Source organism: Scardinius erythrophthalmus, assembly GCF_964197995.2.
Source record: "Scardinius erythrophthalmus genome assembly, chromosome: 8".
Taxonomy (NCBI): domain Eukaryota; kingdom Metazoa; phylum Chordata; class Actinopteri; order Cypriniformes; family Leuciscidae; genus Scardinius; species Scardinius erythrophthalmus.
Window position 1 is genome coordinate 42,525,661 of NC_138228.1, and position 134,198 is coordinate 42,659,858.

General features: G+C 38.5%; 4 protein-coding genes across 15 annotated transcripts; 1 reads left to right on the forward strand and 3 right to left on the reverse strand.

Annotated features, from left to right (window-relative positions):
• Positions 1-15,398: 15,398 nt before the first annotated feature.
• On the reverse strand, positions 15,399-30,096 carry treh (trehalase (brush-border membrane glycoprotein)). The gene is made up of 14 exons (XM_081372233.1): positions 29,854-30,096; positions 29,612-29,759; positions 29,255-29,342; positions 28,883-28,983; positions 28,686-28,778; positions 28,251-28,367; positions 28,008-28,130; positions 25,529-25,578; positions 24,151-24,351; positions 22,511-22,728; positions 21,939-22,050; positions 19,332-19,444; positions 16,471-16,524; positions 15,399-16,050 (listed from the first exon to the last, which is right to left on the reverse strand). The coding sequence occupies exons 1-14, from the start codon at positions 29,978-29,980 to the stop codon at positions 15,913-15,915; spliced, it is 1,683 nt and encodes a 560-aa protein (XP_081228359.1). The 5' UTR covers positions 29,981-30,096; the 3' UTR covers positions 15,399-15,912.
• A 2,013-nt stretch (positions 30,097-32,109) lies between these two features.
• Positions 32,110-46,732, reverse strand: ddx6 (DEAD (Asp-Glu-Ala-Asp) box helicase 6). 2 transcript variants are annotated; one of them, XR_014030626.1, is made up of 15 exons: positions 46,614-46,732; positions 43,299-43,900; positions 43,150-43,213; positions 40,315-40,419; positions 38,549-38,678; positions 38,278-38,424; positions 38,076-38,170; positions 37,851-37,973; positions 35,649-35,777; positions 35,413-35,529; positions 35,171-35,234; positions 34,992-35,093; positions 34,687-34,871; positions 34,185-34,600; positions 32,110-34,039 (listed from the first exon to the last, which is right to left on the reverse strand). XR_014030626.1 is itself a non-coding variant. In XM_081372234.1 (14 exons), exons 2-13 carry the CDS (start codon positions 43,499-43,501, stop codon positions 34,696-34,698), a joined length of 1,455 nt encoding a protein of 484 aa, XP_081228360.1. In that variant the 5' UTR covers positions 43,502-43,900; positions 46,614-46,729; the 3' UTR covers positions 32,110-34,600; positions 34,687-34,695. The 2 variants fall into 2 exon arrangements, 1 of the variants encoding a protein (XP_081228360.1); XM_081372234.1 differs by having other exon boundaries at positions 32,110-34,600; positions 46,614-46,729.
• Positions 46,733-50,028: 3,296 nt separating this feature from the next.
• On the forward strand, positions 50,029-52,865 carry cxcr5 (chemokine (C-X-C motif) receptor 5). Of its 2 annotated transcripts, none has more exons than XM_081372235.1 (2): positions 50,029-50,162; positions 50,854-52,865. In XM_081372235.1, exons 1-2 carry the CDS (start codon positions 50,130-50,132, stop codon positions 51,928-51,930), a joined length of 1,110 nt encoding a protein of 369 aa, XP_081228361.1. In that variant the 5' UTR covers positions 50,029-50,129; the 3' UTR covers positions 51,931-52,865. The 2 variants fall into 2 exon arrangements, with proteins under 2 accessions (XP_081228361.1, XP_081228362.1); XM_081372236.1 differs by having other exon boundaries at positions 50,035-50,150; positions 50,854-52,859.
• Positions 52,866-53,083: 218 nt separating this feature from the next.
• bcl9l (bcl9 like) lies at positions 53,084-104,827 on the reverse strand. 10 transcript variants are annotated; one of them, XM_081372239.1, is made up of 11 exons: positions 104,503-104,803; positions 84,186-84,251; positions 69,853-69,917; positions 68,089-68,481; positions 63,324-63,449; positions 62,283-62,321; positions 58,825-58,999; positions 58,439-58,523; positions 55,621-58,039; positions 54,844-55,101; positions 53,085-54,671 (listed from the first exon to the last, which is right to left on the reverse strand). In XM_081372239.1, exons 4-11 carry the CDS (start codon positions 68,402-68,404, stop codon positions 53,446-53,448), a joined length of 4,644 nt encoding a protein of 1,547 aa, XP_081228365.1. In that variant the 5' UTR covers positions 68,405-68,481; positions 69,853-69,917; positions 84,186-84,251; positions 104,503-104,803; the 3' UTR covers positions 53,085-53,445. The 10 variants fall into 10 exon arrangements, with proteins under 10 accessions (XP_081228369.1, XP_081228370.1, XP_081228364.1 ...); XM_081372243.1 differs by lacking the exon at positions 84,186-84,251 and having other exon boundaries at positions 53,084-54,668; positions 104,503-104,827; XM_081372244.1 differs by lacking the exon at positions 84,186-84,251 and having other exon boundaries at positions 53,084-54,671; positions 63,324-63,446.
• Positions 104,828-134,198: the final 29,371 nt, after the last annotated feature.

The following is a 134,198-nucleotide window of genomic DNA, read 5'->3' on the forward strand; positions in this document are numbered from 1 at the left end:
TCACTGTTGTTGAATCAACTCTGAAATTAACAAAAACAATCAACGATAATATTGAATCAACGTTACACGATATTGAATCTACATCACTGCTGTTGAATCAACTCTAAAATTACCAAAAATAATCTTTGGTAATATGGTTTGATCCATGTTACAATGTGATGTTGATTCTAAACACGTTTTGTTGAAACACTGAAAAGGAATGTCAAACAATGTTGCCATCTGATGCACCAAGTTAATATTGAAACAACATTCATATTTCAACTACTCTTCAATGGTTCGTCAATAAATTCCTTACCATTTCAAAATTTGGTGAAAATCTTTTAAAACATAAATGACACTGTAGGATTTGAGGGCGAACCAAACACAAATGAATCATCCTGGTGATTTGTTCAGATATAACTCCACACAGAACTCAACATTCCAGACCCCAAATCACCAATCCAGAGCCATAAAGGTTCCAGCCAGTCTACTACGCTAAGAACTTTTTGGGCAACTAAAGGAAGAACGTTGTCAATGTAAGATGGTTTTGAAAAGACTGATTGGTTCAGAGATGGCACCGTTTAGAGCTTGTTCAAGATAACAGCAGAAGTTGCTCGAGCCCACGACAGATACACAAAACAGACGTCCATCTCCTTAAGGACCTCTGAATGACCCAGAGTTACAATCTCTTCAAACCACAGAGAAGGGAGACTTTACCTACAAAATTACATAAAATCATCTCAAAACAATTCATGATGGACTTATAATCAAACATCATTCAACTACATAATTCTATATTGTGTCTACCACCTCTATGTGTGTCTAATAATTGTGTCTACCACCTCTATGTGTGTCTAATAAGCTTAGACCCCATATAAGTCATGTAATGGCTATAACCGTTAGATGTTTGAATGAAAGTGTGTCGTGTTTCCTAACAGTATGATTGTATGTTCTTGATCCAAAAGATGGCTTGATTGAAATCTGTGTAAAATGTTTCATATTCTTATAATACTAATGATGTCTAAACTGTGGCCTCTGTTCTTTCTGCTAGAGCTTGGAGAGTAATGAGACCACAGATAAGCATGATTTACGATAAGAAGTGAAGAGAACGCCACCTCCTAAATAAAGCAAGTGTCTAATTGGTTAGATCTCTTCCAGGAGGCTGGACAAACATTTGAGTTAGCACCCGAACAAAGCTTTGGTTAGGTAAAGCGCGCGAAGGGAGATGAAGAGATAAACCAGACAGACTAGCAACTGTAGACACGCAGAGGCGAAATAACCCAAATCAAGATCAGAAGAACGGGTTCAACAGCTTCATTCAAGCCATCTAACTACTCTCGTCTCAATTTTCTTTTCTTTTCCGTTGTGAGTCTCGGTTCTAAGTTAAGTTTTGCGGCAAAGTTTCGGTCCACGATTCGACTGCAAAGCCAGCTTCAAACAAAGACTTTCCATCCATCCGCCAGCACACCACGTGATTAGCCGCCCCAGACACCAGCCAAGGAACGAACTCGGGAAACCGATTTTACACTGACAAAGGGAATCCCCAAAAACTGGTGTTTTGATATAGATTTAATAACCAAAGAAACGATAGAAGGGTTAAATTGATGGTGCGTTCAGGTCATGTCTCATAAGTGCATAGAACAAAAGCATTTCAACCTCTAAAAATAAAATTGGCTTCAGAAGTCTGATGTCATAACTACAGGTTTTTAAAAATCTGTCTTACATCAGACTCCTGCCTATTTTCCTTTGGGTTCTCTAAAAAATGTAAAAAGAAAGCATGATGTTACTCAAGAACAAGTCAACTTGGTTGTCATACATACAGTCACATTCAAGAATGTTAATATAATAAACTCAATATGATTCACTTTAAAAAAAAGTTGCTGAACACAAAATATTCTAACTACGATTATAGTATCGTTAAATTCTGTATATTGGATTTATTTTTCTAAAATCTATAAATGCTTCAATATCAAAAGAAAGCACTAAGGCAGGGGTGTCCGATTTTATCTCCAGCCCTAATTAAACACACCTGAGGCAGGTAATCAAGCTAATCAAGGTCATTAGGATCAATGAAAACTTCCAGGCAGGTGTGTTGGAGCTAAACTCTTCAATAAGAGGAACAAACACCTCTGAGCTATAGCAATTAAATATATCTCAGTTCATTTTCTGTGAAACTACATAGCATTAAATTAACAAGTTTATCTTGAATAAAAGAACTTGTTTTTTTTTCAATGAAAAATTCTTTAACAGGATAGTTCAGCCTGAAATGAAAATTCTGTCATCATTTACTCACCCTCAGGTTGTTCCAAACCTTTATGAGTTTCTTTCTTCTGTTGAACACAAAATAAGATATTTTAAAGAATGTTGGTAACCAGAAAGCATTGATTTCCACAGTAGGAAATAAATACCATGGAAGTCAATGGCTTCCAGACAGTTTCTTCACTCTATCTTCTTTTGTGTGCAGCAGAAGAAAGAAATTCATACAGGTTTGGAACAACTTGAGGGTCAATAAACGATGACATAATTTTCATTTCAGGCTGAACTATCCCTTTGAAGCTGCAGATTCACCTTATGTTGACCTAAATCTCTTTAAATATCACAAAATAGCCATATCAGTCACTTTCTTAAGAAACACAAGATGTTTGTTGTGTTTCAGTGGAAACAAGCTAAACTGAATGGAAATCAGTTACATTTCTCAAATTTAATACAGATTCAGGAATATGAATGATTACCTGATTAAGCAGTGATAATGCACAGGATATAATCAAGTCCCAGGTCAGGTGATTATGCTGTTCGACAACAACTCAGTGTATAATCAATGTCAGCATTATCAGGAGGGTGGTTCTCTTTTTTTTTATTGTCCATCTTCTTCTGCCTTCACTCCTACTAAAGGAGCAATAAGCTCTGCATGCAAGCACTGACAGATGCAAGACATGGGCTATGTTTGCAGTGTAACATTCTTGCTCATGTTCATGTCTCCTGCACTTCAATAAATCTGTTAAATTACATTGGAACTATATTCAGGAAATTCTTAATAAACTTTACTAAAGAAAGGTGCATTTTTTAAGAATATAGAAATATAGATGCTTTATTCAAACACTTTAATAACTTTTTAATCTATCTAATTACAGTGAGTAACAAACCAAATCAAACGCAAATAAGCGCGCAAAACAAAGGAACAGAGAAATAAGGTGCACCTTTGTTCGAAACTGTGCTAGAGAAGTCATGTAAGTACGTCAGGTGCGTTTACACCTGAAACGGGCGTTTACCAATCAGTGGCCAATTTCATAAATAACGACATTATTCAACTATTAATTTTCTTCTGTGTGGGCTTCTAAGTGAGTTCACGTAGTGTAACAGCGCAGCGCTTCTGGGTTGTACATCAGAATGTAGGCTCACTATGGGCAAGCATCACACACATCACACACATGACCAGTGTCAGCCAATAGTGAGCCTACATCCTGACGTACAACCCAGAAGCGCTGCGCTTTTACACTACATCAACAGCTTAGGAGAATGACATGGAAGAGAAGAGATGGTTGAATAAAGTCGTTTTTGTTTGTTTTTGCGCACAAAAAGTATTCTCGTTGCTTGATAAACTTAAGGTTGAACCACTGTAGTCACTTGGACTATTTTAACAATGTCTTTACTAACTTTTCTGGGCTGGCAGATATCAATTACCTAGCAGCCTATGAAGGAGTGAGCCAGCGCTCAGATTTCATCAAAAATATCTTCATTTGTGTTCCGAAGATGAACAAAAGTCTTACGGGGTTGAAACAACATGAGGGTGAGTAATTGCTGACAGAATTCTCATTTTTGGGTGAACTAACCCTTTAAGGCAAAGCCAGTGATTAAATGAATGGTTGCGCACATGTGTGTTTACACAGGACTGTAGAAAGCTGGATCTGTATGGCAGCTCTTGTGTATTCATGCGTAAGAGAGAGCTATTGATCAGATTAGCCTGTGGAGGTACATAGCGATTGGTTTGTCCTGATAAGCTGTCTCTTTCTCATCTTCTCTCTCTTTTTATGGTCTGCTGAGAAATAGAGGTGGTAGGTGAGGGAGGATTACTTCCTGAATCAGAACCCTGAGCCACAGCTGTATGTGATAGGGTCCATGTGGATGCCTGGGAACAAAGATGAGATTATGAAAACAGACAGACGGTCAAAAGGAGACCTTCTCAATCAAGAACTGTGAAATGTTAAAACTCTAGACTCTGTTGCAGAGCGGCTCACACTCAGCATATACAGTAGGACCTCTAGGAAAATTGCCATCCTTTGGTTTATGAGCTCCCAATTTTACTGCCAGGTTAGTATAATTTTATTATTTTAACTAAAATATGAACATTAATAACCTAACCTAATTTTTAAGTGTTAAAGCAAATGCAGGTTCCAATATGTAGTGTACTCTGTAAACAACGAAATAATGCTTCACGAAAAATAAAGTGAAGATGACGAATGAGTATCAAGGAAGATCAAAAAATGGCCATCTAGAACACAAAAGTATGTACAAACAAGAGTTCACTGTTAGTCGCCAGCAGCACACCAGCTCCAGAAAAACAATGATACTCAAAACTGTCCTGTTACAAGAGCTAACATGATAACAAAAGCATAATTTGGTTATGTGATACATAGCAAAACCATTGTTACTCACGTATGGAGCAAAAACAATGCAACCTCAGGCTTTCCCATTTAGGTATCTCCTGCGCTGGAATGCTTTTCTAATCCTCAAACCACAGACACCTGCCAGTTGGCGAAATAATTAGGGGGATGAGAAGGGCAAGGTATTGCGTCACTCGCTGTCATCCAAAACCTCTTGTAACATCTTCTTTGAGGAAACTGCTCTTTTGCTGAGATTTTGGGCACCGCTGCCTGTGAGACCAGCAACGGAACAGAAATAAATCATTTTTGAAAAAAACAAAAGATTCTCCCTCCGGCCCTCCACCAGGGGAAGGAGTGGTGCGTTCACCGTCTCCCGAAGAGCAGCTCCCTCCATCTCTGGGTTGCCCATCTTAAGAAAGGATTGGAAGGTTAGGCGGGCGCAGAGACTGGCGGCATTACCTTTCTGTGGGGAGCTCGACGTTGCAGCTTAGTTAGTTGAAGGCTGCTGCTGTGGCCATGACGGAGCAGATGTGGAGGCTGCAGGGGGGCGCTCTCGGCAACAAGCAGGTTGGGGGGGGCAGACGGATCACGGATGGGTGATGGCAGCAGCATCCTGGGCTGGGCAAAGTTCTTAACAGTGTCGCAGAAGAGGCTGGTCTGGGAGATGGGGGAGTCGAGAAAGCAAACTTTGTTGACCTCCTTCATCTTGGCCAGGTTCAGCCATAGATGGCGTTTCTGGACCACTAGCATGGACATTGTCTGGCCCAGGAACCGCGCAGTGACTTTCGTCGCCCGGAGGGCAAGGTCCATCGCTGTACGCAGCTCCTGCATCAACCCAGGGTCAGAAATACCCTCGTGCATCACTTTTAGTGCCTTGGCCTGGTATACCTGCATGGCATGCAGGGCGGAGGTGGCCTGTCCAGCGGCGCTGTGAGTACAGCCGAGAACTTACAGGCCTTGGATGGGAGATGTGGACGACTCCGCCAGGTAGCAGTATTTATTGGAATGACACTGTTCAGCACACCTGCCCCGAGATACCAATCGTCCAACCGCGAAGGCTCCGGTTCAGACTCAAACAACACTACTCTCCCTGAAGGAGACAGTGCAGCCAAATCTTCATCCTCAGAGGATGCTAGCCCACCCTCTGATGCAGCAATCGACATCCAGTCCATCCGTGGGTGCCCTGAATGAGATGCTGGGAAGACCTCCATGGACCTCCATGAGAAGGCCCAGCAACCACAGCCAGAAGCTCCACAGCCTGCATAGGAAAAGAGGAGTGGGAGGACCATGGGGATTCACCCGGCAGAAGCGCTCCCACTGTAATCTTCAGATTTGTCACTCTGCTGTGCAGAAGAAGCATATTGGGGAAAATCAAGAGAGAGATTTCTTAGTCTTGATCTCAACATCGTAATGGCTATCTTCCAACAGTGGGTGCATGACACATCAACAAATTCCACCTCAACAAATTCCACCTCAACGTGCTTACGGCCCAGACACGTGAGGCAGAGATCGTGGCTGTAAGACGGGGCCAGGAAATGACCGCATCCAGAAACACACGGGTGGAATGGGATCTTTAAAAAGACAACATCGCACCCGTGTTTACTCTTTTAGGGAAAATTGCTCTTTTTATGTTGAAGCGCCCAGGGGAACAGCCGCTGCACTTAACCATGCACACACACAGCAACCATGACCTCCACTGGAACACGCCTTCACACCAACACATGAACAGCTTCCCTCTTGAGAGTGAAGACAAATGGCCACTAAGCAAAAGCTTAATGTGAGTATTTGCACGCTGCCTTATATACCTGGAAGCAGGGGAGCTGCTTGCAATGCAAATCTCACTCGCCATTGGCTTGTTCTGTTATCACTTAAAGGTGATTGGGCTCTCAGGCGAGATCCAAATTCGTCAGTTCAGTTCTGACGTGACTGACTGATAGGGAACAACTGTTATGTGTATCTTATGTTGTAACACATACTAGACATGGTGGAGGAATATTAGTCTAGTTTGGCCATTATGCATCTGTAATCCATCATTTTCTACACTGAACACCATAAAATATCTGACTTCAAGGGATTTAGAGTGTGAGGGTGTGAGAACAGCATGCAGCCATCTTTGATTGAAGGATCCATTTGGCAGTCAAATACACACAGATATGATCAGACATGGCTTGAACTCTCCACATTAAAGCGATATGGTGCCTCACAGGCAGATCTATTCTCATTCACCCCATGTATCAGGGATCGGTTACTCTAATGATGTTCCCACAAAGAAAAATTGCCCCCCTCCTCAGTTCCCTTTCCTCCCTCACAGACAGATCCACCTCCTCTCAGCACTCTGATTAGGATTTCCTTGTGCTGAAGATGCTCATAATGCGTGACTTATCAAAATGAGCTTGCTCTAAACACGAGCCACCACAGACAACTGGTGAATGGAAATATAACTCCGACTGTCAGGGTTCAAGACCCTCATTATAAATTATTTAATAACATGGATATGGATACACCATTATAATCTAAGACGGACCACTGCACTCCTTGGCCTTCTGACCTTTGCAACAACATAAAATTCATTTTCAAATGCTTAGTATTAGTATTAGGTGTGTAGTTAAAGCAAATATTTTCTGTGTCGATAGTGGTATCAAAAGGGATTGCGAATATAACAATGTGGCTATGTGTTTGCTAAGGTGTTCTGTGTGATTGTAGGTGTGTTGCTATGTGGTTGCTGTCTGGTCCAAATCAAAGGAGCCTTATAGTCTACAATGTAAGTCCATGGTTATTTTTTGCCCATTTAAAGCTGCAGTACGTAACTTTTGTAAAAATGTATTTTTTACATATTTGTTAAAACTGTCATTATGTCCTGACAGTGGAATATGAGACAGATAATCTGGGAAAAAATCAAGCTCCTCTGGCTCCTCCCAGTGGTCCTATTGCCATTTGCAGAAATACACCGCTCCCGGTCAGAAACAACCAATCAGAGCCAGGAGGAATGTCTTAGCAGTGTCAATCAAGCTCGTGTACGTGCTGATCACACCCCTCTCTTGCAGAGCGCGTACCGTCGTTCAAAATCAAGATTGCCGGTGTGCCGCAGCTGTGCTAGTGACGGACAAACAACCAAAACTGCCAGTTTCTCGAGTGGCACCCGCTCATACAACAAAGAAAGGTAAACGGAAAAGAAAGATGACGATAAACAAGCCCGTCGGAGCCCATTGACTCAGTGTCAAAACTCTAGCCGCATAACATACACTGTGCAAAGCAATAATTGAAACCTGCTAATTCACTGGCTTGTCATGTTGCTGAAATAATGGACTAGCAAACCTTGTTTAGCATTACATATCACTAGAATAATTACTTACATACTTTAACGTTAGTTACCGTTATATTATCTTACTAGCTATTTATAACTTATAGAAAGAGTGCAACGTTATAAAGTTACATTACATGTAACTTATTGCAAAATACGTAATGATTTGAGGACCAAGTTTGTAGTCAAAGTATGGGCAGGCCATAGTCAATGTAAAGCATATTGCTGATGTTTCGTCCCTACCAGTGAATGTGCCATAATTGTTTATCCGCCGTCATCGGTGGCCCTGCTTACTAGCCTGGGCGTTCACGGCAGGCTCTGTTGTGGGGGAGGAGCTGTGGAGGGAGGGCTGTAGCGCAGCAGAGAGCAAGGGGGAGTGACCTGTAAGTTGTGCTGGTTCAAATTTTCAGGCTAAGTCAATGTTTTCTAAAAACTCCCTACTGCAGCTTTAAGTGCCCTTTATGAGAAGTGTGTAAAGTTGTGGTCACAGTCACACACTGTAAAGTTTCACCTACAGTATTTCAACTTAAAAATGTAAGGCAGCAACTGAACTCAAGTTAAGTAGAATCAAATTGTCTGTACAAGTCATTTCAAAATATATTATATAAAAAATATTTTGAAGTTAAATTGATTTGACCTTATAAAAGAATGTTGAAATTGCAAAAAAAAAGTGATAAGCTAAAGTGACGTTAAAACATATGTTGCTGTGAATTGTTGATCATATTTTTTTAAAGCAGCATTTACCATTGTTCTTCAAATATTTACGGCAAAATCCAGTCATTTCTATACGAATCCATGCAATTTTGTGTGAGGACACAGATTTCTCTGCGTTGACCAACAGAAAGCAGCTTGGTTTGAAAGTGACTTGTGTGAGCTGTGCTTCATAAATTACTGCACTATTGACAGTAGTGATCACATCTTAAAGGGTTAGTTCACCCCAAAATGATAATTCTGTCATTAATTACTCACCCTCATATTATCCCAAACCTGTAAGACTTTCATTCGCAGAGTTGGGGAAGCTACTCTGAAACAGTAGCTTGACACGTAAGTTAAAGTAGCTAATATATAGGGGCCGTTTACACAAAACTGACTTTTTATGCGTGTTGGCTGTTCATTTACACAACAATGGCATTGCTGGCCTGAAAACGCAAGTTGAAGTTTTTGAAAACGACACCCTTATCTCCATGTAATCTACAAAAACGTGAATCTGTAAAAACAGTGACATCATGCATATTCGTATTCGTGTTTAGTAAATAGGCTTCTTTTTTTTTTTTCAAATGAAGGGGGGGGGGGCATATAGACATCATCACAAGTGCTTATAATTACACAAATCAACACAAGATATTTTGTCATCATGAAAAATTAAGGACATTTTTCACGATGGAAAGTTAAGGAAAAAAACCTTCTTAAAGGAAGTAAAAATGGGCTTTACATGAGAGGAGAATATTCTAAAATTGGGATTACAGTGAATGTTTCTGGTTTTGTGAAGATGAAATTTACCCAGAAGACAAATTAGGCCTATGTAATTTGTGTCTACATAGTCATATGCGTTGGGCTAGAGTGTGTTGTGGTAAAATAATGTGTATGTGCGCAAGCGCGTAGTCTTTCTTTACAAAGTGACATCACCAACTACTAGTCTAGCATGCATGCTACTTGCTGGAAAATAGTAGTTATAGATACTGGAAAAGCTACACTGTTTAAAAAGCAACTGTTCTACTGTCAAGCTACTGAAAAATGTAGTTGTTAAAGTTAGTAGCATCTCTACCTGTACTTAACTACTCCCCAACACTGTCCATTCATCTTTAGAACACGAAGATCTTTTCAATGAAATCTAGCTTTCTGTCCCTCCATTGACAGCCTTCGCAACTACCACTTTCCAGCCCAAGAAAGGTAGTAAAGACATCATTAGTGAACGCGCTGATCGGAGAAGTGGTGTATAGTGTGTATCCGTGCCAGATGGACAAGTTGGAGTCTTGTTAGGAACTTTAATTTGTTTAAAGGGACACTTCACCCATTTGCATTAAGCTTTGCATTGTTAGAAACCCAGTCATACTATTGAATGATCGTGCAACACTCTTTCATTTTCCCCTGATACGGGAGAAATCTGTTATTTACCTCTTACACTTCCTCCTACAATGACGCAAAAATCGTCATTTTGCGTCATTGTAGGAGGAAGTGTAAGAGGGGGGGATTTCTGGTAAGACTACAGACCAGTGGCGTAGCCACGAGGGGGCCTGGGTGGGCCTAGGCCCCCTCATTTATATGTCCGGCCCCCTCAGATTTCTGATGGCTTAAAATAAAATAATAAAAATAAGAAATTATTGATGTGTTAGTCTAACTGATAGATTGACCGGTCAAAATACTGCGCGGTAAAATGCGGCTGTTTTCAAACTTGATTTGACTTGTTGTGCATTACCTACGCTGTCATCTTCGCGTGAGAGTTCATGCGGTGAATGGCAGCGTTGTGCAAAGTACAATATTACGCACGGAAAGATGAGCGAGAAGGAGAAAAGCTATCTACATCTGAGTTTGCTTCAGCTTACTACAAGACGACAGCGAGTGAAGCAGCTAGGAGACAGAAACGTATATTTCATCACAGGATGCACAGGAATAGCGGTGAGACTTCGACTCAGATCGGCACAATGCGCAATGACTTGTTTGCAATTGATGAACCGCCTTCACAACCAGTGAATGACCACATTTCCTGTATAGCCTATATCTGTTGTATATGAAGAGTTTGGTTTCAAAACGCGATAAATTCATTATGATTAATTTTGAGTAATAATGTGTTTTCTTTACCAAGAGAGTGGAAAGATTAAAACCACTATTTTTTGTTTCAAACTTTCACATAGCATATTTAGGTTATAATAACATAACAATTTCAAATCCATATTTTGATTTTCAAATATTTATTATAAAAAAGGATTAGTTTCCCCCCAAAATGCAATAAATTCATGACACTTTTTCCCCAAAATGCAATTAATCCATTGAATCAATATAAAAGTTATTTTTCATATTTTAACTGTTGAAATACACAACAAAGTAAGTTGATCCACATATGACAGCCTCTGAACTTGGTCAATACTAATCTTATATAACTTACAGGCACTGGACTAAAAATAGCCGACATTAAAATCACCATCGCTAAGAAATACCTCCTGAACTTTTTTTTACGGCGATCAGCTGTAAAATGGCTTGGTCCTGCTCGGTTTTTGTTGACTTTGAGTAAAACAATTGAAAGTTTTTCAAAAGATCCCCTGGGGTTAAAGTGTCAGCGTGACATAAGTTTGATGCTGTCGTGTGAGAAAAAGCAACAGTCGAGATTTTTCCTCCTCCCTCAGTCATCTTCTTAATCTCCTCAAGTAGCCTAAATGATTAGATTTCAATGGCTTACGTTTCTTCCCCACCACAGGGTCACCAATGCCGTCAAAATGATTATTATTATTTATTTTTTATTTTTTTGTGGATCACAAAGTAGAAGGAAAACTGGGATGCCGGGTTTGTTCAAAGCGCCGCCGTTGCGGTTTAGAAAGCGTGGAATGGTGCGCTGACTGCGCGGATAGCATTTTATGTAAAATTAAAAATGGACATTTCAACACCGACCAGATAGCCTACAATACAGATTTTTGGGGGAACTAAAAAAAAATATATAGCCTACATATTTAACGTTTATCGCGTTTTGGAACCAAACTCTTATTTGCGGAGTAAGATGACATCATTGACACTTTTTATAATCGCCCTTGTAGGCCTACTTCATGTAAAAGATAATAATCGCCGAGCTATGTCGTAGGCTGCTATAGCCTAGGCTATATATAGGCTATACTGTATATATATACTGTATATTAGTTGCCCCCTCATTTTAAGTTGGGCCCCCCCCAAAAATAAAATTCTGGCTACGCCCCTGCTACAGACACTCGTTCCTCATCTTTCCCAGGGGGCGGGACCCGCTCACGCTACAGACCTATTACAGATCAGTGGGTGGGACTTTACTCTCTGAAACTGAAAGCAATATCCTCCATCTTGTTTGAAGCTAAGCTAACAGGCGCTGTGGAGACAGATGTAAAGTTATGACAATAGCGGAGGAGAGTGCTCAATATGATATAGAGGAAGAGGATTTCGGAAGTCTGATGCTTGAATCAGGTGTTTGTGGCTACCTTTACAAGCCGCATTATAGCGAAGAGCAGCCGAGGCAGAAGCCCTGCCTGCCGCGGATGAGGAGCCCGGACTGGCTCGAGTTAGGGCGGACTGGTGGCGCCGGTGATCTCACTATACAACTACGAACCACTACGAACACAGAGATAGAGTCCGTCTGCGGCAAAGAATTTCAACGATGACAATTTCTCCTGGATGAAATCTCTGAATCAGACGAGGACACGGACGTTTGTGTTGTGAACTAGTTTCCTAATTTCGCACCGCATATGTTCTGACTGAACATCCAGGTACCATGCAATAATTCACCTTTTCGAAAGAAATACAAACGAGGAGTAATGCACTAATGAGTTCGCCAACTAACTAGACATTTTGTGTGAATGTGAAATTAATTTCAAGCTCTGGTGGTAGCTAGCCTTGTAGACGGAAGAGTGATTTCTCTTATAGGCAGATATGCGCTTTCTGGATTAGTGGGAGTGGCTTGCGGAGCTGTGCAATGTGGTGCACTGTGGGAGTTGTTGTCTTTCATACAAATGCGTCCTGAAGTTATTTTTTGTCTTTTCTCGGTCACAAAGGCACCAAATTCAAAATTTCTTTTACATTTCGACTACATATATGACCCACTTTAAATAAAAAACAATGTTCAAATGGGTGAAATGCCCCTTTAACTACTCCCCTACACTGTCCATTCATCTTTAGAACACGAAGATCTTTTCAATGAAATCAAGCTTTCTGTCCCTCCTTTGACAGCCTTCGCAACTACCACTTTCCAGCCCCAGAAAGGTAGTAAAGACATCATTAGTGAACGCGCTGATCGGAGAAGTGGTGTATAGTGTGTATCCGTGCCAGATGGACAAGTTGGAGGCTTGTTAGGAACTTTAATTTGTTTAAGTTCGAGCTCCAGCCTTTTCAGACGGATTGCACGCTGTTTAAAGCTTGACTGTTTTTATGTGCATCAGCTTGTCTGCTCCGCTCCCTCACCCAGGCCATCCTTAAAAATATTCTTGTTTGCCGTAACCCGACCGACCCTGTCAATTTAGTACCGACCCAATTATTTATTTATTTTCCCTTTCAGTCCGACCGACTTGCCGGTTGTAAACTTGCGTTAAGACCGACCGATTTTTTTTAACTCTTCAAACAACTAATACAAATGCAATAAAATAATATTAGTTATTAAGTATTGTGAATATAAATTGCCTAGACCTACATACAAACATAAGCTACGTTCTTTCTTTTAAATAAAAACCCGTGGCGCGTCATCGATGATTATGTTTACACCATTGGTTAACCGTTAACGCATGTCACACTACTGCCTGCAAGCTAAGTTTGCTTCGTTTCATTCACTGTCAATGGTTCGCGCTTGGTAATGATGGCTGCGGCTTTACTCTAAAGATTATTTCATTTTTATATGTTGTTGAATATGGTTTATTAAAAAATAAACATGCGAGAGCGTGTTATAGGCTATATGTCATGTTTTAGTCAGATATGACGACGCTACTGCAACACGCATTGCCGCAGATGAGAAGCTGAGCATCAACGTGCAAACTATCGCAAATCAAAGTGAAAGTAAGTCGCTGACGCTTAACACACAATCATCATCATTAAATGTAAAGAAACGAAATGATCTTACCAGGGCTGTTTCCGCTTTCTCTTATTGCGGGCTTTGATTCAGAAATTTTAGCTGATCAATAAAATAATGTAGTCATAACTGTTGCTTTCGGTGACGTGCACTCCATTAAATCTACATATACTGTAGCAGTAATTGAAGATCGGATTTATATCCGCAAAAAAACAACACACATTTAGCCTATGTAACCAGGTGTAAATGGAATCGTTTTGATAAATCAGATTGCAATCCGATCTGAGAAAACCGAGAAAACGCATGAAGTGGCCTGGTGTAAACCATAGACTGTAAAAAATAGGTGTAAACAGCCCTTAGACATAGGTGAAAAATGTCATCCCCCCCCCCCCACCGACCCTGATTTTTTTTTTTTTAATGAAAAAATATATACTTTTTTATATTATTTTTTTTATATATAAAAAAATATAGACCGACCTACCGACCCTTTTTTCTTTTTTTTTGCTGTTACTGCAAACCAAAATATTTTTAAGGATGGCCCCACGGAACTGGGTTTTGGGTTTGCAGCACCTGCTAGCTCGCCCTCGTCTGGCAACATCCGATTTTCCATCATAAGTTTCACAACCACTTCCTTAATCTCCCTCTTTACTGCACTCACTCAATCTATCTATCTTTTTTATTCAGTACATTAAGACATATTGAGATTGTGGGATTGTCTTTTTAAATTGTGACTGGCATACAATCGCAGACCGCCAACCTAGCAGGCAGCTCTATTGAAAATGTTTCATAGCTTATCGAACTTTTTGTGCAATTTCAATTCAGCAAGAATAAATAGGTAATGAGATAAATGAAAACACTTCAGCCATCATTGTGTTCCCGCTGGTATGAAGATGAGCTATAGCTGCAGAATCACAATCACTTCATCTTAGCTCGCTCCTTCTGGGAAATGCGTTTCTTGATAAAAAAAAAGAATCGGCCATTCTTCAGATTTGTTCTGTGTGACCTTCACAAACTACTTAGAAGAAGGTGGTAACTATAAAGTTCAGAGAATAAAAGTGAAAGCAAATGTCAACACAAACACACACGTTGGTACACCTATCATTATTATGAGGACATTCCATGAGCGTAATGGTTTTTATACTGCGCTAATGATATTTTCTAGCCCTAACCCTACCTCTAAACTTACCCATCACAGTAAACTTGCTCTGCTTTTTTACATTCTTAATTTAAAAAATCGTTTAGCATGTTTATTTAGCGTTTCAAATTACAAGGACTTCCTCATAATGTAGGGGTACATGGCCTGAAACCTGAATACACACTACAATATAAGGAAGACTTTGTGTGCTCATAATGTAGATCAAACTAGTACACCCACCTTCAGACAGTAGCACTTTTAATGATCATATTACTCGTACACAGCATGTGCAAAGTTCCGCAATAAGCCTTTTAATTGGATTAGAGCAAATTACCATTTGTACTGTCAGCTTAGTTTTAGTCATGACGATAATCTTCTGATCCTGCCACTGCATAGACATTAATTACTGCCTAAGACAATGAACCTGAAATATAACATTGTATCTACTATTTTCCATTAGATTATCATCTGCATGTTCATATCAAACCCTTCCAGACTGGTTTATTACATTTACTTCAGGGTAAATCTCATGAAAACGTGAATTCTTCATGCGAGTGAACAATTAAAAACAAATTAGAAAACTGTTAGTAACACAACAGTAAGATCTCAGTTACCATTAACGCATTAACTAAAATTAACTAACAAAAATCAATTAATTTGATATAGAATTTATTAATTTTTGAAAATGTTAGTTAATAAAAATACAACTGGTCATTGTTAATGTCAGTTCAGGTCCATTGAATAATATTAACATACAACTTTTGCTTTTAATAATGTCAGTGAAAGTTAAAATGAACAATTCTAAAGCATTTATTAGTCTAATGTTAACAACTGGAACAGTATTATAAAATGTTACCATACTATTATTTTCTTTGTGAAAGAGAAAAATGACTCAGTGCACCTTTAAGTACAATATAACGCCTTATTTCGCTGAAAGAAAGAAATATGTGAGATTGACCCATGTAGTTTTCTCTTTCTAACAACAACAGGTACAGTATGATGAATTGATTCTGTAAATTAAAGACAAAAGACACAGCAGGAGCCCAAAAAAGCAAGCAAGTCATACAGAATGACATCGATTGAATCATTTCAGCTTCAACTGTTGAATAGAGATGTGGGATTTTCTCATGTTTCCTCTGCTTCAGCCTCCAGATATCATTGATCAGAATCAGAACAGAGATTTTAAGATGGGATAGATGAGTCCAATCAGAATGCTGGCATTCACGACACAGCCTCCAGAGCTCAGCCTATCACCATACTGGTCCAGCAGCTGCAGAGCAATCCCATTGGTCCATCCGAATCCCAACTACGTCAAAGGAACAAGAGTGAGAGTTTGAATTATCAGTCAAGTTTCTTTGCCCAAATCGTGTGGGACCAGAAATTCGTCAAATTTTAATAAGGTTAGGGTTTCAGCAATAGAAATACTGATATAAAGTCTGATATAAAGACTTTCCATGATACATCTTATGAAATGTATTCTATGAACTTGGAATTTGATGATCTGAGCTTCTATTAATTTGCCATTTCTTCTCTAGACACTCTATTGGTCCTCAGGGTCTTGAAAAAAAAAAATGAGATTCTACATTTCAAGAATGGTTCTGCTCGTCTGAAGAACTCTAATTTACCCCTAATTCCTCCAGAGATTAAAATGTCTCTGAAGCGCTGTGCCCAGCTCGGAAGCAGATTTATGAATTTGAATATGTAAATATGAACAGGCCATTAATACCTGAACTTCATACTCGCCACCTCCGCCGGGCTTTCCATCACCGTTGACATTGTACTGTAACAAGAACATGGGGTGAAGAGAATTGCAGAGAAAAAGAGAGAGAGTGAGAGCGAGGAAGTTAAGTGAACACCAAGTCGTAACGTATTAAGTTACAATCAACATTTAAGAAAGCAGCATTTCCATTAATATTTTACATTTTTAGATCCATTTAAAGATGCGTGTCATTTGTGTGCATCATTAGCAGGAAATAATGGCTGTTCAGAATGGAATTTTACATTGAGTGTCATGCTGATCAGCTGAATATTGCTCACTTTTTCCTTGTTATTCCACACTTTCACTTGTGAAATAAATGAAATGGCTGATGGTGAATAGCAAATTTTTATAATGGCATCGGCAACTGACAACTTTTGCGTGATCTTGCTGCATAACACATAACACACAAATAAGAGCAGCAAAGCTAAATGAAACCTTAAAACTGGAGTGACAAAGCAGTGTCAGACTCAAATATAGAATGAAAAAACAACAACAAAAAAATAGCAGTAGCAAAGCAGTATCAAGACTCAAATATAGAAAAAAAACAATATCAAACTCCATTAGAACCAACCAACCATTAGAAGAGATCAATATACAAAAGAAAACGGGTAGGTTTTTAACAGACTTGAAAACAGACAGAGTAGGGGCCGTTCTAATCTCAAGAGGCAGGGTGTTCCAGAGTCATGGCCCTGCCACCGCAAATGCACGCTCTCCTCTCCCAAGTCTAACGCGAGGGACTACTAGCAGAGCCTGGTCGTTGGATCTTAGGCTTCTGGAAGGAGTGTAGGGATGGAGAAGTTCAGAGATAGGCAGGAGCTAAGTTATGAAGAAATCTATTCTCTGTCGAACTGGCAGCCAGTGTAGAGATTTGAAAATCAGAGAGATGTGGTCATATTTGCGACACTTATTTAGAAGTCTGACCGCAGCATTTTGGATTAACTGAAGACGAGCATTTTGAAAACTTGATATACCGCAATAAGGAATTGCAGTAATCTAGCAGAGACGTTATAAATGCATGAACAGCCATTTCCAGAGTTTTCGGGGTGAGAAAGCCTTTGATTTTAGCCAACAGACGAAGTTGGTAGAAACTGGAACTGATAAAGGCCGAGAGCTTAACGGAAGTTCTACACCCCTGGGGATTTAAGAGCAGATAGACTCTCTAAACTCTGGACTTATACACAGTTTTCATTTGGGCTGAAAACAATGACCTCTTTGGCTAATGAAATTTTGGGTTAGCCATGCTTTAACCTCCTCTAAGAATCGCAGAAGAGAATTCCTCATTGTAGGGTTGTTGTTTCTCTTGATTGGAATATAAATTTGAGTGTCGTCTGTGTAAAAATGAAAGGGTACGCCATGACTCAAATAGCTTTAAAATAGCGTCCAGAGGTAGCATGTATAGAGAAAATAGAGAAGGAGCCAAAATAGAGCCCTGTGGAAGACCACAGGTCAGAGGTGCCATAGAGCTGGAGAAATTACCCATCTTTACTCTAAACTTTCTGTCAGACAAGGAATTTGAGAGACAGCAAACATGAATATTAAAGTTGCCCACCAGTAGGAAGCGATCATAGTTTGTGGCAATATTGACGATAAGCTCAGTAAATTGCTGTATAAAATCCTTAGTAGAATGTGGAGGGTGGTATTTCACCCCTAGACAGACAGGACCATTCCAGTCTAGGTAGAGAAGCTGAGCTTCAAAACTGGGGAAAACCGTTACAGGGACAAACCAGCAGCGTGAGGAGAGAGAGTTATTTAAAATTGTTATAATCTCACCCCCGTGTCCATTCGGACGAGGAGAGTTAAAAAACGTACAGTTCGCTGGAACCAGTTCTGAGAAGGGAGTTCAATCAACAACCTTTATCCAGGATTCTGTGATGAACATAAAATCCAAGTTATGTGAAGAGTAGAAGTCATTTAATAAAAAGGTCTTATTCACCACAGAGCGGGCGTTTATTAATGCCATCTTAGGTGGAGTAATAGTAACGTGAGATGAAGACGCTTTTCTCAATGAGCGCAGATTTCCATGATTAACTCCTTGCCGCCGGGAGCAGAGGCCAACACTGTGAAGTCAGCCCGAGCGACAGGACTTATGGTGTAGGGGGAAAAACAGGACGGAGCCAACGGTAAAGCACATCCAGTGGGCGCCAGGCAGCAGAGCTGCACCGAAACTAAATGCCAGCTCGTAAATTAGCCTTGAGTTCCGCGATGTATCCTCCACGGGTTCCTCGTTTCCTCCTTCGCTTTCTTTGTGAGGTGTTGAGCGGCCACCGGCGGATATCATACAAGATGACCGTTAGGAGTGGCTTGTGTGATTCGTGAATGATCCACAACAGAGGAGCGGATGTCTAGGAGAGCTTGATGGGCATAGACTAGATGCGTACAACAGCAAACAAGCAGAGAAACCACGAGAGCAACAGACGGCAAGCCAAACACACAGGCGCCATCTTGAAAAAGATCATGTGAAATTGGCACCTATTCCAAAAAATTTCATTTCACTATTACCTACATTACTCCACTAATATGGTCCACTGAATGAGTGAATGAAAATTAAGCGAATTTGGACACTGTATGCCCTGCGGACTGCATTTTCTGGTGAGATGCAGGAATTAACTAAATTCATCGGTGCATATGTATTCTCTAGGAGCTAGCAGTTGAGCATTCATCAGATGGACAATCATTACTGTGGTGCATTCTGGGATTGAATGAATGCTCTCGATAGATGGTTTCAAAGCCCACTACAAATGGTTGTTCGTTCCCTCAAATACTGCACTATATAAGAGTATAGGGGGTGATTTTGGAGACAGCCCAGAGTGAATTTTAGTGGACTTAACCTTCTCAAACATGGCCTCATATTTGATGTACGCCCGCCAGTTGGTCTGGATCCACCGTTGGGCCAAACTGAAGGCGAGCTCTTTAGCGTGGGCTGAATCGAGCCCAGAGAGACCTGCAAAGACATGATGGATGGGGTGAGAAGTGGGTGGGTCATTTAAATGGCAAATTCACCAACTACTGAGAATCATTAATCACATCTTAATAGTCACTTCCAAAACTCACAGACAAGATATGACAGCAGGCAAATTGAATTTTGAAGGGAAAAATGTGATTTAGTTCACACATTGAACAGACTGAAGATTCTTCAAACACACTGCTTCAAGTTATAGCTGAAGTGGCTGATGTGCAAAATGTGTGTTTGATGCTGATGCATCACAGCCTGTGCCGTGCCTTTGGATAAACAGTACACTGCTGTCAGGAGTTGGAAGAGAACCAAACTGTTATTGTCAACAGGATCACACTTTTTTTCAAGGATGTTCTCTCCCAACCATTTGATTCCCAGGATTTTCAGTGAGAAAAATGCAGATCTTCATCTGCCACTTGATAGAAGCATGCCAAATTCGGTAGATGCCAACAAATTTGCATTACATGGTGTCTTCCTCAAAAACTATGAACAAACTACATAAAAACTGTAAAAACTGTTCTGGTGCCCAATCCTGTTCATGGCAATAACTTCCTTATTGTGTCTTTATCCATGTCGCGTTGATCAATACACCCTTTCATATTGCATTTTTATTGGCTGATCAGTAGACGTAGGTCGTAGCAGTAATCACACTGTGAGATGATCATGCTAAATTTCTGACACTTTCAGAAAATGATTGCAGGCTATCTATGGTCCCAAGACCATGACAATGGCCGTCTTTGAACCTCTCACTGTACGACGTAGGACCACAGTTTAGGAGCCACAACCACAGAAATCGCCACAATTGGTCATCTTTCAATCTAGGACAGCCCAAAATCATACAATGTGTCCCGGGCATAAAGTGGACCCCCCCAAAAAAACTTTTTAAAAAAACATAAAAATAAAAATAAGGAGGAAACTGCAATTGTAATGGTATACTGTGTTGAATTACCACTTTATGTCCAAAGTAAAATGTAATAAACAATGGCATATAGAAGTATTGGCTACCGGTCAACATTAACCAATATCCTGCACGTTCTTAGAAGGGTGACCAGAAAATCATGCGTTCATACAATTAGCCTGGATGTTGCAAAATGTTTGGCCCAACAGATGTAGCTCTGTATTTAATACTTTGTTCTATTAATAGGTCAAACAACAACCCAGCCCACACACACTCATTATATAAGGCTAAACATCACTCTGCTGTTGGGTTTGCATGAGAGAACAAGTGTGAATCACAGGGCCAGTTAGCAACCAGACTAAAGAAGTCTGATTATAAATGGCTTCCTGATGGAGACAGAGTTAGAAACATGGCTTCTGAAATAGTGCTCTGATCACATAAGGCCTAGTTAATGTCAGTTTGAACAAAAAGTTCAAATACAGACAAATATACTGATGAATCATGTGCAATAAAACCAGGAACATGTATTTAGAAAGTAAATAGGGTCCATTTAAGTTACATACAGTGCCAAATAGTATAAATTGCTTTATGTAAGTGTCCATAGTCTAAAATAAAGTGCAACCATATTTGTAATAGTTTTAGTAAACAATAATAACCCTATAAGTACTGGGTAATATAAGGTGGGTTAAGGTTAGGATTAGGGGAAGGTTCAGGGTTAGTGCCTGGTTATTACCCAGTTATTGTAATAACTATAAAAAGAACATATACATGGGGAACAGGGCTGTACAATAAAGTGCTACCAAAAACATTTGTTCATTGAAATAAAGCTGAAATCAAATAAATATATTTTGAAAAACTTACACTGAATGAAAATGTTGCCTTGGCAATAAACTGAAACAAGTTTAAGTTGAAGCACTAACTTTTTGTCGTCAAAATGTAACCATTATATCGCCGAGCTCTTTATGTAAACTGTATACGCATTCATAGAGTATACTTGTTTAGGGAGATATTTTCTATACATTATATATTAACCTCTTGATTGCTTTAATTGTTTCAAAATGTAAACTATATTATCACCCAGTTTTAACATGTGACTGTAGATATATATACATTTACATTGTGATTTTCTGTAAAGCTGCTCTGAAACAATGTGTATTAAGAAAAACACTATTCAAATACATGTATATGACTTGACTGACTTTGATTTCATGTTGACTTTAAAAAGTCACAAAAAACAAGATTAAGCGACCATAGACCGTATGTAGCCCCGCCCCTTTTCAGCGCTGCGCTCGTTGTCTTTTGACTTCCGGTCTGTATTTTCACAGCGATCTTGCTTATTTATGAACGAACGGCTCGTTTTAAATCTTCCCGGTCTACTGACATTTGTTAAGACATCTGCTTTAAACATTACAATCCTCATGATAACTTTCGTAAACTTTACATTAAGTAAATCCACTTTAAAAGCAAATTACTCCTGGACAGCAATGCCATAGAAATATACAGAGCGACCGCAAAAACGGAAGTTCAAAGACAATATTCTAAAGATGGCTGCGCCCTTGTTTCTCTGGCGCATAAGGTCTATACCTTCTATAATCATGTGTTGAAGCGGAGGCCAGGCGTTGGGCATGTCCCACTGCTGCCCACTATCACTAAGAGAGGCGGGAACCCCGTTAGGATAGTCCAGTCCTCCACTAGCCTAAACAAAGAAAGAGAAAAAGAGAGAGAACGGTTTAAGAGAAGGTTTGTGAAATATTGTGCAAAGAGTGCCATCTGCTGTTGAGCATGGAGTTTGCTTCAGTATCAAGATGGGAATTGCAACCTCACTGTTTGAGGTCTCACTTCTTCCTGTGAAATTTAAAAATACCTTTTTCTTATTTGAGATATTTTATAAATCAATAGGGAACAAACTGGGAAGCGAACAGTGGTGTTTCTCAAGAGGGAATATATAATATATAAAGACAATACAGTTTTAAGTGACTGTGTGAGTTTGCATGGAAGGTGCTAATGAAAGCAGCATTAGGTCAGACAGTGAGAAATCTGGAGCTTGTCTGCAGGAAGGAAACATTGCATATGTTGTATACAGTCTGTGTGTCTATGTTTTACCCACTCTGAAGGGTCAATAACTGACAGAAAGGTTTGTAATGTGATAGGCTCACTCTCAGATACTGCACGGCCTGTTCGGCCATCTCCGGCTTCGAGTAACATTGTGCCCAGAGAGGTGCCAGGTTGGATGGGTAGAAGGACAGGTGCCGGGTCTCGTTCAGCAGGCTGAAATCAAACCAGGCTCCTCTCTCTGCATCCCACAGTAGACTTTCAACCGCTTTAATTCTAGTAGAAAATGCCTTCTCATATTCCGCTGCCTTCTCTTCATTGCCTGCAGGAAACAAGACGTCAGAAAAAAATCCCAGAGGGCTTTTAATAAAACACACAAAGCACAGTGTTCATACACTGCTGCCTTACTGGGTTACCTACACTAAACAATTTTATAAAATATACACTACACTACAAAGTCTTTGCATTGTTACAAAATATTTCCATTTCAAATAAATTTAGCTCTTTTGAAATTTCAATGTCAAAGGTTTCCAGAAATATATGCTTGCAGCACAACTGTTTCATTATCAATAATAAAAAAAAAAAATCTTGCAGTAAATTAGCATACCAGAATAATTTCTGAAGGATCATGTGACCCTGAAGACTGGAGTAATAATGCTGAAAATTCAGCTTTGTATTTGAATATATTATAATTGAAAACGGTTATAGTAAATTGTAATATTTCTAAATATTACTGTTTTCACTTTATTTGATCAAATAAGATCAGGGCATGAAAAACTTATTTTAAAAACATTAAACAATCTTAACCTGAAACTTTTGAACAGTAGTTTTACCACACCTGTTAACACTAATGCATATATACATTGTTATTTGCATATACAGTGGACCTCATTTATACACTTAATGTGTGAGCTCTTTAATGTACATAAATATATCTATGCATTATTAAATAAATACATCTCTAATTTCAGTGCTCAGAGAAGACCATCGTCCATCCTTAAAGCAGTTGCCCTATGAAGTTACTAAATTAAATTACATGAATTTATTAGATGGATTCGGTAACTACAGGTGATAAATGAATATTTGAACCATCAATCAAAGTATAATTTCCTCCGTGTTCTGATTTAATAATGTGACCTTATAAAAAAGATAAAACGCTTGCCATTTAAGTTGTTAAAAATTATTAATTACAATGATAAATTATTCATTACCATTCTATGAATTTGTGTTATTACTAATTATAATTGATTTATTAAAAATGTAATAAATTAAAATAAAAATACCAAGAGGACAATTTGCAGGAATAAAAGGAAGATGTAATAAGAAGAGTTCATTATGGAGTTTAAAAGAGTGCATGCTTCAGGTAATTAAATTGTTTATTCAAAATAATCAAGGACTGACAGAGCTTCATAAAGAGGAAAAAAGGAGTCATTTTGGATATGATTTTCTGACAAAGATTAAAGAATTTCATCTTCAAATTTTGGAAATTTATTATTATATTCATTTGTTATTTATGATACAGTAAAGATAGGTCATTAAATGATAGTGAGAAGAAATGAAATAAGGAAATTAGTTTCATACAACTAGCATTATCCATTTGAAAACCATAGAGAATGTGTGCTAATTTTTAGGCCACTGGTTCGGCTGGACCCTTACATTTTACTAAAGAATATTTATGAATATGTATATTTATTAAAATCAAGAGCAAGTATACATAGAAATAAGTGTGTTTTTACTCTCTTACCCAGAATCCTGTGGAAGGAGGCCAGCAGACGCTCATTGCGGCACATAATGGCGTTGAGGTCAGCAGGAAGGATTGAGCTGGTCTGTGTGTTGCTCAGGGTGCCATTGTTTCTGCCTGTGCTGTCTATATACCAGCGAGAGGAGAAATCCCAGCCTGACTCTGCCCCAGATGTCAATTCCATCCAAAGTCTCTTCTGAGCCTCTGTAATACACAAGCATATTCATATTCATGCACATAAACACACACAAGAAGGGAGATCCCTTTTAAAGTGCCCCATTATGCTATTTTAAAGGTTCCTTTCATTTTCTCATAATATACATGGCAGAATCACACAGATTCTGAAATGGTTCGATCAAGGATTCGGTCTCTCTAAACCCCTCCTTTCTGTGAGCCTACTCTGCTCTGATTGGTCAGGTGGGCCAGTGTGTTGTGATTGGACTGCCAAAATATTTAAATGAGAAGAGCTTTATTGTATATTCAGCAATATTATATTAAATTACAGTATGTGAGCATGGATTAGGAGAGAAAACAGATGCCGACAACAGGAGCATGACGTCATTTAGTGACATTTATCAACTTTTTGAGCAGGCATTAGCTATTTTCCATTGAAAATAGTTGGCAACAGTGCTGACGACGTTTCAGGCAATTATTCTAAATTGAATTTTTTTTCTTTTGCGAGACAACTCCATTCATCAAGCACTTTGAAACTTTGCAGACATTTATATTCACAAACAGGTATATTACATGAAAAATAATATCTGAAAAAAGCATAATAGGGGCCCTTTGAATGGATAGTACACAAAAAAAAAAACCCTTTAAATTCTGTCATCTACTCTCCCTCATTTTGTTTCAAATCTGTATGAGTCTCCGGTAACTATTTTAAGGTGACATAGTTACACGTTTCTACATTTTCCAACCAGTACTAACAGTAAATTATGCATATTATGAGTAAAGTAACTAATCCTAAACCAATCCCTAACTGCAACTTATTGTAAGTACATGTAGTTCACTAATATTACTGCGTACTTAAGTAATATTTATTTTAAGGTGACGTAGTTACAGTGTAACCAAGATTCTATCTTCTGTTGAACACAAAAGTAGATATTTTAAAGAATGTTGGTAACCAGACAGGTGATGGCAGCCATTGACTACTATACTTTTTTTCCTGCTATGGAAGTCAATGGCTACCATCAATTGCCATTCTTTAAAATATCTACTTTTGTGTTCAACAGAAGAAAAAAAACTCATGAGGACAACATGAGGATGAGTAAATGACATTTTCATTTACATTCCTTTAATATGAGCCCTTTGTGAAAATTGAATTAGGTGGAGAATGAACTTGAATGATGATTCCTGAATCAAACCCCTGGATTCCTACCTGTTGACAGACCCTCAGCCAGTTCAACATCATCACTGTAGGACTCAGGCCTGCAAATAGTCACAGATTTCTATGTAAGCACTGTAATGCATCCAGATGTTTTACTTTATTACTGTGATTCTCAATATTGTAATAAAGATTATTATTAGATTGTTTTCATTACTGCAATGAGAATTGGGGTATGTTATGATTTAGCTGATTTAGTAAACAACCAAACAAAATATTGTGTTAATGTTTTATGCAGGGTTATGGTTAACTAAAGAAGTGAAAAAAGGGTGATGTCCACAACACTGCTCTTTGCTCCCATATTTAATAAAAAAATGCAACGTTTCGACCCTACTGGGTCTTCTTCAGGCAAATAACTAAAACCATAAAATCATTTTCGTAACTTGAAAATTTTCATTCTTTTAGTTTAACATGATGCTCTAAAATAAACCTAAAAATAAAAATATAGATATTTAAAAAATAATAAAAACATTTAAAAAAATAATTACTAAACCTTTAAAAATAAAATTAAACCAGAAAATATAACAAAACTAATTTGAAGTATTATTAAACTATAACAGTATCTCAGTGCCCTAAAAAATAGAATAACAAAGTTAAAGCTTAAGTAATTTTCATTGTGTTAACTTTTTAAGAAAGCATATGTATGCTTTTTATTTAAAAAAAAAAACATTAAAAAAATAACTAATAAAAATGTTTGTTTTTTTTAAACAATGAAATTGTTAAACCTTTAACAAATTAAAACAGAAAACAAAAGTAAAAACTAATTCATAGTATTATTTAAAACTATAATAGTATCTCAATGCTAAAACAACAACAAAAATAAATAAATAAATACACACACACACATATATATATATACAGACCCTTTCCAAAAAATTAGAATATCATGGAAAAGTTTATTTATTTCCATAATTCCATTCAAAACGTTAAACTTCCAGATTATAGATTCAAGGCCCACAACTTAAACAATTTCAAGTATTTAGTTGTTTATTTGTACATAATTTGGGCTTCCAGCTCATAAAACCCACAAAAACAGGATTTCAAAAAATTTGAATATTACATGAAATCACACAGTAATTACACAGTGATACCATGGTCATTGAACCAGGTTTTGGTTCTTCTGGCAGTGTGGGCAGGTGCAAATCCTGCAGGAAAATGAAGTCAGCATGAAGTGCTCTGAAAATGTCCTGGTAGACGGCTGCGTTGACTCTGGATTTAATAAAGCACAGTGGACCAAAGTCCTCTTTTCTGATGAGAGCAAATTTTGCATCTCATTTGGAAACCAAGGTCCCAGAGTCTGGAGGAAGAATGGAGAGGCACACAATCCAAGATGCTTGAAGTCCAGTGTGAAGTTTCCACAGTCTGTGTTGGTTTGGGGAGCCATGTCATCGGCTGGTGTTGGTCCACTGTACTGTCCACTCAACGCAGCCGTCTACCAGGACATTTTCAGAGCACTTCATGCTTCCTTCAGCAGGCAAGCTTTATGGAGATGCTTCCTTCATTTTCCAGCAGGATTTGCACCTGCCCACACTGCCAAAATAACCAAAACCTGGTTCAATGACCATGGTATCACTGTGTAATTACTGTGTGATTTCATGTAATATTCTAATCTTTTGAAATCCTGTTTTCGTGGGTTTTATGAGCTGGAAGCCCAAATTATGTACAAATAAACAACTAAATACTTGAAATCGTTTAAGTTGTGGGTCCTGAATCTATAATCTATGGAAGTTTAACGTTTTAAATGGAATTATGGAAATAAATAAACTTTTCCATTATATTCAATTTTTTTGGAAAGGATACATACATACATGCACACATATATATATATGTGTGTGTGTGTGTGTGTGTGTGTGTGTGTGTGTGTATACACACACACACACATACATATACATATGAAGAGTGCATATGCAAAAGCCTCTAAGTGCCATCTGAAATTTTCTTCTAGAATGGTCATTTTTATGAAGTTTGTATATTTAAGTTCAGTAATTTCACTTAAATGCCAATAAAAATTACCTATTAATTGCCATTAAAGTGAAATTACTGAACTTAAATAAACGAGCTTGATAAAAATGATCATTCTAGAAGAAAATCTCAGATGGCACTTAGAGGCTTTTGCATCTGAACTCTTCATATTATGTTATAGTATATTATATTATAACAATATAAAAATTTAATTTCTAAACCTTTAACTAAAAGAACAATTAAACCAGAAAATGTCAAAATAAAAAAATTATTTAAAGTATTATAAAACTAATGCTACTAAAACACCATCCATCTATCCATCCGTCCAAAGTATTGGGACTGACAGATTACGATCACCCATATAATCATAAATACCAAAAAATGCATGGCTGATTTTTATATAATAATGGCTAAATAACCAAATTGGTCAATTATTTCTTTATGCAAAATATGAGTTCTTATTTTTCATTTAGCTTTAGGGGTGACCTTGAGTGTTAATGCATGGTCTCACCTGGGTCTGTCCACCGGTACATTATATTGATTCAGGATGTGGGTCAGTCCATTTATAGCCACAACATGAGAGCGATTCTGCATCCAAAAGCTGTACTCTCTTTCCAGTGCTGGCAAAACCTGCCTAAACACACACACACACACACAGAGCTCATGCAGTGCAGAGGTGTTGTTCAGAGCGCTTGAGCGCAACACCTCAATATTCAACAACCCTGCAGGAAGGCAATTTAGTAGGAGAGATTACCCGAGGAAGTCTTTGTCTTTGGTGACCTCATAGAAGCTCTCCACCATTATGGGAAGGAAGGGAGGCTGACTGCGCCGCTCGTAATAAACTCGACCACCGTTTGGGACAAAGCCGTATCTAAATAGGAGTGAAGGGGTCATATTTAATAAAATTCATTATATCACTACAATTTTAATTTAATTGCTCAATTAAATTTCACAAACTGAGGCAATATTTAGTTCAACCAAAAACATTTAGGAAAAAACAAAAACAAAACAAAACAAAAACAGCATAATGATTACGATGTGAGGGTGAATAATATTGAAATATTTAGTGGTACTGTTTTGAAACAATAAAACTGGTGTGTGAAGTGTTTTGCACAGCATTTAATAGGCTGTTAAAAACTGTTAAAATGCCATTTAGAGCTGCAGTACATCCATGTGTGCGCGAGCGCACCTGTCCACAAGGAACGCGAAGTTCAGAATCATTCCTCGAGCCGTCTCGGTCATCTCAGACAAAAGGAGGCCGTTTAATACCCAATATGAGTCCCTGAAGATCAATGTATGAGCAATAACAGTGATACTGGCATTAACAAGTACCACTAATTATTGTGCAAATACATGTGTGTATGTATTTGGTAAAGAGAGACTAACCAGTAATAGAGTTCCCTAAAGCGGCCACCGGGCACGACGACTGGGTGTGGGGTGTAAATCTGCGAGTACAGCTCTGGATGGTCTCTGACATCATCACGGATCTGCACAGCCACGTATATACAGTAATAAAACAAATATTAGCAGTACAAAGTCACTGTATAAAAGTACATACACTGTATAAAGTTGTAAATAAAACAAATATTGATTATATCAATATTATTGGCCTTTCTACTTAAATTTCATGTTTCATAAATTCAGTGTTATCTGACATTTCTTTGTAATTAATTGTAAAACATACTAGCAATTTCTGTGTATGGTTTTATACCTTTTTTTTTTTTTTTTTTAGCTGTACAGTTGAAAACCAACATTTACCTTTCGACCAAGGGACTTCCACAAACCGTGCAGTTCTTCAGCCCAACTGCGATATTTTGAGTCAGACACCCTGGATAAGAATTTTGGTCTGTGGAACAACATTCAAATTTAAATGGATGTCTTTTTCTCACATGCCTTTTTTCAGTGGAGCACAAAAGGAGTAATTTTGCAGAATGTCCTGGCAGCTCTTTCCATATACTTTAAGTGAATGTTGACTGAGCTTTCAAACCATGCAAACTTCCTTCTTTTGTGTTCCAAGAAAATCATAGACTGGAATGACATGAGGATTGTCATTTTCAGGTGAAATACTATTCTGTTGCATCAAGACAACTCATTGTCCACACAAAATGTTCTTACTTTGAATGCCAGTCTGGAGGAGTCCACTGCTCAAACTCCTTACCCGGCTCTTCAAAGTACGTTTGCAGGAACTTCTGTAGCTCTGTGGATGGGACGGTCTGGTTTGGGAACCCTGAGGTCAGATTTGCAAAAGCCTCCACAACGACCTCTGTGGGTAAGCAGGGGAATAGCAGAGGGCACAAGAAATCAGGCCTAGAGCTTTTCTGATGAGCATCAGAACAAATCAAACGTGTTTGACTCACCAGGAGCTGTAGTCAACTTCATATCTACAAAGTACTTGTCATCATCAAACAGTTTAGCCATCTGGACCTGTCGCAGGACTTCTCCTGTGCAGAAGATCAGACTGGTGGCAACAAACATGTCAGACATCTGATGCACAAGAGTAAAGAGTAGTTTGTCTAGCACTCACAGGTCAAGCTCACAAAAACCAAGATCAATAACATTCTCTACTGCTCTTCTTTAATAAAGGTTCAAAGCTCAGCTTCTCAGCATTCAACACTCCGCTTGCTTTGTCATGGACTCAAAGTTCAGCCATAATGACAATACCATCTGGTGGCTGTTGAAGTCTTCATAAGGAAAACCACAAATCATTTCACAAAACCCATGGAACAAAAAGAAAAATTTAAGCGTTTACGTGCACACATCAATCACCAATATATTCGGCTTAATATTTAATGCAGTCATCTCATTGGATAATTCACAAAAACGGTTCAGATTCCAGCAATGAAGCCTTGATCAAGAAGATGGTTAAGGGAACTAACCTGTCGCAAGGTGCCAGAAGCATGTCGCCGAAAGAGAAAAGGATGGATGAAAAGATCGCCACAATTAAGCAGTGCATCTTAGTGAGCTAAATTATAGTCAGTAGTAATGAACAGTCAGTAAAATGTATAGCCTGAGTTTTAAAGCTCTGTGCTCGGTTTATCAATGATTAGGGTGTTATAGGTCAGTTTAAATTCAAACTATTGTGATTAATCATTTACAGAGCATAATACACCTAGTCTGTACACATATCAGATATTAGAATGCAGATTGTTACTAGGGGCAGTATTAAAATCTTACATAATAGGGAAGAAATGATATCAAAACTAAAAACTGACATCTAGTGAGACAAAGCAGTATTGGAAACTGACATTTATAGAGACTAAAGCACAAACAAACATACTGTAATAAGTCTTACAAGAGGAATTCTTCACATTAAATTCACACATCAAAACAATTAATATGTTATGAGAAACTCAGTAAAAAGAGACACCTTAAACACACATGGAACTTCAGTGAGCTTTATTTTCAAACAAAAACCATCACAGATGTTAACCATTGCACTTTCATACATCTCAAATCTTTAAAAACGTAGCATCACTGAGAAAAATGCCAATTGAAATTACCCAAATTGAAAAGGTGGAAAAAAATATATATACTTTGGATTTCTTAAATTTGGTTTGTCGTTTTAATCTGCAGTATCCAAAAAAAAAAAAAAAAATACAAATAAAAAATAAAAATCATCAAATTTAAGGGTAAAGTTAAGAGATCAAATTTTCCTTACCCTAAACTCCCAAATTGTTCATTTGATGTTTTGAAACCAATTCTCTCCATTTCCCTCCCACCCACTAACCCAGACTGATGCATCCAAGCACCCTCAACACTGAACAGGGCTGCGATTCTCAAAAGCATTGTAAGCCCAAGTAGATCGTAGAGACCATTGGAGTCAATGATTCTACAATCTACTTAGGCTTATGATGTTTTTGGGAAAAACAGCCCAAATAAAGTATTGGCATAGCAAGAGATGCATCAGGGCAGCAAAAATATATATATATAAAAAAAAAAAAAACCTTCCCACTCGGCCCACCCCCCAAAAAATAAAAAAAATAAAAACAAAAACAAAAAAGCAAAGGAAAAAAAATATTGAAGAAAGAGTGGATTTCGAGATGGCAATTTTTGTATGCTTCAGATAAACTATTTAACAGGTGAGATGTTCTCCACCCTATTCTTCGAAATAAAAGGAAAACAAAACCTAAAATGAAATCAAAACCCCAACCACCATGGCAAAGACCACAGCACATCCAATCCCATGCTGCTTTACAGCATCTCGGGAACGAACAGTGATTTTCACGGCAAGTGGTTACTGAAAAACACCGGGCTGCTGCCAAAGAACCCAGTAACTTGTATACTCCTCTCTAGAGCTGATCTGTTTAAAAAGCCCCCAAAAGAAACCAAAGCTGATTAGCCTGGCGGACCATCTATGTGCACACCGGGGGTATGTGCTATAGAGAAGAGAATACAAGCTTGGATTCGAGCAATGTCACTGGGAAAATGTTGCAAGAGCTGGAATATGGGGCAAATCATTTTTTTGCTCATAATTTGGTAACTAACCACAGTTAGAACAAACTTGCTTAATTGTCTCAGGAAAAACTAATAGCAACACTCCGCAGTAGACAAAGCCAATCCGTTTAATAAAATAAACAAAACATCTCACCTGTTTTTGACTTTTTTTTTTTTTTGAAAGCAGTTGACTTTCTAATGGGGACATTGGTGATGTTACACTCCAACGTTAAATTCAAAGTAAATTCTGTGCCAATAAATCACAAAAAAAAGTGCCAAATTGTATCCCTCCCAACCTCCAACCCACCCCATAAAGTTACAACCCTCAAAACGTCAAGTCAAAACGCATAACTTATTCAAAAAGCAGCAGAAGGGCTAAAGTGTCTCAAGCAAGGCCCTGTCAATCCCCAGGAAAAAAAATAATTCACTCAAAAATCTATAAAGGCTATTAGTGTTTGGGGGAGGGGGATAAATATTCCGCTGCAAAAAAAAAAAACAAAAAAACATTTGGTTTCAGCACCCATGAAATACCCTTAGCCCATCTTAAATACCCTTGTCCCTGCCACAAAACTTCCTCAAAACAAAAAATAAAACTCACCTTCAGTCTAAACACATCTGCCCTAACCGAGGAAGTGCTCCCAGCACGTGTGCAGTCCGTATTATTGCCCAACCCTTGAACTAAAGTTCAAACTTAAGTGCAGCCCGCACTGCAAAGGTTTAGAATCTTCTGTTAAATCTGTGCAGCATCTTAAGAACATGGTCTTGTTACAAAAAAAAAGAAAAGGCCTGCTGACTCAGGATGCACCGCATGTCTCTGCCGCTACATTATGTCAGTCCATCATTTAGAAGTCTTGGCATCCAGTTGTTTTTTAGTCCATTTTTCCTTTTACCAATGGGAACAAAGTTCCCTTCAATCCTCCCACCCCAAACGGTCTGTTTAAAGTCATCATGACCTAGTGCCAGTGAAAACAAACCCATGTAACAGCTACACATCTCGCTTATAAATTCAACATTTTTGCACGTTGCCAATTTGAGCTGCACTGCAGCGAGAAGCACTATTACATGATGAAAATATTAAATTACCTCTGATTAGAGTCACCCGAGTTAGGGGACCCTGCAGAGTGCCTCGTAAGTCAGTGTTACAAGCAAAAGGCTGGAAAGCAAATAAGCCTCATGTTTTCTCAACCCTAAAATGAGGCCATTTATTTGAGCAACCCATGTCAGGAACTTGTCAACACTGGGTAATGGATGAGAGCCAATTTAGAGTGAAGAAGTGCAAATCTGAACAACTGCACCACCTGCTGAAACGCTTAGAAGCTTACACAAAACATTTGAACAGTGTTTTGGGATTTAAAAAGAAAATGTGGGAGCCCAATTTCTTTTGTTATAACAAAACAAAGGTGGTGCATTACCTGGAAAGGTTTAAATGTTTCCCATGGGCGAAAATTATGGAATAAGCAAACAAAATACCGCCGTCCAGTGCTGACAAAGTCCTGATTTTAAAAGATCTTTCAAACACTGTTTTCAAATGGTCATCCAGCCTTTTTAGCTCGTTTTAAAACAATCCATTTAAAAAAATAAATGAAGTATTTACAAAATGTTTACAATGTGCCAAATCTGTATAAATGGCACATTTAGGACAGAGTGCCTACCCAATAAGAATGCAAAACTGTACTGAAATCAGGAGAAAAGGGGGAGGGGGAAGAAAAAGAAACAAGAGGGGGGAAAAGAAAGAAAGAAATCCACATTCGTCTCAAAGCAGGAGTCCTCATGGCCAAGGAGAAAGGCTGGTCTGAGTCCGGTCAAGTCTCTTAGTGTTGGCCCACTGAAGACAGAGGGGGAAAGAGTTACGGGTCTCTAGAGGCATGGCATGTTCCATGAGTGGATGAAGGGGGGAATCCATTGAGAGCCTTGTGGGACTTTTGAAAGCTTGACACAAGAACATTAGCTCCTATCATTGTCATCATGCTCACTGATATCATCTCAGTTCTCCAGGGGGCTTCTCTTCACGCCATAGTCAGTCAAGTACGCCAGAGACTGCACAAACCACACATGCCACCCCCATCCTCTCTCCCACTGTGAAATCCTGTTCTTCATTGCCCCAAAAATCTATAGGTGGCAAATGCAAAATTATTCTTCTGATGTCAAACAGAAGGGGGCAGACAAGCAATACCAAAAGCCATAGAAAAATCAAGATCATGTCTTAAAATGAAGAGTTATGAAAGGAGAAAAAAAAATTATATCAGGTTATTACTTTTTGAACAAGTTAGACTGCTTGTTAAGGCACTTGTTTCAAATGACTAGAAACATGAAGATGTGCAGAGGGACAGAGAGAGTGGGGTGAGAATGTGCTTGCAGGCAATAAGTAGTCATTTCTTTTCTTAGGAGATAAATCCTCATGTCCCCTCTTTCCCTCCTCGAGTGATTTGAAGTCTTCAGGATGAAAATTTCAGTGCAGCAGTCCTTTATTAGGCCATGAGTCCTTCCCGATTATTGTGCCTTTGCAACATCACATTCCTTGTGGTGGCACCAAACAAGACAGAAAAAAAAAAATGGGGGAAGAGGAAGACAGACGGAAGATATAGTTTAAACAAGATTATCCCCTATTCCCTATACACAGTAGGGAAAGGAAAAAAAAAAGGTGGGGATAGGGGACAAAGGATTGGTGATCTGCAAGGGGTAGAAAAAGAAAAAGATTGTTAAATCAAACATTCAGAGAAACTGAAAGCTGTTGAGTGAGTGACCTTTGAACTCACCTCTCCTGCTCACAGTTTAACCTCCTCCCCACTCTCACTATGGTACTCGGCCACATATAGACTCTTGTCAATACTGCTGGGAATGGGCTTGATTTCAGTACCCAGCTGTTCTTCAATACCTTTCAGGTTAAAGCGGTCATCATAAGTGATCAAGTTAATGGCCAGACCCAAGTGCCCAAATCGGCCTGTGGGGAGAGAAGGCGAGTGTCATTAATGCAGCTACCCTTTCAAAGTCACTGTTTGGCAAGTGCCAAATGCAACATTACTTGATCTCAGAGCAGAGGCCAAAACAAAACCTTACTCACCAGATCTGCCAATGCGATGGAGGTACGTCTCCCCAAGTTTGGGGAAATCGAAGTTGATCACCACATTCACAGCTTGTATATCAATTCCTCTTGTGAAGAGATCTAAACAAAAAAGTAGGGGTCAAAAACACCAACTTTGATTAAATATGTCTATTATAAAAGAGGTAAACTGTTCTTACCAGTGCAGACGAGATTTCGACATAAGCCATTTCTGAAATCATGGAACACACGGTTTCGGTGTTCCTAAACAAAAATTAAAACATGCATTAGCAAAATTGGAAACGTCAACATTTTGGCTAGATTTAGAAGCCCAAAATAATGGACATTTTTAATCCTGTAAATTCATTACGTAAACACTTGCTCCATTTCAAAAATCTGCCAATAGCAGTGCAACACCACCACAGGCCCCCTTTACTCCCACCTGTCTCATCTTGGCATGAATGTAGAAACAGGAGTATCCAAGCTGCGAAATCTTCTTGGCGAGGAGCTCCACTCGCTGGGATGAATTGCAGAAGATTATAGACTGATTGATCTGGAGCTGAAAAACAAACAAACATAAAAAAAAAAAAAAAAAAAGGATGTCTGCATGTTCTGCAACAGTCAGTTTATCTGTAGTCAGATAAAGTGTGGCATGCACAAGGCTCAAAAGGCTTTTACCCTGGAGAACAGAGTATTAAGGCAATGGACTTTCTGCCTTTCAGTCACATAGGCGTAATACTGAGTAACCCCTTTCAGGGTCAGCTCCTCCATCAGGTTTATCTCATAGGGCTTCTGCAGATGGGCGTTCTGTTCACAAAAGCAGAGTAAATTAATACTTTCTGAAAACTGATGACAGCCTTGGAAAACAATTACAAGCAAACATTATTGTATTAGGCTTAGCAAACATACAATAAAGTACAAATCAGTATTTCTGCAACTAGGCAAAAAAAAAAAAGAAAAAAGCCATTCTATTTGCACACTCCAGATGCACACAAAACAGTGACCTGACGATTAATGAAATCTTATTTTCATTTACATTTTTGGCTTCCTACGATTAAAAAAATAAAACCGCATTGTTTTTTTGTTTTACAAACCCAACACTCACCCTTAATTTAGAACGGTGTGCATCAGTTATTTATTGATTCAATTTATTTAGATATGATTTGTATTATTTACATGTTATATATATTTTGTTCAATTATATTTAAAGTTCAAGAAAATCCACTCTTAATAGGGCAATTTTTTTTTTATAAGTTTAAATACACAATGTTTCCACAGTCAAGTCATTCTGTTTAATAATTGTGAATGACTAAACCATAATTATGATTAATATTGGCATAATTGAGCACCCCTAGCGACCACTGGCCAATTTATGAACAAACTTTGAGTCTCAATTAACTGGGAAGCGTTGGACCAGCCATTCAGGAGTTCTTACTTGGACTGGAACGTAACTAACTGTTAGTTTGTAACTAACTGTACTTTATTTGGTTGCACCATTTGTTCTTTAGGCAGAACGCAGCTAGTAGGTTGTAAACTCTCTAAAGTAATGCGTTGTCGTTAACCTTCAATGATCCAACAGCAGCCTTCAAATACGTAAGCAGAAGCTGTTTAAATGCTGCTTCAGTTTATGCTGTTTGAATTTCAGTTTATCCTTCATTCTAACTTTTTGCCATACATATCTAACGACAAAAATACGTTTCCATTAAATTCAATACTAAATCATGAGTAACATAGGTACTTTTATGTAAATAACATTCAGAAACCGTATTTGAAATTAATAACGATCAATAAATACTGACAAAAATACAATACTATAAGAAATGTCATTTTTATTTGACACGCACACGTTCGTTTTGACACGAACCTTAGGACAGGTTCATATTTAAGGGTCACTAACAAAGTAATTATCCAGTTAGGCTTCAACCGAGTTTAATGGTGCAACGCAAAAATATTTAGTAGTGCACAAGTTATAACTTAAGAGCCCATTTTAGTCAAAACTAGGCCAAGTTGTAACTTATGTACAGCTGGTACAATTGGCTCCTTGTCAAAGGCCGTTTACACTTCAAGTCTTAATGCACAAATCTGATCTTTTTATCATATCCGATTTTTTGTCCCGTTGTTGTTTTACTATGCGACATCGTTGACCCTTAGGTTCTGAATGGCCGTACTAAAATGATTGTATAGTTCACGTCTGTTGGCCATGATAATTTTGCTGCATGGATAAGTTAAAAGCTGTCATGGATGTTTCCAGCACAAAATCTGACTGAACTGATATAGGCAGCGGAATATAATGGTAATTATCGTTTGTTATTTTAGTAGCATGATAAGATTTAATTTATTTGAATGAATTAAAGAGGGTGAGAGAGAGATTACAAGTGTGAAATACCTGCATGCATCTAGTGAAGCTTGTTAGTTTATTTACAAAAACAGTGAAGTTATCACCTCATTGTTGAGCAATAGCCTATGATGTAGCTTTCAGTAGCAAAGCTAGCTTTATTTTAAAAATTCACAGGGCAGAGGTTGAAAACCAGATTCTATGCTCCTGAATGTTTCTGTGCGCGTGCAATTTCTTCGCAGTTTTCCACCCCAGTAAAATAATCTGTGAGATTTAGTGCAAGTGCATACAGGCACATCGTCTTCATATAACAAAAGCCATCTTTGTGGGCAAACGTGTCGCAATCAATTTTATGTGCCAGTGTAAACGCAGCCAAAAAGACTTGTGAACATTAAAGTCATAACTAACTGTTACAAAGTCGGCACTGAGAAAGTTACAGGTTCACAATTACTCTATTCAAAATAAAACTATGCATACTTAAAACCAATGAATTTTTTTCCAAGCATTCAAGTTTTTTGTTTTCAAATCTGAACCAGTGACCTTACCATGAACTTTTGCACACTCAGTGGGAAGGTGGCAGAGTACAGCAAAATTTGCCTTTGTTTGGGCAAAGAGCTCAGCATCTCCTCCATCATCTGTACAAAGTCCTGCGACAGGAGCTTATCTGCCTACTCGGTAACATGGGTAAAACGTCAATGAGATGTGTATTACCATATGGCATTTAAGCAAGTAATTAGCATAACTACAAGATCAAGCTCTTATTCACATACCTCATCCAACACAACCATCTGTACTTGATTGACTTTGGCCACTCCCTTTTTGATGAGGTCTAAAATTCTTCCTGGAGTGGCGATGACAACATGCACTACAAAGGCAAGAGTTTAATCCAGTAAGACCCAGGGTTTATGAAAGGTATATTTACAGCAGTTTAAACTATTTTAAAACTGTCCCTGCTCATTTATGATCACTTGCCTGTTTCGTCGAGTCTCATGATGTCATCACGGAGGTTGGTTCCACCTGTAGTTGCCATAACCTTAACCCCGCCCATGTGTTTGCTGACCTGGATGCAGATCTGGCTGACTTGTAGAGCCAGTTCTCTAGTGGGCACAATGACCAACGCTGCAAAAAGCATTTGAACCATGAAGTCACTTAAAAGCAAGAGAAATCGTGTATAAAACCTATAATGGTGAAACAATGATCCCTAACAACTTGTAAACATGTCAAATCCAAGATAGTCACTGACCTTGTATGCTGTCTTTCTTCAGGTCAATGCGTTCAAGTAAGGGAATGAGGTAGGCGCCACTTTTTCCTGTGCCGTTCTTGGCTCTGGCTAGAATGTCCCTCCCAGACAACGCAATGGGAATGCTCTCCTCCTGCGGGAATTAGTGAGAACACTGTAATGAGCAGTAGACATGTGCCGGTATATGTAATACGATATAATAAATTATTAAAAATCAAAAGTTGTAACTGGTTTAATGTCTCTGAGCTAACATGAACTAACAATGATCAATTGTGTTTTTTTAACTAACGTTAACGAAGAATAACTAACAATGAGCAATAGTAACATTTGTTACATGTTAGTTAATGCATTAGCAAGACCTTATTGTAAAGGGTTACCTATTTTTCTTTATAATTTTTAAACATGTTTACTTTATAAATTTGTGCATTGCTTTAATGTATTTATATGTTCAGAGTTCGTTTTGTTATAAGACAAAAAGTTATTAAACCTGTTATAGTATAACACTTTTTTGTAACTTATTTCAATATCGTGATAATACCGTTTACCATGATAAAAGCTTCAGCAATTATCGCAACATGAAAATTTGATACCGTCACATGCCTAATGAGCAGATTGGTCAGATTAAATGCAGACTTCTCTTGCCTTACACTAGATGGAAACTGTATGGTCACTAACAGACAAAAAGGTTAAAAAGCATAAACAGTCTAAATTCTGTAAGAGACATTATCAAACACTTAAAAGGTTTTTTTTTTTTTTTTCAAATACAAACTTCTAAATAAGTCGTACACTTTGATTGGCACAACTAATAAGACTGCAATTTAAATATGAATTCTGCATGTCTGTGTGGAATGAGAGCTGCGGACATGAACTTCATCTCCAAAAGTGCACTGAGATACTTGAGCATTTCACCATTTCTTTTGATAAAACCATCATCATATCAAATACACACAAACTCAATGGTCTGTGACAACCCATCAAAATAAAAATTTGGTTTAACTTGAGGAATTGTGACAAAAATATTCCTATTGCACAGAAGATTGCACTTCAAGTAATAATAATAATAATAATAATAATAATAAAAGATGCACCTAAATTTCACTAAACCGCTCTAAATTTATTTCCGATTTATTTCTTTCCCCCAAAAATAAAATAATTCTTACTGACCCCAAACTTTTGAAGGGTAGTGTTTAATGTTACAAAAGCTTTCCATTTCAGATAAATGCTGTTCTTTTGAACTTATTTTTCAAAGAATCCTGAAATAAAAATGTAAAAAACTGTTTTCAACATTGATAATCATAAATGTTTCTTGAGCATCAAATCATCATATTAGAATGATTTCTGAAGGATCATGTGACATTGAAGACTAGAGTAATGATGCTGAAAATTCAGCTTTGATCACAGGAGTAAATTACACATTACTATATATTCATACAGAAAACTGAATTTGTAATATTTCACAATATTATTTTTATATCTACAATACTTAATACAATATATAATCAAATAAATGAGTATGACTTCTTTTAAAACATTAAAAATCTGACCGATCTAAAACTTTTGACTGGTAGTGAGTATGTCTTATTCTTAATTTGGGAATAAATAAAACTAATTTTCATAGGGCCGTACACATGGTATTTGTGTCTCAGCCGATTAGCTTTAAAAAAAAAATTCTTTCAAATCGAAAAGCTTTCTCCAGATATATCAGATCTCTTTAGCTAGGAGTGATACACATCTGAAATTTGCCATCATGTGTCTTTTTTTGCCCTTACCTGTATAGGTGACGGTTTCTCCCAGCCCATTTCAAAGATGCCCATAAGCAACTCCCGTTTCAGGCAGTAATCCTCAAACTCGTTTCCCTTGGTCGCCGTCACATCCTGTAAATTTTGATAATGATTGCACTTTACAGAGTATTCCAGACCACAACAAGCACATCAGAGAAAGATTCTGGTTCAGAGGACACCTTTACTTAACAGACATTAGAGCTGTATGATTCCGAAAAAAATTAGAATCACATTTTTTTGTACACTGCCGCCGGCGAGAGCAGCAAAATTTGCTCTCGCCGCCCTGCCAACGACGCCAGAGAAAGATTCGGGGACGCTCTGATGTAGATAGAATTGCGTTCTCTGGAATCCTCTCAGGCTGAGGACTTCTACATTCTGATTGGTTGTCGCCGAACCGCGTCATAGCTTATTACCATAAAGTTGACCTGACTTCAACTCTCCTCGCCGCTCTCACCATCCAAGACACACCGTGCCGCACTCGCCGGAGCTCGCCGCCGGCTCTCAGTGAAAATTAATGACTTCCGGTCACTTGTACGCTCTCGCCGGCGGCGTTGTGAACGCACAGTAAGGTCACTAACGATTATTTTGGTAATCGAGTAATTGGTCGATTATTCTGACGATTAATCGAGTAATTGTTTTTATTTTTTATTATGGTAGTGTTTATGACAGTTTGTGTGGAGCAGCATTTCCTGTGAACAGAGCCACTCTGAGACACAAGTAACCGACATGCATGTAAATAATTAAAGCAGACAGACAGACAGACAGACAGACAGACAGACAGACAGACAGACAGACAGACAGACAGACAGACAGAATGCTGCGTTACTACAGATGCTCATGGCTTTGTGAACCTACATCAGCATACAAACACGGTGAATCCAACACAATCGTGCAGCTCATTTTAATTTGCATAGACTGAGATTACAATCAAGCTGCTATTAGCTCCATTAGCTGCCATTTAAAAAAAATGCTGTTCACAAGTCTGTTTGTCTTGTTGGTCACGGTAACCCTGCCACCAGCCCCTGATGCAAGCGGTTCTTACTTCTAGACCAGCAATGTTTTGGCGCTACTTATGAACCTGCCTTTAATTTTCAAGTGATCCTGAAGACCTTAATTGGTTGCTTCAGGTGTGTTTGATTAGGGTTGGAGATGAACTGTGCAGGATAGTCGATCGGCAGGAGCAGGATTGGGCACCCCTGCTATAGCATATATGGTTGGGAATCACTGGTTACCTCACGATATGATACGATACATGGCACACGATACCGATAGTATCATGATACAGCAATTATGCGATAATCAATATATTAGTAGACAAAAACGATATCTGTCTATCGCAGAATTTCTGTATTGTGATATTATCGGTATCGTATCATCGTTAATATCTTGAAAATTAAAGGCAGGTGTGTTTGATTAGGGTTGGAGATGAACTGTGCAGGACAATCGATCGGCAGGAGCAGGATTGGGCACCGCTGTGCTATAGTATGGTTTTCAAATGATTTAAAATGTTGTGCAGCCTTAGAAAACAGTCTAATAATGCGATTCAGTGATTTCCGTCCATGGAATGCTCCACTTCCGGTATTTTGCCGGTTACTTGAAATATAAAAAAATATAAAAAATAATACTTAAACCAAGGAATCGTGACAGTCCAAAAAAAAAAAAATCTATTTTTCAAAAAAAAAAACATTTAATTTGAAAGACTGATTCGATGACTCGCTAATAAAGACTTCACTTGTTTCATTACTGGATTAATCTGTTTTTGAACGATTCTCTTGAATGAATGATTCAATGACATATACATTTAACAGTCACTTGTTACAACCTACTGGTGTAACGACGTAATTGATATGCGGCCCTATCTTGCACCCAGCGCAATTGACTTTGTACACCGACGCATATATAATTCCTATTTTGCACCCGCGCACAGCAGACTTTTCCCTCCACAGACGCACGTCAGTAAACTAGGAAAAACACTTGCGCTCCCGCGCAAACGTTCCCTGATGCTATTTTGAAGGTTTAGAAAACAATTCCGCCACTGACCAGGAAAAACCTAGTCTAAAGTCAGTGTCACGTTGCGCATGTTATTCATATGCTATTTTAAGGGCACATGTTTGGCCATAATCAATGTAGCGTGTGCACAACACGCATACACTTTGATTCTCTCATCTACACAGAAGCAGCAGTTTTCATTTTTGCAAATCATACATTACAATAGATAGATAAATTATAAAAGCATACATCTAGCCTACACATTTACCCAAATTATCATACGCCTGTTTAACCCAGGTTAATTTGGGTGGGTTCCTCCCATCCCCAAAGTCACTTCTGTGTTTTACAGATCTGACGAGAACGTCGGTCTCCTCGGCTGTGAACCGCTCCTCGCAAATCCGCCGTTATAATAGCAATCCGCCATGGAACAAACGTGCCTGCTCTTAAAAGGAATGTGAGATGATGCTCTGATTGGTTTATTTCACGTTACGCCCAAACCACACCTATGAATAATGAAGCTACTTCAGACCATTTTAGATTTGCATCAGGCGCAAGAGTCATTTATCCCGCCGGTATAATAGCAACAGCGCCCAAGACCCGCCCACAAAGTTACTTGCGTTTTGCGCTTGATACTTGCGTTTCAGATCGTTAAAATAGGGCCCATAATCTTTATTTAAAGCGTCAAGTTTCAAAAGGTGACTTACTCTATTTTGATAACTACTGTACATTTAGTAATAAGATTGCGTGAGTGTTTGAATCAAGATTACGATCTTTTGACAATAAATCGTGCAGCTCTAACAGGCAGACAAGTAAACCTGTTAAAGATGGACTTACTGAAGTTCTCATGCGCATATCCTTTGGAGGAAGTTTTAGATTCTTCTTCCAGTCATCCCCAGGCCTGATAAGGAGAAAAAAAAAAATCCCAATCACCACCATAATAAAGCAGCGCTCACTGCATAATCTGCACTCCCTCAAGGACTTACTTGATGATAGTGTTGGCTGTGGGTGCAGGCTGGGAGTTGCCATTGTTGACTGTGCTGGAGGCTTTGACCTGGGTAGGCTGCATTGTTTGGGACCCCCCTCCACCTCCTCCAGGACCCCCTGCTGGCTTAACAGAGCCTCGCATTTGGCCATTCTGATTCGACAGTCCCAGAATCACTGGATTCTCCATTCTGGCTGTACTCATGTCTTAAATATTCTATCCTCCAAACGTGACAAAAACAGTGGAGATAAGTTTATCTGGATGGGCTTGCAAAACAATTCACAAGTTGTCCTTCCCACAGCTTTCGCAGTGTCCAAAGCGCACAAAAAAAAAAAAAAAAAAAGCAATATTTTTCACCAGTTCCTTGTTCCTCAATATGCAAGTCTCTTGTGGAACATCTCAATATGAATGTCACTCAAGCAACAAGTCACAGATATAATAAGCGGGGAGGATTAGCTTCTATTATCCTTTCATCAATGAGTGAATCTTTCCTCTGCAAAAGGAAAGTTTCACAGAGCAGGGGCCAGGAAGCCAGTGTTAGTCTTTTCGATGATTCTGTCCATTCCTTTCTCTCTTATTTCAACTATTTTAAATATTTTCCACCTGTGGGAGAGAGAAAGAGCATCATAACATGAAGTGTCAAACAAAACCACCAATCAAGATTTTATTCAACGCCCCAATACAAATTATGTAGGACAGGGGTTTTCCAACCTTTACAGAGGTTAAAATAGATTCTCATTTGCATAACTTTTCAAAAACATTACCTTAACAGATCATTCTTTTCCCACATTCAGGAATCAAAAAAAAAATCTATATTTTGACTGAAGTAATAACATCGCGATATGTTATTTTCTGTGGTGAATTCAAATGCTTCCTTTACTGGATCTTAGCGCTGTGTAATAACAGTGTCACTTGATCCAGATCGGCTCGTGCTGCACTGACATTGGTCCAGACTGATAAACTGTTAACGACAATGGTGTACCATCGATAAATAACGATACCGCTTTATCGCCCAGCCCTACTTTCAGCATCATGAATGTTTGTATTCACCACTCTGTAGAAGAATGCACATGTGCACAGGCACGTAGTGTTTCTTTACAAAAGTGACATAGCCACCTACTGGCCTGGCATGTATAATACAGCGCTTTTAGTCGTTTTCGCGGATCTGTGTGAATAGGACCATTTTGACAATTATCAGCCAGTCACGTCACTTTACAGTAGTGAATACGTTTATTTGCACAAAAAGCATAATGAAAACAGCGGAGGACACAGAGTGTGCTGCAGCGGGAAAGGTACATGATCCGTACCTTGTCCGAAGTTGTCCGAAACATGAGAATGCTTTATATTTATAAGTGCGTCAAACACAGGCATAAGCATTTACTGCGTCTTGCCCTGCCGTGCTTTGACAGATGCGTGTGACGTTTAATGTTTCTGGCACATGACAGCGCATAACTTACATTTTATGGTTATATCCTTGTCTGTAAATGTTTGAAAGTCCCGCGAGCATTTCCATTTTGTATATCCTGACAACAAGGGTCTTGTTAAACTTAAGTCTTCAATGAACAAGCTTAAGTTAGAAATTAAGTGTAAGTTTAAAAAAATATACATGTAACACGAGCAATATACATGAGAGCTGTAACAGTAAAGGCACTATTGTTGGAAGAGCCCATTAATGTAATATTGTGTGTTTTCAGACCTCGTACAAATCAACACTTTGTGCTTTTGTTTGTCTATTATCATTTTAATTCAGTTGTTTTAATTTCTGCTTTAAAATAGTAAGCAATCAGTTGTTTTAGGTTTAAATTATTACACTTTTTTGCGTATAATGTACAGCATAGCCAACATGGATACATTCACTATATTTGTTTTCATAAGCTTTATTTTACACATTGTTTGGAGGACAGCATTGGATAGGATGTGGAATATTTTTTTAAATAATGAATTTATTTTTAATATAATTTAATATAGGCCTAAATTTTTTAATGTATAAAATATTTAAATTTCTTCATCCGATTAATCAAAAATAATGGAGAGATTCATCGATTAGCAAAATAATCATAATTTGCAGCCCTAAATTCAGCCATTGAGATATTTAATTCACAAATGTGCACAATTCTTTGGTAAAACAGTTACTAAATTTTGAAACTAACAAGTGAAGTTTCACTTCTGTTGCCATCTCAAAATAGCAAAACATGCGCGGATCAATCTGCCAACCACTGATACAGACTAGTTCGAGTAGTAATTTAACATTAATACAGCACATTTACACTAAATTGTAATGTTAAAGCAGCAAAAGTGTTAACTCACTGTAGAAGGAATTATATACAGAGAAAAAAGCTCTGGCAGAAGAGGCACAGGAAAAGTCTGTCAACTCAAAGATAATTTGTAATCAAACTGGAATAGACTTGATAAGGAGAAAAACATGCATGGTTTGAACATATGAACAAGGAACGTAAACCTTAGATGTCAAATCTGACCTCAGTAATGATGGCATGTGAACCTGGCACAAAGTCAACATGATAGGCCTCATATTAAAACAGCCGCTACTTAAATCATTTACAGATTACATAGACATTAATATGGCGATTTCGCTGATGTTGTGGGTTAGTTAAACAGATGCAGTAGCAATTTGACAAAATATACGTGTAATCTGGTTAAAATTAGAAACAATGTAAATGCTAGTTAGCTGAAGTTGACTGAAAGTCCCTCCTAGTCACGAAACTCACTAACGGAACACGGTAAACCAATGTATCTCAACGTAACCAATGTTACTCTGTCGTTATTTAGATAACACTCTTAAATTTTAAACCGTCTTGCTTCAACACAACGTGCAAATCGCTGTCACGCAGTTAATGCTAATGTTTAGCTAAGCGGCTACCCCTTGCGGCTTCATTTCAGTTAACAGTCGGATAACGTTTAAACAGTTAGGGAACACAGCTATTAATAATACAATTTTGACATGCTGCTTCGGTTAGAAGTTAAATGAAATATTTGACCTGTGTGAAAGAAAAAATATTAACACTGTGCTAGAGTTTATTAGCTTTTGCGTCCACACACAGGCCGCACGCGAATTAACCACTAACTGATTCACAATTAACGGTCTAAATCACTAAACACCCATTTTATAAGCCATAAGACATCGGTTAGAAAACATTTACTGCTTACTAAAGCAATTAGCTGAATGCCTTGACTGAGACAAGAAAATATTCATGACACCACAGACACATATGTAAACACGCAGCTAAAAAGAAACCCCCAAACCGGACTTAAAATCTAACTATATACACCACATAAATTGGACTTTCTGTAAACTTACCAGCGTGGCTGATTATATCTTTCTGCGTGTTTGTGAATTATAGGTGTAGAGCTCTGACAAATATTTTAGGGGTGTAAAGCGAGTGTGTAAGATGGCTTCCAGTCATCTTTAAACCCTCCCACAATCAGTCACATGAGAGTCCTGTCTAATCCACAAAAACACCGCGCATAATAGAATTATTTATTTATTTAATGCATTTTTACTGCGGATTTTATTTTAAATGCATGGAAAATATTGTATATGTCTAATTTTGTATCAATACAAAACACGTTGCATTGCAGTTTATTATATTTATAATTATTTATTTATTTGCATTTTTGGGGGGGCGTAAATCCCAATTATACTTTTCCTTTAAAATATATATATATTATGTGGCAGTGCTGCATAATTCTTACCTGAGCTTGTTTTTGTCTTGACTCTTGGCAGAAACCTGACATGTGAAGGGAGTCATTTAATCAGGTAAACATGTTTGTGCTTGACTAATTGGTGGGTAATGTGATTTAAAGAAGATTGCCATTTATTTGAATCCCTAAAACCATACGTTTTCATTATAACTACTTATTTCATAAGTGTTGAAGATGTTTGGTATGCACATGTTAGAAATCTGTTGATAGGGACACCTGTGGGATTCAGACAGAGATTGACTAGTTAATTAATTGCCACATAGCTGAATGACTCTCTCCTGACCAATTAAACTGTCCTAATTGAATTAAGGCTTATGCTTCCCTGACACCCTACACAGGATAAGTTGTTTGGAAAATGGAACGCTACAAGAGTGAAATCAGGCACAATATCAATGTTATCAATAAGCCCTTGAAGGGATTTCTTTCCTAGTAAACTAGAACCACTGCAGCAAGCTTCACACTCCGAATGGGTCCATGAGTTTAGCAATCATTTTAAAAACATTTTCTGAGAAAAAAAAAAAGGGAGCAGTAGGCTAATCGTCTGTGCAAATCTCGCCATAATGCAGGAGTATTGGGTGGTTGCTATTGGTCTACATGTTTCAGTTTTAAAAATCAAGATATGAGTACTAATAGTGAAAGTGACGCTTGCCTATAGCAGCACAACACGGAGTGCAATCTGTGTCAGATGTTTTTGAGACTGCATATGAAGTCTTTTTGATTTATATATGTATCATTAATATTTATAATTAATCATAATTTGAATTGTTTGACCTTCGTCATGACCTTCGTTATTTTTGTAAACTTAAATGCAGGGTTGGACCTGTTGGGTCATTTTCTTTCTTTTTTTTTCAGTGTTTGGATAGTTTTTGTGCAACCAAGTTCTTGGGTCAGACATAACAACCCAGTTATTTATCAAGATTTTTTGCATCCTCTAAACACAAAAAAATCTGCTGTCCAAAAACATTCACTGTTCCTTACTTTATTAAAATTATTTAAACATTTGGTAAATGGTAAAGTAATTAAATAATTATGGGAATTATGGGAAACAAAAAAGAAATAGAAATAAATCATTTGCAATAGTATTTCAGTAAAGTAATTCATAAATTTATATTTGATTACTTTTATACATTCATATTTGCCCACAAATGTTTGTTTGTTTTTTTTTTTTTTGTATGCAGGCAGACTTACCTGCCAAAGCCAAAGTTGAAGTGGAGATTTCTGTAACCAAGCCAGATAGCTGAGAAATAAGTAAGGTTCAAAATTTGTGGTCAGCCAGGTGCTAGGCTACAAGAAAAATGATCAAAATGTAAGAGTACCCTATAGTGTTCTAAAAAATAGTATACTTAAACACAATTTATTTGTATGTACTTTAGTGTATAACATAAATGTATTTGTGGCGCACTATAAATTGGTATACTTAAAAAATCGGAACAACTAATTTTGTACTAAATTCAACTTTACCTCTAAAAAGTACTACTAAATGCATTGTAGCTGTCCAAAAGCAGTGCTGAAGTTCAACTAAAGTTGTATTTAATATACTTGTTTGTGAAGTGGAACTATTCCAAGGATAGTTAAGTACACTATAAATATACTCTTGTATTTAAGTTTTGAAACGCAGAATTGACTCAGCATAAACTTCAAATGCATTTTTATGACAATTCAATAACACTGCAAGAGCGTTGAACATACATTAATACTGATAACAAACTTTTAGAGATTTTAAAACACATTGCAATGGCATTTCAAGTAAACTTGAAGTGTGCTAATGGCATCATCAAAAGATGTGTTTGGAAATTCTGCCTTTCCAGCAGCACCTGTTAGCAGAAACAAACTAGATGCTTCAGTGCTACCTCACATTTTCTTTGGAAAGTCTCATCTAAAAAAAAAATGCATAGCATCATCTAAAAAATAATGTCATCCTACTCGGATCTGAAATGGTGAGACTTGCGTCTTTAGCTGCAGTGAGTTTCTAGACTCTAAGGTTTCCTTCAAATGTGCCAAATCTACAATACAGTTTCCCAATAGTGTGCAGTCTAGCGAGTTCGGTTGTTTAGCAAAAGTACAGAAAAAACGATTGTTGGTGAGTGTGATTGCATTGACTTTATGGCGTGTTCGAAACATAGATCAAGCATAGCAGTCTGACGTGCTAACTTTTGGTTCAACCAGTGGTAGGACGTTGGGGTCAGTGGGGGTCAAGTTTAGCTTCGCCAGTTACAGTGTTTTCAAGTCATGTCATAAAGATAAAATGTACATGAATATCAGCACAACTTGCTTGGATTTTCTTAAGAGTTTCCGAGTTAGGTGCGTGACGGTGAGAAAACATGTCAGAGGCAATGGATGCAGAGTCTGGCTATAGTCTAAAACCCTATGCCGAAATCTATTTAAAATAGGCCTACATTTATTTCATACTACAACTACAAACCCATTGATATATTTACTGGCATATTGCTTGAGACTTACTGATATAAATAGTATATATAAACTTTATTTGGAGTTTATTTGATTTGATTACTTTATTATTGATTACTATTATTTATTAATATTAAGCCTATGTGTTTAATATCACTATTAGTAAGGATAATATATAATTTAAATGCAACATATTTAAAGTGTACCTATATACTTGCAATAGTTCCACTTTAGCACAATCAACTGTAGGCCTACTATAGGATATCTGTAGTTGGACCTCAGCACTATTTCCGGATAACTAAAGTGCATTAAATACAAAATGAATTGTTCCTATAGCAGACTTTAAGTAAACTCATTTAGTAAAGTACAGTTGCAGGGTATTTATATATGTAAATGTATTTCAAATATATTTTAGTACATTTATTAATAGGGTAGTGTGTATGCCGAAACTGAATAAATCTGACTGATTGCAGGAGAGTGGGGGATGTGTTGTTCTGTAAAGGAAATGTGTGGGCTTAATTGTTTTTTTTCTAAAGAATTCAAATAAGGTAAGTTTGAGGTCTTGAGAAGGTAAATTTTAAAGAGGCGTGTCTTGACAATCTGAGCGCAAATCATGGGTCGTTGATCAGAGGTTTTATCGGCCGGAGTGGACGAGGACACACATTTCTGAGACAATAGTATAGTCATCCACACCAGGACAAACATGGAACTAATAACACAAAATGTAATTTTTGATGTGAGTATTTCTAAACTCTCAATGCATTTTTAGGAAATTACAGTATGGTAGTCATCACTGATTTAATTCACATCCTGTGGAAACAAAACAAGCTCTATCAATTAGAAAAAAATATGCAATTATGAACTGATTTGTACATTTTGAGAAAAAAAGTTTTTTTAATAACAACATGATCAATTTGTTATTTTTGTTATTGGTATTATAGATACAAAATGATAAGTTTACATCTCCACAATAAATATTTTCTAGATGTTTTCCCATGAATCATTTTATTTGCCATAACTGCATTTTTGCTACTATTACTGTTTATTATTATTATTAATTGTATTATTTATAATTATTTCCATTTATTTTATTTTCAAATGCGGAGAAAAAAAAAAGGAAGTGAGACGCTTCCTTTAAATAGCTTCCTGTAAACGCCACAGGTGGATATAAAAGTGCTTTGCTTTATGCTACTAACTTTTTTTTTATTAAAATCAAAAATGAATCAAAAACTGTGGTAATCAAATGAAGGTCTAAACATTTTAATAATAAATGAATTGCAAATGATTTAGCAAAAAGCTTTAATGATTCAAATTATATATATATATATATATATATAAAAAAAAATTAAATTGATCTTTTTTGGAGGGCATATTTAAATATTGCAACTTGCAAAGCAATTGTTGACATTACTGAAATGTGGTTTCAGAATCTGAGTCTGGAAGGATTTGGTTATGAAAATTGGACAGACGGACCTGATGGAGTCGACCAGTACATCTGTGCTAAAGACAATAACCCACTGCATCTGTTTCACACCGTGTTCCAACCCCTTGTCTATGGTGTGGTGTTCCTCCTGGGCTTAACTGGAAATGGTCTCCTCTTGACAGTTCTGCTGAAACGGCGGAACAACCTGCGCATCACAGAGATCTATCTGCTACATCTTGCCCTGGCTGACCTGCTCCTCCTCTTCACTTTTCCATTCGCGGTAACTCAAGGAGTAACCGGGTGGCTTTTTGGAAACTTTCTGTGCAAGCTATTGGGCCTCATTAATCGCCTCAACCTGGTGTGTGGGAGTTTGCTTTTGGCATGCATCGGCTTTGATCGCTACCTCGCCATTGTGCACGCCATCCCCAGTCTCCAGGCCCGTCGGCCTAGGACCGTTCACCTCACCTGTGCGCTGCTCTGGCTCATCTGCCTATCTGTGACCATTCCCAACATGGTGTTCCTGTCCGTGAAGGAAGAGGTCAACCCTACCAGGTCCACTTGTTCTTACCACAACCATGGCATACATGCAAACAACTGGATGTTGGCCAGCCGCTTTTTCACACACCTGCTGTGCTTCATCCTGCCTCTGGTGATCATGGGGTACTGCTACACTTCTATAATCATCACTCTTTGCCAAAGCCAGAGAAGTCTGGAGAAACAGGGAGCAATTCGCTTGGCCCTACTGGTTACATTGGTTTTCTGCCTGTGTTGGCTGCCGTATAACATCACCATTTTCATGGATACCCTGGTGGTTTTGGGGGCTATGCCTGAGCGGGGATGCCATGGTCAAGCCTCACGGGAACGGGCGCTGATAGTGACGGAGAGCATTGGTTTTTCCCATTGTTGTCTGAATCCAATCCTGTATGCCTTCATAGGGGTCCGCTTCCGAAGAGACCTCCTGCATTTGCTAGCAAAAACAAAGTGTCTGCGTGTATGCCTGTCAGGTCTGCAAAGAAAAAGTCTTAACAGGATGTCGGTCACAGAGGCCGTTACTACCACAACAAGCAACCAATACATTTAAAAGCAGCTGAGCGTTTTTGTAATTATTGTTTTTCTGACAAGAAAATGTAACCTTTAATAGGTTAAAAAATACCATACATCCCCAGTTGATTACATTAATAATTGCAACAAAAAAAATTGTATTACAAGTTTTCTGAAATGTTATGTTTAAATATGCAAACAAGGCGTTGTCTAATTAAATATGCATTGAATAAAACCAGGTTCAAAATTCTTTAATTTGTTATATATATTAGAGTCAAAAGTTTTTACTGAGGGGATTTTGGATATCTCTCTTTTATCACTCCATAAATCAGAAAATACTGTCAACAGCCAGAAATAAATAACTTTTTACCATTTTTTTTTTTTAGGAATAAAATGTTGTATAAAATCAGGAAAATGATATATGAACAAACCCCTCTGTAAAAGCCTTATAAGACTATAGATAAGAATAAAACTGTAAAGTTTGGTGCAAGTGCTACTGAAGTGGAGATTTCTGGCTCAATGTAGGAGGAAAAACTCATTTTGAGAAAATGGCCTTTAAATATATATACTGCAACTGAAACCTACAGATGCAAATAGATAAAGTACTCTAAAAAGATACAGTTAAAAGTGTATTTTGGATGTTTTCTTTCCACTAGTCTGAAAAAACACTTTATGAAAAGCCAAAAATCCCAAAATCTCAAAAATGACAGATGCATGAAAACAATGTTTTTGCCTGTAGTGTCTCACCTTGCCAGCTATGAGCTTTACAGATTTGATATTTACAGATCACTGAGCCAATGACTGGAAACAACTGAAAGCACATATGTGAGTGTATGAAATCATATAAATGGGGACAATCTGTTAGTCAAAGAATGAATTTCATTAATAAGCAAAACAGAGCAATGGATTATTATTAAATATGAGATCAATTGTTCTGTAACAAATAACTGGAAATAAAAGAGTGATCTAATGGTGTCTTGAATTTTTTTGTAACGTGATCGCCGGTCAAAATGTCCCCTTATACACATCAAAGAAAGCAAACACAAAGTAGCTGAACGGAATTTTTTTTTTTTTTTTTTTCATATTTGTTATTAGATTTCTAATAAAACACAGTATACAGAACAGTTGCAAACAAGCACAAATTGCATATTATTTACAGCAACTATATATATATATATATACTGTATATATATATATTATATTTATATATAGATATTTATATATTACCTTCCACAACAGTTTGGTAGCCAGAATGTAATTAGAACATAGAAACCCAGAGGCTTTTTCCTTTAACCTTTGCAATCAAACACACTGATCTCAAATATACATATTTTACAAATATCTTAAAAAATGGCTTCAGATTTTACTTAACTGTTATGATAACCCTCAACAGTTGCATTTTCTCCCAATGTTATCTTCAGCATCAAGAGATTGTTACTTAAACCAAAGTTTTTAGCATTTTATTGCCACAGTTAGTCAAAGGCAATAAAAACACATCCAAATGAGAAACAGCCATTAAGAAACAAGGTTTTTACAGTATTACAGATAAGCTAGTTTAAAAGGGCATGTTGGCCATACTTCCAGGCACGTAGCCCAATGGGCTGTCCAGTGACATGCTCCGTTGTCTAAGACTCTGGGGGCCCATCATGCCAGACTGTGAATGTGGAGGTCCCATCATAGGTCCTTGAGGGGACATGAGGGCACCCTGCTGGCCAAAGTGCTCCCCAGGGAGAGCCATGCCCCGTTGCTTAGCCTGCATCATCATCAGATTCTGCTGAGCCATAAGATTATGAGGGTGCTGCTGTGGAGACAGCATGCCACGGGGAGGGTGGGACGGGTGTTGTAAGAGGTTATTGGCCATCATGGCCTGCTGTTGCTGATGGTGGTGTTGTTGCTGAAGCTGCTGTTGAGGAGACATGCCTGTCCTGCCCATCATGTGCCCTGGGTGGCATATGGGCCCCATCCCACCTCCTGATCCCATGCCCCTGGAGCCAATCTGAGGCATGCCCATACCTTGGCGCATCCCACAATGTGAGTGTGAAGGGTGTAGGGGCAACTGTTGCTCAGCCATCATATTCTGTAGGTTAGCAATATGGGGGTTGGAGGAGGGGATGTTGCTATGGGGAGGTCCAGATGAGGAGAGCTGTTTGAGCAGTTGAGCAGAAGAAGCCTGTGGAGGCGGTTGGCCCTGGTGAGGATTTTGCTGCGGATGGGACATGGCTTCACTCTTGGGGAAGTACTGTAGGGTGCTGCTGGGCTTGTCCGCAGGAATGATACGGGAAAGATCAAACTCAGGAATGCCTGTATGCGAGGGCCTGATGACCTCACTTAGGTCTGGACCATCACCCATGGACATTGATGTAAAAGTGTCTGGTTGGTGAGGAGGCCGCTGGTGAGACATGCCTTTACTTAGAAGATGCATCTGTTGGGGTGGTAAGACCTCATCAGGACGCTGGGGGTACTGCTGCCCCATACCACCAATAGGGGAGTGAAGGGGTCCCTGCATCCGAGGGAATCCTCCCATCTGGTTTTGGGGGTGCATTGGGGAAACATTACAGGGCCCTATTCCATCTGGAGGTCCACCTCCCATTATTGCTGAGGTCATTCCTGGTATTCCCATAGGGTTAGGGGATGGGAGCATAGGTCCTGTGGGATCAAGGGATAGCTGCGGGCCTCCTTGGAGAACCATTCCCATTGGACTTTGCGGACCACTGTGAGGTCCCATTGAACCCTGCGAGGAGAGGAGCATCTGTGTAGACTGGTGATTTCCCATGTTGCCTACTGAAAAAGAGATAACATGTAATGATTTTAAAGAATAACTTCTCTAATAAAGACAGAAAGCAATTGAAAAGGTAAAATAATATAAATGGGCATCAAACGTTTACTATAGTATAATTTCCATGATGCATTGAGTTCTGGATTCTAAAACAGGTGATCTGTCTAAAATCTGTACCTGACATGTTGATTCCAGGTAGGAGGGGTCTATCGGGTAGCATCTCATCATCTGATGTAGCGATCGTTTTGATGGCGTCATGGTAGAGCGGAGTGGAGCTAGGCATGGCATACTTTGACATTTGAGACATTATAAGGGATAGAGGATTCTGGGAGGGAGGGGCATCTGGTGAGGATGTGAAAGGCATGCTGGGATTAATAGAGTTGGTAGGCTGACTGATGGGGGTTGAGTTGGAACTCCTAGGTGGCAGGGACATACCTAATGTAAACAAACAAATGGTGGAAGACATGTAAATCATGTAAAAGAGCATAAATATACCAAAAATTTGTTTTCATATTTCTATGAATGAACAAAGAAAATAGATGTCCGAACACTGAAATTGCAGCTCCAAAGAGTTTTACCAAACAGTGCAACTTTTAAAGAATTTCAAGTTTGTATTTTTTTTTTCTAGGTGTTATTTCTTTGTCACATGTGTGTGTCTAATCAATTGTCACATGACTCTGTGTGTGTTTCCAATCTTTGTTATCGCCTGTGCTTATCAAGAATTGAGTCTCACTCCACAATGGTATTGTGCCTGATGAAGATCTGGCTGGTTGAAAAATTGCACTGTTTGGTAAATAAACTCTTTGGAGCTGCAATTTCAGTGTGTGGACATCTATTTTCTTTGTTAATTTGTTGCTGTTCTGTTGTCCTGCACCTGAGCCCAATTTGGTTTTTGTTTTTGATGTGCACACTTTTTTTATAATTTTGATTCATATCTCTAAGAACATTTTTTACCTGTATCAGTGGAGCTGCTCCCTCCATTGCCTGCGACCTTGACACTAGGAGGCCCACCGGGGCTAGGCATAGCAGTCTTGGGTGAGGCAGTCCAGCCAGGTGAAGCAACAGGCATGGTTGGAGATTTAAGGTGTCCAGGGGAGCCAGATGGTGAGCGAAGACCAAGAGAAGGGCCTATTACCTGGGGGGACTTGATAGAGGTGGAAGAGGGTGTTCCAGCCCCAGAGGCTGCTGGTAGAGGAGGGTGAGATGGACCACTCTGTGGTAACTGGCTGGGTGATTTCAGGCCTGCTGCAGAGGGTGAAGGCATGAGGGGTGATGGCTCCTGGCTAAGAGAAGGCGATTTAAGCTGGTGAGATGGCGGTATAGCTGGGGAACCCATTGGGTTAACACTAATGGGCAGGTCAGGAGGGTGTCGGGCACCAAGGTCTGTACCCCTTGAGCCAGAGTTTATGGGAATGTGACTAAGTCTTGAGGTGCTGCTCATGTGAGGAGGACCTGGCTGGTCTGGTCCAAACATATCAGAGCATGGCTGCTGCATGTATAAGCCATCACCTTGACTACCAGGAAAGGAGCTCTGATTGGGGTATTGAAGAGGTCCATCTTGCCCAGGGATCATTCCTTTGTTAGAACTACCCCGGCCATTCTGTGAAGCCCTAATGCGGGAAATGTCTTCAGGGTTCAACATCTCTCCAAGCTGTCCGCCAATTCCAGGACCTCCCCTCAGCTTCTGAGCCAACAACTGCTGCTGCTGTGGATTCATATTCATGCCCATATTTATATTGAGGTTACCCCCTAAAGGAGAGTCAACTATGTCTCTCATTGCGGGGCCACCATCACTGCCTACTCCACCAATAGGAGAGCCCATTATAGTCCGAGAACCAGGAAAGTCCATTGGATCGCCACGGGAGGGTGGGCCTCCTCCCATTCCAGGATTGGGAAAGCCTGGTCCCCCAGAGTTATCTATCATCCTAGGGCCTCCAAGCCCGGCCTGCTGCTGCTGCTGTCTGGATATTTGCTGCATGTCTAATCTATGGAGTCTGCGGAACATCTCTTCCCGTGTCATAGGGCGATCCAAATCACCTTGAAAGTGCTGGGGAGGTCCCCCAGGACCCCCTGGAGGATAGCACCCATGAAATGGGCCTCCACCACCCATGTTTGGAGGCATTTCCTCTAACCAACCCATGCCTGGCCTTTGAGGTCTCTGAGGCCCCAACCCCTCGATACCTAGAACTCCTCCAGGGCTTTCTGTGTAAACCCCCCCACCTGAAGGACCTCGCATCTGTCCAAGAAACCTTGGTCCTCGAGGACCTTCCTGATGCATGTCCATTATTCGTGAATTCCCTCCCATTCCACCCCCTACCATTGGACCTGGCCCCCACTGTTGATCAACAGGTTTACTGTGATATGGTGGTGGGGGGCCCCTCATTAGCATTGGAGGTCCCCCAGGCATGCCCATTTCTGGGATCATGCGGAAATGCTGGGGATGTTGGTGGGGGTTAATCTCGTGTTGCCGCCTTTTCTCCTGGTAGTACTCTTCTTGTAGCTTCCTCCAAGCTAGCTGCTCTGGTGTTACACCCTCAGGTCCAAGAAGGGGCCCCATGTCTAACCCTGAGGGTGAGGAGAGGTGGTGGGAATGTGGTGGCATACTATGGTGTGGGCCCATCAGCGAGTCATCCAATCCAGGGCCACCAAGATTTTGTGTCTGTGAGATGATGGACTGTAATGGCTCCTCATACTTTTTCATTACACTGACATGGGGCATACTAGCATTGTTGCTATGGCAAACACCAGCATTCCCTCCACCATTCTCACCATCTTCTAAACCCCTACCCCCATCATTACTATTGTTGTTGTTGACATTAGTGCCATTAGGATTGCCATTAGGACCTCTTGGTTCTTCATGGCCAGCACCGGCTCCACTACGGAGAAGCAACCTCTCAATGTCTCGAAGAGTCTGCAAAGAGCGTTCACGATGTTCCAGCTGCTCCTTAGAGAGGCCATCTGTGTTTCCTGGCCCTCCACGTTGGGCCAGTTCACTCTGACGGAGTACAGATAAAGCAGAGGGACTTGAGGAAGGAGACACACCTGCACCATGGTGGGGAATTGTACTTGGTCTGTCCACTCCTTCTGTTCCTGAAACCCCTGCAGACTGTGGACCTGAACTTCCTGGGCCCAGTGAATGAACTGCAGAGCGGCTGTTGCTGCTTGATGTTCCTCCTCCTCTGTGGGTTTGGGCTGACTCACTGTCTGGATGGCCTGTGGAAGAAGGAGTACTGGTGCCAGGAAGGTGTCCTCCCACAACTCCACCAACAGAAGCTGGCCGGGGTGTACCACTTTGGGATTTGGGTGTGCCAATGGGTGGACTGTGACTAGAGCTGATCTCTGTTAGGTTGGTGAGTTTTCCAACACCAGTAGACTGCTCAGAGAAATACAAAAAAAAAATACAAAAAAAAAAACAGGATAAGAAAGAGGGACAGGTGTGGGGGTGCTGTTAATGCCATCATTAGTCTCAGCTCAATACATCACAATAGTCTTCAACTCTACTGTTTCTCATCAAAACAGAAACAGGAACAAAGATGAGCATTGTGATTTAAATAGCCATTTAAACAAATACAATGTTTCACGCCATGCAGCACCTGCAAGTGTAGGTGTTATGATACATGTTTTCCACTCTACTTTGCATTTTAAGAGCATATACATATGGATCATGATTACAAACATAAACAAACCCATATAGCATAATCATTTTATAATCTAACATAACAAAAATATGCAGTCATGTATGTACACTATTTGTCTATATGTAAAGACAGACCTGATCCAGCTTAGTACGAGGGACATTCTGCTGATGATACAAGAGGATAGAGTCTGTATGGCCATGCATCACTGCTTCTGCAGCGCTGCAGAAAAATAGAATAGTTTGTTGAACAACAAAATAATTGTTTCCTATTATTTGCATAGTTTTCTATTCAGTCATGTGACAATTGCTTGTAAAAGCACACTCCTACATCCGTCACAAGAGTGTGGTGGAAAATTGTCTGCTGCCTTATTACGTGCATATAAGCTCCTTTGTTGTGGCTTTCTCAAACATTTCCGGCTTAAACATGGCAATTTTTGGTAAATATCCCATTTGTTCATTTAAAAAATGAGACTGTCAAGCTGCAGGGTCTATTAGGACAGAAAAAAAGCAATCATACTGACCTGTTGGCTAGGCTGGTGGTGAAGACATACACTACTTGCTGAGGGGGTCGAGGATGCAGATCTGTGCGAATACTGGGTCCATGGCCAGAACCTAATCCTGGACCTCCTGGATCACTAACATGGCCTGTGGCCGATGAAACAGAGTGGCCCTGACTGGGACACATAACATGCTCACCTGAGCAAGTGTTGAAAAAGAAAGAGAAGGATAGAAGAAAGATAGAAAATAAAAGGCGTATGAGTGAAACAAATAATTAACTCAGCAAACAAACTGAGTCACTTGTAAATGTCCGTGCCCAACCATCTTTTTAAGAAAAGGTAAGAAGCAATAATAATTCTTATTTATGAAATAAATATGAATTATTGTTTATTTATTATTATTTAAATATTAATAATAATAAAAAATTAAAAATATCAGAATATTGTCTGATACAAGTGATTTTGTAGTTTTTGTAGCACTCATTTTTATAGTTAAAAATAAAGATTATAGCTCTGGCTGTTAGTGTTTAGGTGAAAATATGATGCTTGTGATTGCTAATTGTTACACAATCTGAAAAGTTTCAGACTCACTGGTTTATTACATCAGTATCTTGTATGCATTACCGCTCATAGAGTCTACTTTTACAAAAAAAACTCAGTGAAGGAGGTGCCATGATGGCATCAGTATGCGATTGTATCAGATAATAATACATGGTACCACAGTACTGAATGATTACCATATTAATACCATAGATTTCTTAATTCTTAGCATATATTATAACCCTTTCTAAAAAATGTTTGCAACTATAAAGATGTCAATCCAAAAACAGATGTTTGTTTACTACAAAAAATAAAAACATATTCCAGAAAACCACAAGGAGGAGCTAAATCCCACAGAAAACTTCCCAGAGCTTCAGTTCCATTATGAACGTCTGATAGCTAAGCATTTACGTCATGAATTTATGTGGGCAGATATGAAACACTGAAGATTTGTACAAAATAGGCCATGTTCTGTCACATGAAGGTCACAAGAAATTAATGTAAATCTAGTGGTAAATATATGAACAGAAGTTACAGCACACAAAATATTAGGAAACTTTGATTCATCCTAATGTCTTTCAAATTCTGATATGACTCAGGCAAGGTCAAGGTTACAGAACTGGACATTTTTCTTAAAGGGCAACACCGAGCATGTTAGTGGTGTTATGTTGCCCTTGTGCAGGTAATGTTTCACGACACACCTTCAGTCACGTGTCTATACAAAGATAAGGGAAGCTGAGCTTACTTCACAAGAGGGGACAATAGCTCTGAAAGCTCAATATCATACCTTGCATGCTATTAAATGGCAAGTTCACATTCTAATGTCAACATTACACTTTTTAATTTATAATATTTCATTTACTTTGCCAGATACAAATGGCATTATAAGCTGTGGTTGATAAATGTCTTAAAAGCCATACTAAATTTAATTGAATACTTTTATTGTCATTGTATACTTGTATACAATGAAATTAAATAGTATACAACAAAATGAATAATACATCCTACAAATACATACTAGTTTATTAATAGTTCATCTTAAGCTAAAAACAACTTAGGAAAGGTGGGTAAACTCAATGGTGTAGAAAAATATAATATATAAAAGCACATTATAGGAGTTTGTTGTCATTTGAATAACTATATGCCAATTGTGGCAGTCATGACATAATTTTTAAGAGATATTTCGTTTCAAAACGAAAAAAGGAGATTGAGGCATTAAGTTTCACAGCCTCCGTTACTATTCACTTTCATTGCGTCTTTTTTTCCCATACTGTACAATGACTGTCAATCACCTACACTTCTCTTTTGTGTTCCACAGAAAAGAGAAAGTCATACAGAATTAGACTTCATAGACATGAGGGTCTGTAAATGATGACAGAACTTTCTTTTCCTTTTTTAGGTTGAGCTATAGCTCAAAGTGTCAAATATAGACACTTATTTCTGTTTTGTTTTTTGTTGTTGTTGTTTGTTTATTATGTGAAAAAGTCTTCATACGGTATAGTATGCCTCTTTCGCAACTTTCACATCGTCTTTGTTGAGAAGCGGTTTGGCTAAATCTTGAAGTCCTGAGAGGAACGTGCCCTGGTCATATTTGACCCCAAAATCAAAAGAAAAAAAGGTAACAATTTATTTTACAGTGTCCTTGTTACACATGTTACATGTAGTTACTATAGCAGTGTTATTCAAATGGTTTGTCTTAAAGCATATTAAAAACACCACACAGACATATAAACAACATTAAAAACTTGATTTTCACCACAGTGCATCAGCGTAGATAAACTCAGCATGTTTTGATTCCCGCATCTTTGATATGATACATTACGCACTGCTGCATTTTATATATAACTTTGCTTACACTTTTTTTTAAGGGTGTCCTTATTACTTTTTAATTATACATTTAAGTACTGAGTAATATTAATTAATAACATGTACTTACTATGGGTTTAGGGTTAGGATAAGGGTTTGGTTTAGGGTTAGTTGCATGTAATTATGCATAATTTGTTATTACTATAGCAAGTACATGTAATATGTGTAACAAAGACACTGAAATAAAGTGTTGCCATAACTTTTTTTCCCTTTCGGTACGTTTATTTTTAGTGGCATAAAAATGGTAGTGTCATTCATAACCATTACTATGGCTGTTTGTTTTTCATTCTGTTTTTTATTTTATTTTTGTCTTCAAATGGCTCTTTCTCAGCTCTACTCTGCACAGAATAGCAGGTAGCGCAGGGTGCACACACACACACACACACACACACACACACACACACTCCAGGCTTGTGGTCACCAACTGACAGATGCACGGCCATGCTCGCAGACACAAAAACACACAGTTTAATGTGAGGTGTTGCAGTGGAAAAGGAATGACTGTTTTAACATCTGACGGTTGGCCAAGATCTAAATGATGTGTATTTTAAGTAGTCATGTAATTATTCTTGTGTAATATATATATATATATATATATATATATATATATATATATATATATATATATATATATATATATATATATATATATATATTCAGTACCGGTCAGAAGTTGGGAAACATTACTAGTTTTAATGTTTTTGAAAGTAGTCTCATATGCTCATCACGCCTGCATTGATTTGATCAAAAGTATAGCAAAAGTTGTGAAATATTATTATAATGTAAAATAATGGTTGTCTATTTTTAGATACTTTAAAATATAATTTATTTATGTGATGCAAAGCTGAATTTTCATCAGCCATTACTCCGGTCTTCAGTGTCACATGATCCTTCAGAAATCATTCTAATATGATGATTTGATGCTCCATTATTATCAATGTTGGAAACAGTTGTGCTGTTTAATATTTTTTGGAACCTGTGATCCTTTTTTCAGGATGCATTGATGAATAAAAAGTTGTATTGCATGTGCAAAAATTGAAATTGCAAAAATGAAAATTCTGTCATTGTTTACTCACCCTCATGTCGTTTCAAACCCTTTGTGACTTTGTTTGTCTCTGGAACACAAATGAAGATATTTTTCTTATTTCTGACCCTCCATTGACAGTCCACGCAACTTCAAAAAGTTCATAAAGTGATCTAAAACTAGTAAAACCAATCCATATGAATCGAGCGTTTACGTGTTACGCAGCACGTCTGAGCTTCAGCAAGAACCAATGAGGTTTGTTCTCACGCATCAAGCATGTTCGGTTGAGCTTCTGTTTAAGTTCACTGATCAATGTTTATAAGTAAATAAAAGCCTAAATTCAATCTGTTCATCATATAAAGTGATTGTCTCTCTTTAGAAATTTTGGACTAAACCACCCAATTCATATAGATTAGTTTTATGATCTCTTTAGGAACTTTTTAAAGCGTCAAAGTGATAGTTGCACGGACTGTCAATAGAGGGACAGAAATCTCTCAGATTTCATTAAAAATATCTTCATTTGTGTTGATGACAACACACATGACAATAAAGTTATTAAAAAAATAAAAAATAAAAACGTCTTACAGGTTTGGAACGACAAGAGGGCGAGTAAATAATGACAGAAATTTTATTTTTGGGTGAACTATCCATTTAATTTAAACGTTAGAACAAAGTAGTTAAAGACACTTAATATAAAGTGAGACCAAAAACTTTGCTGATGTCAATGTTACAATATGCTACAAAATATTAATAACTGTAGAACTGACTGTGAAAAGGGCCCATTTTCATGCTAAATAAACAACATTAATTTCATTATTGTAATTGAGTTCAATCTTCTGTTTTTTTTTTTTCTTCCAAATTCTGAAATTCATATGTGAGCTGAATTACAACACTTTTTTCCCCACTGAATCAACAGGACTGCGTGTTTTTATGACAACAACATCAACCAGACGTTCGTGCAAACAGTCTACAGGAAGAAACATTCATTAAGGTTTATAAGACAGTGTTTATGTACAGGTAGAGCCTGGCAGTACTGTGTGCGCGTGCGCGCGCGTGTGTGTGTGTGTGTGTGTGTGTGTGTGTGTGTACTCACGGTGTGTGGCAGAAAGCGGTTTCTCATCCTCTTCCTCAGTTTCGGCCCCTGAACACCATTCATCACCACTGTACGGCTGCTTTCTCTCCAGCACACACCGGCGTTTGCTGCGCATCACGCCCTCTACTGGACACCATTCAGAAAAACACATAAGGCACAACAACGTAAACATACTTCAAATAAACAATTACACACGTTTATATATGACAATACGGTTTCTATCCACACTGCTATAAGCAAACACCCACAAACTGCCTCAAAAAGCACATTTAAACTGATAGTATTGTCACGTACTCCAGACACAAAGCACTCCAGAAATGTTTCGGCATTTAAGAGGTATGAGAGGACACAAGGCCTCCAAAGCCTTGACACATCCCCTAACCTTGAATACCAGACACGGTGAGGGAGAAAACAGGGGAGAGAGAGTGAAAACGAGAGGAAGAGAGCACAGAGCGTTAGGTTGTGGTGTCCTCGGCCTGCGCACGCCGTGTTGGCGGCGGGCAGAGATAAAGAGCTGACCTTTTCTGCATCCTCTTTTGTTCCCAGCAGACATCAGTTTACGTAAATGAGTGAGTCAGCTCTCTTTCTCTCTCTCTGGTCTACTTTCTCTTTAATCATTGGTCCTTTCCAGGTGTGGCAGTGGAGTGGTCTGAAGTGGCTGAATTGCATTTCATTTGAATGTCTTTCTGTTTGCTTTTCTACCGGGTGAACAATATTAACAGAGAAAGAGAGAGAGGGAATACCCCTGAAAAACAGCTGGATAGTGACGGAACCACTCACCACTCCATTTCTGATTCTCTCCACTCTTTCTTGACAACCAAGGGTATTATTGTTAAAATTATACTATAACTAGAACCAAGCACTCCCTCATATTTTGACCGATAAAATCCATGACTTGACAGTTGTTCATTATTACTATTACACAAAAAAAATATTTAATATATTTTATTTTAAACAAATAATAAATAAATAAAATTAATTACATTTTAAAAACTATTATTTGTAGAAAATATGTTAAGATATTTTAAAATATGATTTATATTATATTATTTATTTATATTTGAAATGTTATTAAAATATTCAATATTATTTGTATATATATTATATACATTTTATTTTAAACATTTCAGTAAAATGACATTTTCAATCAAAACACTAATTAAAATTAAAATGAATTTTTCGGAATTAATTATTTTAAGATATTATTATTTATATTTTAAATGTTGTTAAAATATTTTATATTATTAAAAAAAAATCAAATATATTAATATTATTTTACACATTTCAGTAAAGTTGCATTTTTAATCAAAACACTAATTGCAATTAAAATGAATGCTATTTTCTAAACAATAAATTAGATATTTTTAAATATTATTATTTATATTATTCAAACATAATATCAAACATATTATTTTAAACATTTCAGTAAAATAAAATGTTTAATCAAACACTAATTGAAATAAAAATAAATGATATTTTTAACCTATGATAACCCCATCTTCTACCTTTCAAAGCCAAACAGGTGTGAGTGTTTGTGTGAAAGCATGAGTGTGTATTCACTCACAAAGGAGCTTCAGTGCTATTACAGGAAGCCCAGATGACTCAGTTTCTCAAAATCACACTATTGGCCCGTTATTTCCCCTGATCTCTTTCTCTCTAATACACACACAACATACACAAAGCACTGGGCAAATGGAAATAAAATAAGAATCGCACAATGAACCAAACAAAAAGAAACGGCTCGCTCACACTCACACACACACACACACACACACACAGTGAAAAGAAAAACACGCCTCCGCAATCCAGGAAGAGAAGACCTGTTATTGCTTTTCATATTGGGCAGAAACTGTTTGGGTGATTCTCACAAGACCTGTCAGGAACAAGTTTTGCTCATATTTCACCCAAAATAAATAAATACATACAAATATTTTCCATAGATTTTGTGCATTTTTATGACAACTGAGCACTCTCACTAGCTCCAATTCTCATTGTCGTAATGCAGTCTCGTTTGCTTTCACACATTTAAATCTAGCACGCCGTCAGGTTTATGCCCTGTCAGCATACACAGGTTTAATGACAATTATGTGGCATAAAAACTGGTTAACATGAAATTACATTGTACAACATCTTAGCGGTAGTGGCATTCATAAGTGTTACTAGGGCAACCAGAAGTAGAAACAGACCAGTGTCCAATCAGTACAGCAACTGCTGACATGCAGCGACAGAGTCATTGGTGTGTGATTCCTATTGGTGAATTTTCATTTTGGTGAATGATTCCTTTCATTATGGTCCTGGTGAAGCAGTTACACTTTTTTATAATTATTAATTCATTTGTTTTGGGATACTGTAAACCATTTAGATTATATATATATATATATATATATATATATATATATATATATATATATATATATATATATATATATATATATATATATATATATATATATAAATAAATTTAAATGTTTATGCATTTTTATTTTTGCAGCAATAAAATACAATGAAGATCTACTGATAAAAAATAAAAATAAAAAGTGCATTCACTTATTATATTTAACAAAAAAAGTGATTTGTGCGACCCAATAATTGACAATCACTTTTATTTTCATTTTCATTACATATAAGTATTATTTAAATTGTTTGTAAAGTATTTATATACCATTTTATTTTTGCTCTGCCTTTTTTACAATGATTTTAACTTACAAATGTATAGTACATTTTTACTCTAATTCAACAAAAATAATTGCATGACAATAGATAAATATAATGAGAATCACCAGTAAGAATCTGAATTAAAAGAACACTCAGTTAAAACACACAGATTACAGTAATGATAATTTGAGGAGAAAGTGTGCTTAATTGTCAAAAAAAATATTGTTATTTCTTTATGCAAAAAAGTATTTCATATCTTCTGCTTTGGCTTTGGTGTGAAATATGACCTGGACATGTTTTTTTTGTCAAAATCACCAAACCACATTAGGGAACTGTGTATGTGTGTGTGTGTGTGTGTGTGTGTGTGTGTGTGTGTGTGTGTGTGTGTGTGTGTGTGTGTGTGTGTGTGTGTGTGTGTGTGTGTGTGTGTGTGTGTGTGTGTGTACTTGTACAACTATGTGAGGACCAGTTAAAGTTTTAGATCATTGGAGTGAGGACAAAGAGAGTAAAGTGAGGACATTTTGGCCGGTCCTCACTTTCTGAGAGCCTTTAAAGGCCTGTTTGAGGGTCAAGACTTGGTTTTAGGGATAAGGTTATAATTAGGTTAAGGGTCAGGGTTTGGGTTAGGCACTCAGTTGTGATGGGTAAGGTTAAGGTAAGCGGCTAGAGATTGCATTGTGTCAATGAATGTCCTCATAAAGATAGATGTTCAAGAATGTGTGTGTGTGGGTGTGTGTGTGTGAGTGTGTGTGTACACTAGGGAACCTGTTGTCATTCAGGAACTTGTTGCGTAGAGTCTCCCTCCCCCTCAGTCTCTCCACCCCGCTCTATTCTACTTCCTGTGTGTGTGCAGCGTGTTTCTCTACCCCCACTTAATTAGAGAGTGACACACAACAGGACGACCAAAAGGAAAACACAAGCACATGTGTGCACATGCATTGCGCGTTGTTTCAGGAGCATAACATCTTACATGATACAAACATATAAGAACGAACGAACACACACACACACACACACACACACACATGCTCAGAAAGGTCAGGACATTTTGGGGTGGCTGAAAACAGGCAGTTTCATCTTTACTGTGTTTCCAGTTAAAAGGGGAATTCCAGAAGTATGGCCTTTTTAATGTTGTTGATTGAGAGATACAGTGATACAGAAAAAATTGTAAAATGAATATGTGTAGTGTTGAATTTGGTTGTGCATGACCTATTGAGTATCATATATGCTGTGTGTACACAGATGTGTGTTTGTAGTATGCTAGTCTCCTATAGCCTGACTTTTAATAATGGGCAAGTCTGGTCCACTTTACAGCAAATTCTGGCCATTTAGACACAGAACCATCAACTTAGACAGGAATAGACTAACAATTTTCAAACTTTTTGATCTCAAGGACCCAAGTATGATGATCCTTTTGTGAGAGATCTCGTTCCTAAAATAGGAAGCTGTGTACAAATAGTAAGCATTATATTAAAATGATTTTGTTTACAAAAGCCAAAACAAATTATTAAAATGTTATCTGGATAATATATATATATATATATATTTTCGAAACAGGTTAACGGTGTCAATCTCTCTCTTTCTACTGAATGTCAGAATCTATCAAATATCAGATATCAATATTAACAAACTGAATTTTGTGAGCAAACTAAGGTGGAAAAGGTTTCCAAAAAACAGTTTTAACATATGTACGTCACAAAAAAATTACAAATATTTGCAAAAAATTATCAAAACTAATTATAATATGCACCACCTTGTATGGGTCCAATCCATTTCAACAACAACAACAACAACAAAATAAATCGAACTATCTTCAATTTTCCTTCAAGTCAAATCCCACTGATATATATATGTATATACAGTATCTATACTGTATGTTTCAGGCTGTAATCTGGAAATCAAAGGAAAATATACAGGTGTATACAGCCAAATACAGGGATTAGTTATTTGTTTCTCAGGTGGCTCAGAAAACTAACAGATATTACATAAAGTAAAGCTAGTCAGTCAGATTGGATCCGATGTTTTGATAAACCTCATGCCATTTTGTTCAACGGACTGTGGGCGGCTGGTGGACATTCGGATGAGAGGATGAGTGTTTCATTACGCCTACCTTTGGCATCTGGCTCCAAAACAGGGGTGAGGGACTCTCTTTGGTCTCCTGTGTCCATGGAGACGCTCCTTTCCCTCTTTGCCTTGGTCTTCATCATCCCACCAATGCCACCACCGGATTGGTTGAGGCTCTTCAGTCCAGGGTTGCCAGGAGAAATCTGGTTGGATTTGACTCCATGGCTCCCAGACCCACTGCCCTTTGACCCTTGGTTGCCAGCAGGTCCTTGCTGCTGTGCTTGGTTTACATTGGGGAGCTGTGATTGGGCCCCACTTGTCACTTGCTTGCCATGATTGGATAATTTATTTTCAGAGTGCATTTGATTGGCTGGTGATGGAGAGGAAACTGAGGGGGTTGGGTTGCAGCACTGTTTCGTGTGAGACTGCAAACAGACAGCTGAAGGGAGAAAGAGAAAGATGAAAGAGTGTAAGAGTTCATCTTATAAATTTCCAGTAGTAACATAAAGAAAATTTTACCAACTTCATCTCATGGCGGTATAACAGTTTAGGGCTGTCACGATTCCTCGATTAAATTCCAGTACTCAATTAAAAAAAAATCCTTGATTGCAATTTATCCGTGTCGAGTAACTGGCAAAATACCGTAAGTGGCGCATTTCACAAACAAGAATCCATGAACCGCACTATTAGACTGTTTTCTAAGGCTACACGATATATTAAAACCATTTAATACCATTGTTGTGAATTCACAAAGGCTGTGATTCAATTAAATCAATAAATGCCCTGCAGGTTTAATATTTATTTACATGTGTGTAGGTTACGTGCATCTCAAAGCGGCTCCATTCACAGTAAATGCAACTCCACACGAACTGTTATCACTTACACGCGTGGAGGGCGTCTCAAACTCCATCTCTACATATGCTGTGAGTTTGGGTTGCTTATAACGTTCATCTGGTAACGCAATGTGCACCATTTCATCAGATTTGCAATGTAAATCACTTATAAACCTACGCCAACACAGGAGAATACGTTAATATATTTCTAAATATGCAAACTGTTCATCGCGATTTCAAAATAAAAGTTTAAACCCTCGCTCTGAATTTGCACTAAAGGAGGCTGAACTCTACCAACTACCTCAGGGGGGACTAAATGCCGCTAGGTGGAACAAACTGCAATTGGCTCTACAGTCTTTTCAAAATAAATGAAACGAAACCTAGCATTTCCAGTTGTACCAAACTTGTATCGAACCGTGACCCCAAAACCGAGGAGCGTACCGAACCGTCACTTCTGCGTTCCATTGCACCCCTAATATATACATTATATAACTCTTTAAAGTTGTCATGAAATCAAAATTGACCCCATTTACTTTGTTAGCGCATATTACTACTCTTGTGGTGAAAGTTAATTAATAAAATCGTTTGTCGTTGTAATCTATAAAATCTGAAAAGTTACTTCCGCTCTTGAATGGCGTATCTTTTCTGATGATGTCAGTTTGACGGCTTGGGATGAAAACGCTTAACCACTCCCCTCAAACCGTTAGTCTGCTATGAGCAGAGATGGAGAGGAGGAGTGCTAAAGTAAAACCCTGCCCTCTATTCAATATTCCGTTTCACTTGGAAATACGTCACAACACTGGAGAAAAGTCGTTTGCAACTTCCGGTTCACGCGGACTTTAATAAAAACAAATCCTGAACTTGATTTGCATGAGGAGCTCACAGGACTCTGTATAGGACTCTCATCTAATTTTGTTCATGTTTAGTGCAGACACAATGTCAGGTGGTAGAGGATGCTGCGGGTTTGATTTACGCACCTCATTGGGATGAAGGTCCAACAATCAAGCGCATTCCGACGTCTCCTCACTGCACGCACACTGATCTGTAACACACATGCATTCAAGAGAGATTTAATTATGCTTTAATTGAACTCAATTATGATCTATTATCACACAGAAACATAAAAAGAAAATAATGAACCATTTTAGCATACTGACTGGAGAAAAATGAAAACCTTTGAAAGAGAGGCTTTTGGAGAGGTGTAACTGTCCCTTTAAGAAGGGGGCTGTAAATGATGTTTGGATACTCTGATGCCCAGAAGTGAGTTTCTTGTTTAATTTGCTCCACCCACAGTGAGCAGAAACCACAAAAACTCCCCACCTTCAATAATAATATCCAGACTGTCTCATTTTTCAACAAACAATTCTCATCCCCGCTCTTTCTCTCCTTTTCTCATTTCCACTTCCTTTCTGTCCTTCTTTACAAATGTAGAAAATATTAAGACACCTTGTGAGAACTTAAACAGCAATAATTTATGTCATTAAATGTGTAACTACTTAGAAAATGTACGTATTTACATAGATCCTAAATATCCTAAAGATCATCTATATGCTGATTTACTCTGAAAAGTTGAGTAAATTAAACCTTGCATTATAAGTACGGTATACAACCATTTAAAATTTACAGTATTTCACTTCTGGAAATGAACCGATGAGTCATCTTGCACTCAGGGGCGTGTCCATTTTTTGTCCAATAAAATGCTCTCTAGTCTGGCAAATGACTAGCAAAAGCAGACAGCCCCCAAAGACAAAAGGCTATTTAAAAAATGCATTAAGACATGAAAAGAAAAACATGCATTCATGTGTGAAATCAAATTTGACTATTTTTTTTTATTTTTTTTATTCATATGCCCCTCATAATCTTTAATCAAATATGCTAACCTCCCCTCCCCCTTGTTCCCTTCATGACATACACAACCAGTCAAAATTTTTGGATCAGTAATATTTTTAAGGTTTTTAAAAGAAGTCTCTTCTGTTCACCAAGGCTGCATTTATTTGATAAAAAAAAAAAAGTAATATCGTGAAATATTATTCATATTTCATATTATTTATGAATATTATGAATATTATTATTCATAATATTCATATTATTCAATTTAAAACAGCTGTTTTCTATGGGAATATATATAGTAAAGTGTAATTTACTAATTTAATTTACTGTGATCAAAGCTGAATTTTCAGCATCATTACTCCAGTCTTCGGTGTCACATGATCCTTCAGAAATCATTCTAATATGATGATTTAATGCTCAAGAAACATTTCTCATTATTATAAATGTTAGAGAACAACAGTAGAAAAGACTATCTAAACTTCCGTTTCATGTCAACTTTAAGATATATATAGAGGAAAAATGGGATTTAAAACAAACTGACCACATTCCAAGAGTTACTGTAGACCCGTAACAAATACACACGTAAAAACACATACACATGTCTCAGCACAGCTGCCAAGGCTGAAAATGTGTGAAGGATCGGGTTTCTCTCATGTGAATGAAGAGAAACTGCACACAATCCCAGCAGCCACCTGCCTGTGTCCATAACCTGTAGACCTGTCCTGCATGTGTCTGTGTTGAGGGAGTTCCCATGCGTTCGCTGCAGGTCTGTCATGTCGAACGTGTAGGAGAGGCATGCGGTACATGTCATACATACAGGTCTGAACAGGACGCCCTGAAACCTATTGAACAAAACACACCAGCGTTCATGGAAATGATCGAAAGGAATCAGTCTAATTTTCCAGATTCTAAAAGCTAATAGGGCTGCACGATTTGGGGATAAAAAAAATAAAAAATGCTTTTTGCTTGTTAGTAGGCCTGCACAATTTGGGCAACATTTTGTGATTATACATAAAAAAGGCTAAATAATAATAAAAAAAATGTCTTCATTTTCAAACATTAAACTCTCAAACTTTTATTTTGCTTCTCTTTTGGTCATAAGCACTTCTCATTACTAGTTTGGGAAGATGGTTGGGTGTGAACATGTTGCGTTCCCAAATGCACGTTAAAGTGACCTAAACTCAGAGCAGATGCAGAGATGGGGTTCGTGTGGAGAAGCATTTACTGCAAACCGAGCCGCTCTGAGATGCTAAAAACACCGGCGGATCATGAGCTGCTCACGTGTAGAAGAACACAGTGCTGCGCTTCACTCTGAAACACAGAGCGCATATATTTATTTCATTAAATCACAGCCGTTGTACATACCGCAATTTCGGTATATTTTGATTAATCGTGCAGCCCTAAAAGCTAGCATTTTAAATTGTACTTAAAACCAAAATTCTAATATATACTCGTAAACAGGCGGTACGTATTATAGAGATGCACCGATCAACCGGCCAGGGACCGAAATCAGCTGATTTTCTGCATGCGCGGCACAGGCTGCGCATTCTCGCTCTCTTCTCTCCAACGGCTAAGTGTTAAGTCACCAACCCGCCTCCTCTCACTCACTCATCTCATTCGCTCCGATTAAATAGTGATTATAGTGTATTGCGAATAATTACTAATTCCCACAGGTTTCACACTCACACCAAAAGCGCGCGCGATACATAAAGCCACCTCTCAAACAGCTTGTGAGTCACAAGTACCAAAATGAGTGGCTTACTTCAATTAAACGGTCAAATACACACAAAATGATCGAGAAAGATTTTTTATTACTGACTTTTTACTGGTGTTTTTTTTTATGAAAATAACATTTTGCATTAAAAAAAGTCGATTTTTGTTTGTATGCTGTCAATTCTAGTTCTTAGAAAGAAAACAATAATAGTCAAAATCAGTTATCAGCAGGTCACACTTACAACAAAAAACAGAAATCGTAATCAGGCAAGACCATTGCAATCGGTGCATGTCTAACGTATTACACACACACACACACAGGCACACAAACTCTTCCAGTCAGTGTGTCTGTGGTGCTAACGGGGTCCCACACACATTTCCATCCCAGAGGCATTCAAGCTATTGACCTCAAAAACAAATGAAACATTATCGGTCCCTCTCACACCCCCTCACTCGCACACCTCTGCCCCTCTCGCTGCCTCCATCACACTCTCCGTCTCTTCAACGGGAAACTTTCTTTTTCCACTTACTGCTGTTCACAAACACCCTCTCCTTCCTCCATCGAGAGTTATTTACACCCTTTCTTCCTCTCGGTCTCAAATGATGCGCTTTTCCCCTTTCTCTTTCTCTTTGAGGTGAGGTGTGTAATTTCTGTGCCACAGCGGCACCAAATGGATATTTGAAAATAGTTAGATTTCAACACTTTCTGAAGAAGATGTGAGTGGTGTTTGCCAGTGCAAAACTGGGACGATAACATTGTTTATTCTAAACGTGCGTCGTAGTTATGTATTCTGCTGCTTTAAATGCTAAAGCTCTTTAAAGTCAGCTGGATTCTGATTGGTTGTCATTGTTTTTATTATTCATCAGCTGGTAAAAACCATTCTGAAAGTGATTCCAATGATATTTTTTCTCTGTCTCGCTATAGTTGTAGCGTAGACTTAAAGAATTAGAACGATTATTAAAACTTAGGCCTAATAGTAAACCAGTAGTACATTTTGATGCTGTTTCTGAGATTGTTACACTTGTGTGGTTGTTAGGGTGGTTTGAATGTTTTTATGCATTGTTGCTTTACAGTGTTTTGAACTGTTTTTGCACATTGTTGTGAGGTTACTAAGGTGTTTGAAATGGATTGTATGTTTTGTTGTGCTGTTGCTAAGTTGCTCTGAGTGTTTTTACACATGTTGTGTGGTTGCTAATGTGCTCTGGCCGGTTCTATATATTACTGTATTTATGTTTGTAGCACAAACAGTCAGTTTGCTGTTGTTGTATTTTATTTTCAAATAATTATATTAATCAAACAAACAGATAATCCCACCCCAAATACAGTCAGTGTTAATATTTATCAGAAGAATTAATCTGAAAATGGCTTACTGATTGTCATCGCTGCACATAAAACTGTAAAATAGGTTCTATAAAAAAATTAAATAAAAATAAAAAAACACACTTTACCATTAAATTGTCGTTTCAGAGGCGTTACCTCACACACAACCTGCTGGACATCATTTAGTCATTAACTAAAACACACACAGTGTTCATTACTCATTAACTCTAAAAGGAAATTCTCTCATGATAATGTATCGCAACACCCTTTGTGCTCATCTTCTAGTGTGGACAGGTCATGTTGACTGCACTAACTAAAATCATTAGCATTAGTGATGACCGATATGTTTTTTTAAAGGCTGATGCCAGCGTCAGTTTCTAGAGAGAAAGGTGGCAAGCTGATGATTATACATATAGTCCCTAGTGAAAAAGTAGTAATAAACTTTATTTCAGACCCAGGGGGATCCATAACACAATAAAAAAAAAAAATTATAATAATAAATAAATGAAATAAAAAAACACACAGAGTAAAACATAAAAATACAAAGGCTCCCACAATGTTCAATGTCTAAAATACAGACATGTTCGCCAATGGTTCCACAGTCTGGAAGAAAATCTGACAGAACTTCGTACAGGGTTAGCCAAAACAGCGATTAAGTCATTTTCTGACTCAGATACCCTACACATAAATCCATACATCAGGTTACGTAAAACTGCAGAGCAGGTAGGTACCCCGACACTGACAAACATATGGCTTGCACTGGAGCTTCTTGGAGCTCTCGGCGGCAGCCTCATGCTGTCATTATAAGCCACTATGAGTTTTCTAATGCTGCCTTGCTTATAACAACACCACAGGTAGGCAGTATTCAAAGGTGTACAATACGCTCTAAAAAGTGAGATCTTCACAGGTACAGAGCACATGCTAAACTTACGACACAGCATGTTCGCTTGTGCATACAGCTTCCGTCGCTGCCTACAGATATCCTTAACGTCAGACAGGTCATCTGCAATAATATGGCCCAAATATGTAATCTCTCTGCACACCCCAAGTGCAGTGCCAGACAGATAGAAGTCAGGGAAGTTTGACTGTCTATCTTCTCTACTTCTGATGATCATGATAATCTTTTTTGCATTGTATTTTATATCAAAATCAGCACCATACTCTGTGCATATTCTCAGAAGCTGTTGTAGACCAGCACTATATGGGCTAAAAATGACCAAATCATCAGCGTAGGTGATTAATTAATGAGTCACCAACCCTACAATCTGTACCACATGCATTTAAAAATCAAAGACAAATCATTCATATACATATTAAAAAGAAAAGGAGAGAATTCCGACCTAGCGAACACCATTGGCCACTTGGAAGAGAGAAGAGTACTTTTTTACAGCCTATACTTTAAAAGTACGGCGCGGATGAATCCAATGTTTTGAGGAGAATGTGCGGATGTCAGTCGCCGCGCCGGTGTGGATACTGTCATTCGGAATCACAGATTATACTTTTTGGAAGTATGACCAACATAAGAATTTTCACCGGAAAATGTAATCTGAACAAGTAAATAACATTCACTTTTGTTCTGACCAACTAAGGGAAAAAAGCATTGCAGTAAATCGCGCTGATTAAATCTAACGATCGCTTATCATATCACATCAAACCGTGCAAATTATACTATGTTCTCAAATTATTAATGTTATCAACATCAGCATTGCGTGACTACATTTAATGTCCTTCCGATATTTATCCTTGTTTTTCGCATGGGCCGGTTGCAGTCTCTTTTTTTCTGTAACCACTCCGAAGTCCGAAGTCTTTTGAATTTTACAATGGGTGAATCTCCAGTTGTCACTGGTGATTGTCGTTTGAACCTTTCTGGATCCGCCATCATAATTGATAAGTTTATATCAAGTGCTGTGAGAAAAGGCTATAAATCTCCACCTCCAACATCCTCACACTCATAGCCTACTAGCCGAGACTCTTCTTTATGTGTACAGATGTGACGTAATGACGCAAAGATATGCTCGAATTTCCCCGTGGAAATTAAAAACATTATTACAAGCTTACCGTTTTGAATCGAGCTAAGGCAAGCAGAGAGTTTTGAACACTGGCTATGTACATGCTCAAACATTATTTTGGATAATTTTAACCCAAAAAAGTTACGGACTGCAGCTTTAAATAATATTAAATAACACACTATAGCTAAAATTATGATAAAGTACTTTAAATTAGCTCTAGTATGTTAGTCAGCACAACAAGATCATTAAAACAATCATTTAAAATGTACTTTAAATTAAATCGTTTAATTTGATAATATTATTACAAAGTGCTGAAGTGTACTTTTTTGAAGCCCCAAAAAGCGTATCCATTCATCATAAAAGTAATAAATACGACTCCTGTGTGTTAATAAATGCATTCTGAAGCAAAGCAATGGGTTTTTGTAAGAAAAATATCCATATTTTAAGCTTTATAAACTATAATCACTGGCAACAGCCGTACACACGCACAGGAGAGTCGAGTTCCGGCAGAAGGGTGACCTCTGACCCGACGTAGGACGTAGCTCCTTTTCTCTTATATCGAAATCCTCCAACATTTTTCTTTAAAACGTATAATTTTAGACTTCTATTCCGTGACCGGTGTTTTGTTTTGCTCTATCCTCTGTGTTTCCGCATTCATCAATTCTCATCTAAGCTTAAGCTACGCCCGCCTACATCATACGTCGGGTCACCCGCTGGAACTCGACTCGCTCGTGAACGCGCATACAGCCGTAGCCGGAAGCCAGTGATTGTTTATTAAGTTTTCAATATGGATATTTTTCTTACTAAAACCCATCTCTTCACTTCAGAAGGATTTATTAATCCACTGGAGCTGTATGGATTACTTTTATGATGGATGGATTCGCTTCAAAAACTCTATTCAATGCCATTACAAAGCTGAGAAGAGACAGATCCAATTGTGTTCGGCTGAATGAAGAAAGTCATATACACCTAGGATGGCTTGAAAGTGAGTAAATTATGGGATGATTTTTACATTTTTGGGTGAACTATTCCTTTAAAGTGTGTTTAGAAACTTTTTAATTGGCCTTTTCATTCAGTATTATTATATTATCTTCAAGTAAAGTTTTTTTTTTAAATATACTTTGAAGTACACTACGAGTGCACATTCAATACAATTAAGCACACTTTTTCAAAACTATTCGGACGGGACTAGTTTTCTAAATGGAGTTTGAGTTACAATTCTTATCACTCGACGTGTTTATGACAGAGGTGGGAGTGTGTGTTCTAGACGTGGGCGTTACAGAAGGTCATGTGCTGTGAGTGTGTGCATCACGTATTATGTCTTTTCATCTATTATAATTTATTTGTTCATTTTAATTTATTATTTAAAAAAAAAAACATTTATTGCAGTGGCTGTTTATAATAATCCTGCATACGTGAGCAGAGAAATCTAGAAAAAGTATCTCACTCTTATCTGACACTGATATTAAAATGGTCAGTCTTCGCAGTTTCCGCGATTTGGCTCTATTTATAGGCCTGGATTGTATTAATTTTTTCGTCGGATACAATCCATATTGAAACTAAATGAAAACATGCCGAAGATTGGTGCGCAAACGGTAGCTCGGGTAGGTCAAAAAACTCATGAGGAAAAGCGTTAGAATAATACAACATTTGCAATTCGGACGGGATTAGATTTCTCAGAGGACGCTGAGTTCGCCAGAAAACAGACAGTAGGTCATGTGCTCTGGAATTTTTACTGAGGTTGTGCGAGAAAAACACACAATTCTGACGGGATTAAAATCGCAAAGTACGTCTGTGAAACACGAATTTCTCTAACGACCCCATGGAAAGCCAGTCCCATCCAAATAGGGCTTTAATTTGTTTCTTATCCCTAGAACATTAAAACAAAGTATTGATGATTTTTGTTCATTCTAATGCTCTCTAAAACGAGAATGCCCCTCCCCCGATACCACCTGTGAAAGCAACTATTTAAACAAATGCCCCACCTAAACTTCCTGTGTAAAAAGTTTTGTTACATTTGTCATAGTTTCTGTGCATCTAACCATGAAGTCTTTAAAGCAGCAATTGCATCAGTGTGTCTGAATAACTGTCTTAGAGGAACACAAATGCACACCTCCTAAACCAATGAACAGTTTGTGTGAAAGAGATTAGAGAGAGGGAGGGAGAGAAAGTGAGATGTGGGAGAGAGCAGAAGACAGAGAGAAAAACAGAGAACATCTTAAGAGAATGACCCAGAGAACCCTGTGAAAAGCGTGATTTTTTTTCAACCGTTTCTTCTCAAAACTCAGCTATTACCGCTTGCCACTTTGATCCCATTTACACAGTCCAGGACAAAACAGAAAGAGGATGATATGAGAAAACAAGAGCTCGAAATGGGAGTTTGTCTCTTGCAAATGGCATTTGAATTGAAAACATGAAACTGACGTCAGCCAAAGAAACTTTCCAGAGATTCAAGTTGTGTTTGACAGAAACAAAATGAACTTCTGAGATGATTGGGGGGTGCTAATGTCATGAGGGGACCACCAGCATATAAAGCCCAGATGACACACAAGACAGATTCAGAATGGACATTCCCAAGAGTGTGTGTTTGTTTGTTTGTGTGTGTGTGTGTGCGTGTGAAATGAGAAAAATTAGTACATTACACAACTAGCGAATCACCACCAAACAAATAACTGCAAAAAAACCTCAGATATGTGTCTGTCGACAAACTCTCCCATCTGCTCTGCAAATGTGCAACAAATGGGTAAATATTCTGCCAAGTGCCAAATAACAGCAAAAACTAAGTGAATGGACATGCAAGGCCATAAAGTACAGAGTTTGTTAAATTGAAAGTGTAGCTTGCCACACTAATTAATTTAAAGTAGTTAAACTACAGTTAAAGGGATAGTTCACCCAAAAATGAAAAATTCTGTCATCATAGACTCATCCTCAAGTTGTTTCAAACCTGTATGAATTTATTTTTTCTGCTGAAACACTTTTACTTCCATAGTAGGAAAAAAAAAATACTATGGAAGTAAATGGACACATCAACTGTTTGGTTACAGACATTTTTCAAAATACCTTCTTTTGTGTTCAGCAGAAAAAAGAAATTCATACAGGTTTGAAACAACTTGAGGGTGAGTATTTGATGACAGAATTTTCATTTTTGGGTGAACTATCCCTTTAAGGGTAATTCACACCACGGATGAGAACTAAACTTTTTTAACAATCGTTCTAATTCCGTGAGAACATGCCACAACTATAATGATAACAACACACAGAGGAATAATTTCGTTGGAATCATTTTCAGAACACTTTTTTCCAGTAAATTAATGATAAAGACATTGACAGTCAATCAAAATGTAAAGAGCTCGAGCATTTAAAGCAGCAGTAGACATAACCGGAGTATGCGTGTATAATAAATAGAGCGTTATTTATCTGTTGATGTGGACGATAATATAACTATCATTAAAGTTATCGCTCTTGGTGTGATCGGGCCTTTAAAGGTGCAGTAAGGTATTTCTGAGAAACACTGTTGAAAGTGGATCGGACTGAGCACCAAAACACACTTGTAGCCAATCAGCAGTAAGGAGCGTATACACTTATTAGGGGGGAGGTGCCTGTGTTGCATAGCGTGTTTGTGAATTTGGGGGCGGAGCTATTAAGATAGGGGTGTAATCCTATTTGATAAGGGTGTGTTTGTTTTGGTGATTTTAAATGTCAACAGCGTTTTTCCTAAATCACTTACTGCAGCTATACCTTTAAGCTTACCTTTCTTGCCACACTTGTGCAATTGTGTTGTGGAGAAAATGCAATACAAAAGACATTAAACCACAAAAAGACTATTTAAATACAAATCCTGCGTGTTCTGCATGTCTCCGTGTGAGTGAATGGCGCAGGCGCACGGTTTCATTTGCCACACACAGCATGTGTGCACGCTCGCAGTGTTTTTCAGCCTCACTATACATCATCTCCAGAGCTGAGTCACTACATCAGCATTTTACTGTTTCATTTGAGAAAAACAACAAGATTCAAAAGGTCTTCATGGCAACCCGTCAAACTAAAAGTTTTGAAAACTTGAAGAAATTGTTACAAAAATATATTACTGTTGTACAGTTGAATTTAGCTAAGTCTCAATGGAATAACACTAACACTAATAATAATAATAATAATACATTATTATTAAAACTTTATTTTTAAGGAATAATCACAATTTCATAGAAATATTTTTTTTTAAATATGAAAATTGTTGTTTATATGAATTCAATTAAGAAGACATGTTTCTTTTTGTGATTATTAAAATTTTATTAAACCATTAAAATGGAATTTTAATAAAATACACAGAATTTGGTAAAAAAAAAAAAAAAAATAGAATTTGAGAAAAAAAATTAATTAAATGTATTTCAAAGGGCCCTAAACGTAATTTTTGTTAAACTTTTAATAAATTGTTGTTAAATTGCGAAAGTTTCATGATTTTTTATTAATTGCACATGCTTTTTGATTACAAAATTTGTATTTAACCATTAAAATATAGCCGAACGGGCTCTAAGTACAGCTATACAAAGTTTTGTGACACTTTTGCAAATAATGCATAAATTAAAGAACTGTTAACTGAGAAAAAGAAAATCATTTGAAACCAGCAGAAACCAACCCCAACACTCTTATCCATGTAGTTTTAAAATCTAGGAGCAAGTCTCCAACAGACAAGCACACACACACACACACCCACACACACACACACACACACACACACACACACACACACACAACTTACACTGTTGCACATTTTTAGCATGCTGAGGTATATTTATAGCTCCAAATGCCCAAAGGAGAGCAGGAGAAAAGTACTAGGAAAATTCTAGGCCCTCTCCTAAGACACACACTTCTCACCCTCTCTTATACTTGCGTAAACACATAAATCTCTCACACACAAGCACACAGAGCCGTACTGTAGGCAATACAGGGTCAATACTGTGACCAAAGTGTGTGACAGAGGAGTTAAACGTTAACAACACACACACAGACACACACACAGGGAAAGCTTTATGACATTGGCCCCAGCTTAACAAACTACATTTGAGCGCGGCGCCAGTGGAAATGTGGGGAGGGGAGAAAGAAGAGAGAGAGAAGAATGAAAGGGTCTGATGGCCGCCTCTGTCCCAGCCTGTCCACTTAGACTTAGTCTCTCTGGCAGACGAAATTGTTTGTTTCCAAAACAAGCTCTTTGACTTTTCCAACTTAACAACTTAACTTCGTAAATGTTGCAGCCAGATTTAATTTGGTTGAGAAAATGGTGAGAGATGAGAGTTGAATGACAAACCTATGGACGTCCTATTAGCAGCGTGTTGTGAGCTGATATGGGTTTATTGAAAGGCTGATGCCAATATCTATTAGCAGATCCACACACGATATTAGGATATACAAATATATACAATAACATGAAAGAATATTTGCAACAAATTTTACTTCTGCAATACGACATGATATAACCAGATGAAACAGAATGTTCACCAACAACAACAACAACAACAACAAAATGTAGGCTGGGAATAGATTTTAACAATCAGGAATTTTGCAGGAAAGTTTGCAGTTATTTGCAGAGGACCGGGGTCAAAAACAATACAGGCTGTCCAATGAATCATGCCACATGGTCATCGTTTGTAATTCCCGAATGTACAACAATGTATAACTGAACATTTGCTTAGGGTATAGGCTAAGAGGGAAGGCTAAGTATGCTAAGCTAGTTTGCTGAGCAGTTAACTTGCCAAACAAAGAACAAAAACATTTTATATAGATTTTAGGGTTGTCACAGTACCAAAATGTCAGCAGTCGGCAATACCAGTACATTTTTTCGGTTCTCAGTAAAATGTTGCCCCATTTTGTCTCGTCTATTGGGTATCACTGTCAATCATCGCAGTTTCCAATTCAATCAAACATTTATATAAGGTTGTCAATCTAGCAGTGTAGAAAAGCCAAACTTGTATTTAGATTGTGAATGGGAAGAGCCATTCCCTTTTTGTCAATCTCTAAAAGCGCCAGCTCACTGAATTCTGCACTCTGGCTAAAACTCACGTTATAATAAAAAAAATTGTCTTAATTATAAAAATTAATGTCTTATTTACATTGCATTTACACTTTTTGGTTAAAATGAAAGGATTTGAGCGTGTGTCTTGCATTTAATAAAATAAAACCTTGTGCATTTTCAGCACAAGTTTCATGTTAAACGTGCAGTATGGCATTTTTCGCCACTAGGGGTCGCTAACCTATTTACAATAACAAAGGCGTAGATTGATGACGCAACATGTGCTAAGTATTATGGATCTTGTCGTCAACGTCAAGCCGACCGATCTAATAATGTTTATGGATGACTGAATACATCGATGCTTTTATCATGACTGTGATATGAAGCAGTTCGGGATTGCTAAGAGACAGCTATCAGCTCCACACACGACGCGAGTCCCGCGGATATATGGACATTTCATTCTACCGAGCTACACGCAGAATTACTACTCACAGGTCAGTTTATTAGACAAATTAAACTTGTGAGGTAACGCAGCGCTGTTTCACTTGGTCTAACATTACACTATCAACTAAACTGCATTTGAATGTGTTGAAATGTATGTGTTAGTCTGTCTGTATGAGACTAGCAGTAAGCTAGATCAACATTAGAATAACATACAGATCATATTCTGACATTTTATCATTGTTTAACTATAAAACATTGATTAGTTTTATGTAAATGTGCTCACCTGTTTAATAAAGTACATGTAACACCGCGCTGATATTGATTCTCGTTTTAGTTCTCCTTTTTTTTATCCAAAGTCTGCTTGCCATGGTCCATAATGTTTGAAACGAAACAACAACATCAGTCGCTTTGGTTACTATCAGACAGCTCTGGTTCATAGCTCTGGTTGCCATGGCAGCACGAGCGGAAACCAGGGACAACGCAGATATGACGCCATTGGCGGCGACAAAACGGAAATAAAGAAACGGGACGTTTCTCGAATTAAATTACAAATTTCTCCTGGTTTGAAAGTTGTTGGAAACAGTCGGGATAATGTAAGTACACAACTAAAAAAAAATATATATAACATAGATATAGTGATTTGTGCTCATTTTAAAGCAAAAAAGTTACATATTGTGCCTTTAAGCTAATTCTGACTAACTTATAGACTAGCACCTCTTATAGGCCATTGCGTTCACACACTTAAGAGATATGATTATGATTGTCTACAATGCTCAACAGTTGTAAAAACATGCTGTAAATAGAACTCAGAGCGTAATATGCACCAATGAATTAGTAAAACCAGAAGAGTCAAGTTTCATAAACATAGCCACTATGTTAAGACTAGTCTGACCATCCAGCAGTTAGTTAGAGATATTCAGCCTTACTTTTCAGATTTGAATTAGACCAACTTACCTTTTTATGGAACTTTTGAATTTTAAAACTTATTAAAGAAAAAAATCTGATGACTAACTTGTAAGACTAGTCTAAGCAGTTTATGCAACCAGCCACAGGTATTATGCACATTTGGTCAAATTTGATTTCATGTCGACTTTAATGATGGAAAATGAGAAAATTCACAACAAAAACTCACTCTCAAAAAAAATAAAAAAAATATATAATAATTTCAGGCATTAAAAAGGCTGTTTTTCCCAGCAAAACCCTGTGACAAACTTCTGGCAACTATTTTCAGCAAACCCACAAATTGATTCCCACAAATTAACCTCATGTTTTGTGCAAATAAACAGATTTTGTCAGGGCTGTTACTCGCACACTTCATGTAATCAATGCAAATCACAGACAAAGGCTAGTTACTGTGATTAAAGTTTATGTACACACATACGTTGTTGACTGGCTCCTATTTGGCATGGAGTTCAAAGGGTCAGCGGTAATGTACTTAATCCCACTACATCACCTGATGCCAAGACCTTTGCTCACACCACTGAGCAGTATAAAGGAAAGTTAAACATGCTCAAGCTGACTGCCATGCTGAAAGCTCTAATCATTCACCTGCTACCGGCATTTAAAAGCCCATAAGCGCGTCCAGGTCACAACTGAGCATTCACTGCCGCCTTTCAGCTACTGTATGCTCGGACAAGCCCAGAAACAATGATCTGAGCTTCAATTACAACAAATATGACTGTTTTGCACAAAGGTCACAAATTATTTCAGTCCATGATTTAGAGTCAAGAATTTGGGTGGGGAAATTTATTGTTAAAGGCACACCTTTTTGGGGTGCAAGTTAAAAACTTTGTAAAGAGAGAGTATAACTGCAGACTCACTTAAGTATTTTTATTATTTCCAATAAACTTTGGAAATAATAAAAATACTTAAGTGAGTGTGCATTTATACTCTTTCTTTACAAGGGCACAGTTCGCCCAAAAATGATTGTCATAATTTACTCACCCTCATGTCTTAATCTGTATAACTTTCCTTCTTCCATGGAACACATACGCTGTTGTTTACTGATAGGCAAACTTGTTAACCACTGCGACTGGATCACTGAGTCAGCTAGTTGACCTTGAGAACAATTCAACAATGGAATATTAGTTTGAGATTAGTATTTATTTTAAGGATACACTGATACTTTGTTTCTAGATATTTTTGGTAGGGATGTGTAAAAATATTTTCAAAATCGATCATATTTTCCCTGTAATTTTTCCTCATATCCTACTAAGGCAATCAATGGCAAAATTAACTAAAAAAATAGGACATGGCCTGTAACACTTAGCAGTCATATGGCTTGAAAAATACAATGCGCAAATAGACTTCTGTGATACTTTTATGGTGCTTTTGTGTCCTTTTGAAGCCTTTAAATAAAGCGATTAACACATTTTTTTCAAAAGTTCTCCTTTCTTATTCTATTGGAAACTTGAAATTGGTAAAAAATTGGAAACTCTCCTTTGAACAACATGAGGGAGAGTAAATGAAAAAACAAAAAACTTCGACTATAACTCTACAAATCTCTCAGAATTGAGCACGCTTATGGCAATGTCATAGAAAATATATCGCCCCACACCCAAATGACGACCGATGACTCAGCGTTCGACAGAATAGCTACTCATCAGAATGAGAGAGAGACAGAGAGGCCTAATTGTTAGAAGTCGGGATTGTGTCTTGTTTGAACACGAAACTTGCCGAGCCAAAACCCAATTTCCCACGCGTCAGCTGAAACCACCTGAGTCAAACATGCTTTCATCCCGAGTCTGACTAATACGGCCACTTTCTCACTTTCCTTAATTTCTTCCCTTCCTCTGCAGCGGGGACTACTTCACACAGTCTGAACACTTCCCCCTCCCCATCGCTCTCTATTTCTGTCTCGGTATGTGTTCCGCTCATTCCCTAATGAAGTGTATGAAGAGGGAGCCATTAAACACGTTTTAAACCATGTTCAAACCCATTATTCATGCTGCCTGTAGGATCGCATTTGACATTTGACTGAGCATCAATTATGTTTGACAGCTCTATAAATGATACATAAAAGGACTTGTTAGTAGGGCTTGCTAAGGCAAGCATTACAATTGCTTATACTTAGAGTTCAAAATTGTAATAAACCTCAAACCATAAGTATTATAAACTTCAGCACATGACTCGTTTGTGCTACAGACATGAATTGCTCCTCACATCGTACGCTTGTTGAGAAGAGGTGATTGGACAGTTTTTTTTTTAATCATTTCATATTGATTTGACACAAAGAATGATCCGTTCAAGGAAATTTAGGATATAGATACTAATCTAATGAAAATGACAGGAACAGCAAGGAACGAACACATAGCCGACAAACAAAATTTGGCTAGTTTCTTATACAAAGTCTTACAACTTCAGAATAGACTTGCTTTATACTTTTATGTTTTTTTTTTTGTCCTTTTTGAAGCCATTAATCATAACTGAATGGGAAAATTCAGTACATTTTTCTGAATTTTACTGTTTCTAAGTGATTGTAATTGTTTCTGACAAAGTGACAAATAAATGGGTGTAGCATATCTAGGAACTAAAATATCATAGAGACTTAGACTGGGATAGTTCACCCAAAAAATGAAAATTCTGTCATCATTTACTCATTGACTTTCATGGTATGGAAAAAAATACTCAATAGAAAGTCAATGGGGCCCATCAACTGTTTGGTTATCGACATTCTTTAAAATATCTTCTTTTGTGTTCAGCAGAAGAAATAAATTCATACAGGTTTGGAACAACTTCAGGGTGAGTAAATGATGACAGAATTTTCATTTTTGGGTGAACTATCCCTTTAAAGGTGAGCCCAAGGTTAGTTTTGCTTTTTCAAATTTGTTTTTATTTCAATAGCAAATTTACTGTAATAATGATTCAATGTTTTGCAACAAGCAAATGTGGTAAAACATGCTAGCAAAACATGCTCAAGCATGCTAGCAATATGCTACTACATGCCTGCAATGTGTTAAATCATGCTAGCAATGTGTTCAAATGTAATTCTAGATAAGGAATGAGATGAGGAAACATTTCCTGAATTATGTTAAAGGTGCTGTATGTAACTTTTTCACTCTACTAATTCATTATTCATTGTCATGTAAAATCCTAATCCCCTACAAAACAGTCATTGGAAATGCTTTAGGGTCCAAAGGGGCTAAAATTTGGCATATCTCAGTGATATGGGGGGGGATTTTGCATGACACCATTCATCCATTCCAGAAAGACTGTTATTGGAGGCAAGACAAAACCTTGCTTGGCCTATCAGGCACAAAACGGGGGCAGTTTACTGGATTGAGTGCATTTTCAGCAGAATCACTGGATTAATACGGCATTGTCATCTGCAATCCCATGAAGACACAGATCAAATGTGAAAGTTACAAGAATTATTGATTTTTATTGCATAATTAATTTCAGTTTTACGCATTTTCAGTTGTTTTATTTACTTTGCATTGGTTCTTTTGTTTCGGTTAAAGACGGTTTTTAAATAAACCGTTTTCATTTTAGTATAAGCTACCTATCAGAACACACAGAAAACAACTTATTGTAACACCCTAGCATTGAGGTGGAAGGTTTTGCATGTAGAAGTGCAGTACCTTTTGCAATGGGTGATGGGAAATCTAGGTGCTTAGGTAAAGAGGTATTAAGAGGTCAGTATGTCACTGAATTCTCTTTCCTGCTGAATCATGTTTGAACGTAACTGATCTAGTAAACTGATCTTGTGCACGTAGGCTTTCAAATTAATGTTGCATAACTAGGAGATGAGTAAATATGGAAAATAATGGCGCTGAACACTCCCAGCCTGGCTTTTAGTTAAAAAAAGAAAAGAAAAGAAAATGGGTCAGATTGTTAAAACCTGTTTTCATCACAATAGAGGGTTTACCTAGAAACTTCCCACTGTCAGAGTGTCTATCTAGTAATTTTCTCTCAGCCTCTCTCTGTCCAGCAGCGAGTCTTCTCTCTTCAGTAAGTCTATTGTACTTACGCTGCAACAGGCCTTCTGTTTTTCAGTTGCCTGTTGTCGTGGGAGTGAGTGCAGTGCAGTCTCGAGTAGAACAAAAGGTTACAAGAGTGCAACTGTCATTTGTGCAACAGGGACAACGACGAGGCTGCAGGTGAGAGCATGTGTGACTATCAGAAATTAACCGGGCCGGACCCTTTACTCTCATCCTCCAGGACAAGCTGAGTGCAGTTTGGGAGCGCTGAGACTTTAGGACGCCAACTGCAGGCTGCATGCGTCAAGAACTTGCTCATTGACACTGATCTAATTTTCTTCTGAATATTTCACTGTCCGAAGCCTCACTGATGCGTCACAGAAAGCCATCCGAAAAATCGAATCTGCATGATCTTCGTCAAAGTGACTTTGATGATACACATGTTTTTTTGACCAATGAACTCCCATGACTTTTCCAATCATTTGTGGTCATGATATAGGCTATGTATATATATACAGTATATACTGTATATACACACATGACTGTGTCAGTCCATCAGTTCAGCAACATGGTCCACCCAGTCCCAGTAAAGTAATAGGAAATAAGATAGATAGTATAATTAAACATCCTACATCTAAAAGAAATATTTGTCTACACAGGAAAGAAAACCACTCCTGAAAATAATACTTGAAATGCATTGACCAATCATATCTGCATTTGCTTACTTGTGTAGAGAATGTTTCTGGGCTTAGTCGAGACTTGCATTATCTCCCAAGTGTGTACTGAACATCCGAGGCACCCTGCTGAACAACTTTGATAAATAACATAATCAACAACAACTCACGACAAATTATAATCACTCTCAAACTCCTTTTTCGATGTCAGGTGATTACTTTTCTCAAAAGACAATTTGGTAATTATCTATAATTACCGAAAGCTTCTCTTCTAGTTTCACAGAATCAGTTGGATACATGCACCTCATGCCAGGATATTTGCAAATGTAAACTAATCATAATCATGTTGTAATAAACATGATTGACATTTTCAAAACAAAAAAAAAAACTTTTGAGAATAATTTGCATGCCTGAATAAGTGTGTTCTTTGGTGCACTGTAGGCGACTTGTGCAGTGCATTGTGGGACTTGCACAGGTGAAGCCAAAAAAATCAGCCTGTTGGGGGTTTAGGAAGGTTGCTGTGGCACGTACACATGACAAGGGTCTCTGTAAATGAAAGCAGCGTGAGAGAAGAGTGAAGAACGCGAGGCCTAAAGCAGACTGGATGATGACACAACAACAAACAGAGCGACCGAGAACGGACGCAGTCAGGTGGAAATCATCTCGCAGTCAGGCTTGTTTGAAAACACTGCCCGTGCCCCTGCGCCAAGAAACAATGCCACAACAAAGTGAAAGAATACTGTTTATTTAAGAGGAAGTGAGGACAGACAGCAGCGCTCTGAAGAAGGGAAACAAGGAAGGAGGAGTGGAGCAATCAAAGGCAAAGGAGCCAATATAAACACCCTCACTGCAGATAGAGCCTGAGACACTGTTTCCTCAAAAATAAAAACATGTCATCCCTAAAACTGTATGATGTTATTTTTCCCATGGAATACAAAAGGATAAAGAGGACATATTATGCCCTTTTACAATGTCTTGATTTTGTTTTTGGAGTCTAGACTACAAGAATAAGTTTTCTTCCACAAACTGCCCCAGAGAGAACAGTTAGGCAATCTAGGAATGAAACAGCTTCACAAACAGTCTTTTTAACCACACACAGTATCGTTATTTCTGTGTTACAAATATTCAAATGATCATAGAAGTACTGGGATAAAAGTTTACAGTTCAGATATAAACACTGATGTCGATAAAAATAGAGCAAATCAACATTTGAAAGTAACTTGGTTACTTGGTTATTGCTTTAAACAAGTGACTGCTAAAGAGTATTTATGAGTGAGTCATTGAATCATTAATTCAAACAGATTTTTTTTTTATTAATTCAAATTAATTAAACATTTTAAATAGACAGCAGCGAATACAAAAAAAAAAAAAATCAATCATGATTCTCAATTTATCCAGAATAGTGCAGCTCTACCCCATACAATAACCACATAACCAAGTTATAAAACACTACCAAAGCAACTCAACCAGGCCTTCTTTTTTTTTTTGCATGCCTTGATTTGATGCCATGAATGATTTAAATGAGGAATATTGAAAAAAAAATGGAATCGGCCATGAAAATATTTTATTTTTATGTAATTTTGTCATTATAGGGTAAGGTTTTTTTTAATAAATCAAATTCGGATTAATTTATTCTAATGAATCAATCAGGGGGATTTGTAAATTTGTGTTTGTAATTATTATGAATATGTATTCCATAGAAAGCTACATGGCTTTTTCATGGCCTTTAAGTTATTAATTTCTATGATTGTCCATGCCTGCAAAACATTTTAAAATACCCTGATATTGAGGATTTAAAAGCAAACTGTGTCCCTTAAATAAATATGATTTCTGTGTATGTGTGCATTAAGTCAGCAAAGAGATTTGTGTACATCATGCTAGTACACATGACAGTCTGCAAACAGGGCTGGGTGAAAATATTTGCAATGTCTTTGCTAATAATATAAAATTAGGGAACATTGTAAATATCAAAATGACATCAATGCAATTTTAATTCGTCCATTAAGATTCCTAAAGTTTATGTAATGCAAGTATTACAATAGAAGTAAAGTATTCTGAAAATTTGATTCCAAAACTATTTGTTTGCGTCATCGCTCAAAAATGTTCACAGAAATTCCTGAAAATATTACCATGTTTTAGTTTTACTATGTTTTAACTCCTAATACTGCTTTACTGCCTATAAATTAAAATATAATTAGTCCTGGTGTTCCTTCAGTGAAAACAGTGTGGAAAACACCTTGATTATTTTCAAGCTGTGTAAAGTGTGCTTTTAAAGCGTGTCATTCTCTTTCACTAATCCAACCAAATAGAATTGCACAAAAAAATTACTATATAATGTGTTTAGGTGCACCGAATACTCCCTCTTGTCTGCTATTGGACAGAACAACAGATCTTGCCCCAAACTCACACCATTGGTTGAGCCAGTGTTGCTGTGTCGGCCTGGTAAGGATCGTTTTTTCTTACCCAGATCTATCTGCAAAAATGACTACAAGGGGTATGAGGTAAACATGTATGCATTAATTTGGATATACAGAATGATCAAATCATGGAACAGAGTTTCTTGGAAGCACATACCATGTGACCAACAGAAAAACAGAGAGTGAGAGAGAGCGAGAGAGAGGGCGGGCAGCAGTACAGCATAAACAGATTGTCATAGCCACAGAACAGCAGTGTGTGTGTATGTCCGCAGTCCCTCGGTGAGCTCTGCAGTCTCTTTCTCTGTCTCATTCTCTCTCTCTCTGTAAAGACAGGGAAGAGCTCGGCTCACTTTGCATGGGGGTCAAGGGTTGTCTCTTTTCCAACACACTCTGGGCCATCAGCCAACAAGAGCAAGGAAAAAGAGCAAATTGCAGCCAAACAGACAGAAGATGGTGAGAGTGAGACGGAGAAGTACTCATGTGGACTGTAGATCTAGCATTCAGCATGAGAGAGAGAGAGAGAGAGACATGCAGGAAAGTGAGACATGCAAGTGTAAACTAGAGTTGTATATATTTCTGAAGAGAATGTGAGTGGTGTTTGCCTGTGTTGTTGCTGCCACAATATCAGGATCTTCCAGGGGGTCAAAAGAACCCACCGCCAACTTACTACGATATTCTGGTTTCTAGATATTCCTTAACACTTTCTTTTTTTTAAATCACAAAAAAAATATGCAATGCTGCAAAAGTAATCTGTCAGACAAGTATAGTATGTTTCTGATTCTGAACAGACAAATAAAACAAAATAACATGTAATTTACTAGATGTTCTGACAAAATGTTGATTGCTGCTATATTTAAAAATGTTTAACTTATTTGAAATAATATATTTTTTAAAATCTGTTAGAATGAATGATTCAATGACTCAGTCATAAATATTCATGTTGGTTTCATATGTTTTTTAAAAACCTTTATACTATTTTTAACCATAATTAAAACTTAATTATTTCTCCAATATATATGTATACACTCACCTAAAGGATTATTAGGAACACCTGTTCAATTTCTCATTAATGCAATTATCTAATCAACCAATCACATGGCAGTTGCTTCAATGCATTTAGGGGTGTGGTCCTGGTCAAGACAATCTCCTGAACTCCAAACTGAATGTCAGAATGGGAAAGAAAGGTGATTTAAGCCATTTTGAGCGTGGCATGGTTGTTGGTGCCAGACGGGCCGGTCTGAGTATTTCACAATCTGCTCAGTTACTGGGATTTTCACGCACAACCATTTCTAGGGTTTACAAAGAATGGTGTGAAAAGGGAAAAACATCCAGTATGCGGCAGTCCTGTGGGCGAAAATGCCTTGTTGATGCTAGAGGTCAGAGGAGAATGGGCCGACTGATTCAAGCTGATAGAAGAGCAACTTTGACTGAAATAACCACTCGTTACAACCGAGGTATGCAGCAAAGCATTTGTGAAGCCACAACACGCACAACCTTGAGGCGGATGGGCTACAACAGCAGAAGACCCCACCGGGTACCACTCATCTCCACTACAAATAGGAAAAAGAGGCTACAATTTGCACGAGCTCACCAAAATTGGACAGTTGAAGACTGGAAAAATGTTGCCTGGTCTGATGAGTCTCGATTTCTGTTGAGACATTCAGATGGTAGAGTCAGAATTTGGCGTAAACAGAATGAGAACATGGATCCATCATGCCTTGTTACCACTGTGCAGGCTGGTGGTGGTGGTGTAATGGTGTGGGGGATGTTTTCTTGGCACACTTTAGGCCCCTTAGTGCCAATTGGGCATCGTTTAAATGCCACAGCCTACCTGAGCATTGTTTCTGACCATGTCCATCCCTTTATGACCACCATGTACCCTTCCTCTGATGGCTACTTCCAGCAGGATAATGCACCATGTCACAAAGCTCGAATCTTTTCAAATTGGTTTCTTGAACATGACAATGAGTTCACTGTACTAAAATGGCCCCCACAGTCACCAGATCTCAACCCAATAGAGCATCTTTGGGATGTGGTGGAACGGGAGCTTCGTGCCCTGGATGTGCATCCCACAAATCTCCATCAACTGCAAGATGCTATCCTATCAATATGGGCCAACATTTCTAAAGAATGCTTTCAGCACCTTGTTGAATCAATGCCACGTAGAATTAAGGCAGTTCTGAAGGCGAAAGGGGGTCAAACAGTATTAGTATGGTGTTCCTAATAATCCTTTAGGTGAGTGTATATATATATATAATTTTTTATTTTTATTTTTTTTTACAAACATCATTAAATATTAATTAAAGCTACACTGTGTAGGATTTACTCCCATCTAGCGGTGAAATTGTATATGACTACCAACTGAATATTACTTTCTAGCTCCTCCCATTCCTAAGATGTTTTAACTCCTATGGTGGCCATATTATTTCAAATCTGCCGGCAAACGCGAGCAAATCTCCCTCTCGTATTCATCACGGTTCCACTGCTTGTAAAAACGCGAAAGGCGAAGCTTGTATGTCCCTTTTTGGCTAATGTATTTTCAAGATAGATGCGCAACATGGCTTCCGCCATTCAAGCGACTCGCTCGTATGTATTCTAAATGGCAGATTATACACTTATAATGAGAACGTATAATTTTGAAATAACAACGTGTTTTTTGCTAAAAATCAACTTAAAATATTACACAGTGTAGCTTTAAGAAAAATCATGAAGTTTTGTGAAGTATTATTCCTGCATGTTTCTGCACTTGGGTTGTACCACATGAAATTGTTTTTCAAATATGCATAATATTCTAATAAAACCACTTCACTTCTTTTTAAGAAATAGTAATAATAATATTATGCCAAACTGCTTAAGGTTTTGTTTCCAATATTTTTTTAATGGGGCTTATTTTATTTGTTAAGATACTAGGACAATTTTATCACCCTGCCATTTCATATTATTTTAGCCATTAAAAATGTGTTTATCACAGAAGAGGGGTATTCAAGTCATTGTATGTTTAAATTAAAAATTGTAATGCATTTTTAAATAAATTAATAGATCCTGACAAAAAAGATTAGCATCATGTCATTCATTACTTTTTTAATCGCAAGCTGTTTTCACATAATTACATGAAGCCTGATTAATGTTTTACCATGTTTCGTTAGTACTACCCCATTCTTGCATGATACACACCAAGACTTTTAACCATTGCACATTTCTAGGTCTTTGCAAATCTAAATGAACGACATCAAATCATCATTACAGGGGAAACAATACAGTAAATTTTCTCTTATGAGAGAAATTTCACTTCATCATTGGCTTGTAAAGCTAAATATTTAGGCTTTAAATTAAGCCAGTCTGCCATCCAGCCAATTACAGCGCTGGAGGAACAAACTCAACAGGAATCTAGTATACACACACACACACACACACAGAATAATTTCCACTCCACCTTAAATGTAGGGCAAAGTTCTAGCTTGATTCAGTTTGTACTAAGGGAAAAATAGGCTTGTTGCGTAGAGCGTGGAGTGTTCCGAGTCTCACAGCTGGCTACTGTTGTTTTCTGTGCGCTGAAAGCTTCTCGATATCACATTATTCTTTCATAGCTCGCCTTAGCACCGTGACTTGTAACTCATCTGGAAGCTCTCAGATCACCTGACCAGATAAGAAACACTTTGTTCCAAACGCTGGATCTTATTGTCCTTCCAACACACTACAAACAGCCTTTAATAGACCCAAAACACAGATCTACACTTGATGACACAATTCGCCTTCCTCTGCGTAGCCTTCCCTGGCTTGAGATAAGATGAATGATGTCATTTCCTAGCAAAACCATGGGCAAACTCTTGTTGTTTTCATGACGAGGTGATACTATGGTGGTGCATTCAGGGATTACATGACATACCATGGACCCGCGGTGGTTCTTGCGTGTTACGGCACACAAACACACCGAAAGCCATGCACCGCAGGAATGATCTGTGATAGGAATTGATCAGTTAATGTGCTAAAAAACACACACGCACACCGTCTTTGTGAATATGCATTCCCTGGACGCCTGTCTCTGTGCCGGAGAGGATGCACTACTTTTCAGACATGGAAGCAGATGGTAGCACAGGGACGAACGCTGTCCCTTAGCAAAGGTGATCTGAAGTGTGGCATCACATGATCTCAGGTGAGAGGCCATATGTCAGGGAGTAAAACGTTTGCACAGGCCAGTGTGAAGAAGCAGAAGAAATTGAGTGACATTAGAATAGGGCATCGGTCAGCAACCTTACACCACGTCTAAGCCGGCTGCGTGCAGACATCGCAACGACAAAACTTGATCGCTTCTGTTATAATCGATGGAGCTGGACTTCAGCTCATTCATGGACGGACACGGTTTCTATTTTTAACATTTTTAACAACTCCAGCTGCTATATTTTCTTCATTTTTAATCAATTTATTTATCTATTTAAATAGCTATGAATTTATTTGTTATATGTATTTTTAAACTTCTAAATATTACATCAACGCAAGCTCATGATGGCGCAAGATGCTGGAGAAAGAGCAGGATGCAATGTGCCAGATAAAGTCAGCGCTAGAGCTGCACGATTCTGGATCAATTGAGATTTTTGTTGTTGTTTCAAAATAAAGATCACAATTCTCCAACGATTCTGAACAGACAAGAGACAACTAAACAAAATAACACGTCAGTAACTAGAGGTTCTGACAAAATGTTAATTGCTGCAGTCTTGAATTAATTGCAGTTTAATTCATTTAATGATTTAAAAATATATATATATGAATGAATGATTCAATGACTCATTTCTAGATGAGTCACCATTTTTGGAACAAATCTCTTTTAAGTCAAGTGTCGCAACCAAGTGGTGTAACGATATAATTGACACAATTGTTATTTGAAGTGCCAAGTTACTTTCAAAAGGATGTGCTCTATCAGCGTTTATGTCCAAGCTATAAAGTTTTAACCCAGTACTTCTGTGATCATTTGAATATTTGTAACACAGAAATTATGAAACTGTGTGTTTAAAAAGACCTGTGTGTTTCATACCTATACATGATAACTGCTTTCTCTGGGTCAGCGGCAGCACAAAAACACAGATCTCAATGTTCACTGTGATCGCACTTGTCAAAGGTTTAATAGAATCGCTGTCATTTAGGAATAAGATCGAGTGGGTGTTTGAATCGAGATCGTGATCTTTGTGCAGCTCTATTCAGCGCAGAGAGTAACTCAACAATAATAATAATACCACTTCATGTCTGAAAGGTTTATCAGGTATGCATGCTTAAAGGAACAGTTCACCGTAAAATGACAATTCTGTCATTGTTTATTCATCCTCGTGTTATGGCATCTCTATGACTTAAAGTCACCATGAAATCCAAATTGACAATTGTTGTTTTATCTATGGAATATTGCAGTACGTGTTAAAAAAAACACCATTATAACAGTAATAGCAAACCACAACAACCCAATGATCCAATCAATTCCCGATGGACAAAATCAAGTCTCGCCCTACATTTTTTCTTGTTTGAGAAGCCGTTTCACTTGGATATACATCACAATACGGAAGAAAAGACTATAACAACTTCCATTTCACGTCGACTTTCATCTACAAATAAAGATTTCTTTTTAGACCTGAGAGATTCCTCCTATACATTCATTGAAATGCAAGTGAAATCCATATGAATTGAATGGTTTAATCCATTGAACCATCTGATAAACGCACATACACAGGTAAACATGGAACCTCAACCGTCCTTGCTTGACTTCAACATCAAGCAGCAGCCTCTGCCAATAGGTTGGTTTGGCTGCGGGCTGAATGAATGTGCAAGCGGTAAATGGCTAACACCATTCAAAACCTGCTTTTCAGCAAATCAGTTAAGATAAATGTCAAAATTAATATTTACGACCAAAGCCGTGCCTTGAGAAGCAGACATGTTAACTTCCTGAGAAGTGAAGATATGAAGACTAGACCATGGCAAATATATAATATATATAACGCATGCTATTATTTTTTTCCAGTTTAACGTATTACAAATATTTAATGCAATTAACAAATCTTTTATTCATGCAAATACTTTTAAAACATTCAAGCACGACAAGATAAAGAGAACATGCTGGCTGTGAATGTAGTATCTGTGTGACACACACACGACGCAAAGAAAGACACGTGCTGGTATCATTTATGTGAAAATGTAAATTTTGTCAAGTATCTGCATAAGAGCAGTCTTAAATTAGTTAAATGAAGTCTTAAATGAACGTAAAGAGTTGTAAGAGAATGAGAAGCGTGTGAGATCCGCGGCATGTGCAGCAGCGGCAGTTCTTAAAGTGACAGCAGCCACTAATGCTCTCTGTAATTAATGTTAATAAAAAAATAAAGGTAACAGAGAAAATTACTCATTGCTCTTGATTAAAGAACGTTTGTTGCTTTAATAAGGATTAATCCATATTTAAATTATAATTTATGCAGTGCAGACTGTTTGATAACTTTATTCAATTTCTAAATCTGACATTTATTATTATGGGTTTATGTGAGGATTTTTTAAGTTTACTTAAATTAAAAGTTGCTATATTTTTTAAGCTTAAAGGGGCTATATGCTTTTTTCTGAAATTTAAACTCGCGACTGACACCTGTGGCCAAAAAACGGAACTGCTCTTCCTTTCTGCTCGCTCTCGTACGTGCACACTTCACAAGTCATCCGCTGCAAAGAAGTCAACATTATATTTACAGAGGTAAGAACAGTCAAATACATATATTGTTTGAGAAACTAAGTTTGTTTGCTGACTAGCGGTGGTGGCAGAGTGATCTGAAACGTTTAACATGAACGCGCTTGACGTCACATCCGCAGACAGCGCGCGAAAAATCCGACCCGACAGAAAATAGGAAAAATAGGATACAGGCTTATAGGTGCACCCACTGTGAGCTGACAAGGTGTCAGTATGCTCATCAGGAGATGTTTGAGTCATACATGGTCAAATAAAAAGGCTATTGTTACGTTTATTTTGGGGAAACAGTTGCATATAGCCCCTTTAATAAATGTTTTAAAAAATTAACTACACTAATGTTGAATGGCTATAATGTTTAAAATTGAAAAAAATATATATATATTTCACAGAGACATCATTAGTTCTATTAGTATTAGTGATACTGGCCTTCGTTCATAAAAAGATGCCATTAAACAAGTATTTAAAATATACTGTCTTTATGTTGTTTCTACATTAATTTGGAGATTAACTGGAAAATTATTACATTATAAAATATGCTAAAACCGTATATAAAAACGTAAGTGTTTTAAATCGCGATTTTAGTTTTTTCATTTTAGTTCATTTTTTTAATCTATTGACAGCAATAATAATAATTATATATATATATATATATATATATATATATATATATATATATATATATATATATATAATTTATATTTGGATTTGCACCTGCCCACACTGCCAAAAGAACCAAAACCTGGTTCAATGACCATGGCATTACTGTGTAATTACTGTGTTATTTCATGTAATATTCTAATTTTCTGGGATTTTGATTTCGTGGGTTTCATAAGCTGTAAGCCATAATCATCAAAATTATAACAAATAAAGGCTTGAAATGAAATAAATCAACTTTTTGATGATATTCTAATTTTATGACCAGCACCTGTACATACACAAGGGACAATACTATAGAAATGAATGAAACTTGGATATATTTTAGAGTAGTCAATGTCCTGCTTGTATAACAATATACAGTGAGGAAAATAAGTATTTGAACACCCTGCAATTTTGCAAGTTCTCCCACTTGGAAATCATGGAGGGGTCTGAAATTGTCATCGTAGGTGCATGTCCACTGTGAGAGACATAATCTAAAAAAAATAAATCCAGAAATCACAATATATGATTTTTTAACTATGTAACACTGGATGTTCAAATGGCACAGAGTTCAAAAAACTCTCTAAGCATTTGAGAATTAGAATTGTTGTTGTTCACAAAGATGGCCTAGGCTATAAGAAGATTGGGAACACCCTGAAACTGAGTCACAGTTCAGGCCAGGGTCATACAGAGGTTTTCCAAGACGGGTTCCACTCGGAACAGGCCTCGCGAGGGTCAATCAAAGAAGTTGAGTCCTCGTACAGCGCTGTGCGTCAGATGCAGAAGCTGGCTTCAAAAAACAGACGCATGATCGTGCCAGCATTGCTTTAGAGGTTGTCAGCGCTCAGACCATACGCCGCACACTGCAACAAGTCGGTTTGAATGGCCATCGTCCCAGAAGGAAGCTTCTTCTGAAGCTGGCTCACAAGAAAGCCCGCAAACAGTTTGCTGAAAGCAACCTGTCCAAGAGCATGAATTACTGGAATCATGTCCTGTGGTCTGATGAGACTAAGATAAACTTGTTTGGCTCAGATGGTGTCCAGAATGTGTGGCGATGCCCTGGTGAGGAGTACCAAGAAAACTGCGTCTTGCCTACAGTCGAGCATGGTGATGGTGGCATCATGAACTGGGGCTGCATGAGTGCTGCTGGTATCGGGGAGCTGTGCTTCATTGAGGGAAACATGGATTCCACTGTGACGTTCTGAAGCAGAACATGATGCCCTCCCTTCAGAAACTGGACCGAACGGCATTATAACAATGCCAAACACACCGCTAAGATGACAACTGCCTTGAGCAATTAAATAAAATATAAACAAAAAGGCATTTTACAATTTATGCAACAATGTTTGAGGTCCAATTATAACATTTATAATTAAATTATTCAATATTTTACAAAAATACTGACCTTTCTGAAATGGTATCTAATATGAGTGCATCTATACCAACCAGACATTTACAATCGAGTCATATTGCTGGTGAGATTTATCCCTGTCTAGCTGTGCTCAGTTCGAATCCAGCTCATGTCATTCAATCATCTCACTTCCTGCTTTTTTCCCCCCATCATTTCCCCATTCACCATCTCTGACTCTCTCAAAAAATGATTATCCAAAAGAATCTCAAGAATCCAAGTGCAATATCAGATAAATGCTTCTCCTGGCTAAAATGTGACGTCACAATGTGGCCTAGTCAAGTTCTTTAAAGCAGTTGTTTACCCTCTACTGTTTCCACAGAAGGAGAAGTGAATTGTAGGTTTGAACTCAGGTCAACTCAGGTCACTCTAACCGCACTCAGTTCCTCACAATTGCTCCAGGAAGAAAGATTTTTCTGTAACACACAAACCACTGCTTGAACACTTCTAAATTTAGTTTAAATCAGACCATGTTTTTAGGGAACTGTTTTTTAAAATGTTAAAATTATTTATCCTAGTATCCAGTTGAATACGTAGAGACAACTATAAGTGTGGTATTTCCAGGTCGATTCCCCTTGAAAATGTGCAAACACTGGGACTCTGTGGCGCTATTAAAACATTGCTCTGTTTATTTAAGAATCCCAACCAGTCCGACACAGCAACATTGACTAACTGCACCAGTGGTGTGGGTTTGGGTGAACTATCTGCTTGTTCAACCAATGACAGATGAAGGGTGTGTTCAAGAAACCTGTTTGCAGAGTGTTGAATGGCTGTACATGAGAGCTTGTGTAGAAAACCCCTATATGGAGGTGGTTTATGCTAATGTGTATTATGCTAATTAACTAACTGTGGCTACAGTTTTAACTCCCTCTTTAAAAGTATCCAGATTTGACAACTTATGGTAAGAACAAATTTGTTTGCATACAAACTTGTGAATTCACCAGAAATGTTGCATGAGAACCTTAAATGGTTACATAACTTCACTTGTGTACAATTATTTGTAAATGAGGTCCAATATCATGCCACAAAGCAAAGTTGAATTGGGTAAACACTTAAGATTCACTGTTATGCCTGTACGGTACTGTCCCTCCAGCCTGACGATGCATAGGCGAAAGAGTCAGTCCACAACTGAAGCACCATCACCTCAAGCTGAGAACGACCGACGTCACATCTTCCTCATCTCTGTGATGTTACAACTGGAGCCATAACACAATATAGATGATCTAAATCACTTTAAAGGCAGATCCCTCGGTCGGTTCTCTCTGAAACACTCGCTGAAGTCTCCGAGGTGTTGAGCCAATGTGGGGCAGAGCACACTGTGAGCCTTGGGCCTCAAAGACAATTCAGATCAAGTTGCAAACTCTGTGAGCTTCTAAAAATAGCGTGGTAGGATATCACGCTCCCAGCACTAGCTAATGGCCTGTGTGGTCAGTGGGCTAAAGAACAGCCAAACACTGCCAGAATACACTTCACACATTCTCTCTCTCTCTCACACTGCTGACTACTACTGACGGTCTGTCGGGTTCTTGTGAAGGGGGAAAATTTGGGAAAAGATGTGTTTAATTTAAACAGACCGCTGTGCCAAAACTATCAGGAGAAAACGCAACATTATCAGCTCTGTTTGATCTGGGGTCAGCTCATAGTATCACTATCTCTCCTTCTATCACACACAGCACTAACTTAATCAGCTTGCGTCACCGAGGCCCTGGAGATCTGACAGGAAAAGACAATTAGGGGAGCATGTGAAGGGAATGAATGGGATGCAAATTTCTATTCAAATATAAAGAATGAGAAGTATTAAATATCACCCTATTTGATATCGATCATAATATATATATACACTAAGAAAAAATCATTTTGCGCACCTCTGAAATAACTAGCCAACCTTGTTCATGTGACGTCATCAAGCCCCTACCTTCACAATCCAATCAATTCCCAATAGATGTAATCAAATCCTGATTGAAATGCTGATTTTAAAGGAATATTTCAACCCAAAAACCAACTCATTCTGTTCCAATCCTGTATTCCTTCCGTAGAACACAAAAGAAAATCCCAGCAACTCTTTTCCATACAACAAAAGTAAACAAGGGTCTTGCTGTGCCTTGTTTTAATGTGCACAAGATTCAGACACAAAGCTATCACATGCAGCAGGGATTTCCAAGCTTGGTCCTGGAGGGTCACTGTCCTCCAGAGTTCACACTAGCTCCAACTTGCCTCAAAACACCTGCTTGGAAGTTTCTAGTAAAAGTCGTAAGACCTTGATTGGCTGGTTCAGGTGTGTTTAATTAGGGTTAAACTCAACAGGACAGTGGCCCTCCAGGATTGGACACCCTTGACAAATAGGCTGCCTTCGGAGAGCGCATTCCGAACCCAATGTTAGTTTCACTTCTTGTCTCCTGAGATACCTTCAACTGATCGATATTTGAAGGCAGCATTGATGTATGCTTCACCTTTGATATCCCACAATCCTGTGCTTTCCATTCTGTGACAGTTGAGCTAGAAAAATAAAGATGGCGTCTGGAAGTTGCAGTTGGTGGTCAGTTTGTGTTAAAGCACATTTTTGGCTAACGTTTTGATGTCATTTCTAGCGAGAAATTACTATTGTTGTTATTAAATAGACGCTTAGTTTTCACCAAAACTCTCTCTTTTTTAATTAAATGGTTACACTGTCTCAAAACAAAAGTCTGTCTGAAATCAGTTTTGTGAGGTACCTTTGTGCGCAGTCAAAGGTTTTGTGCGCAATAGCTTCAGAAGAGTTGAAATATAGTGGACAATTATAGACTATTTTTAAGGTGCCATGTTTGGAGGGGCTCAACTAGCCCTATCCACTTGTTCCAAAGGTTCACTATTTTTTGGTTGAATTATTCCTTTAATTTTAATAAATGTTAGTGTCATGCCAAAGCCAAAAAAGATTGTCTTTTGGTCAGAATGAATATGACTACATCATCTCTGAAAGTACATGAGGCTATTATAGGGTCACCGAACAAATTAATCATGCAATTTTCTACCAAAATATCTGATAATATACTGAGGTGAACTATGTACAGTGACCGCAAAAAAACATTTGGACACAACTTTTTTTTTTTTTTTTTTTTACTCTATTAGACAAAATATAAATTTAAAGGAATAGTTCACCCAAAAATTGTAATTATCCCATAATTTACTCACTCTCAAGCCATCCTAATAATAATAATAATAATAATAATATATTACATTTATATAGCGCTTTTCTCTGCACTCAAAGTGCTTTACGTGGAAGGGGGAATCCTAGGTGTATATGACTTTCTTCTTTCAGCCGAACACAATTGGTGTTATTTTAAATAATATTCTGGCTCTTCTCAACTTTGTACTAGCATTGAATAGAGCCCGAGTTTTTGAAGCTTCAAAAAGCGCATCGATCCGTCGTAAAAGTAATCCATACGACTCCAGTGGGTTAATAAATGCCCTCTGAAACAAAGCTTTTTGTAAGAAAAATATCCATATTTAAAGCTTTATAAACTATAATCACTGGCTTCCGGGAAAGGGCCATACAGGCGTTCACGAGAGACAAGTTCTGGCAGAAGCGTGACCTCTGACCCGAGGTATGATGTAGGACGCATGGCGTAGGCGTAGCGTAAGCTTAGGTGAGAACATACGCCTCTCACACAAACCATGGCATGTAACTCTCTCGTGAACGGCGCGTGTGCAATTACTTTTACTTACTGGTCCTGAAGCAATTTTTAAAATCAGTTCCCCTTAAGTTCACACAGGTGTCCTAGCAGAGAAACCAAAAGTGTAGTAGTTCATCACAGTGAAAGGATAGTTCACACAAAAACTGAAAATTCTAACATTCATAACAAACCTGTATGATTTCCTTTTCTCACATATCCTGGTCTCTCTTTTCAATATAGGCCTAGGCTAATGAACATGAATTAAGACTAGGCCTATCAAGAGCCAAAATGACAAAAAAAAGCAGTATAGAAGTACCATAAAAGTGGTCAAATCTAAAACTTCTACTTCTAAAATCATACAAAAGGTTTGTGTGAGAAACTGAATGAAATTCAAGTCTTTATTAATTTAACTGAAAATCTAGACATCTGCCCCGGCTCTCCTTGGCACATTATAAAGGTTCATGAATGAATTATTCCTTTCAATGATTCTGTAGATCCAGTTCACAAAACCAGTTTGAATGATTTGTTCAAGAATCTCACTAATGTGGTTCTTGCTTTCAGCTCAATGACTCAACGATCCAGTCGCAGCGGTTAACAGCTCACTGGAGTCAGATTTCAGTCCGTTCCTCACACAAAGCTGTTGTATTGCTTCGAAATATCATGCACAAATCATATGGACTTTTTGAAGCTTGAAAGCTTCAATCCCCATTCATTGTAAGGAATTACCAATACATTCCTCAAAAATTCCCTTTTAGTAAGTAATACAGGTTTAAAACAACACAGCCGGGTTTCACAGACAGAGTTTAGATTAAGCAAGGATTAGTCCTTAGTTCAATTCGGACATTCAAGTAGCCTAGCTTTTAGAAACATGCCTTTGAAACAAAAACCTTATGTGTGCAACTTGCGACAAAACAATGGCACTGACATTTTAAGATATGTCAGTGCAAGTGTCTTTCAGGTAAAACAGCTCAAACATGCATTTTAGTCTGGGACTAGGCTTAAGCCTTGTATTAAAAACCAGAGGCAAGAAGTTTAGGCTCCACAAACGATCGAACATGTCCAAAAAAAATTGTCTTTATTCCAAACAGTGTATTTTATCATTGAAAACTTGCCAAACATAATATTTGTAATGTTTTGCTTACAAACTGTGCTTGTGCTATCTTTGTTTACAGTAAATGCCTCTTGGCTTGATATTTTGATTTTTGTTATGCTGCAAGGACATTCAGACATTTAAGTGGGGCCACTGTATGTGTGCGCAACACTCGTTTGCACAATATTCAAAATTCAAAGAGAAACTAATGTTCTACATACATACCCTGACAGTTTGCAGCACACTTTGGTAAAACATTTTTTTGTTTTGTTTTTCAATCCCATGCCTGATGCTGACGGTATTACTACAGACAACCGCTTTTCCATTGACTTCATGAATGTGATGGTGAGCAGCGGCCACATTCACCGTCACATTCTTCAAGTGCCTGCCTCTTTCTGCCAATCACTCGCGACATTGTAACAGCCTAGCTCGTTTTCCTCAACCCAGTCCTTCAAACGACTGTCAAAACGCCCTAACTCACTCTTAAACCGCAGCTACAAGTCCTTCCTGGCTTTTCGTGTCTTTTTACGGTCACATGGAGACGGGCCCTACGTTACACAGAGCCTATCGTCAGCTCATTAGCATCCATTGCACTGAAGAGAGGCAGTTAGCAGGCGAGGCTAACTCCAGGATCCCCTACAGCTGCTGCTGTGACTACGAGTTCAGTACACCGGAGCGATACACAACACACGCGCCGCGATACATGCAGACAACTGACAGTTTGACGGTTTGCCGTTTAGTACGCGCCGCGTTTGTCACGGCATTATACGCCGAGCTTGTGTGGGTGCGTGTGCGGGGAGCTTTCCTACCCCATTCCGCGGTGTGTCTGCGAGCGGAGGCCGATGTCAAGAGTGACGGCCAGCCGACATCACCCGAAGTGTCCGCCGCCACTGCGCAAGATCCTCCGCGGCTGTGTTAAGCGACCAATGCGATGCCCCGAAGTAAAGCCGCTGGTTAAATATCAGATGCTTTAAAACGTTGTTCGGCTCCGAGCGGAAGACGAGTCCTGGGGAATACAGCAGATCATGACTCCTCTGTTGGAGACGCTGTCTGCATATTCCAGCTAGTAGTGTAGAGGTAGCAGAAGGCGCTCAGACAGACAGTCGCTCTCGCGCTCATTACTCAACTCACTGTACACACATATGAGTGACACACTCACTCACTCGCTCGCTCGCTCACTCACTTACCCAGAACTGTTTCAATGAGCTCCTTTCATATTAGTTGATAATACACCACCACCAAGAAGAATGATATATTTTTATTTTATAATAATAAATATTATTCATAATAGGTTGCTAGATATCAGTCTAAAATGTGTTTGTTTACAATGTAGAATACATGATTGCAAAATCACAAGAAAAAATTAATAAATAAAGAACAAAGTACAAAGCATTAAAAAAGATATACCGGTATATATATAATATATTTTTACTTTATAATATATATAATTAAATAATAAATAGAAAAAATACTAAGATTAATAAATGCTGTAGAAGTATTGTTCATTCTTAGTTCATGTTAACTAATGTTAACTAATGAACTGTATTGTAAAGTGTTACTATATATATACATAAGCATTTATACATTAAAGAGTTATAAAAGGGAAAAATGTTTAATGTATAAGGTGTATAGGCCATATTAAACATGGTAAACAAATCATTACTGTATTATTTTAATATGATCTCGATTATGCTCATGTTTTTTCTGCCACTGAAACAAACCTTTCAAATATCCATGACTATTTAAGACTGATAAAATATGGCCTAACTATAATTGACTTTTACTAAGTGAATATGTTTTAAATTCACTTTGAGAATAACACAGGAACCACTCATGACTGATCAGAGTGTGTTGCCCTAAAACTTTGAGGAACACAGTTATACGATTGTGGTTTGGTGAACGAAGCTCACGTCTACTCTGTCTGAGACATCAGACATATAACCTGATCTGACAACAGAGGTATCAGATGTATCAAACCTCTTAGATCACTCCTTACCTGGCGTATGCCAAGATCAGTACTCTTTCCCTGGGAGGCATGATACCCTCTGATACATTTGGACCCTCAGCGCTGGTTGTTCAGTCATCATTTCACAGGTGAGCACTCCCTCTGGTGGTGCAGGAAACTGTTCAAAGTCCAAAAAGTCCCTTTAGTGAAGCCCTGATGAATTAACTATTTTACTCTTAGGTTGTCAACGCAGACAAACCTTCTAAAACAAAACTATGATTATGCAAATCATGTGTCCCAAAGTGAATTATCCAGTGTTCAATAACCGACAGACTTGCACAAAATGCACCAAAAGTTGCACCACAGAGAAATCAACCCCTCTCTAAACTGAAGCGCAAGCTAATCTAATTGTGCGCATACAAATAGCTCCTTTATGAGCTGGTTGTGTTTATATGTTTTACCCCAAGGAAGCATGCTTTATAATCTCATATACATGATGAAACCTTGAGAAATTCAGGATTCTAATTATGCTGTTAAATTTGTGTAGTAAACCCTGACAAATGGACAGAGTGGTGTACAGTTGAGAAGTAAAAAAAAAAAAAAAAAATAGGATGGGATATTTTGCTATGGCAAAAGTGTATTCCTGAAAAGAACTGGGCTCTTTCCCTTTGTCTCCCAGATCTGGTGTTGTGTTACACTCTAAAATGCCAAGCCTGGAGGAGAAAGTAGGAGAGAGAGAGAGAGAGAGAGAGAGAGAGAGAGAGAGAGAGAGAGAGAGAGAGAGAGAGAGAGAGAGAGAGAGAGAGAGAGAGAGAGAGAGAGAGAGAGAGAGAGAGAGAGAGAGAGAGAGAGAGAGAGAGAGAGAGAGAGAGAGAGAGAGAGAGAGAGAGAGAGAGAGAGAGAGAGAGAGAGAGAGAGAGAGAGAGAGAGAGAGAGAGAGAGAGAGAGAGAGAGAGAGAGAGAGAGAGAGAGAGAGAGAGAGGAGAGAGAGAGAGAGAGAGAGAGAGAGAGAGAGAGAGAGAGAGAGAGAGAGAGAGAGAGAGAGAGAGAGAGAGAGAAGAGAGAGAGAGAGAGAGAGAGAGAGAGAGAGAGAGAGAGAGAGAGAGAGAGAGAGAGAGAGAGAGAGAGAGAGAGAGAGAGAGAGAGAGAGAGAGAGAGAGAGAGAGAGAGAGAGAGAGAGAGAGAGAGAGAGAGAGAGAGAGAGAGAGAGAGAGAGAGAGAGAGAGAGAGAGAGAGAGAGAGAGAGAGAGAGAGAGAGAGAGAGAGAGAGAGAGAGAGAGAGAGAGAGAGAGAGAGAGAGAGAGAGAGAGAGAGAGAGAGAGAGAGAGAGAGAGAGAGAGAGAGAGAGAGAGAGAGAGGAGAGAGAGAGAGAGAGAGAGAGAGAGAGAGAGAGAGAGAGAGAGAGAGAGAGAGAGAGATATGAATGAAATGTACTAAGAAGACAGTAATCATCTTTGTATTGTGCATTGGATTTAACCCTCATGTTCTGTTTGGCATCCAGTAGACAAAGTCCATTGCTTGAAAATACACTTAAAGGAATAACTCAGAAAAATGAAAATTCTGTCATAATTTACTCGCACTCATTTCTTTTCAAACGTGTATGATTTTCTTGTGCAGAATTCAAAAGAGGATTTTTTTTGTCCATGGAGTAAAAGTCAATGAGGGTTTCCTACAGGTTTGGAATGACATAAGGGTGAGTAAATTTTACGTTTTTGGTTGTAAATTATCCCTTTGTAATGATATAAAAGCAGGGACTATAGACTAAGACCTGGATAAGAAGAGCAGGATTAGAACCCCAGTCTCCTGGACACAGAGCTGGTGTTCTTCCTGAGTGATGTAAGGTTGAGGATTTTGAGATCCAAGTGCAGAGGAGTAACACAAATCTCAAGGAGACGAGCAGCATAAACTCCAAGTAGCTTTTACTTTTAGAATGATCAAAAAAAAAAAAAAATGCAAACAAATAAACTAGGAACAAAGCATCCAATGGTCACAAAAATGAAAAACAAAGCAAGCACAATGGCTCACATTAAACTCACGGGATACACAGGTAGGTAGGCTCAAGACTGAACAAACAATGACAAAAGGCAAACTTAAATAGGGCCCTACACAGGTGAGTATCATCAACAATGATTGTTAAGTACAACTGAGAGTTTTTGCCAATGGTTTCCCCCTGGCAACTGGGAGGAGGATTGCAGGCAAAAGACCTTCTGCGCCCCCTAGTAACTGGGAGCCATACCGCTGGTCATTGCAGGAGTGTGACCCCTAGTGGTTGGAGGATGTATTGCCTGATAAATTCTTACAGGAGTCCTCTCTTGATGAACGGCTCCTGATGTTCCTTTTAGTGCTGTTCGACTGTTGTCTGTGGAAGTCCCTGATGAGGTTTGGGTCCAGTGTGTCTCTAGCTGGTACCCACGAGCGCTCTTCTGGACCATAGCCTTGCCAGTCAACCAAATATTGGACCCCTCCCCGTACTTTGCGCGTGTTCAATAATCTCTGCACGGAGTAAACCAGTTGCCCCTCCACCATCCGAGGAACTGGAGGTAGTCTACCTACAGGAGACAAAGGAGAGTAGATGACCGGTTTGAGGCATGAGACATGGAATGTGGGGTGTATGCGCATAGACCTGGGCAATAGGAGTCGATAAGAGACCGGGTTTATTTTCTTGAGAATCTTGAAAGGTCCAATGTATCTAGGACCTAGTTTCCGTGACTCGAGGCGCAATGGAAGATTGAAATCCACACTCTCTGTCCAGGACGGAATGATGGACCGATCCGCCGACGTCAACTGGCCTGTTTCTGTTGTTCCCAGAATGAATCTAACAGGGCTGCCTGAGCTCTCCGCCAGATCCCCCAGCACCTCCGGACTAACTGGGCCGCTGCTGGAACCTGTGCTTGGAGGTCCTGTTCAGAAAACAGAGAGGGAGGGAACCCAAACTGGCATTGGGAACCATTGGAGACCAAATGGAGACATATGATACCTAATGATGAGTGATGGAGAATGTTCTGGGCAAATTCCACCCAGACCAGCTAGGAACTCCATGTACTCGGGTTGTTCGAGAAAAGACACCTGAGGGTCTTTTCAAACTCCTGGTTCACTGGCCATTGGATTGGGGGATTGGGGATGGAACCCTGAGGACAAGCTGATGGTGGAACTGATTAGACGTCCAAAAGCCTTCAAGAATCTTGAGGTAAACTGGGAACCCTGTTCAGACACCATATTCTGAGGAAAACCATGAATTCTAAAGACACATTGCATGAGAAGTTCTGCCATCTGGCCTGCTGTAGGAATTTTAGAGGTGGGATTTAGATGACTTGCCATAGAAAATCTGTCGACTATTACAAGAATCACTGTGTTACCTTGAGAATTGGGTAGGCCATTAACAAAATCCATGGATATCTGGGACCAGGGTTGTCTTGGGATAGGGAGGGGTAGTAGTTTACCTTGAGGGAGGGCTCTAGGTTCCTTATTCTGGGCGCAAGTGGAACATGCGGCAACAAATCTCCGAACATAAGTTTCCAAGTTGGGCCACCAGAACTTAGATTGGATCCGCCTCAGGGTTCTGAGGACTCCCGGATGTCCAGATGAAGGTGCGGCGTGACCCCACTGCAGTACTTTGGACCTGACGGTGTTTGGCACCAAGAGGAGACCCGATGGGCCATTACCTGGGTCAGGTTGGTGATGTTGAGCCTTCCGTAGTGCTGTGTCCAAGTCCCACTGGATGCCTGCCAGCACTCTGGACCTTGGAATGATGGGTTCCGACCTATCCTCCTCTTCCTGTGACTCGAACTGCCTTGACAGAGCATCGGGCTTTATATTCTTGGAACCGGGTCTGTAAGAGAGGACAAAGTCAAAACAGTTAAAGAAAAGGGCCCACCGAGCTTGGCAAGGATTCAACCTTTTTGGCTCCCTGGATGCAAGTGAGGTTATTGTGGTCTGTCCATATCAGAAATGGGTGTTTAGCCCCCTCCAGCCAGTGCCTCCATTCCTCCAAAGCCAGCTTAACCGCCAACAACTCCCGATTCCCAATATCATAGTTCATCTCTGCTGCTGTCAGCCGACGTGAAAAGGCAAAAGGATGGAGTTTATTGTCCCTAGTCGCTCTCTGGGACAGAACAGCTCCCACAACCACATCTGATGTGTCCAACTTGATAATAAACAGTAACCCATGATCTGGTAGAGTCAAAATGGGAGTTGAAGTAAATAGCTGTTTGAGTCGATCAAACGCCTGGTTAGCCTTCTCGTTCCACTGGAAGGGTGTGCCAGACATCCTAGTGAGAGCAGTGAGAGGTTCCGCAATGAAACTGAAGCCTCGAATAAATCTCCTATAAAAGTTGCCCGAAACCCAGGAAGTGTTGGACTTGTTTAAATGAATCAGGGTGGGGCCACTCCACTGATCTATATAGAATGACTGGATAGCTCATGACGTCAAAAACAGTGAAGCCACCGCGCCGCCATATTGGTATTCCCTAGTGAGCTCACGCGTTCTATTGAATCAATAGGAAATTTTATGATTTGACTGAGAAAACATTGCCTAACGAGACGTCGTTTTAAAATCTAAAGTCTCCCTGTATATTCTTACAACGCAAACATCCTAAGCATTTAAATGGGTATTTTTTTTAAAGTCTGAAATTTTTCCTGCTTTTTAAAAAATTTAAAAACGTCAATTTCTTTGCAAAAGGAATAAAAAGCTGTACGAGAACACTAGTCGGCCTTCACTGAAGAGCTATCTTCACAGGTAAGAAAAACAGTTTGATACTATTAATTGTTAAATAGTGAATGCTAAAGACCTATATTTTTGTGAATTGGTGGATATTCAGGTGAATATTGTTTAGTGGCCACGAATTAATAATTGGCTACCTTAGCACGTTTTACTAATTTGTTCCCTCGTTTTACTAATATTGTGGCCACGTTGTAATTCGTTAAATCAAAATGAGGGATGGAATTAGTTAAACGTGTCCACGATTTATTAAGACGAGGGAACAAATAAGTCGTCGTAACAACAAATTATTTAGATCAGTGGACATAATCACTGGATATAAGAACGAGCAGGGAGAGAGAGAGAGAGAGACCCGGCCGCGCGCACGCACTCTCACCGTCTTCAAACAACACGAGCACTGTATTGCTCTCTCTCCCTCGCACATATCAAAATCAATTGACACGATAGTAAAAGGTCGGAAGACTGATTGTGTTTTATAGATCAGTAGTTTGTTCAAATAAAGTGTTTGATTAGTTAGCAAGTACATGTTCAGGAAATGCAAAATACAAATTGTATGGGTTAATGTAAGTAACGGTAAACGGACTCTGCACAAAGCTCTTTTGAAGCTGTCAAATGGTGTCGTTATTGGACACTTAATTGTGATTATTGCTGCTCTGAGGTTTCTTATAGGCTACTGTTGACTGTTTTATCATTTTTTGAAGAAGAAGAAGAAGAAGCATTACTCTTGCCTCAGAGAAAACAACACGGGAATATCGACAATTGTTCAAATAAATTACTACTTACAGGGCTTGAATTACAACCTGTGGGCAGTTTTTCTACATCCTTTTGTGAACGTCATTTTACACTTGTATGCTGCACAGCGGATCATCTTAAAAGTGCCGTCAGAGCTACAAATCTCTGTATAACGGCCGTTGGAGCCTCTGCTGGTAGGGAATCGTAAGATGGCCGCTCAAACACTTCCGGTGGCTTCAGTGCCTGCTGGCAGTTTAGAACGTCATGAGCTATCCAGTCATTATAGATCAGTAGGCCACTCCAGGACCGCACAAACCTTGCTGGGATCCATCTGTACACTGCTGCATAAAAGGATGAAACCCAAGAAAGAGACTGTAGTGACATGGAACTCACTTTTTTCTAGCTTGACGAAGAGGTTGTTCAAGAGCAGACGAGACAGAACCTGCCGGACATGTTGAACGTGGTCTTCGTAACTCTGGGAAAATATTAAGATAGCATCGAGATATTCAAACACACACTGGTTCAACATCTCTCTTTTAGGACATCATTGATAAGGGCTTGGAAGACGGCTGGGGCATTTGCTAGCCCGAAGGGCATCACCTGATACTCGTAATGCCCAGTGGGGGTGTTGAAAGGCGTCTTCCATTCATCTCCTTCCAGAATTCTCACCAGATGGTACGCGTTCCGGAGTTCCAACTTAGTGAAGATGGTAGAGCCCTGGAGGAGTTCGAAGGCTGTGGCCATAAGTGGCAGTGGATATCGGTTCTTTACTGTGATGTTGTTTAGGCCACGATAGTCAATGCAGGGGCGAAGACCTCCATCCTTCTTACCCATGAAAAAGAAGCCAGCCCCTGCCGCTGACGTGGAAGGCCGAATAAATCCATTCTCTAGTGCAGGGGTGTCAAACTCAGTTCCTGGAGGGCCACAGCCCTGCAGAGTTTAGCTTCAACCCTAATTAAACACACCTGATCCAGCTAATCAAGGTCTTCAGGATTATTAGAAACTTCCTGGCAGGTGTTTTTGGAGCTGGTTGGAGCTAAACTCTGCAGGACAGTGGCCCTCCAGGAACTGAGTTTGACACCCCTGCTCTAGTGCCTTCTGAATGTACTCATCCATTGCCGACCTCTCTGGAGCTGACAACGAGAAAAGTCTATCTCTCGGAGGGCAAGATCCTGGCAACAATTCAATGGCGCAATCATAGGGTCGATGAGGATGACGAGTATCGGCCTGGGACTTACTAAACACATCCTGGAGATCGACATATACCTGGGGAACTCAAGATAGGTCGAAGAAGGATAACCAAGAAGAAGGTAACCAAGGATAAATGGGAACTCGGGTGTGTCAATAATAAGAATAAATAATAAATAATAATAAAATGTGTTCAATGTGCTGCCCATTGTGTTGGATTGTCAATGCAACAATCTGTTCTCCCACTCTTCACACACTGATAGCAACACCGCAGGAGAAATGCCAGCACAGGCATCCAGTATCCGTAGTTTCAGGTGCTGCACATCTTGTATCTTCACACCATAGACAATTGCCTTCAGATGACCCCAAAGATAAAAGTCTAAGGGGGTCAGATCGGGAGACCTTGGGGGCCATTCAGTGTGTGAAGAGTGGGAGAACAGGGTTGCATTGACAATCCAACACAATGGGCAGCACATTGAACACATTTTATAAGTGGTCAGAAACTTGTAAATAACACATGAACGAATAAATTTACGTTGAAACCAAGCACATCATTGTTTTTCTTGTGACATTACCAATAAGTTTGATGTGTCACATGGCTCTCTTCCTATTGAAAAAACAAAAGTTGTATCCAAGATGGCCGACTTCTAAATGGCCACCATGGTCACCACCCATCTTGAGGAGTTTGCCCCCTCACATATACTAATGTGCCACAAACAGGACTTTAATATCACCAACCATTCCCATGTTATTACGGTGTATCCATATAAATGGCCCACCCTGTAGAATAGTGCATAATAGGGGTGTAACGGTATTCGTCCTGAACCGTCACGGTACGGATGTCAAAGTTTGGTGCATACAGTCAGATGACGAATACAGTCAGTCACAGGTGATCCACACTTCAATCCAGAAGGGGACGTGCGCGGTAATGCAACTCTGTTTGCTAACCGTCACAACAGGAAAAAGAGCAGAAGAAGAGATTGTCTATGCACATACCCTAAACAAGAGTTCAGATGGCACGCAAGAGCTTGCTAGTAGCCTATACACACTGAGTTTAAATTAATTTTTGTGACGCACTCCACAGACAGAAAGTCTGTTTGTTTTATTTATTTTACAGAAGCACAGTGTTTCGTTTTTATTTTGAGAAACTTTACAGTTTTGAATGATGTCTTTCTCTTATCTGTATGACCATAAATGATGAGTATTTTAAGTTGTTTCCACTGTTATAATGAAACAAAAAAAAAATTGGCATTGTGCTGATTTGTGTCGTGGAAGTCTCACTACAGTCCAGTGATGAAATGCGTGTCCTGGAAACGGGAAGCCTCAAGTGCCGCTTCACTCTCTGTCTCCTCTCGGAAAGTTGAAGTAGGCTCAGGTGTAGATCCCACCTTTTCTCCTTCTCGTTCATCTTTCTGTGATTTCTTGAAAAAGTGTTATATTAAACTTTGTTCACCCGCCATTGTCACCGCATGTTAATGAACTCTCATGCGCAAAGAAAATCTAAATGGCAAGGCATGTAAATTTACCAAACTCATACAGAAAACCGAGGTACGTACCAAACCGTGACTCTGTGTACCATTACACCCTAGTGAAAACGTACGCAAATTGGAATGCAAGTTGCAACTCATGTGTTGCTGAAGTTAAACAACTCTCAGCCTCAGTCGTCATGCCTACGGCCCGCTGGCTGAACGTCTGATACATATGGCACACTTAACTGGAAACACTTCAGGATTTTAGAAGAACGCTGTCTTGTTTACAACTGTGACAATAAACACTTATCAGGATCAACTACATGTTGGATTTTCAAAAGTATGTGAAGTACGCAAAGTTCTTGGCATAGACTCCTTAAAATATGTCCAAGAGTTTTACACACGGGTCTGTTATTGTAGGGACATCAATGTTTACATTTTAATTCCCCTAAACATAACGAGGAACAAAGAGAACTTATTGGTTGATTTACATGTCAGTCAGATGGCCTCTGGGCCTCGGCCAATGAAAGCAGCTATGGAATCATCTGCCGTCAGTCTGAAGGTCTGGCTACGCGAGACTAAGGTTAAACTGACCCTAAACAAAAACAACGTTACTAATAATGTACAGTCAGCCGGTCATTATTTTTAAATAAACACCTACAGAGTGGTCTTATATCATCCTTAAAGTGTTTATTCTGCAATAATAACCAACTGAATGGGCATTATCCTACTTATTGCATGGCCACTTATCAAATAAAAACAGATATTGACATGAAATATTGATTTTAATTTAAAATAATTGTAATATGTGAGAGAATGAGACCACAGTGTGTTACCACAGACATGAAGCAGAGCTATGCAGAAAACAGCAATTATACACAAATATTTGAACACAGAATGTGTGATTGGCCAATTCGAATCAAGTTCTCCAGAAAGCCATGTAATAATATTAGATGAACATGGTCACATTTCTGAAAAGTGCATTGAAACATATTAAACAACATTAAAACATAGTATATCTCTTTTTTTTTTTTATTCTGTGTGCACATTAATTGCCTGTACCCAGTGAATGTGATTCATTTCTTTCACACAGTTATTTAATTATATCGCTCATATAAAATGACCCTCGGTCTGCAGACAGCAGCAAATAAAAGCATCAGAGACAAGACAGTATTCTGAAACAGAGACAGAGAGACGCTCAAATCATTTCCTCCTGGCACTGATCATTTAACACACAGAGAGCGTGATGTGTGTTAATACAGACGTTTGGGATGCATCTCCCTCCTGCCCATCTCTCTTCTTCACCACTACCCTCAGCCTCTGCGTGCCACGCCGGCAACCGCATCAATTAGGCAAGGAAATGAGAGTTAGACGCAAGAACCAAACAGAATATAAAGAGAACGAAAATGAGACAGAAGAGGAAGGTCAAGAGTAAAGACGGAGAGCGAAACAGTGGGGAATGAAAGATCCTGAGGAGGAGAAAGGGGGAGAAAGAGTGCGAAAGCTGTGTTGTCATGGAAACTGGAAAGGATCTGAAGACCAAAACAAGAATGTAAATTGGTTTACCCTCCGCGAGTCTGATGGAATTGGATAACAAGAGGAGAGAAAAAGAGTGAAGGAATGATAGAAACGGAAGAGTGATGTATGATTGAGGTGGAAAGGAAAAAGTTCTGAATGTTAAAGTCACGTATTAACCAGATCAACCTAAAATAATCAAACCTGTGCAACACACGCCACAAATATATAGGAGGTGCTTAAGAGAATAGTTGGTGCAACAGGAGCAATTGGAAGAAAGAGCATCTAATTACTCAGCCAAATCAGCGACTTAAGTAATTAGGAAGTGCTTTTAATTAGCCTTGGGAGGAACTAAGGTGGGTTAAAGAGAAGCTTATGTGTACTGTATGTGTGTTTCTTTGTTGCCTTGTTTGTCTTTCGCAAGTTTAATTTAGCTTGTTAGTGGTGGGAAGTTCTCTGGAGACTTGGAGCTTCCCTCACATCAGTGTTTTATAGAAAAATGAAATAACTCCATCACAGACAGCCACTGGCGGGGAGAGAGAGAGAGAGAGAGAGAGAGAGAGAGAGAGAGAGAGAGAGAGAGAGAGAGAGAGAGAGAGAGAGAGAGAGAGAGAGAGAGAGAGAGAGAGAGAGAGAGAGAGAGAGAGAGAGAGAGAGAGAGAGAGAGAGAGAGAGAGAGAGAGAGAGAGAGAGAGAGAGAGAGAGAGAGAGAGAGAGAGAGAGAGAGAGAGAGAGAGAGAGAGAGAGAGAGAGAGAGAGAGAGAGCAGGTTGGACGAGTTCCCAAAGAACACTGAAGATATTAAGCATTGAGACTCTGATAGTAGTTACAGACTAATATTTCAGAGTCAACAATGTATTGTGTATTCAGTGTATTCTTTTTAGAATTACTCGAAATTGGCTCAAGCAACATTTGGAGGATGATATTTTATCACTTTCACTCAGATGGTATTATTATGCAAGGAACCAAGTCATTCTTCTTTGGGTATCACTTTATTTCGACGGTCCACTTTAGACATTCTACTAACTATAAATAACTTTGCAACTACATATCAACTAACTTTCATTAGAGTATTAGTAGACTGTTTTCTTAATATCTGCTAAGACTTTGTTTTGATGCTCCCCAAAAGACATTCTTCTGACTACAAGTAACTTTGCAACTACATCAATTTGCTATACTCTAATGAGAGTTAGTTGATATGTAGTTGCAAAGTTATTTAGTAGAGTGTCTAAAGTGGACCATCAAAATAAAGTGTAACCCTTTTTGATGGATCTACAGAGGAGTTAAAATACGGGAGCAAACATTGTTGTTCTTAAAGAGGTCAAGTGCCTGGTTTGGATTTGCAATCCATTTTACTTCCAGAATTTGACTGGTATTTCCATAATAGGGCTGGACTTGGTTGAAGTGGAGGGGTTGAAAGTAAGAGGGGTCTGTGGGGTCCCCATGACCTCCAAGGGATCAAGGTTAGGCTGCTTAATGTGGTCCAGCTACCCTATGTTTGTAAAGTCCAAAGTACACTTCTGGCTACATCTACATTAATCGGATACATCCTACATGGATAAAACCTTCTAAGCTCACTGAGATGATACAGATGGAACAGACATAATATAATAATATAATTAGCACATAATAGGCACAATAGCGGTATAAACATACATCTATCGGTTCAATATGCATCACATGACTAAAGATGCATTATCGTTTTTGAATACTTCCGTTTTCACACTTCACAATACAACAAATTCAAATTCAAATTTATCCACCTGGGAAAGTGTTTTCAAAGAGCTTCTTTTTCGCAGGACACTGTCTCTGTGTAGACTGAGGGCCAAAACGGAGAGAAAAAGATGTGTTTTCAAACGAAAACGTATTAGTGTGGACAAGGCCTCAGTTTTCACATGAATGTGCACAGCCGGATGCATAACCTTCCAAAGTATACTTCATTCGTGGACCGACACAATATGCGGCCTAAAAAGTTTCATCTTTGTCCAGGGTCTGTGCTAGCCTGGATGCCAGCCAAACTTAGCCCCACCCACAAAATGTTTAGGTCGGGAAGTTCGGTCTGGACTTGATCCGTTGAGGAGCTATTATGCCCGAACAAAAGCTGTTCGGACCAATCAAATTGTCAGGTCGGGCTTTATACCATGATGATCAACAGTAACGTAATCATCCACGTCACCAAAGAGCGCTTGGGTTGAATTCGTTTACAGCAAAGATGACTGCTGCTGGAGAACTGAGATTTCACGAGGTCACACTTACAAATAAGTCAGATAGAATAAATGCATATTTGGCGTGCTGTCCGAGGAGAGGGCTCCGGGCTCGGTATTCGGCCCGAACCCAAAGTACTCCCCCCGTATTCCTGGCTGTGGAAGAACAAGCCAAGAGTGAGTGGAGGGATGCTGAAAACTGTCAAGGAATGTTAGGTGAGTTGACAGAGTGAATAAATATATGCTTCCTCTCATGCTGATAGTGTAGACCTGGTAATTGTTTGATGACAAGTTGATTGGATTGATTATTTGATTATGTGCTCCTCCCGAACTTTGTTTATGAAACATCATGTGTAGATTCCGCCATCGCGTCTGTTATAGAAGATATCGACAGCGCATTCATTTTAAAAGAGGAACAGAGAACCGCGATCAAGGCATTTGTCGATCGGAAACATGAATGAAAAACATACGTCACTTACTCCGTTGTTCTGATTGGTTGTAGGTCTATCCAATTGAGTGCAGAGGCATTTTCTTTCCTGGTTCGGTTGAAACACGCCCCTTAATCACAGCCCAATGGAGCAGTATCAGACTCACATTCTGATTAGAATCTGAGTATGACGACGTCAGGCTAGGTCTGTGCTATTTCTCTCCAGAAGTCATTACTGATAAGAACGTCTTTGTACTCCTCATTTGAAATCTCGCTCCAGAGGTGTGGGGGTTGTGTCCCCCTCGTTTGAAATTGCGGGGCCCTCTAAGTACGGGGGCCCCTAGAATTGTCACCACCTTTCGCCCTATTAGTGACGGCCTGGTGTGTCTTCAGTAGTTTGTTGTTGTTTCATCTCTTCCATTTCTTTTTTGTCTGTAAAGGCCGCCACAAACAAAACCGACATCAAAAAAGCCACCGATGGGGTCCAACCAGTACCAACAGTGCAGAACACACAGCAAAAAAACTGGGCTGACAGACCCTCAACGATGGCCCGACAGTGTGTGCGTACGGAGCATGCATGGTAATAAAAATCTGTCTGTGCATGTGCATTATGCTAATTATGAAATTTACATCAAACTCACTGTACAGATACAATAGCATACCTATAAAAAAATAACTACTCTGAGCTTCAGTCACCATTCAAATATCTGTGCATTCTGACAGTACACGATTTACCTGAAACGAAGGAACAAAGTAAATAGCGTTCTTTTGATTCCATGGTGACTCTATAGAAATCTATAGCACCCAATAAAGACTTTGTATAGATCAATTTGCGTCACAGTGCTTTAATCACGTCTGACGCTTTGTGTTTGTTCTGTGATTGTTTCTTTGATGAGAAATGGCAGCCACTCGCTGCAGTTTGTCCTCAGATAGCGAAGGACGTGTAGGGTTCATTCAAGGCTGGAACAATTCCAAGGCCAGGTACACTTTATACAAAGACTGGTGTTAATGGACATTTAGTCAAAACACACTCGCTAAAGGCAAAGTGAGTTACTTCCCACAAATTCATTCTCCTCAATGAGTGAAAGAACATTTTTGCATATTTCCAGTTTCAATACCGTCAATCTCTGATCTTTTTACATTTTCAAAGCAATACTTTACTCTTCCCACAGCTTGCCACCCACCCACCTTTCTTCCATTCTTTCTGTCTCACACACACACTCCAACATCACGCAGATGTATTTTAACACTCTGAGCTGCTGGAATCCCATCATTAGTTGACACGCTCACAGTCTTGCCTTGATAGGTCAGTTGCCTGGCAACTAATGGTTTCCGTGGTGACAACAATACCCCTGCCATTGTGTCTGTAAGTCATCTTAACCTGCTCATCGTCGTGAATGACCCTCATTTCTGAAAGCACCTTGCATTAGCGTATCCGCTGCCACATAAAAGCCAAAGCTGCTGAAATTCTCTCAGAATCAGAATGTACACCAGACATTGAGATATACATGCAGGTGTTCAGAATGGCACATGGGTGGTATGTGTTCTTCACTCCTGACCAGCTCTTGTAAAATTACCTGTTGATTGGCGTGTTAACACTCATGCACTGTAGTGTTAATTGGGCTAATGTGAGGTTTTGCAGGGCTAATGAGGCACTAAATAATTCATGAATCTCCCATGCCCCTGTTATCGGAGGTGAAGTTGTTCTGCTACCTGCATATTATTATAACCTTTATTTTACCAGGAAAAGAAGCTCACTGCGATTAAGAATCTCTTTTACAAGAGCGTCCTGGCCAAGACTGACAGACACAGCTCGTTTGAGTTTAACAGATAACATCCATCAATACACACACATATACACACACAAGATGTTTGTGCATATACGTCCGATGTTTCATTCTCCAAATCGTTTAAAATTACTTTGAAAATGTCCCATGAAACCAGCTCCCAAAGTTTCATAGTTTAAAGTTTCAAGTTGTATACAAATTACAGCATTCTTTCTGAGCCTGCTAGTTTGTAAATTAATATTACATTAGGGACTGATTTGTTTTGAAACGCTCAAAAATGTTGCAGAATTGTTCGTTTTATAGTGAGAGACAGCAACAGTTTATACTAATTATTAATAATAATCAGGTAAACAATTCTTCCACCAATAGAGTTCATTGCACTAATCTTAAGTATAAGATATTGTGATTTTGCCAAGTAAGACATATTCCTATTCCTGGACCTCTAAACTTAAACCTAGCCATAACTTGTCCCTAAATCAGAGGGAAATTATAGTTGAATAATACTGCATAAACTATTTCACCAAGTCCAACATGTTCCTGGAGCAACATTTCAATCAACCAATCAGATTTGAGGGACAAGTTTACAGTTTATGTCAAGTTTGGGCTTACAACCAGGGTTAGGTGCCTCTACATCAGTGTTATGCCTTGGTAAAAGCAGTGTTACACCTTGGGAAAAGTTATGGGTACGGTTAGGTTGATGGTTAGGACAGGAATGTTGCTCCAGGATCAACAAAATATGTTGATCAAGGAACATGTCTTACTTGGAAAAATCACGCTGACAGCACATACAGAGTGTCAGAGAAATTGAATAATACTGCATAAACTATTTCACCAAGTCCAACATGTTCCTGGAGCAACATTTCAATCAACCAATCAGATTTGAGGGACAAGTTTACAGTTTATGTCAAGTTTGGGCTTACAACCAGGGTTAGGTGCCTCTACATCAGTGTTATGCCTTGGTAAAAGCAGTGTTACACCTTGGGAAAAGTTATGGGTACGGTTAGGTTGATGGTTAGGACAGGAATGTTGCTCCAGGATCAACAAAATATGTTGATCAAGGAACATGTCTTACTTGGAAAAATCACGCTGACAGCGCATACAGAGTGTCAGAGAAATTGAATAATACTGCATAAACTATTTCACCAAATCCAACATGTTCCTGGAGCAACATTTCAATCAACCAATCAGATTTGAGGGACAAGTTTACAGTTTATGTCAAGTTTGGGCTTACAACCAGGGTTAGGTGCCTCTACATCAATGTTATGCCTTGGTAAAAGCAGTGTTACACCTTGGGAAAAGTTATGGGTACGGTTAGGTTGATGTTAGGACAGAAATGTTGCTCCAGGATCAACAAAATATGTTGATCAAGGAACATGTCTTACTTGGAAAAATCACGCTGACAGCGCATACCGAGTGTCAGAGAAACTAGCCATTTTAGACTTTACAATTTAAAACCATCGATTATATACATGTACAACTGTGGGAATAGGGTAGTAGTATGAGTAGCTGCCCTTACAAGTGGTATAGGCCTAACAACATTTTATTATAAATACATAGGCTCATCATAATTAAAAGAATAGGCGTACATTAACTATTTCTACTTTTAAAAATTATTTTGTGACACGACATGACTGATTAAAATGAACTGTATATTCATCATAAGAATCAATCACACAACAATTTTCATTTCTCTAATGAAGCAGGAATAAATGCATCAATAAACAGACACATACAAATATACTTAATATATCAAAATCTCAAAACAGAATACAAATAAGTATTTCTACACAAAAAGGATTTTTAATTTGCCTGACTTTTCTCCAAAACCAAATGAATGTGGCCATAACCCCGATTACATGTAAAACCACAAGATGGTGCCAGAGTCTTTCCCAAAACGGCACTTTTTAAGAACACTACAATCGGACGGACTATAATTGCGGATATTGAGCGGTAATATTGATTGTAATGCCAAAATAAATATCTGAAAAGTATTGTTGACAATATTATGCGGGTTGGTAACATTATAGTGCACAGCGAGAGGTTAAAAAACGACATAATTTGTCACTCTCTCAAACACAGCCTACATCACTGCATGCTAGATGGGAAAGACAAATAAGTCAGTAGGCTAAATATATACAGCATGGGAGCACCAAACCTAGGCTACATCAAGGTGCAAAAATAATGAATTTGAACGTGACTATCTTTTTTATGATAAATTAAGTCGCTTTGCTTCTAGGTTTCAAACAAACATAGCCTACTTGTCCCAGTACGCCTCATCTGGAACACGAGAGCACCTAACAATCTGGACTCCATTAGATTCTTTCTTTTGTCTCTCTTCACCCTTTCTTCTTCCTTTCCTCATTTTCCCTCCTGTTTTCTTTCTGTTTTTACTTTGTGCTATTCATATTCCTTTCATTAAGCGCCGCTGCTGCTCCCACAATGCACTGCTCATGGGCTGCCTGGCAGATGTTTCACAGTTCGTGGCACCAGTATGTAAGTTCGACCAGTGTGTGTGTGTGTGTGTGTGTGTGTGTGTGTGTGTGTGTTTTCCTAGATTTGAATGAAGCATTAATGATTTTCATTTGCACACATTTAACATCTGCAAGTTTACAGACATGTTTTTAATTATATCCATACAGCTAACAATAGGCTACGTTCTAAGAATGTTTTGCTAATGTTCCCATTAAGCTATGAAAACGTCATTTCTGAACGTTCTATGAACGTTAAAAAAGTCTCGTTTTTTTTCAAATGTTTTAAAAAAGTTTTTTATTGGTTATACAAACCGTTACTTTTGAATGAGCTCTGAATATTCTAAAACAAGTAGCCTAGTAACATTTAAAAATGTCAGACGAAAGTCCAACTAAAACGTTTAGGGGGAAAACGTTCCATGATTGATGCAAAGATAATGTTTTTGTGCTAACATTTTGAGAACATAATTAAAGACCAGATAACTTTGAACGAATGTTCTATTCATTTTACTGGAAGAATGTTTGTGTGCAAATGAGTTTTAAAATCGAATCCGATTGTGAAATCTGTTTGCATCACGCACATAAGGAGAATCTTCACAGATTTTCTTCTTTCAAATCTCAAACCTGCACACACTACAAGATTTGAAAATCGAGGTGCATCACACACTACAAGATATTCTTAAGATTATCATGGCAGATTTAGCACCTCACGTGATCTCAAGGGGAAGCGGATGTAAACAAAATGGATACTGTAGCGTGGTAACTTCCTGTAGATATTATATAAGGAGACATTATAAAGGCAGTTGTGTTGCTGCCACATTTCTACCAGCCGTTCCTCCATCTCCATTGTCCACCGGACCCGTACAGCTGCTTGTTGTTTCTCGGTCGCCATTTCAAAAGTTCCGTCACTTCCGTCTCCTTGTAGACTTGTCTCTCATTGGCTATTGTGGAAGTACTGATGTAATCATAGTTGTAATCATCCCAATTTAAAATCCTAAATATCAAACATGTTTGATATTGTCTGGGCAGCCCGGATGCGTCCGCGAGCAGATCGGGAGGTTTAAGATTTGATCTGTAAACACCACACATTACCAGATTATCTGAGCCGAACATCGGAACGGACCGATGCCCTGGATGCTCTTTTCCCCCAGAATGTCGAAAGGGGTAAATCAGGCATAAATTTATCGGGCTTAACTTTAAGAGAACCTTTCCAGAATGTTTCGAGATTGTTCCCTGTTAGCTGGGACATATTATAAAATGGACGACGAGACACCGAAAAATAGCAAGAATGATCCTACAAACTAATGCAGCTGGCCTGTGATGTCTCATTTTAAAACTCTCTGCAGAAATTCATTACGAGGACTGGTACCGCGGGGAGGGATCGCAACTACCCAAAGATCAGCCAATCCACAGCCAGACTTTATAGACACACTATTTATGCTACAGGTCACAAATAGCATTAGCAGTCAACGTTGTGTGTGTGGACGAAACTGCAGCACTAAGTTCTTGGTTCCTACCCCCTTTTTACTTTCAGAACGCTGTCCCTGTAATTGATCCCAGATTGTCTGTTTGCGTTGCCAGAAGCGATTCATATCGTTTTTATCTTTTAGACAAGCCCTCTACCGTTTCCAGATGGAGAAGGCACAACAGGGTTCAAGTTTGTTTTTCAGAAAATGTAATGCTATAATGTCTTTGACTCCCAAAAAAAAAAAAAAAAATGCATAAAGCAACAGGTCTGTAAATGAGTACCTCTAACCTCAGACAGATGGGAAGAGCGAAAGTGAGAGAAAAAGTGAAAATGTCCTTTCTTCGTTGTGGCTGTGTTCTTGAGCAGCATTCCTGAGGATAATTTGTTTACTCGTCTGTTTGTTTATTCACCAATGTTTGTTTGCTCTCCTAAGTGTTAAGAAAGCATATTATCCTTGTACATTTCAAACACTGTCATGGTTAGCGATGTGGTCTGCTTTCCATTGAGAGAAAAAATGTTGTGATGGTGGCTTTCCAGGGCAGTTCTGTTGGCGTTGGAGTGTGTTGTGTGTGTGATGAAATGTATGCAGCCTGAAAAACTGACGTAAAAATTTCTCTCCTCGAATATTAGCAAATGTGGTAAAACTTATAGACATGTTCAATGGCAAGATGGATATTCTGAACAAAACCGTTCCAAAGCTACAAATCCAATAAAGCAACGTCTATAGCCTTTTACCTTCAAAATTCACTACTGAAATAGAATATAAATTATTTCAGAAATATTGTAAGTTTTGGGTTGTTTTGCAAATCATGTAAAAAATATTAAAAAACAATGTATCATGTTTTTAACTACAGTTCTTTATACTTAAAAAAGTGAAAAAAATCAGTATAGAGTGCAGTAAAACAATTGATGTTTAAGATATATTTTCTGAAAACTAGTTTTATATCTAGTTATTATGCAGATAACTTTGTATGCAGTATTGCTTCTCAAGTATTGAATATATTTTTTAGATATTTTAAAGGAAAATCAGAAAGCAAATACAAAATACAAAACACAGACACAGTGGACAATGTTTGTATCCTTATGCTTATGGCACAATTTCAAATTTTGCATGTAACTTTCCACAGACAAGGTTAGTAAACAATTTTATTGTACATGCTAAAAGGTGTTGAAATAGTGGGTCTCATTTACGAACATGGACATGTACATGGATATTTCTGCATAAAATCAGCGTACAGATGTTTCCTCATAGAAATTACACATGATTACCCATGAATATGTTTGCACAAAAATAATTCTAAATTTTTAATAAGGTTACATACATAACAATCACATACTCACAGCGGCCTCAGAAACATGTAGCATTCAAAAGTTTGGACACATTTTTGTTAAAGGAATACTTTTATTCAGCAAAGACACATTAAATTAATCAGTGACTTACACAAAAATATTAAGCAACACAACTGTTTTCAACAATGGTAATAATAAGAAGCGTTTCTTGTCTTTGAAGTAAGGGCTGATGAAATTTCAGCTTTGCGTCACAGGAATAATGTAAATTTTAAAATGTGTTAAAATATAAAACATTTATTTTTAAATTTGAATAATATTTCACAATAGATTCACTATTTTACTGTATTTTTGATCAAATAAATACTGCTTTGTTAAGCATAAAAATATACACTATTGTAAGTTGAAAAACTAATGACTCTAAAAATGTATGAATTATTTCTGATTAAGAATAAATAAAAATGCAGCCTGTATAGGTATGTACAGGCTGCAACTTTTCATGCGCACATAAATGCATGCACTGAATCTGGCACAAACTGACAGTTTTGTTATTTTAAACATTAAATCATGCTTCTGTATACTTTACCCATATGCTTCCATTGTAAATGCAAATGCAAATTATTTTCTGCAATAATCGACAGCATGCCACAGATGTATTTAAGCCTGAAATATTCCTGTTTGTATCTTTGGAAGAATGCACATTGCCTAGTCGCTGCAGTCCTGTGCCAGTTGTTCTTAGCTTTGTCCTTGATGTCTCCTTATGGTGTCCTTCATCAGTTATCTACCCAGGTGTTGAGAGGACAGCACCAGCCTGATCTCTTTGAAGGCCGTTCCGTCCAGCTATCCTTCAGATTTCAATGTGAAGCCTAATCTCCTCTCTTTATCCCAATGGCATTTATCCATGAGATCATCAGAAGCAGCACTGGATTGTAAAGGCCAATTGCACATAATTGCTCACTGGCTCTGAGACCGAAACAAGCAGCTCTGGGAGCAAAACAGAGCCACTGAGCTGACGAGATACGAGATAGACATCAGAGAGAGTTCAGGAAGTCATTTACTGAAAGATACCATATTTTCCTACTGACCGAAGGAGGAATTGTAAAACTCTTCCCATCTTGAGGGATCACAAAGGGGTCAATGAGAATGTGAGAAAAGTGTGTGGAGTGCATTGAAGATTAAGTAAACCGGCCACGCTCGCAAAACGTTTATGCCCACATCCCTACGGATCTGCTTTGGGTTTCGCCAAAGAGCACAAATTGAGCTTCTCGTTTTTCCTTGGACCCTGAGAAATATGACATCACACAAGTGCAGGAAATCCTATTTTGGAGTCTGTGAATGCTTCATATACATTTGTGCCGGCAAGAGCCAAGAGCAGAGGGCCAAGATGTGAACCAACGGGGGGTGGGGAAAGAAATTAATTTTCACAAGCTTCTCCTTCAGCTTCTTTTGGCAAGACACAGGAAAACAAAGAGGCCTGTTAAGGGCCACCTGCTCAGGGAGGATTGTGGGTAAGCACTTCCGCACACTGAACAGCTGAAGCGGAGCCGCTGAGGCAAACGGCCCTGAGGGAGTCTTTTTCTCCGACTGGGGGTCGGGAAGATTAAGAGGAAACAGGAAGCAGAAGATGAGGTCGTCTCGGCCACTCGACCGCGGGCGTGATTGTGAGCGCCGAGGCTTCTTCTCTCTGATGGACAGTAGAGCGGTCTGCATGAAGTATATAAACACTCCACGCTACATTAGAAGCCAAAGCCTTTCCACATGTTGTTTGCAGAAGGCCTCTGTGGTGCTTTTTCCCATCTGGCTCTTTCTAGGTCAGCTGGACCGCCCCTTCTCTTACACACACATCGTGCACGATCCCTGACGTGAACCTGCGTTCCGCTTCACAGCCGCTCCACCGAAACATAAGCAAACGTCTCCGGGGTTTTGTGGTTTGCGCATGTACGCACACAGGCCGGTCTCGCTGTGTCACGGGTCTCTCGCTCCCTCTGTGGCAGGTCAGCTGACCTGTAAAACTCACTCTAGTGTGTCCACCGCTTGGCAGAGCCACAAAAACATCCACGGCACTTTGAGAAGCAGTTAAGCTCATCCATTCAGAGCCTGACACACTTTGTTGACAGGCCACAAGCCCCTCTCCATCATTAGGAGGCTGAGAGGACCTGTGAGAAGACATAACGGTATTGCCCTTGATGTGACAGCCAAAGATATTACGCAATATACTCTAACTTTGAGCGTGGAGCCTGGGAAAATGTGGTTTGTGTGTCATTAAGAACAAAACACGAAGCTGTCAGCAGCTACGGTAATGACAGAATTAGGAATGAATAAAGCAGGGTCTGTCCGCCACTCTCCCTGAAGCTAGTCTGGGTTAATCTGATGCTGCTGGAAAGTCCCATCAGGCTCTTCTGTAATCCTTCTGTGGCTACAAGTTATGAAAATTTTTGCTATTTTTTTCTGCCTTTGCTGTGCCGTCCATGTTTGCCATCAGGTGTCCTCTATTTTCTCATCATGCCTGTATTTCTGTCATCTGTCCCTAACCTCAACACTGGGCCAAGACGACCGAACCAGAGCACAGCTGGTGACTGCAACTACGAGAGATAAAACAATATGAGAAGAGAGGAGACAATATCAGATGAGAGAAGAGGGAGATGGCGTGAGGTGAGACAGAAGGAGACAAGACAGTTTGAGAATAGATTTTAATAAAAATGAGACAAGGGAAGAAGAGACAAGTGGAGAGAAGAAAAAAAAAGAGGAGAGGAAAGACCAAAGGAGGTAATGTAATATGAGACTATGGGCCCTATTTTAACGATCTGAAACGCAAGTGTCAAAGCGCAAAGCGCAAGTAACTTGGCGCTGTCGCTATTTTCCCGGCGGGATAAATGACTCTTGCGCCAGGCGCAAATCTAAAATGGGTTGGTCTGAAGTAACTTCATTACTCATAGGTGTGGTTTGGGCGTAACGTGAAATAAACCAATCAGAGCGTCATCTCACATTCCCTTTAAGAGCAGGCGCGCTTGTTCTAAAGCGGATTCCTATTATAACGGCGGATTCGCCAGGCGCGTGCCAGGAGCGGTTCACAGCCAAGGAGAGCAACGCTCTCGTCAGGGACGTTGGGGATGGAGAAACCCACCCAAATTAAGTTCGGTTAAAAAGGCGTATGATAATTTGGGTAAATGTGTAAGCTAGATGTATGCTTTTATAATAAATTGTCTATCTATCTATCTATCTATCTATCTATCGTAATAATGTATGATTTGCAAAAATGAAAACTGCTGCGTTTGTGTGTAGATGAGAGAATCAAAGTGTATGCACTTTGTGCACACGCTACATTGATTATGGCCATTGGCCAAGCATGCGCCCTTAAAATAGCATATGAATAACATGCGCAACGCGCCACTGACTTTAAACTATTTTTTCCTGGTTAGTGGCACAATTGTTTTCTAAACCTGCAAAATAGCATGAAGGAACGTTTGCGCCGGTACACGCCTCCTTTTTGCGCTGAACCGCCCAGGGAGCGCAAGTTCATTCCCTAGTTTAGCGACGTGCTTCTGTGGAGGGAAAAACGCGCTTTGCGTGGGTGCAAAATAGGAATGATACATGCGTCGGTGTACAAAGTCAGTTGCGCTGGGTGCAAGATAGGGCCCTATAGGAGAAGAAAGAAGACAAGATCAGTTGAGAAGTAGGAGAGAAGAGGGAGCCAAGGTGAGACTAGATGATATGAGAATGGAAGACAATATGACAATAGAAAAGTAAAAGACAAAAGAAAATAAGAAAAGATTAGATGAGACAAGTTGAGAATGAGGAGAGGAGGAGGAGACGAGACATGGTTAGATGCGAGAGAAAAAAGAATCGATGAGATGAGACGAGGAGAAAACATGTCAAGTCAAGATGATACAAGAGAAGCAAAATGAGGCAATGAAGACGAGACGAGACAAGAGGAGAATATATAAAACAAAATGAGATGACAAGCAGAGAAGAAAAGACTAGAGGAGAAGAAACCAGACAAGAGGAGGCCATGCAAGATGATACAATATGAGAAGAAACTAGACAAGACAAGAGGAGATCAGAGAAATGAGGAGATAACAGGAAAACCATGTGAGATTAGACAATATGAGAATAAGAGGAGAAAATATGACACAAAAAGGAGAGAAGAGGAGAATAGATGAGACGAGAAAAGAAGAGACAAGAAGGGGGGGAAGAGACAAGATGAGGTGAGACGAGGAAGATGGATGAGAAAAGAGAGGAGAGTAGACAAGATAAGAGAATACGAGAAAGGAGACAAGATGAGAAGTGAGAGGGAGACAGGATGGGAGAATGAAGAGGAATGGAAAGAAGAGAATAGATGAGAAGAGACAAGAGGAGAAAACATGAGATGAGAAGAGCAGAAACAAGATGAAGCAATGCCAATGAGTTGAGACGTGAGGAGAGAAGAGGGAGGTGATATTAGACAATATGAGAATTGACATGAGTTGAGGAGAATAAATGAGATGAGAAGAGGCAAGAAAGATGAGGGGAAAGGAGAGAATGAGAAAACAAGGTACAAGAGGAGAAAAGACGAGATGAGGGGAGAGGAGAGGGAAACATTTAGAAGAGACAAAACAAAATGAGACGAGACAAAAAAAAGATTTCCTCGTTTAAAAGCCTGAATCGAAAAAGAAAGTCCAGACAAGATGAGAGAAAAGGAGAGGAGATGTGTGAATGCACACTGCAAACCCAAATTAAAGTACTGTGGGATACAAGAAAGAAGGAGAAAACACACTGAGCTCTCGGCTAGGCGAGGCCGAGGAAATGCCAGGTTACATATTGAAGAACACAGAGGGAGATTGTGCAGCGCATTATTAACTACACACAGAGCTCAATCTGAGACATTAATGACACACACAGTATCTGCACATACTCAACAATTACAGCACAAACACCATCTGATCCTGATACGGCATTCTTGAGTCAGTGTAAACACAGATCCTGATGCAATCCTTTTAGCTGAGGCCAGACGATGAAATCATTAGATGATCACGTGATCACTGAAAAGGAAATCAATGGCAGAGACTGTGCCATCTGTCTTGCTGACTTTATCTTAGTACATTGCATCAAATAACTGTCTCCATTTTAATCACGTACAATTTTTACCATAGTAATACAATGGCATTTTGAGGTACCTTAAAGTAAATATCAATGGCATGTGAATATATCTGCCAGTAGGCCTACCATAGTATTCATAAAATCACTGGGTCTCATGCGTGTGCACAAATTTGTGTACGAACATTTTCACGAACAAATAATGATTCATCAATAACTTTTGACTAAATTTAAGAAAAAATGGAGGAACAAATTAAACCAATCATACGCAAAAATCCCATACTCTTGGTGGCCTTGAAACCATGTTAAGATGAAATTTTAAACATAAATATAGATCTTAAATATATTTCATCATATACAGGCCCATCAGTAAAAGAGTAAGAAAAGGTGTGTTATAGCTCAAGCTGCGAGGTAAATCTGCATAAAGACGCAGATACGTGTGTGTACAGCTGTGCTTATTGCGTTTGAACTTGTGTTGAGGATGCCACTTTTGGCATTGCTCGAGGATCTTGCATAATTTACATGCTTTTATGTATTTATTTAGAACACTTAGAATTCATCAACATTAGAACGAGGTTAAGAACAAATTATCTATTTACAAAAAAACTGCATGGTTTTACGATTTGATACCATCATTGTACCATGAAACTTTGTGTAACCAACTAGGATTTTTTTTTTTTTTTTTCAAAAGGACAGCAGGTCCAACAGACCTGTGCTCCTCATAGGGATTCGGGCCTCACTCTACAGTGCCGCCAACCCCCCTGCCAGGCACAGCCGGATCTGTGTTGAAAGAGCGCCACACCTGAAAGCTTTTACCCAGCAAACAGGCCTCAGATAAGACCCAGAGACTTGTACCTTCCCCTCCAATCTCTCCAATCCTATCTTCTCTCATTGCCATTCCCCCCTCTTAAAAAAAAAAAAAAAAAAAAAAACACCCCCAAAACATTTTGTTTTTCTACTGCTCACATTTTCCAGCCTCTCTCTCTCTCTCTCTTTCTCTCCCAGGGCTGTAGGTCTGCCGGAGCAGATGTGTCTGGCCTCCGCAGTCTCAGACTGCTTTAATAAGGGATGTGTTTCACCGGTAAGGAATTTGGTCAGCCAGTCCGCCCCATCTGAAGCAGGCCCACTCATCCTACTCATCACAAATCAACTCCGCTTTGGGATCTCTGCCTTTTATCTAACCTTTCATCATTGTCGTTGTGTGATGCAGCATCTGCTGTAATAAAATGGCAGGGGTTGCTTTTATCTGTAAACTTGCAGAATTGTGGCGTTCCTGCCAAAGAACATTTTGTTCAATACAATATGTGAAAATCAACCGATTTCAGCATATCTCCGCAAAAAACTGATATAAACATGTCATGACTAATATTTAAGGAATTAGTTAGCCTACTTAAACTAGTTACGTATTCAAAAGTTACTTAAACTCTTAAAAATAAAAGTTCCAAAATTGGGTTTTCATAGCAATGCGATAGAAGAACCATTTTTGGTTCCCCAAAGATCCTTTTAGTGAACAGGTTTTGTATTGTTTTTTTTTTTGTTTTTTATTTTGCCTGTGTTAATGCCAACTATACATACATTTTGGCACGTGTGTATTTTTATTGGAATTTTAAAAATTTTACATTTTTTTTTATAAATCTATTTTACACTACACAAAAATATGGTTCTTTAAAGGTTCTTTACATGTAGTAACAGTTCTATTTAGTACCGTATGGTCCTGAAGAACCCAAGTTTAGGGTTCTTTATTCCCGCCTTTTTGTTTTTCAAATCTGTAACTGTCAAAGCCTCCTCAATACTGATTTTCTGCAGCTCTGTTCAGTTAACTCATCTTCTCTTCTCCACAAAGTAAGTAACAGAGATATAGAATTTATGTATTGTTTGATTTTTTTTTTATTTATGACTTTATGCCTAAACATACCCAGTCACAAAAAAACATTAAAGCTATACCATAACTTTATATCACTTTTTCCTGCAACATGGTAAAGGGCTCATACTGTCCATTTTTGCTAATTTTGGCCTTCATGAACATAATTTTTTTTTACATAATCAACTGGAAGAGACACAATGTAACTATAAACTCAATCGTGTTTTTCAGATGCTGTCCTGTATCATAACCTCATCAACTGCAGAGAGAAACTGCCACTCAGAATACACGCATAATGAAGGACGTAAAGACATCATATGGGATTGTGAAGATATTTCACTGGAACTTGGTCTTCATTACATATCGTGTTCAATGTCAATTGTTATGTATTAATGTATTCAGCTAACAACTGTTATTAGAGCACTGTCATTTTTACTACAATCTGCATGTCAATAAAAAATAAAAGTACATGAACAAGAACATACAAGAAAAACCCAAACAGAGGTAACAAGATATAAGACCAGGCAGATAGAGTGCAAAAAAAAAACCAATATTAATACATAATTTATAAACAATTATATTAATAATATGAAGATAATATAGCCTACTTATAGTAATGAAAATAAATATTGTTGAAAAGGTTATTAAAGGTTCTATATAGCATTTTCAAAGCACGGTTCTTTATGGAACCTTATAAAAAGAGTTATATTTAGCTCCAAAAAAGGGTTCTGCTATTGTTACGAGCCGAAGAGCCCTAATTTGGTACTGTTTAGAACCATTTTTCTGAAGAGTGTAGTTACACAAAATAGTTCCACTCTGGACCTTAAAGGGTTAGTTGACCCAAAAATGAAAATTCTGTCAGTAATTACTCCCCCTCATGTTGTTCCAACCCCGTAAGACTTTCGTTCATCTTCGGAACACAAATAAAGATATTTTTGATTAAATCTGAGAGCTGGATCACTCCTCCACAGGCTTAAGGACACTATAACTTGCTGGCCCAGAAAATGTATTAAAGACATCGTTAATATAGTCCAAGTGACTACAGTGGCTCAATCTTAAGTTTATAAAGCGACGAGAATACTTTTTGTGCGCAAAAAAACCCCCAAAATAACGACTTTACTCCACTTTTCATTTCCTTCTCTCTGGGCCTCGAGTTTTTTCACGTAGTAAATCTGCGCAGCGCGTCCGTGTTACACGTCACCACGTAGGCTCACTATTGGCCGACGCTGGTCATGTGTGTGATGCGTGTGACGTGCAACACAGACCCGGTACGCTAAAACACTACGTGAAAAAACCCGAGGCCCAGAGAGAAGGAAATGAAAAGTGGAGTAAAGTCGTTATTTTTTTTTTTTTTTTTTTGCGCACAAAAAGTATTCTCGTCGCTTGATAAACTTAAGATTGAGCCACTGTAGTCACTTGGACTATATTAACAATGTCTTTAATACATTTTCTGGGCCAGCAAGTTAAAGTGTCCATAAGCCTGGAGGAAGAGTGAGCCAGCGCTCAGATTTCATCAAAAATATCTTAATTTGTGTTCCGAAGATGAATGAAAGTCTTACGGGGTTGAAACAACATGAGGGTGAGTAATTACTGACAGAGTTTTCATTTTTGGGTCAACTAACCCTTTAAGGACAAAAATGTCCCCATTGAAACCCATTAAAACTGCAATTTATAATCCCAGGGCCATTTAACTTTAAAATTATGCAGTCTTTGCTAATAGGCTTTCATTCTGTTGGCAAGGCTTAAAAATTTAAAAAACTATTGAATTTTTTTACCAAATGGTGACATTTTCTCAGGTTTGGCCTATATGGCAAATCCTTAGTTTTTTGCTTTCTGCTTCTGCATATTATATAGCTAGTTGGATAAATTATGCCGCTATAATTGTGTGGTTGTGTTGGTATGGATGTCAGAGTATGGATTGTATGCGTGTAATGAAAAATTTGTGTATGTGTATGCGTGTAATATTTGAAAGAGAAAAACTCCAAGAAAAAAACAGTGGAGCTTTGCTGGCATCTAACGCCCAAACAAAATTTTTAGATATTTTTTTTAAATAAAAGATACATTTTTTAAGATATTAACCCAGATATAAACACAGATTATATAGATTTATGGCTTTGATTTTCTTGCAATTTTGGAGTTCAACATGTTTCATAAAATATATTTTTTATATAAAATAATGTTCATAAATCATTTTCTTAAACTTAAACTTTTTTGTTTAATTTTTTAAAACGCTTTTACTTTATCAATAATCTGCCAAGGGTCTTCTTTAAAATGAGACCAGACTTAAGTCTGTGCTCGCAAGCTTACATTTTTTATGACAGTTTTGGACATCTATGGATCTATATGTGTGACTTTTTTTAATTGA

Excerpts from the sequence above, each read along its gene's own strand:
- treh (XM_081372233.1), bottom strand. The coding sequence starts at position 29,980 with ATGTCTGACATGTTTGTTGCCACCAGTCTGATCTTCTGCACAGGAGAA. Across the intron at positions 29,760-29,853 it reads GAAGTTGACTACAGCTCCTG|AGGTCGTTGTGGAGGCTTTT; the intron begins GTGAGTCAAACA and ends GCTTACCCACAG. Across the intron at positions 24,352-25,528 it reads GGCTGAGGGTCTGTCAACAG|AGGCTCAGAAGAGACTTTGG; the intron begins GTAGGAATCCAG and ends TGTGTATTACAG.
- ddx6 (XM_081372234.1), bottom strand. The coding sequence starts at position 43,501 with ATGAGTACAGCCAGAATGGAGAATCCAGTGATTCTGGGACTGTCGAAT. Across the intron at positions 43,214-43,298 it reads ACAGCCAACACTATCATCAA|GCCTGGGGATGACTGGAAGA; the intron begins GTAAGTCCTTGA and ends TCTCCTTATCAG. Across the intron at positions 38,171-38,277 it reads CATGAGACTCGACGAAACAG|TGCATGTTGTCATCGCCACT; the intron begins GCAAGTGATCAT and ends TTGCCTTTGTAG.
- cxcr5 (XM_081372235.1), top strand. The coding sequence starts at position 50,130 with ATGGAACTAATAACACAAAATGTAATTTTTGAT. Across the intron at positions 50,163-50,853 it reads CACAAAATGTAATTTTTGAT|AATCTGAGTCTGGAAGGATT; the intron begins GTGAGTATTTCT and ends ATGTGGTTTCAG.
- bcl9l (XM_081372237.1), bottom strand. The coding sequence starts at position 68,404 with ATGCACTCTGAAAATAAATTATCCAATCATGGCAAGCAAGTGACAAGT. Across the intron at positions 63,450-68,088 it reads TTTGGAGCCAGATGCCAAAG|TAGAGGGCGTGATGCGCAGC; the intron begins GTAGGCGTAATG and ends AATGGTGTCCAG. Across the intron at positions 58,524-58,824 it reads ACCACCAGCCTAGCCAACAG|CGCTGCAGAAGCAGTGATGC; the intron begins GTCAGTATGATT and ends ATTTTTCTGCAG.